A 144179-nucleotide genomic window follows, 5' to 3' on the forward strand; every position below is an offset into this window, starting at 1 on the left:
CCCAGGTCATTTGCAGTGACATTGCATGAAAGGTGACCTTGCTCAGGGATTAGGGCGGATCCGGGTTTAGGGCGATCCGGGTTTAGGGCGGTTCCAGGTTTAAGGTGGATCCTGCTGGGAATAGGGCGTATCCTACTGTCTCAGGCGCCCACTCCTTGAGTTCCCGTTGAGTTCTCGCGGGATTCAGAGAGTATTTTGGGATGCAGAGCCCGGTGGAGGTGTGGATTTTCCCCAGAACGTGCGTGTAGAGTGCCGGTGAGAGTTCGAGAATAAAGAGTTGCTGTTTGAATCTACAAGGCTTGTGTGGTGGCTCGGTTATTTTGTGCCCAGGCAGACTGCGGCATTTGGCGGCCTGTACGGGGAATGTCTGAAGCTTAGAGGTAAGTGAAATTGCTCACCCCTGAGGGAAGGCGAGAGAATGGGTGACCATTTCAAAAAACAATGTGCTCTTGTTTTGATTTATTTTGTTTTTGTTTCAAGCTGCCTATTCCTACAAATTTCTTAGGCAAACTGGGAAAAATGGTTGGCTCAAGGTTTGAAGTTTGTCGACCCTGAGGAAGAGAAAATTGATACAACGATTTTTTATTCCGTTTTTGTTTCATTCAGTTTCGGTTTTGTTTTGTGTTATCTTATTGGGTTGCGTTATCTTTATAGTAGATTAGAAATTAGTAAAAAACAAACAGAAAGAGTGTTAAGTAAATGGTTATAGGTTCAGACCATGGACAAAGACATTTTAGATCAAGCAAAAGAGAAGGTCTCTCGAGCTAGTCAGACAGAGGAAGAAAATTTAAAGGAAAGGGGGCTATTAGGAAAAAGGCTACAACAGGAGGCTGCTATTAACTCCGTTCTATCACCAGAGGGCGTAATTCAACCAACAGCTCCACCTATGGAGACAGCTGAGTGGCCCTCAACCCCCGTAGTTGATAAATGGGATCCTGAGACAGGACCTCAAAGATTAGCATGCCCTGTACTTGAGCAGACAGGAGGGCAGCGAATTCACAGTGCTTTAGATTTCAAAACAGTGAAGCAGTTAAAGGAGGCTGTAACAACCTATGGTCCCCAAGCACCCTTCACGGTAAGCATGGTTGAATCCATTACCAACTTGGACATGACGCCAGCAGATTGGGCTAGCATGTGTAAATCTGTGCTAAATGGAGGACAATATTTGTTATGGAAGGTTGCCAATGAGGAATTTTGCATGGAGACAGCTAGGCGAAATGCAGCAGCCGGTTATCCTCAAAGAAATCTAGATATGTTATTAGCAAAAGGACCTTATGAGGGTCAATGGCAACAAATTGAATATGATCCTGCTATATATGCACAAATTGCTGCAGATGCAGGTAGGGCATGGAAGACTTTACAAGGACATGGAGATTTACAAGGTCAGCTATCTAAGGTAATACAGAGAGCTAATGAACCTTACGCTGAATTTGTAGATAGGCTTATTCAAACAGCTGCCAGAATTTTGGGGGATACAGAACAAGCAATGCCATTAATAAAACAACTGGCTTATGACCAAGCAAATCGTTGCTGCAGAGAGGTTATTAGACCATGGAGACATGAAGATTTAAACACATATGTTAAATTACATAGAGACATTAATGAACAAGGGCAAGTCTTGGCAGCTGCAGTACAACAGGCTTTAGATGCCAGGCCAAAAACATGCTACAATTGTGAACAAACAGGACATTTTAAAAGAAATTGCCCCATAGGAAAAGGGTTTAACAAAACTAGGTATCAAAGGAATAGAATACCAGGTATTTGCCCACGATGCCATAGAGGGAGACATTGGGCTAATGAATGCCGTTCTAAAACAACCATAGAGGGTACTCCCTTATCAAAAAACGGACAAGGACCAGGTATTTACCCACAGTATCATGGGAAAGGCATCAAGCTCCATTGCCAAAAAATGGGCTGGGGGGCCCAATGCTCCAGGGCCCACAACCACAAATATACGGGGCAATGGAGGAACCCAGCAACACCATCAGGGTAGTGCCCAGGACACATTGTCCATTAAATCCCTCATCAGACAAACCAGAGGGAGCGCAGGGTTGGAAATCTGCGCCTCTGCCAGAGCAGTACTAACTCCAGAAATGGGAGTTCAAATCATTCCCACAGGGGTAAAAGGATCTTCCCCAAGGAACAGTAGGCTTATTATTGGGACGCAGTTCTTCTACACTAAAAGGACTTATGATAAGTCCTGCCTGGGGTAATTGATCCCTGTTAGAGTTTGTAAACAAGTCAGGATGGCACCTGGCATTTTGCCAGAGAAATGTTAGAGTCTGTAAACAAGTCTGGATGGCGCCTGGCATTTTGCCAGAGAAATGTTAGAGTCTGTAAACAAGTCTGGATGGCACCTGGCAAAATGCCAGAGGGAGTGGTTTGTGAAGTAAGGCCAGCGAGCCATTAAGTGTGGAGATTTCTTATTGGTTGACTGATGTATCTAGTTTATGCTAATTAAGATAAGCTGTGTGAAATGTATAAATACCGCTCCTGTCCTACAATAAACAGCTGCCACTCCTGCTGTATCAATGTACACAAGTTGTTCGTCATCCCCCAGCTATTTTGCTGCAGCCGGACTGCAGCAGATCCCAATTATGTAGGTGAAATAAAAATTATAGCTAGTTTTCCAAGAGGTATATCAGTAATTTCACCAGGAGATAGAATAGCACAGTTGTTAATAATACCCAGCCTACATGATAAATTTTCTAGTTGTAGTGTAGAAAGAGGTTCCAGGGGGTTAGGCTCCACAGGTGTGGATTGGGCTAAGCTCTCTTTAAATTTAGATTCTTTCCCAATGATAAAACTAAATATTCAAGGACATGAATTTAATGGGCTACTGGACACAGGTGCTGACCTTAGCATCATATCTCGTCAAGAATGGCCAAAACACTGGCCATTACAACAAGCCACTCAAACGCTTCGAGGCCTAGGAGTGGCGACTAATCCCCGTAGAAGTGCAATGGTATTAGATTGGAAGGATGCTGAAGGATGTGAAGGAACTATACAGCCATATGTATTGGCTCATCTTCCTATAAATTTATGGGGACAAGATGTCCTAGATCAATTAGGTTTGACGTTAACAAATAACATCAATCCTAATGCGCCCACTACTAGGGCTAGAAAAGGTTTTAGGAAAGAAAAAAGATTAGGAGAACAAGAACAAGGTATAGCAACACCAATTCAAATAGATCAAGGAATAAATAGACATGGATTGGGTTTTCAGAAGGGGCCATGGAGACAATCAAAATTACTTGGAAATCAGAAAGACCAGTATGGGTTCCTCAGTGGCCCCTGACTAAAGAAAAGATACAAGTAGCCATGATCTGGTCAAACAACAATTAGTGGAAGGACATATACAACCTTCCATATCTCCCCATAATACTTCCATTTTTGTCATCAAAAAGAAATCTGGTAAATGGAGATTATTGCAAGATTTAAGAGCCATTAATAATGAGATGGTTATTATGGGACCTGCTCAATCAGGGATTCCTCAATTGTCTGCTTTGCCAAAAACCTGGCATGTTTTAGCTATAGATATTAAAGATTGTTTTTTTTTTCAATTTCAATTCATCCCGAGGATAGTCCAGGTTTTGCATTTACTATCCCTGCACTAAATCATGAAGCTCCTGATCAGAGATATGAATGGAAAGTACTCCCTCAAGGGATGGCTAACAGTCCAACTATGTGTCAAATCTATGTTAACAAATCAATCCATCCACTTAGAAATCAAAATCCTGAACTACAAATATTTCACTATATGGATGATGTATTATTAGCACATAAAGATAAAAACACATTGCTGGACTGTTATGCCACACTTAGAAACTTATTAAAAAATTACAATCTAGAGATAGCAATAGATAAAGTACAATTAAAATTTCCAATTAATTATCTAGGAGTTCTATTATCCTCAACCATGGTCTGTCCACCAAAAATTCAAATAAGAGTAGATCAACTCAAATCACTTAACGACTTTCAAAAGTTATTGGGAGACATAAATTGGATAAGGCCTTATCTAGGCATACCAACAGGAGAGTTGGGACCTTTATTTGATATCCTAAAAGGTCCATCAGATCCAAATTCACCCCGCATGTTAACTCCTAAAGCAAGAAAGGCATTAAAAATTATTGAAACATATATGGAAAATATGCATTTGGATAGAATTGATATAAATTTGCCTTTATTATTTATTGTACTACCAACAAAAAATATTCCTACAGAAGTATTTTGGCAAGAAGGTCAATTATTGTGGATATATTTATCTTATTCTCCTAACACTATTCTTACTAGGTATCCTGAGGCTGTAGGACAATTAATACTCAAAGGAATAAAAGCAGCGAAGGGAGTGTTTGGAATTTCTCCCAATAAAATTATTACTCCATATACTATGGATCAAATTGATGAGTTAGCTAATGAGTTAAATACTTGGGCAATAATCATGTGTAAATCTAATGTTTCATTTGATAATCACTTACCATCTAATCCTTTGTTGTCTTTTTGGTCTAAGCATCCTGTAGTTTTTCCAAAAATGACAAGAAAAACCCCTATCATAAATGCTCCAAATATATTCACTGATGGGTCAAATAATGGTACAGCAGCAGTAGTTACCCCTGATCAAACTTTTACATTTTTAGTACCCAAACAATCAGCTCAAAAGGTAGAGCTTAATGCAGTATTACAAGCTTTTGTGATGTTTAAAGATTCTGTATTTAATTTATTTTCTGATAGTCAGTATATAGTTAATGCTATAGTATCCCTTGAAGATGCTGGTAGGATTTCCCCTTCCTCCACTGTTTTCTCTTTGTTTTCCACTATACAAAGTCTAATCTGGGACAGAAAAGATCCATTCTTTATAGGACATATCAGGGCACATACAGGATTGCCTGGAGCCCTTAGTTTGGGCAATGATTTAGCAGATAAAACTACACATGTCATACATATTTTCTCTACACTAGAAGAAGCTACAAATTTTCATAAAAGGTTCCATATTAATGCTAATACTTTACAAAAGCATTTTAAAATAACTAAGGAACAAGCCAGACATATAATAAAACAATGTCAAAATTGTGTGATGTTTTTACCACAAGTCAATCTTGGAGTCAATCCTAGAGGACTGATACCTAACCATATTTGGCAGATGGACGTCACACACTTGCCAGAATTTGGAAAATTAAAATATTTGCATGTTACAGTTGATACTTCTTCCGGATTTTTGATGGGCTCCCTTCATGCGGGAGAAAAAACTAAAGATATTATAGCTCATTGTGTACAAAATTTTGCCACTGTAGGCGTTCCAAAACAGTTAAAAACAGATAATGGTCCTGGCTATACCTCTACCTCTTTTAAACAATTTTGCTCATCATTTGGTATTACTCATATAACAGGAATCCCATACAATCCACAGGGACAAAGCATAGTTGAAAGAGCTCATCAAACTATTAAAACATACTTATTAAAGGGGTATATATCCCCCAAAGATAAACTTAAAATAACCCTTTTTACTCTAAACTTTTTAAATTTGGATTCATCAGGACTTAGTGCTGCGGAAAGACATATATATCCAAAAAATGTACATAAGCCTAAGGTACTTTGGAAAGATATTCTTTTTTTTTTTTAAAGAGAGAGAGAGAGAGAGAGAGGGAGAGAGAGAATTTTTAATATTTATTTTTTAGTTCTTGGTGGACACAACATCTTTGTTGGCATGTGGTGCTGAGGATCGAACCCGGGCCGCACGCATGCCAGGCGAGCACGCTACTGCTTGAGCTACATCCCCAGCCCTGGAAAGATATTCTAACAGGACAATGGAAAGGTCCTGACCCAGTGATTGTCTGGAGTCGGGGTTCTGTTTGTGTGGTTCCACAGGAAGAACAGCAGCCGATTTGGATTCCAGAGAGACTAACCAAAGCAATTTCTACAGACCAAAAAGAAGATTATTTGACTCAAATCCATAACAGCTGATATCCAGAGCCCCAGCTTGGCTATTCTTACATCTGCAACAGTGATTAACCAGGGTGCTTTTTTCAATATCTATTTTATTATTGCCTTTTCCCACATCATAAAGTTCTATTTTATTTTTGAGCTCATACAGACCTAAGTTAATGTTTTTCTGATCAGTTTTATTTTTTGACTGTGGAGTTTTTAAACATTGCAATGGATATTTTACCTGTGTAAAGCTACAAGGCCTTTACTATTGTCTTATGTGTTGTACATTTGTGTGCACTCTTTATTTTGTGTTGTATGTCTGTATGTGTGTATGTCCATATTTCATATATGAGGAGCACTCATGAAAAAATGAATCCGAATTTTTTTTATTCACGTGATTTAAATGGTTTAATTTAAATTAGGTAAACAGCTGTTAAGGATTGTTTTTAAAGGAGGTTAACAGATCTGTTTGTTTACTTTCACCTTTCCTTTTCATTATATTTAATAATTCTGTTCAGGATAATGTAAATTGTTCAGAAAATTGTTTTCTTAGTACCTGTTGGAATGTTACATAATTTCTTTTTAGCATCATTGCCAAAATTCCTATCTTCATCCCAGTGCCGGTGAAGACAAAGATAAAACCAAACTACAGCTTCTATGATAGCTATCACAGTAAACTGTATAAACTGATGCATCAATGAATAATAACTCAACAAGTAATGCTCAATCAAGGAGTTGATTTACTTTGGGAGGAAATGGACATATTGATAGACTCCTCCGCTTTGAACTGCTTGCAGAACTTGCCTGGACTATGTATCACTTGTATGCATTGTGAACTATCGTTTGGTGCAGCGAATTGTGGTAGTGCTGGCATATCTTTGCTGATGGTGTCACCAGTGATGCAATTTTTCCAAAGGAGCCGTCAATTGGCTTGGTGTCGTGGCATTTCTGTATCCTCCTCCCTTCTACTAGTGATGGTCTAAATTTGGGGGCCAACAGAGGTGAGGCAAAGAACCTCACCCCCCCACTGCTGCATAGGCCTATCCACAAGTATGGCTATATGCTGGACCGGTAGTCAGTGACGGGTATGATCCAATTGCAGTGGTATCAACCTAAGACAGGAGGCTGACGCCTAGAGGTCAGTTCATCCAATGACGAATAAGAACCATATGTTGAATTGGACGACCTAACAGGCATGGTCCCTAAGCCACATTGCTTATTGTTTAATTAATCAGAAGGGGGGAGATGCTGAGAGCCATAGCCAAGTAGGAATGACGCATGGCAATTTCCTTGTCAGCCTACCCAATGTTGCTTAGAGGGAGGACTCTCCATTGTGGAAATGGGCTTGCCTTGGACCCAGGTCATTTGCAGTGACATTGCATGAAAGGTGACCTTGCCCAGGGTTTAGGGCGGATCCGGGTTTAAGGTGGATCCTGCTGGGAATAGGGCATATCCTGCTGCCTCAGGCGCCCGCTCCTTGAGTTCCCGTTGAGTTCTCCCGGGATTCAGAGAGTATTTTGGGATGCAGAGCCCGGTGGAGGTGTGGATTTTCCCCAGAACGTGCGTGTAGAGTGCCGGTGAGAGTTCGAGAATAAAGAGTTGCTGTTTGAATCTACAAGGCTTGTGTGGTGGCTCGGTTATTTTGTGCCCAGGCAGACTGCGGCAGATCTCAAATTTTACTACAGGGCTTTAGTAACAACAACAGCAAGGTATTACTGCCAAAACAGACATGAAGACCAATGGAATGGTCAAGACAAATCCACATAGATACAATCATCTGATATTTGACAAAGTTTTCAAATACATATTCTGGAGAAAAGGAGCCTTTTTAAACAAATAGTGCTGGGAAAACTGGAAATTCATATATGGAAGAATAATACTAGATCCCTAACTTTGATCCTGCACAAATTTCAACTCATAGTGGATCAATGATCTAGAAATTAGACCAGAAGCTTCGCAACTACTAGAAGAAAACAGATTTAGCATGCCAACATTTTGGTTCTGGCACGTGACTTCCTGTATAAACTTCCTAAAGTGCAAGACATAAAACTAAGAATAAGTGGGATGGCATCAAATGATGAGAGAAACCTCAAACAGGATGGGAGAAGATCTTTGCCAGCTGCTCCTCCAACAGGTAATTAATATTAGAATATATAAACAACTCAAAAATCTTATTCCAGAAAAGCTCCAGATAACCCAATTATGGGTAAAAGAACTAAACGGACACTTCTAAAAATAAAAATACAAATGGCCAAGAAATATGGGAAAAAGTGTTTAACATCCTCAGAAATTATGAAAATACAAATCAAACTACATTGAAATTCCATTTCATTCCAGTCAAAATGGCAATTGTCAAGAACACAAATAAATGAATTCTGGTCAGGATATTGGAGAAACAGTACACTCATGCATTATTGGTGGGACTGCAAATTAATATAAGCACTCTGGAAAGCAGAATAGAGATTCCTCCAAAAACCAGGAATGGAACCACCATATTACACAGTTATCCCACTCCTTGGTAATTATCTAAGGAGCTAAAATTACCTTATCATATAGATACAGCCACGTTAATGTTTATAGCAGTGTGACTCACAATAGACAAGTTATGGAATCAGCCATGTGCCTATCAACTGATGAATGGATAAAGAAATGTAGTATATATACACAATGGAGTTTTATTCAGACAAAAGGAGAATGAAATTATGGCATTTACTAATAAATGGATGGAACTGGAGAACATCATGCTTAATGAAATTAGCCAGACTTAAAAAGTCAAATGTCAAATATTTTCTCTCACATGCAGAAGCTAGATCAAAATAAGGAGGAAAAAGGCAGGGAGCATGTCTCATGATAAGAGAAGGGAAATCAGTGGAAGAGGAGAAGATGATTAAGTGGGGGAGAGGAGGCATGGGAAGAGGAACCATGAAATGAAATTGACCAAACTGTGCTATGTACACATATGAATATACCACAGGGAATGTCAACTTTATGTATATCTATAAAGCACTAATTTAAAAAATAATTATAGTTAAATAGAAGGAAAGCCAAAAGATTAGAGGAAGGAAAACAAAGGGAGAGAGAAGGGAAAAGAAAGGGGAAATGCTGGGGCCTGAAGTGGAGTCAACTATATTTCCTGCTTTTATGATTATGTCAAATTGAACACCAGCATTATGCATAACTATCATACACGAATAAAAATGGTAAAAAAATTTTAAATTAAAAAAGTTGCTGCATGTGGTGGCACACACCTATAATTCCAGCATCTCAGGAAGCAGACACAAGAGGATTGGAAGTTCAAAATCAGTCTTAGCAACTTAGCAAGATCTTGTCTCAAAAATAAAAAAAGAACTGGGGATGTAGCTTGATGGTTAGTGCACCTAGGTTCAATCCCAGTACCAAAAATAAAAAATCAAGTTGGTGTGTGTGTGTGTGTGTGTGTGTGTGTGTGTGTGTGTGTGTCTCGGGAGGCTGGGAAACAGGCAGAGTAGGGACAGGACTTGAATTTCACAATTATGTTTGAGAAGAGATAATGTTTAGAGATGGTGGACATTCTGCAGGCTATTTGAATAGCTGTGTATTGTCTAATAGGGTTGACATAACTGGCAAAAAATTATTCACTGACAACTGTGTGCCTACATGTGGCTTCAAAATATTATAGTTTAAATGGGAAAACATACTTTAGAAAAATTAAATATCAATTATCAATATTTTTAGTGTGAATGGAGTTAGAGAATGTTTCAATGAGAAATAAGTAGAAGAGAAGTGGAATGGAAGGAATAAGCAGTAGCCAGTAGTTCTCAGAATGTGGCCTGAGGGACACTAGAGGTCCCTAGGATCTTTTCTGGAGTCTACAAGGTCAAAATTACTTTTATAATAATACCAAGAAATTGTTTCTTTTTCCTCTTATTCTTTCACAAAGGTAAAATATGATTTTTCAGAGGTTGCATGATAACACAAAAGCAGATATGAGAATCCAACTGTCTTAATATTAACACAGAAATTAAGCAGATTTGAAAATATAAGAAAATATCACTATTTTGGTGGGATGAATGTAGCTGTTTTCATAAAGATATGTTATCCATTTTAATATGTAATACATTTTTTGTATTATTTATAATTAATAAGTAAATATTTTTTAAATCTATCTTTTTTTATGCTAACAGTGAATATCAATAGATAAGAGCCGTATAAACAAAAATTCTCTAGGGACCCTTGATAATTTCTAGAAAGATTTCTTTTTTTGGTGTTGAAGACTGAAATACAGGGTCTTATACATGCTACACATGTGCTGTACCATTGAGTTACACCCCTAGACCAATAATTTTTACAAGTGTAATGTGATCTGCAGATAAAAAAAGAAAATTTGTTCTAGAACAACACAGTGCAATTCAAAATTTCGAGAAGGAAAGTAGGTGAAAAGGCATTTTATCTGATGTTGAAGTTAATGACAGTTCTGCAAATTATAATTGTAAATTTTAGTCAAATTAGACCAAAGTATTTTTAAGTTACTTTGTGCTGCAAATGACCTAAGATTGCATCAAAAGTGGGTGGGGGGAGTTTTCTGCTAGCTCTTGTGTGAATTAGCAAAAGCCCCTCTTCCTCTGCCACTCTACTGCCATCTACTGGAACACAGTTATAATAAGTACACAGATCTAGTAGGACTGTAGTGTGCATTATAGAGTTGTATAGTACATGGCCGCAGCCTAGGGTGCCAACAATATATAGCACTAAAATAAATAGTTCCTACTATGACATCAACACTAATTACCACAAAAACAGAAGTGGTGGGGTCAGCAATTGCCAACAGCAAAAACAAACAAATGTGATAGGAAGGTAAAAGAAAGTTTAGAATGTTCAATGTATGAGCAGTGACAAGGCAGAAGAAATGTAGGAGGTGATGGCCATAAAGAAAGTAGAGAAAAGTAGAAAAAACAAAGTAAAGAGAGAGAAAGAGAAATTGACTGTTAGCCAAGAAGAAAAGAGAAACAAACAGAAACAAAATAATACCAACATAAACAAAAAACCCTAACTCTGAAAAGTCAGGGAAAATTATTATTTAAAAAATGCTAAACATGAAAAAAGAAATATGTATATGTGTGTCATATATATACACAAACAATCAGCAGAGCAAGACACTAAAAATAAAAATTAAAGAAAAAAATATTCTTAAATAAAAATGAAAGCATCATCTCCAGCGAAGTGGTCAAAACTGTCAAGGAGGAGAATGTTCACTGTCTATGCCTAATTATCTTTTCCATTTTTGGCGGGGAGGAGCTTGTCTTGGGTGGAGAGAGAGAGAGAGCAGCTCACATGTGTGCACAAGGGTTGGGGTGGTTAATTCCTTCATCTCTTTGTGTTTGCTCACCAAGCTGCTAACTGGAGTGATCTGAAACTGTAACTGGTTGAAATATCTCTCAACTTCTCACCAGTATATGGTAGAACAGAATGGGTGTTGTTGATTGGAGATTTTGTTTGGACAGACCAGATGGATGCATTCCCAGGGTGGGGCTGCTGCTGATTTTTAAGAATGGAGTTCCAGCAGCTGAGGTCTAATCAGGCCTTAGGGGCTCTGTTGGGTGGTATTTGTTCTAAAAAAATTGGAGCAATACAACCTTAGGTCAGGCAGAAGTTGATCTCTACTGGGAATATGGATTTTAGTAATCTCTCAGGAATTCTGCTTGCAGAGCAGGAAAGCCAACCCTCCATACACTGTGCTGCCTACAAATATGGCCCTCTCAGGTTTAGTCCCCGAGTGTATTCACACTTGCCTGTTCAGATTTCTGACCTTCATATGTGAACTGCTAGACTCAAAGGGAAAGTGAATTATACTTTCCTCTGTATTTCTAACTTGGATTCTTCTCAAGAATAATCTTCTCTAGGCCTGTTTCACTCACATTCTTCTAGGTACACTGTAGGCCAGATGGTAGTTGATTGCCAGGACAGTATGATAGTCACTTGCCAAGACAGTTAGCTATGATCTCCCGGGCTCCTGCAGCAGAAAGCTGCTGCATGGCCTCCTCAAGATGGTCCCCACTTCAGCTCTCCATTCACCAGTTGAGAAACACAGAGCACTGAAAGACACCAGGTGGCCAAGTAGCATCTGGATCAGCTAAGTTCAGGCTGCTTTTTTGATCCATAGAATTTTCCATGCCCAATTTGTCCATTGTGTTTCTCTGTTTGGATTATCCCACCCCTTTGCAGCGAACCAGTGTCGCTGTAACAATCTGCTTGGCTCCAAAGTATTGTTTCTTGTTCTTTGTTCAGTGCACCCAAATATCTGAATCTCTTATGAGATTCTGATTATCTGATCTTGGATTTCAGTGAATTCCCTTTTTCACCCATATTTTTGAGAAGTGTACTCCTGCTGCTTGAATCCTGAGACATGGAGTAACTGGAAGTGCAGCCTTCCTCTAATCCACCATCTTGAATCTCTGTCACATGGGTCTTTTTTAGTCAGCATGTTAGCATTATTCTACTTGAGAATCAAATTGCGCCAAATTGTTGTGTACAAGTCTTATCAAGCTGTGTTCTTTTGACATATTCCCATTAATTTTTGAGTACCTTGTGTTTTTAGAACAACAAAATATACCAGGCTTACTTCATATTTTACTGCTTCAGACCTGGAACAGTTATTTAGATAAGGAGCCCTATTTCTTATTACTTAGAAGCCAGTTTCTAAGAAATAGGTGTGCTCATTGTTACCAGGAACTATATTTTGAAATTCATCAGTCCATCTTCATTTGAAAATTAAAATACCATATGATTCTTCTTTACCTTCTCACATTCATATTTGTATTTCCTATTCTTCCACAGAGAAAACCTGTATCCTAAAAACATCTGTATATTTACTTATTCACTCTATTTTACTATACACAAAATGCCAAAATAATTACTTATTCACTCTATTCTACTACACACAAAATGCTTTCAAAATTATACCATCACCAAAGCCAAATTCGTCTTTTCAATTTTTATACTTTGACTATGTCCCACTAAAAGTATACAGTTAGAAATATTTTCAGTTATTTAAGCTAGAGATATTTTATTGGTATTAGAAATCAACTACTATTTTTAGTGGATGGTTTCTTCTTACCATGTAGTTCAACTAACCTTAATATGTTTCAGTCTCTGTATTAGTCACAGAGGGTGCAGAAATAAATAAGATACTGTTTCTATAGCTGCAAAACTCACAGCTTCATGAGTAAGAAACAAGTAGCCCCAACATTATGGTGCAGTGGAGAAAGGACCAAATCAGTTGACCCATGGATGCAAAGGCATTACAGGAGATCAACTCACATTGAGTAGGGTTGAGTTAGTTCCTAGAGGAATTAAGAGTGAATCTTGAAGAACAAGTAGGAAGGAGTCAGGTGATAAGAGAGACAGGAGTCCTGGTATAGGCATGTGACGGCAAGAGAGACCATGCTCGTTATCACAAAAGGACCAGGCTGGATGAAACTTCACATATCAGCTCAGCACAGCTTTTGTTCAGGAATGGAGTAATGCCTCCAAAGGACCCATTTTCCTGGTGGAAAATTAGCCACTAGCCAAAGGTGGGTAGTTAGACTTATAGGTTAAACTGAGAAGTGACTCAGTGAGCATGTCAGTTTGGTCTGTCTTTACTGGGTCAGATGGAGGGTGTGGTGTCAGTATCTGGGAAAGAATTTGCTTAGGGTGGGATCAATGCTTTGGCCTCTTCCCAGAAACTGTCATTGCAAACTTGATGGATATCTCCTCCCCTGGGCCTGTCTTGTCATTGGGAAAGACAGTGGCTTCCTCATTCCTTCTCTCTTGGTCACATTCTTTGGGGGTTTGTCTTTTTCCATATTGATGCCTATACTAAGAAATAGCATGGCTGTTAGGTATTCTAGTCAGGAGAGGGTGACAGGTCAGGAGGCCAGAGTTGTGTAGATGCCAGACCATGAGAAGAACCTTTTAAGCCATGCTAAATATGTGAGTGTTTTTTCTGGGTCCATGCACCCTTTAGTTGCTTCTCTTCATGTTCACTCATAGACAAGCTTTTCAGTTAAGTAAGTCATGCACATCAATCTCCACATCCACATTTTCTTTTTACACTAACCATATACAATGTTGGTTCTTCTATTCTACTCCCCTGGAATCATTCTTTTTTTTTTCTTTTTTTTATTGGTTGTTCAAAACATTACAAAGCTCTTGACATATCATATTTCATACATAAGCTTCGAGTGAGTTATGAACTCCCATTTTTACCCCAAACACAGATTGCAAAATCATATCAGTTACACATCCACATTTTTACATAATGCCATACTAGTAACTATTGTATTCTGCTACCTTTCCTATCCTATACTATCCCCCCTCCCCTCCCCTCCCATCTTCTCTATCTACCCCATCTACTGTAATTTATTTCTCTCCTTGTTTATTTTCCCATTCCCCTCACAGCCTCTTATATGTAGTTTTGTGTAACAATGAGGATCTCCCTCCATTTCCATGCAATTCCCCTTTTCTCTCCCTTTCTCTCCCCCTTCATGTCTCTGTTTAATATTAATCTTTTCTTCCTGCTCTTCCTCCCTGCTCTATTCTTAGTTACTCTCATTATATCAAAGAAGACATTTGGTATTTGTTTTTTAGGGATTGGCTAGCTTCACTAAGCATAATCTGCTCTAGTGCCATCCATTTCCCTGCAAATTCCATGATTTTGTCATTTTTTAGTGCTGTGTAATACTCCATGGTGTATAGATGCCACATTTTTTAATCCATTCATCCATTGAAGGGCATCTGGGTTGTTTCTACAGTCTAGCTATTATGAATTGTGCTGCTATGAACATTGATGTGGCAGTATCCCTGTAGTATACTCTTTTAAGGTCTTCAGGGAATAGTCCGAGAAGGGCAATAGCTGGGTCAAATGGTGGTTCCATTCCCAGCTTTCCCAGGAATCTCCATACTGCTTTCCAAAGTGGCCGAACCAATTTGCAGTCCCACCAGCAATGTACAAGAGTACCCTTTTCCCCACATCCTCTCCAGCATTTGTTGTTGTTTGACTTCATAATGGCTGCCAATCTTACTGGAGTGAGATGGTATCTTAGGGTGGTTTTGATTTGCATTTCTCTGACTGTTAGAGATGGTGAGCATTTTTTCATGTACTTGTTGATTGATTGTATGTCCTCCTCTGAGAAGTGTCTGTTCAGGTCCTTGGCCCATTTGTTGATTGGGTTATTTGTTATCTTGTTGTCTAATTTTTTGAGTTCTTTGTATACTCTGGATATTAGGGCTCTATCTGAAGTGTGAGGAGTAAAAATTTGTTCCCATGATGTAGGCTCCCTATTTACCTCTCTTATTGTTTCTCTTACTGTGAAAAAACTTTTTAGTTTAAGTAAGTCCCAATTGTTGATTCTTGTTATTAACTCTTGTGCTATGGGTGTCCTATTAAGGAATATGGAGCCCCACCCTACAATATGTAGATCGGGGCCAACTTTTTCTTCTATCAGACGCAGAGTCTCTGATTTGATATCAAGGTCTTTGATCCATTTTGAGTTAACTTTTGTGCATGGTGAGAGGAGAGGATTTAGTTTCATTTTGTTGCATATGGATTTCCAGTTTTCCCAACACCATTTGTTGAAGATGCTATCCTTCCTCCATTGCATGTTTTTAGCCCCTTTATCAAATATAAGATAGTTGTAACTTTGTGGATTAGTCTCTGTGTCCTCTATTCTGTACCATTGGTCCACCCGCCGGTTTTGGTACCAGTACCATGCTGTTTTTGTTACTATTGCTCTGTAATATAGTTTGAAGTCTGGTATCGCAATACCGCCTGATTCACTCTTCCTGCTTAGTATTGCTTTTGCTATTCTGGGTCTTTTATTTTTCCATATGAATTTCATGATTGCTTTATCTATTTCTACAAGAAGTGCCATTGGGATTTTGATTGGCATTGCATTAAACCTATAGAGAACTTTTGGTAATATCACCATTTTGATGATGTTAGTTCTGCCTATCCATGAACAGGGTATATTTTTCCATCTTCTAAGATCTTCTTCTACTTCTCTCTTTAGGGTTCTGTAGTTTTCATTGTATAAATCTTTCACCTCTTTTGTTAGGTTGATTCCCAAGTATTTTATTTTTTTTGAGGATATTGTGAATGGAGTGTTTTTCCTCATTTCCATTTCAGAAGTTTTGTCGCTGATATACAGGAATGCCTTTGATTTATGTGTGTTGATTTTATATCCTGCCACTTTGCTGAATTCATTTATTAGTTCTAGTAGTTTTTTTTGTACACCCTTTTGGGTCTTCTAGGTATAGAATCATGTCATCTGCAAATAGTGATAATTTAAGTTCTTCTTTTCCTATTTTTATGCCTTTAATTTCTTTCATCTGTCTAATTGCTCTGGCCAGTGTTTCGAGAACTATATTGAATAGAAGTGGTGATAGAGGGCATCCCTGTCTTGTTCCAGATTTTAGAGGGAATGCCTTCAATTTTTCTCCATTCAGAATGATGCTAGCCTGAGGCTTAGCATAGATAGCTTTTACAATGTTGAGGTAAGTTCCTGTTATCTCTAGTTTTTCTAATGTTTTGAACATAAAGGGATGCTGTACTTTGTCGAATGCTTTCTCTGCGTCTATTGAGATGATCATATGGTTTGGAATCATTCTTGACATTCATCATCTGAGACTTGAATCCTATCTTACCTAATGTTTGTGGCTTTTGAAATTACTGATCTTTGATCTGACTAAACCAGGGGAATAGACTAAAATTAGATGTCTTCATTCTTTTCTATTAAAAAATCATGTTGATTTGTAAGTTGGGATTTTAATAGGGATTGCATTAAATCTGTACAACACTTTTGGTACTATGGCCATTTTGACAATGTAATTCTGCCTATCCAAGAGCATGGAAGATCTTTTCATCTTCTAAGGTCTTCTCCTATTTCTTTCTTTAATGTTCTGTAGCTTTCATTGTAGAGGTCTTTCACCTCTTGTTAGATTGATTCCCAAATATTTTATTTTTAAGACTATTATGAATAGTCTTTTTCTAATTTATAATTAGAAATTTTTCTAATTTCTCTTGCAATGGATTCATCACTGATGTATAGGAACACATTTGATTTATGGTTGTTAATTTTATATCCTGTTATTTGGCTGAATTTGTTTCTTAGTTCTAGAAGTTTTCTGGTGGAATTTTTGGAATCTTCTAGATATGGAATCATGTAGTCAGCAAATAATGATCGTTTTAGTTCTTCTTTTTCTATTCGTATCCTTTTAATTTCTTTCTTCTAATTGCTCTCACTAGAGTTTCAAGGACAATGTTCAATAAAAGAGGTGAAAGAAGGCATCCTTGTCTTGTTTCAGGTTTTAGAAGGAATGCTTTGTTTTCCCTCATTTAGAACGATGTTGGTTTGGGTTTAGCATGTATAGTTTTTAAAAAATATTTTTTAGTTGTCAATGGACCTTTATTTTATTTATATATGTGGTGCTGAGAATTGAACCCAGTGCCTCACACATGCCAGGCAAGTGCTCTACCATTTAGTCACAACCCCCAGCCCTAGCATATATAGCTTTAATTTTTTTTTTACTTGCAGATGGACACAATATCTTTATTTTGTTTATTTATTTTTATGTGGTGCTGAAGATCAAACCCAGTGCCTCAAATGTGCAAAGCAAGGACTGTACTGCTGAACCAGAACCCCAGCCCCCAAGCATATATAGCTTTTATAACATTGAGTTTGCTCCTAGTAACCCTAGTTTTTCTATCTCTAGTTTTTCTAGTGTTTTGAGCATGAAGGGGTGCTGTATCTTGTCAAATGCTTTTTCTGCATCAATTGAGATGATCATATGATTCTTGTCTTTAAGTCTATTGATGGGACAAATTACATTTATTGATTTCCTTATGTTAAACCAACCTTGCATCCCTGAGATGAACTCCACTTGATTGTGGTGCACTATCTTTTTAATGTATTTTTGTATGCAATTTGCCAGAATTTTATTGAGAAATTTTGCATCTATGTTCATCAGGGATATTGGTCTGAAGATTTCTTTCCTTGATGTGTCTTTATCTGATTTTGGTATCAGGGTGATACTAGCTTTGTTTTAGTCAGCTTTTTCACTGCTGTGACTGAAGGACCCAACCAGAACAATTGTCACTTGTTACTTGGCTGAATTTTTTTTTTTTTTTTTTTGTAAAGGAAGAAAAGTTTATTTAAGGGCTCATGGTTTCAGAGGTTTTAGTCCATAGAAACTGGCTCTGTTCCTCGAGGGCTCAATATGAGGCTGAACATCATGGCAGAGTTTGGCAGAGAAAAGCAACTCATATGATGATCAGAGCAAAGAGAGAGACTCCACTCTCCAGATACAAAATGTACACCACATAGCCACACCCCCAATGAACCATTTCCTCTCGATACACCCCACCCACCTCAATTTACTACTGAGTTAATCCCATCAGGGATTAATTCACTGATTAGGTCAAGGCTATGATCCAATCATTTATCCTCCAAACCTTCTTGCATTGTTTCAGTTGTGAGCTTTTGGAAGACACATCACATCCAAACCACAACAAGCTTCATAGAATGAGTTTGGAAGGATTCCCTCTTTTTCTATTTCATGAAATAATTTGAGGAGTATTATGCTAATTCTTCTTTGAAGGTCTTGTAGAACTTGGCTGAGAATCCATCTGGTTCTGAGCTTTTCTTAATTGGTAGGCTTTTGATGGCATCTTCTATTTAATTGTTTGAAATTGATCTATTTAAATCATGTATATTCTCCTGATTCAGTTTGGGTAGGTCATATGTCTCTAGAAATTTGCTAATGTCTTCAAGATTTTCTATTTTATTAGAGTATAAATTTTATTTTACTCTTTTTTATTGATTATTTAAAACATTACAGAGCTCATGATATATCATCTTTCATACATTTGACTCAAATTGGGTTTTGAACTCCCATTTTCACCCCAAATACAGATTGCAGAATCACATCTGTTACATATTCACATTTTTTACATACTGCCATATTAGTGACTGTTGTATTCTGCTACCTTTCCTATCCCCTACTATCCCCCCTCCCCTCCCATCCCCTCCCATCTTCCCTCTCTACCTCCCCTGCTGTTGTTCAATTCTCTCCCTTTTTCCCCCCCACTTGCCCCTCATAACCTCTTATAATTTTATGTATCATTGAAAGTCTCCTACTATTTCCATGTGCTTTCCCTTCTCTCTCCGTTTCTTTCCCCCCATTCGTCTTTGTTTACTGTAGTCTTTTCCTCATGCTCGTCCTTCCTGTTCTGATCTTAGTTGTTCTCTTTATATCAAAGCAGACATTTGGCATTTGTTTTTTAGGGCTTGGCTAGCTTCGCTTAGCATAATCTGTTCTAATGCCATCCATTTCCCTGCAAATTCTATGATTTTGTCATTTCTTAGTGCTGCATAATACTCCATTGTGTATAGATACCACATTTTTTTTTATCCATTCATCTATTGAGGGGCATCTAGATTGGTTCCACAGTTTAGCTATTGTGAATTGTGCCGCTATAATCATTGATGCAGCTGTATCCCTATAGAGCGCTTTTTTAAGGTCCTCAGGGAATAGTCCGAGAAGTGCGATAGCTGGGTCAAATGGTGGATCCATTCCCAGCTTTCCCAGGAATCTCCATACTGCTTTCCAAATTGGCCTCACCATTTTGCAGCCCCACCAGCAGTGTACAAGTGTACCCTTTTCCCCACACCCCCGCCAACACTTATTGTTGTTTGACTTCATAATAGCTGCCAATCTTACTGGAGTGAAATGGTATCTTAGGGTGGTTTTGATTTGCATTTCTCTGATTGCTAGAGATGGTGAGCATTTTTTCATGTACTTGTTGATTGGTATGTCCTCCTCTGAGAAGTGTCTGTTCAGGTCCTTGGCCCATTTGTTAAATGGGTTATTTGTTATCTTATTGTTTAATTTTTTGTGTTCTTTGTACATTCTGGATATTAGGGCTCTATCGGAGGTGTGGGGGGTAAAAATTTGTTCCCAGGATGTAGGCTCTCTATTTACCTCTTTTATTGTTTCTCTTGCTGAGAAAAAACTTTTTAGTTTGAGTAAGTCCCATTTGTTTATTCTTGTTGTTAACTCTTGTGCTATGGGTGTCCTATTAAGGAATTTGGAGCCCGACCCCACAATATGTAGATCATAGCCAACTTTTTCTTTTGTCAGACGCAGTGTCTCTGATTTGATATCTAGCTCCCTGATCCATTTGGAGTTAATTTTTATGGATGGCGAGAGAAAGGGATTCAATTTCATTTTGTTGCATATGGATTTCCAATTTTCCCAGCACCATTTGTTGAAGATGCTATCCTTCCTCCACTGCATGCTTTTAGCCCCTTATCAAATATAAGATAGTTGTAACTATGTGGATTAGTCTCTGTGTCTTCTATTCTGTACCATTGGTCCACCTGCCTGTTTTGGTACCAGTACCATGCTGTTTTTGTTACTATTGCTTTGTAGTACAGTTTGACCTCTGGTATCGCTATACCTCCAGATTCACACTTCCTGCTTAGAATTGCTTTTGCTATTCTGGGTCTTTTGTTTTTCCATATGAATTTCATGATTGCTTTGTCTATTTCTACAAGAAATGCCGTTGGGATTTTGATTGGAATCGCATTAAACCTGTAGAGAACTTTGGGTAATATCGCCATTTTGATGATGTTAGTTCTGCCTATCCATGAACAGGGTACATTTTTCCATCTTCTGAGATCTTCTTCTATCTCTCTCTTTAGGGTTCTGTAGTTTTCATTGTATAAATCTTTCACCTCTTTTGTTAGGTTGATTCCCAAGTATCTTATTTTCTTTGAGGATATTGTGAATGGAGTGGTTTTCCTTATTTCCATTTCAGAGGTTTTGTTGCTGATATACAGGAATGCCTTTGATTTATGCATGTTGATTTTATATCCTGCCACTTTGCTGAATTCATTTATTAACTCTAGCAGCTTCTTTGTAGACTCTTTTGGGTCTATTAAGTATATTATCATGTCATCCGCAAATAGCGATAGTTTAATTTCTTCTTTTCCTATTTTTATGCCTTTAATTTCTTTAATTTCTTTAATTCTTCTTTTCCTATTTTTATGCCTTTAATTTCTTTAATTTCTTTTGTCTGTCTAATTGCTCTGGCTAGTACTTCGAGAACTAAATTGAATAGAAGTGGTGATAGAGGGCATCCCTGTGTTGTTCCAGATTTTAGAGGAAATGCCTTCAGTTTTTCTCCATTTAGGATGATGCTAGCCTGAGGTTTAGCATATATAGCTTTTACAATGTTGAGGTAGGTTCCTGTTATCCCTAGTTTTTCTAGTGTTTTGAACATAAAGGGATGCTGTACTTTGTCAAATGCTTTTTCTGCATCCATCGAGATGATCATGTGGTTCTTGTCTTTAAGTCTATTGATGTGGTGAATAGCATTTATTGATTTCCGTATATTGAACCATCCTTGCATCCCAGGAATGAATCCTACTTGATCATGGTGCACAAGTTTTCTGATATGTTTTTGTATTTGATTCGCCAGAATTTTATTGAGAATTTTTGCATCCAAGTTCATTAGAGATATTGGTCTGTAGTTTTCTTTCTTTGAAGTATCTTTGTCTGGTTTTGGGATCAAAGTGATGTTGGCCTCATAGAATGAATTTGGAAGAGCTCCTTCTTTTTCTATTTCTTGAAATAGCTTGAAAAGTATTGGTATTAATTCTTCTTTGAAGGTTTTGTAGAACTCCGCTGTATACCCATCCAGTCCAGGGCTTTTCTTGGTTGGTAGTCTTTTGATGGCTTCTTCTATTTCTTCTTTTGTTATTGGTCTGTTTAAATTGTGTGTGTCTTCCTGTCTCAATCTGGGCAAATCATATGCCTTAAGAAATTTATCAATATCTTCATTATCTTCTATTTTATTGGAATATAGGGTTTCAAAATACTTTCTAATTATCTTCTGTATTTCTGTAGTGTCTGTTGTGATATTGCCTTTTTCATCCCGTATGTTAGTAATTTGAGTTCTCTCTCTTCTTCTTTTCGTTAGCATGGCTAAGGGCTTGTCTATCTTATTTATTTTTTCAAAGAACCAACTTTTAGTTTTATCAATTTTTTCAGTGGTTTCTTTTGTTTCAATTTCGTTGATTTCTGCTCTAATTTTAATTATTTCTTGTCTTCTACTACATTTGCTGTTGTTTTGTTCTTCCTTTTCTAGGTTTTTGAGGTGTTGCGTGAGTTCATTTATTTGTTGGTTTTTTCTTTTTTTGAGGTAAGAACTCCAAGAAATGAATTTCCCTCTTAAAACTGCTTTCATTGTGTCCCATAGATTCCGGTATGTTGTGTCTGTGTTATCATTTGATTCTAAGAATTTTTTCATCTCCTCCTTTATGTCTTCTATAACCCATTGATCATTCAATAACATATTGCTCATTTTCCATGTGATGTAGGATTTTTCCTTCCTTCTTTTATCATTGATTTCCAATTTCATTCCATTATGATCAGATATGGTGCATGGTATTATCTCCACGCCTTTATATTTACTAAGAGTTGCCTTATGGCATAATATATGGTCTATCTTTGAGTAGGATCCATGTGCTGCTGAGAAGAACGTGTATCCACTTGATGATGGTTGATATATTCTATATATGTCGGTTAAGTCTAGGTTATTGATTGTGCTGTTGAGTTCTATAGTTTCTTTATTCAGCTTTTGTCTAGAGGATCTGTCTAATGGCGAGAGCGGTGTGTTGAAGTCACCCATAATTATTGTGTTGTGGTCTATTTGACTCTTGAACTTGAGGAGAGTTTGTTTTATGAACGTTGCAGCTCCATTTTTTGGTGCATACAAATTGATGATTGTTATGTCTTGTTGGTGGATGGTTCCTTTTAACAGTATATAGTGACCTTCTTTATCCTTCTTGATTAACTTAGGTTTGAAGTTGATTTTATTTGATATGAGTATGGCCACTCCTGCTTGCTTCCGAGGGCCATGTGAGTGGTATGATTTTTCCCAACCTTTTACCTTCAGCCTGTGTATGTCTTTTCCTATCATATGAGTCTCCTGAAGGCAGCATATTGTTGGATTTGTTTTTTTGATCCAGGTTACTAGCCTATGTCTCTTGATTGATGAGTTTAGGCCATTAACATTTAAGGTTACAATTGAGATATGATTTGTACTTCCAGTCATGCTTCTTTATTTATTTATTTTAGTTTGGCTAGTTTTGCTTTTTGGTTATTTTCCTCCCCCTTTACTGAGATACCTCCTGCTGTTAGTTTTGGGCACTATTTTTCAATTCCTCTTCTTGTAGTGTTTTGTTCAAAATGCTTTGCAGAACTGGTTTTCTTGCTGCAAATTCTTTTAGCTTTTGTTTATCGTGAAAGATTTTAATTTCATTGTCAAATTTGAAGCTCAATTTTTCTGGATATAGTATTCTTGGTTGGAATCCATTATTTTTCAGCATTTGAAATACATTATTCCAGGATCTTCTCGCTTTCAAAGTTTGTGATGAGAAATCGGTCGTTAACCTAATTGGTTTACCCCTGAATGTAATCTGCCTCTTTTCTCTCGTAGCTTTTAATATTCTCTCCTTGTTCTGTACGTTGGCTATCTTCATAATTATATGTCTTGGAGTTGGTCTATTATGGTTTTGAATGTTTGGGGTCCTGTAGGCTTCCAGGATTTGGCAATCCATTCCATCTTTCATCTCTGGGAAGTTTTCTAGAATTATTTCATTTAATATGCTGTCCATTCCTTTGGTTTGAATCTCTGTGCCTTCTTCTATCCCTATGACTCTCAGATTTGGTTTTTTTATGACATCCCATATCTCTTGAATAGATTGCTCGTGGGATTTAAGCATCTTTTCTGTGTTGACTATATTCTTTTCAAGTTGATAAACCTTGTCTTCATTATCTGATGTTCTGACTTCTACTTGATCAAGTCTATTTGTAATATTCTCGTTTGAGTTTTTAATTTGGTTTATAGTTTCCTGCAATTCTAGGATTATTGTTTGATTTTTTTTTTTAAGATCTCTATCTCCTGGTAGAGCTCATTCTTTGCCATTTGAATTTGTTTGTTTAATTCATTTTCAAAATATACTTTTATTGCTTGGACTTGCTGTCTCATGTCTTCTCTAATATTCCTTTCCATTCGAGTTAGGTATGCCTTGAGTTCTTTCCCTATCCCTGTTTCTGATGTTTCTATGTCCTCCTGTAGAATTGAGTTGTCTTGCATTGTTTGTAATCCTTTTTTCCCTTGTTTTCTCATGTTGTCCACGTTACTTTCCAGCTCTATTTGATTGTCGTGTTTCTGCTCTCTTCTATAGATTTGTTTTGTTTCTGTATTACTCTGATGTCTCTCCTTTGTGTTGTTAAACTATGCCTGCTAACGTGGATTCCGCTGGGAAGGAATTCCGACGTCCGAGCTCCAGTGACGACACTACTCTGCTATGACGGGCCCCAGTCTCCTTGCCGGGGTGCCCTAATGGGGGGGTGTGACTGGACTGTCTCTGTTTGGTTTCAGCTCCCGGTCGCGGCAGGCGGGCAGTCTCCAGCCGCCCAGTATCTCAGGCCGCGGGCAGGTGATCAGTCGCCAGCGGGTGGGCGTTCTCCTACCGCCCAGTTACGCGGGCAGTGGGTGAACTGTCGCCGGCGGGCCTGCAGTTTACAGCTTACCAGTCGCGAGGGCCTTGCCTCTAGTCTCCTGGTTTCTCCTGCTAGTCTTGGTTTCTCCTGTTTTGTTGTTGCACTCTGTCGGAGAGTGGCGGTGGATACTTCAGCTCTCCAAGATGGTGGCCGCTGGTTGCCTTAGTGGAGTGTCCCTTGTGGGGGATGGGACTGTACCATTTCCTTCCCCGTCTGCAATCCCGAACTCAGCCCGGGGGGTCAGTACGGGCTTGGCTCTAGAGTATAAATTTTTAAAATAGTTTCTGGTAATCTTTGGTATTTCAGTAGTGCTTATCATATTTCCTTTTTCATAAAAATTTTAGTAATTTGAAAATTTTTCTCTCTTGCTCTTCATTAGTGTGGCTAAGAGTTTATCAATTTTATTTATTTTTTCTAAGAAACAACTTTTTGTTTTGCCAGTTTTTTGCATTGCTTCTTTTCTTTCAATTTCATTGATTTCAGCTCTGATTTTAATTATTTCCTGTTTTCTATTGCTTTTGATGTTGATTTGATCTGCTTTTTCTAGGGCTTTGAGATGTAATGTTAGGTTGTTTATTTGTGGACTTTCTGTTCTTTTAATGAAAGAGCTCAATGCAATGAACTTTCCTCTTAGCACTGCTTTCATTGTGTCCCAGAGATTTTGATATGTTGTATTGCTATTCTCTTTTACCTTTAAATATTTCTTTTATTTCACCCCTGATTTCTTCTACTATCCATTTGTCATTCAATAACATATTATTTAGTCTCCAGGTATTAAAGTAGCTTCTATTTTTTATTTTATTATTGATTTCTAATTTCATTTAATTATGATCTGATAAAATGCAGGGCAGTATCCCTATTTTTTTTTTTGTATTTGCTAAGAGTTGCTTTGTGGTATAAGATATGGTCTATTTTAGAGAAGTGTACTTGCTTGTTGATGGATAAAATATTCTATATAGGTCTGTTAAGTCTAAATTATTGATTCTATTTTTTAGTTCTACAGTTTCTTTGTTTTTGTTTGGAGGGTCTATCCACTAGTGAGAGAGATGTATTGAAGTCCCCCAGTATTATTGTGTTGTGATCTTTTTGGTTCTTGAAATTAAGAAGGGAATGTTTGATTTACATAAATGCCCCATTGTTTGGGGCATAAATGTTTATGATTGTTAGGTTTTCTTGATGTATAATTTCCTTAAGCAGCATGAAATGTCCTTATTTATCTCTTCGGATCAACTTTGGCTTGAAATCCACTTTATCTGATATAAGGATAGAAACCCCTGCTTGTTTATGTGATCCATGTGAGTGATCCTTTTACCTTCCAGTTTGTTAATATCTTTGCCTTATGAGGTGAGTCTTTTGGAGACAGCTTTTGTTGGGTCTTGTTTTTTAATCCAATCTGCCAGTCTATGTTTTTTGGTTTATGAGTTTAGGCCATTAACATTCAAGTTTATTATTGAGATATGATTTGTATTCCTGATTATTTTGGTTTATTTCTGTTTTTTAATTGAATTACTTTCTCCTTTGATTGATTATTCCTTTAGTGAAGTGTTTTACCTTTACTGGTTTTCACTTTTATTTTCCTTTCATCTTCATGAAATATTTTGTGGAGAATGTTCTATAGTGCAGGCTTTCTAGTTGTGAATTATCTTAATTTTTGTTTGTTATGGAAAGTTTTTATTTCATCTTCAAATGTTTAGCTTAATTTTGCTGGGTATATTATTCTTGGCTGGCATCCATTTTCTTTAACATCTTGGTATATATTATTCCAAGACCACCTATCTTTGATGGTCTGTCTGGGTTGAGAGATCAGCTGAAATCTGGATTGGTTTCCCTCTAAATGTTACCTGTTATTTTTCTCTGGCAGCCTTTAAAATTCTATCCTTATTCTGTATGTTAGGCATTTTCATTGTAATGTGACTTGGTGTGGGCTTGTTGTAATTTTGTATATTTGGGGTCCTGTAAGCCTCTTGTATTTGATTTTCTATTTTGTTCTTTAGGATTGGGAAAATTTTTGATATTATTTCTTTGAAAAGATTGTGTATTCCTTTGGTTTATATCTCTATGCCTTCAACTATCTTGATAAATCTTAAATTTGGTCTTTTTATGTTGTGCCATATTTCTTGGAAGTTCTGTTATAGTTTCTTACCATCTTTTCTGTGTGGTCAACTTTATTTGCAAGATAATATATTTTGTCTTCATTGCCTGACTTCTGTCTTCCAAGTGGTCTAGTCTTTTGGTGATGCTTTCTATTTAATTTTTAGTTTGGTTTTTATATTTGATTCCTTCATTTTCAGGATTTCTCCTTGGTTTCTTTTCAGAATCTCTATCTCTTTATTGAAGTCATCTTTTACCTCCTGAATTTTATCTCTGATTTAACTCCTTACATTTTCCTTTACCTCATGGATCAGTTTAACTATGTACATTCTAAACTCCTTCTCTGACATTTCTTCCACTGTGGTATCATTGGATTCTATTGTTGGTGGATCTTGGTTTGTTTGGAGCAATTTTTTCCCTTTTTTTTTTCTTCACACTGTTTTTGTGTATACCAATCTAGTAATGTGGATCTCAGGCAATACACTTTCTATTCTGTAGTCTACATTATAGACTTATAGTGTCCCTGAGGTTTCCAGTACCTTGCCTTTAAAGCAACCAATGTAAACAATATATAACATTAAACCAAATAGTCCCTACTACGACATCTACAGTTTTGTTGCAATAAACAGAAATGATGTATTCAGTTGTTATCTATAATAAAAACAGTAAGTTTGCAAAAAGGTTTATAATGCTGGTGGTGGACAAAGAGAATAGGTGTGGTGTAAAATGTAATGTTTATGAGGAAGGAGGAGAGAAGATAGAAGTAAAAATTATAGGAAGAGTGAAAAAGGGAATAATCAAGGTTGATTGTTAGCAAGAGAAAAGACAGAGAACCAAGGGACACAGATATAAGACAGACAAAATAGATATATAAAGTAAAAATTTTAAAAAATTATAATTAGAAGTAAATGTATAAAAGAGTGAAAAATATGAAATATGCTATTCATGTCCCAGTCCTCAATAAACAGATGCATGAAAAATAATTGCTTTAAAAAATGGTAGAGATGTGAGAAAAAAAACAACAAAAGAGGAAAAAAAAAGGATCTTAATGAAAAGTTAAACAATTGTTTCCACTAGTGTTCAATAGTTTCTCAGCTTCCCTTCTCAGCAGTTAGGTGGGGTTATCAGCTTTTCTGACAATAAATCAATGTACCTGTGAGGGGGGCCACAAGCTGTGTGCTGGACCGGGCAAGTTAGTCTGCTAAGCAGGTGTGGTGCAAGTTGGGCCCCTGGCCATGTGGGGTGTTCAGCTGCTCTGTGAAGGGCAGATCAAGGCCTAGTGACAGAACTTGTGGTTGGATGCCAGGACCTGCAGAAGGTCCTGGGACCTACGATCACTGACAAAGCTGTGCACTCCACTTGGTGGTCCTGCAGCTAAGCAGCCATGGGGCAATTTGGGGTCCAGCCACCCCCAGAACCCATCTGTTTTGCATGACAGATCAAGGCCAGGCCCTGTAACCTGTGGACTAGCCCAGAAGCTGTGAGCCATGGGCCAGGTCAGGGGCCAGGAAGGAATTGTGAGACTGAGGACTGGGGAGCCAGAGGGCCATATTGGATGCCAGACTGATACTGGACCTGGTGGGACTTACGGACCAGTAAAAGCCCGACTTGGGCTCAGGGAGGAAGTCAGGGCCAGGCTGGTGCAGGGACCCAGTGAGTGCTGCCTGGATGCCCCGGGAAGGGGGACAGTGGACCCACTGGCTGGGCAAGGACAAAATTCCTTCATACCCTCTTCTAAACTTCTGCCCACTGTAACCAGTCCTGTCAGTCCCTACAGAGCCTCTGGGCTTACTGAGCTAGGGAGAACTTGGCTCTCTCCTACCCCTCTAACCTGTGTTTTCCTTGCAAAATTCGATCTCAGGAATCTGGATTTCAAGTTTCTGTAGGCTCCATCATGCTGCAGTCCAAAGATGGCTCTTCTCCTGTGATATTTTTTTTTTTGAAATAATAAATACAATAAAAGCTTTTATTTATCAAAAAATCACAAGCTGTCTTTAAAGATTTATTTCCAGTCATGTTTACTTAATTTTCTTTAACTTTTGAGGAAATTTAGACTCCTATGACAAGTTTGTTTAGCTTATGTTACCAAAAGTTCATTTTTTTTTTTACAAGACAGTCTGTTTTTTATTGGTTGTTCACAACATTACAAAGTGATATTTTAATAAATGTATGCATTATGTAATGCTCTAATCAAGTTAAACATACTTATTTCCTCAAATATTTATCATTTCTTTATGAGGAAACGTTCAGAATCCTTTGTTCTGGTTTTTTAAATATCCAGTATATAATTGTTTCTGTAATCCTGTATTGTACAATAACACTCCTGAACTTCTTATTACTAATTGTAACTTAGTACCCATTGATGTTTTTAGTACTGAGAATTGAACCTAAGTGTGCTTGACCACTAAGTACATCCCCAGGACTTTTCATATTTTTATTTTGAGACAGTGTCTCCCTAAGTTGCTTGGGGTGGTCTCTAATTTGTGATCCTCTTGCCTAGCCTCCTGAGTGATAATAGCCACTTTTAATGAGGTGACATTTAATTGTTTTGCATTTCCCTGAGTATTAGTGCTGCTGAGTGTTTTTTCATATACATGTTGGCCATTTGTATATCTTTTGAAAAGTGTATATTTAGGTTCATTGCCCATTTTTTAAAACAATTTTTAAAGTTGTAGGTAGACACAATACCTTTGTTTATTTTTATGTGCTGCTGGGATCAAACCCGGTGTCTCATGCATGCTTGGCAAGTGCTCTACCTCTGAGCCACAACTCCAGCCCTCATTGCCCATTTTTAAATTAAATTAAATTAAATTAAATTAATTTTTTTGCTATGGAGTTTTTGATCTTTCTAATACATTCTGTATATTAACCCCTTGTCAGATGTGTAGTTTGAAAATATATCTCATTCTGCAGGCTGTCTTCACTCTAATCATTATTTTCTTTGCTGTGCAGAACTTTTTAGTTTGATGTACTTCCATTTGTTTATTTTTGCTCTTGTTGTCTGCTTTTGGGGTCTTCCCAAAATTCTTGCCCAAGTTTAATGTCCTCAAATCTTTCCCCTGTGTTTTGTTTTCTCTCTCCTTCTTTCTTTTCTTTCTTTCTTTCTTTTTTTTTTGTGGTACTCGGGATTGAACCCAGGGCTTTGTGCACGTGAGGCAAGCACTCTACCAACTGAGCTATATCCCCAGCCCTCTCCTTATTTCTTTTAAAACAACTTTATTTGTTTTTTTACTAGAATTTTTATTTATTTATTTTTGGTACTGGGGATTGAACCCAGGGACACTTTATCACTGAACAACATCTTCAGTCCATTTTAGAGTTGCTGTTTCTGGCCTTCAGCTCGTGATCCTCCTGCCTCAGTCTCCCAAGTTGCTGGGATTATAGATGTGTGTAATTGGGCCTGGCTCCCCTGTTTTTCTCTAATAGTTTTATATATTCATGTCTTACATTTAAACCTTCATTCATTTTGAATTGATTTTTGTAACTGTTGAGAGACATTTAGTTTTATTCCTCTGCATGTGGATACCCAATTTTTCCAGCACTATTTATTGAAATGACTAATCTTTCTCTAATGTGTTCTTAGCATGTTAGTTGAAAATCAGTTGACTATAAGGTGTGTGATTTATTTCTTTGCTTTTTATTCTGTTCCACTGGTCTCTGTGTATTTTTTTTTAATTACTTCTCTTTTCCTTCCTTATTCTTTTTTTTTAATTGGTTGTTCAAAACATTACAAAGCTCTTGACATATCATATTTCATACATTTGATTCAAGTGGGTTATGAACTCCCATTTTTACCCCATATACAGATTGCAGAATCACATCGGTTCCACATCCCTCTGTGTATTTTTTTAAAATTTTTTTTTAGTTGTAGGTGAACCTAATATTATTTTTGTTTATTTATTTATTTTTATGTGGTGCTTAGGATCGAATCCATGGCCTCACATGTGTGAGGCAAGCACTCTACAACCCCAGCCCTCTGTGTATCTTTTAATGCCAATACCATGCTGTTTTGATTACTATAGTTTTGTAATATATTTGAAGTCAGGTAGTGTAATGCCACTGACTTTATTTTTTGTTGTTGTTGTTCAAGATTGGCTTTGACCAAACAGAGTGTTTTGTGATCCCATAAAAATTTAAGGATTGTTTTTTCTAGTTCTTTGAAGAATGTCATTGGTATTATAACAGGGATTGCATTGGATCTGTAGATTGCTTTGGATAGTATGGACATTTTAACAAATTGAGACTTTCAGTCCATGAGTATGGGATGTATTACCCCTGTGTGTATATGTGTGTCCTCTTCAGTTTCTTTCATTAAGGTTTTATAGTTTTCATTGTAGAAATCTTTCACCTCTTTAGTTAAACAGTCCTAGATTTTTTTTGGTAACTATTATAAATGGGACTGTTTTCTTGATTTCTATTTCAGTTAATTCATACTAGCAACCCTACTGATTTTTGTATGTTGATTTTGTATCCTGCAATTTTATGAAGTTCTAACATGTTGTAAATTCTAAGATGTATATTTTAGCTGGGCATTGTGGCACATACCTCTAATCTCAGTGACTCAGGAGGCTGAGGCAGGAGGATTGCAGGTTTGAGACCAGCTTCAGCAACTAAAAAGACCCTAAGCAACTAAGACCCTGTTTCAAAATAAAAACATAAAAAGGGCTGGGGATGTAGCTCAGTGTAAAGCACCCCTAGGCTCAATCCCTAGAGCCAAAATAAAGAAAGAAAGAGAGAAATAATAAACAAACAAGATATATGTTTTAAATTGAATTTTACAGAAACTGAAAAACAAATATAGGGACACAAATGGCTTCTGAACTCAGTGATATCTTGCAAGGTGGATCATCTAGTTTGATTATGTGAGAAATGACTACAGAGCAGAAATAAAAATAATAAAAAGTGGAAAACAGCAACACTCAAATAGAAGACCACCATCTGAGGCTAAAACCATGGGGTTGACCAAAGTGAGTTCCTTGGTATACCCTGAATTATAGAATGATTGATATTCTCTTTTCCTCATTTGTAAAATAGAGTATAATCTTTGTGCTTCAAATTATGCCTGACAGATAGTAGCTGGTGAAGAAATTTATATTCCTCTTCTCCATAGTTTAACACTTTTTATGCTTTCTTATACACGATTTAAAAGTAGCTATAGAGCACAATCGGTTAAGTTTATGACATCTAGAAGTAGTTGAGCATTTATGTGAATGTATATAACATCACATCATATAGATGTTAAAAAGAGGTATTATTTTCACTGAAGTTTTTTTTAAAAAATGCTTTCCTTATTTTGTCAAAAAGCACTTTGTTGAGAGTGGGGGAAGCTGTGTGTGAACACAGGTGTTATATATAAGGTTATCTGGAAAGGTTATAAAGGTTTTCTGTACCTTTTACCCAATTTTGCTTTGAACCTGTTTTAAAAAAATAAAGTCTATTCAACTAGGATCTAGCAATCCTACTCCTAGGTAACTATGTAAAGGAAATGAAATCAAAGACACATCTGCACATTCATGTTTATTGCAGCACTATTCCCAACAGCTAAAAAACGGAAACAACCTCAGTGTCCATCAACTAAAATGGATAAACGAGGTACACATACACAATTAAATAGTATTCTGACATGAAAAATTAAATCCTGTTATTTGGGACAACGTGGATAGACATGGAGATCATTACAGGAATAAGTCAGACACAGAAGACAAGTACTACCTGATTTCTCTCACATCTGGAACCTAAAAAGCTCATCCCTTAGAAACTGAGAGTAGAAAGATGGTTACCAAAGGCTGAGGAGAATACAGACAGAAGGTTAGAAAAGAGCTAATCATCAGTACTAAGTTATAGATAAGAGTAAGAAGTCCTAGTGTGCTATAGATAACTGCGTGTGTGTGTGCATGTGTGTATGTAGCTCAATAAGATTTTGAATGACTTAACCATAAAGAAATGTCTGAAGAGATATTTTATTGATTTGAACATCACACAATGTAAACAAGTATCAAAACATCATATGGTGGATAAAGAAAATGTGGTACATATACACAACAGAATATTATTCATCCCTAAAGAAAAGTGAAATTATGGCATTTGGCAGTAAATGGATGGAACTGGAGACTGTCATGCTAAGTGAAATAAGTCAGTGTCCCCAAATCAAAGACTGAATGTCTTCTCTGATATGCTGATGCTAACACATAATGGCAGGGGGAGACTAGAAGTTCATTGGATCAGACACAGAGGAATAAAGGGAAGGGAGGAGGGATGGGAATAGTAAAGACAGTAGAATGAGTCAGACATGATTTTCCTATGTTCATATATGAATATACAACCAGTGTAACTCCATATCACGTTCAACTACAAGAATGGGAATTTTTACTCCATGTATGTATGCCAAAATTCTTTCTAAGGTCATGTATATTTAAAAAGAATAAATAAAAAACATTTTATAGTATCCCATAAGTGTATACAATTTACCTTTATCAGTTAAAATAGAGATACACATGTACAGATAATTTAAGAACAATAAAAAATAAAGTCTATTAGAAAAAAAGCCCTAGTCAGGTTGAAGTGAGGACAATCCACACAGAAAGACAAGTAGGGTGGATAATAGAGATTAATTACATGGGAGAGAAAGACAAGGAATAACTGAGTGAATAGCCAAGTATATTAAGAATAAATGGAAGCTGGGCATGGTGGTACATGCTTGTAATCCCAGTGGCTCAGGAGGCTGAGGCAGGTTGATTATAAATTTGAGGCCAGCCTCAGCAACTTTGTGAGGCCCTAAGCAACTCAGTGAGACCCTGTCTCAAAATAAAAAATAAGAAGAGCTGGGGATGTGGCTCAATGGTTAACAACCCCTGGTTCAATTCCCAGTTATCAAAACAAAAAACAAAATAAAAATGAAAACACACACACCCAAAACAAACAAAAACAAAACAAGAAAAAGAATTGGTGCCAGGTTTCTCTGAGAGTTGTAAATTTGGAAAGAGAGACTGCTTGAATAAACCCTTTTAGTGTTTGATCAAATCCTAAGATTGGTGTGAACTCATGGTTTGCATGTGGCTGTGTGCATGTAGGTTTATATATACTATTTTGCATTTGTGTGTATAAAACTGTGTATATTCATGTATATATTATAGTTCTATGAAGAGGGCCCATGAGTACTGATACCCAGTAGCAATGAGCTAGCACTCAGATCTTGGTTTTTATTTTTTGCTTTTTACATGAATATTTAATTTATTCACATTTAGTGTAACTGACAGTTGGATTTAGGTCTGACATTTTCCAATTTTTTTCTATTCCATTTGTCCTTTACTCTGATTCCCTTTACTCTCTTCTGTGACCACTGAGTCATATCCCTAGCCCTTTTTATTTTTTGAGACAGGGCTTTGCTAAGTTGCTGAGGCTGGCTTTGAACTTGTGATCGATCCTCCTGTCTCAGCCTCACAAGCCACTGGGATTACAGGTGTGTGCCACACACTGAGGCTCCTTCCTTCTTTTAACTGTTTTAAAACTAATACATAAAAAGATAAAATTGTACATATTATTGGAGTGCCATGTAATGTTCTATATATGTATACATTATGTAGATTTGGGTTTTCAGGTATCATTTTCCATCAAAGGAATCGAGTTTTTTGGACAAAATGGCTGATCCAAGAACCAAAGCAGATGACACATAAGATGGCACTGGAAGTAATGGAGGTGTCCAAAGAATAATGGTGACTTGCCAAGGACAAAGCAGTAGCTCTCAGAAGCTCCTTCTAGTCAAATCTGTTACAAATTGAGTAAATTCATGACATACAATGAATAAATAGAAGAGAAAGTTCTTCTTAATGGCAAAATGGCAACTAATACCATATAAGGAACAAAGAAAATAATGCCATTTGGCAATCATCTGAGTAATAAGAGCCAGGAGCTAGCAATGGACCAGAAATAGGCTATTTATGTAATACTTAAGATTCAGGTGAGCATTAATTATAAAGAGAAACAGTAACTCCACAGTGGCAGTATCTATCACTGGTGAACCGTGAACCTTGTATGCGTCCTGCTGTGGTGAGCTGAGAAGAGCACAGCGTCTCCTCTGATGGTAGAGCCAAGCCTGCACGCTCTGAGTCTCATTATGAGGTAGCACCAAAGTCAAATTGAGGGGCTTCTAAAACCAATAACCTATAATTATTAAAAATACTAGGTCCATGAAGGTCAAAGAAGAACAAATGACCAGTTCTATGTTTCTAAAACCGAAGAAATATGACAGTAAGAGCAACAGGTAATCCTGGTTTGGATCCTCTGGCTATAAAGGACATAATTGGGCAGCTAGAGAAATCTGACTAGGGTCTTTGGGTGAAGGGTATATAGCAACTGTTTGTGTTGTTCTTGCAACGTTTTTATGAGTATGAAATTATTTTTAAAAAACCTCAAAAGTAACAAATTAACTTTTGTTCAAAAAATTTTATTTACTATAAAGACAAAACACCAAAATAGGTACAAATACTATAAAATTGGTTCAATGGGGTAAAAATTTTAATTAAAATATCTTGATATATTTAAAATAACAAAGGATACATTTAAGCCAAATTTTCTTAACCCAGATATTTTTTTTTTTTTTTTGTAACATTTGCTTACATAGTAAGGTGCTAATAGAAGTTAGCCCTTAAGCCCTGGAAGTCTTAGGAATCATAGTCACACAGCAAATATAATTTCGTTGTGAAAGTGAACTTTGGTAGAAGAAAAATCTATAGGACACCTGAGGTAGTAGAAACTGGAATAAACAGCAGTAGACGTTATTTACAATTTGTGTACCAAATAACATTAAGAACACAAAAATAATTACACAATACAATTTTCAGTCCAGCTTTGATCCAAAGAAAATAGAATATTACATCACATTTGCATTGAAAACAAAACAAAAAACAAAACACCACAATTACCAGCAAGCTGAGGGAACTGCAAACAAACTCAAACACAGTGGATTGACATCTAGAAACAGTTTGAGTTTGAAATGTGGTGGGCATGGTGATCTACAAAGTAATACTGATTAGCTGAGCTTCCTCAGTTTATACAGTTTACATTTCTGTCAGACACAGTATTAATATGACCGATGATCTTCCAGTACATAAAATGGCAAGAGTGCGTCCTTTAAAGCTTGCACATGAGAGACTTGGAAACAATCTTATTAGAATTGTGAAAATTCTAAGTAGTCAAAAAAACCAAAAACAAAAACAAATAAAAAAGCAAAGTACAACACATTTAGAGCTACCAAACTTCACATTTCTGTACTATTTTTTAACTCTTCAAATATTGCCAATCTTCCAAAACAAAGGAATGTAAAATTTCACTAAGAAACACAATCACATTAAAAAAAATTGCCTTTTAAAAATTATAGCAATATATCCCTGTAAACTTATCTTGTAACTTCTTTTACTTCCAATTTGTGTTGTACATTCTAAATGTACTCTATATAGCTTATTTAGTTTATCCTGAGTCTTTGAGATTAACCAATTCTATTTCACACTGGCTTCTGAAGAGTTAAAACTTAACATCTCAAAGTTGTGTTTAATAGTTAATCAGTACATGATTTAAAAGACTCACATACATGAAAGGATAAGAGAGCTACCATTTTCCTTCAGAATTCCATGCATCTGAATTCAACTCCAGATTAAAACCATTAAATAACTGCACAAAATTCAAGGAATTATTATGTAAATGAAATTCAATTTCACTTTTTTTTCTGAACACTTTTTCTAAGTTCAAAGCAAATTTATTTTTTAAAAAATTACTGATTAATAGTTGAGTAATTAGGTTAATTTTTCTTTATCAGCTATGCCTAGTTTAAAGAGACAATGCATGGTGGAAGGAATATAGCAGTTACATTTTATAATCAATGGTAATGATGAATGATGGATTGTTATATAAAGAGTAAGTCTTAAATGGTGTGAAGTTTCCTACCATTTAGCAAAAGAAACCGAAACACTAAAAAAATTCAAATAAATTTGAAGGTAATCCTGTTCTTGATTGTAAGCTGAACAGTTGATTTTGTTAATTTATATTTAACCTGCACAGTAAAAGTAGTGACTGACTCAATATAGGCAGTACTTTATTATATTCCAATTAAAAATTTTTCAATCTGTAGTTAAAAACTCTTGCAATAGCAAGATATTTAATAAATTCTAATTCACACCTAGTTCTATTTTTTTTCCTGTTTTTTTTTTTTCTGGTTTGAAAAGATCACCTTTCCCTGAATATTAAAGAAAAATGAAGGTGAAATGAAAATACAGAACCATAATTTCCAAAAACGAAATGAATGGGCCAACAGTAAAATGCACATGAACCACAATTGCCCAGGCATTTAAAAAAAAAAAATGTCAATTGTGGGTCAAGAAGATATCAACTTTAAAAAATTATGTATTTACTGCTACTCATACCATACTCTGACCTAGAAGAGGCAGATACTGATTTTTTATAGCCAGTGACCAAAAAAAAGAAAAAAAAGGAACGGAATTGTAGAACCCCCTGCTTGTGATCACTATATGAAATGGAAGAATAACTGAAACATTAAAATAGATCCTGAGCCCCTCAGCTGCTAATATTGCTGAAAAAGTGCTCCAAAAAAATAAAATTATGCTTCTGTTTAGTCATGCAAACGTCATTGCTTTCCTGTTCACCTAGGGCCAGTTCGTTGAAAGGCACGGTTTACAGTTTCTGCACAATTTGTGGACTTTTGCATATTGAGCTTAGGTACAGATCATGATTTGTCAATCACATACTTAGGTAAGGGTTCCCCACTGGCCTCATTCATAGCTGTACAGTGGCATGAAGGCCAGTAGAATATCGACGTGGTTTCCCACGAAAGTTTTTTTTCTTGTTGAGCATCCTGTCTCTATTACAGTTTTTATTTGTATAAACTGGCTACCATGTTGTACGGAAGACTGGATGCTTCAGTAGCTCTCTTGATGGAGGTCTGTCCTGAGGTTGAAGTTCTAAACAACGAAGAGCCACATCACGTAAGCCAGGAGACAGATGTGAAGGGATTGATGGGGCAGTAGTTGCACTAGCAATCTGTAAGAAAAAAAGCAATAGTGTTGAAATTTTCCACAAGTGCACTTTGGATATAGAAAACATGTGCATGAATTTCAAAACCTCTATCTATACATGATTGTCCACTGCATTAATTTTTATCTTCGATTTGGACACACCTTAATTCTTAGTATCGAACACCATGAAGAACTAACTTTTTGATAAATAAGTTAAGAATGAATCTAAATAATTTAAACCTACCTACTTCTAATCATAAGAAAACTTTCCCTTTTCCCACCCTAGTAAGTGAATGCTTTGGATTAAAAAATACAGATATAAAAAAAAATTCTAAAAAGTCTATGATCTTATACCAAGATATACTTGACTGATATGTATACACCTTAAACACCAGAAAACAAAAAATACAAAACAAAAAATGACATCCATTCTCCCTATTTCCAAATGTAATCATTCACCTATTTCTCGTATTTCCTTCATGAAGTAAAAAAGTCAATATTTTCATACCTTAGATTTTCTTTATAAAATTCCTACAAAAGGGAACACTTTATACATTCTGCTCTTTTCACTTATTACTATATCTCATAGCACTTTGTAAATCAACACCACCAACTTGACCTTACTCTCAAAATTTGTACAGTTTTACATTGTGTGTATAATTTCTTAGTGTCGGGCACTTCCATTAGTTCAGGTTTTAGATTCTACAATTAAGTGTGCAATGGATAATCCTGAACTTGGCAATTTCCTATGGATAAATTTAAGAATGGGTTCCTAACAATGGGCAGAGCTGAATCAAAGAATAAGGGCATTTAAAATTTGGGCAGCTATTGCCAAATCACTCTCTAAAAAAAAAAAAAAAAAGGTGCTATAGCAACTTAAACTAGCACAAAGAGGTATAAAAATATTTGAAAAAAGCTGTTTTTCTACCTATTTGTGGCTTTCATAGATCTCAAAGTATTTACTGGGAGTTATGGAAACTGAAAATGTCACAGTATAATTCTCTTTAAACTCTACCTGTGAGGAAGAATGCAATGAAATCTGTTATAATATTGAACTGTGCCAATCTGAAACTCATTTCCATTTGTTTCTGGGATTTTAACAAAGCTCTAAAAATAACAGCAAACTTCACACTGATCCTAACCATGAGTATTGAGTAACTTCTGTATAAGACTCTGGAAGGGAAAAAATTAATCAGACATGAACAGACTCAAGGAGCGTCAGTTTGAAAAAGATAAGATGGGAACATAAATAACCACAATATCAACAAAGGAAGGATCAGAAACAGACATATACAAAAATGCTCTGGGAGTCTGGAGAAGGAGCAGATGTGGGCAGAGGTGTAAAGAAACACCCAGGCAGGGGGTGCAGCACTGGGTGTGGGCCTTAATGAGATTCAGCATCTGAACCACAACAGAGAGGGGACAAAGGAAGCATAAAAGAACAGAGGGAAAGTGAGAGAGAACTCCAGAAAAAGACTGTTAGAGAGCTGACTAGGGGTGAGGAGAACTGAAGGAAATTATGGCAGGTGAGGGGGTGACTGTGGGCCAAGTGGTTGACTAAGTCCCAGAGGTACTTCTGTTTATCTTCATACTAGTCCCATGAAATAAGTCCTATTATTGTATCCATTTGACAAAGAAGAAAACAAATGGTAGACACAAAAAGTTATTTTCCTATGGTCACGTTGGCATTGAAAGTCAGAGTTTGAAACCAGGTCTGTATGATTTCAAGGCCTATCAATTGTCTACTCAAAAGGTAAAAATCTCAACCAGTATACTAGTCTACATTGGGAATTTGGGAATTGAAAAAAAGGTAAATAGGATTTGATAATTGATGTAAAGTTTTTAAATAAAGAAAACAGTAAATTAGATTTAAAAAAAATTCTAATTGTGCAAAATACATGAAGAGCTTCAAGTTTTTAAAATGACAGGTATATGTGCATATTTTGCCTGGGGACAGTGATTCAGTGTTTGTAAGAGACTTTACTGACCATAACAACCTGGAACACTGGAAATGGCTGTAAATGCCACATAAAAGTAGTTTAAAGTGACAACACTATCTAAATTTCTGGATATATATACATATACATTTATTTCAAGGAAGGTATGTCTTTATGTTAGGTTGACAGGGAGAACCCATGAGAATTTAAGTCACAAAGAAGTAATTTTTATCTCACAATTACCTTGAATATCAAAGCAAGGTGATTGGAGTGTTTTTCCGCATTCCAAGGTGGTTTTGCACAAGCCATTTCTATAATAGCACAGCCAACACTCCATACATCACAGCTCCTACCATACTGCTGACCTCTCAGGACCTAAAATAAAGCAGAGTTAATTTGGTAACATGATTCATTTAAAAAAGAGAAAACAATTTTGTAGTTCTGGATTCTAAATTCTAAGTTTACTTCAGAGCAAAAAATAAATAAATAACAATTTCCTGGCCTGCCTGATATGTCATTAATAAGCTTAATATCCTATGTAGCACAAAAATAAACATCACAGAATTCCAAAGCAGCCCCCCATGATCTTAGTAAATGATGGGGCAAGTAGGCAACAAATAATCACTGCCTATGAACATGAAGAACTGTGCACACAGTGGCCGAGTTCAGTGGAGCAATGCTCTAATAGTAAACGTCTACTACTGACAAGGCCTGCCTCTGGGCTCATGTCCCCTGGGAATAGATAATTTTAAAATATTTCTATTATGGATACTTTGGGTTTACTACAAAACAACTACTATAAACTAACCCACAGTACTTTGCCTTTAAGAAAATCTATTAAAAATGTTTTGTCATTTTTTCAAGACGTAGAAGGAAAGGATTGAAATAAGGGTCTGAAATGTAGATATTGTTAAAATCTTTTTTTAAGGGCCCTAGAGTTCTAAGCATATACTGGATACCACTGTGAAGTAATGTGGTATAATGCTGTCACATAGACCTCCAAAATATTTTCTTTCATCACAAAGCTACTTCTCACCTCCGGTGCCATAAATGCAATTGTCCCCAATAACTGTCCCTGAAACTCTCCTGCACCAGTTCCTTTTGAAGCCAACCTGGCTGCAGCTCCAAAATCTGCAATTCTGAGCCTCTGACCTGTGCTGTCGATTAGCAAATTGGCACCTGTCAAGAGAAACAGGAAATGATCCTTGTATGTTAAAAACAAAAAGTAAGAACTGATTTTAAAAACCCAGTACTAAGAAAAAAGAAAGGAATGGACTACATGTCAGAGGTTAAGAGAAAGATCCTCTCTTCTTCCTTCACTTTATTTACACACAGATCTCTCCAGTGTAAATAAAATCTAAAACCTCAGAAAGAAAATCTGGAAAAAAAAGAATTAAGGCATACAAAGATAAAGGGCAGAGACTTGGTGAACCTTTCAAAAACCTTTAGTATAATGATTTCCAACAAAATCTTTCTCCAAAATTCAAATTTTAGTATAATTTACATTGTAAGACAAAGTTTTGTGGAAACATACTGGTCTAGACCAATTTAAATTTATGCTCATTTCATAATTCTAGCTTAATAAAAAATTAATCTTTTTTTTTTTTAACTTTTTTTCCTTTAGTTTCAGCATATGAGAGAAAACACATGACACTTGTATTTCCACATTTGGTTTATTTCGCTTAACGTAATGCTCCCCAGTTCCACCCATTTTCTTGCAAATGACCTAATTTCATTCTTCTTTCTGGCTGAGCAAAACTTCCTAGTGTACATATACGCACACCACATTTTCTTTATCCATTCATCTGTTGATGACATGTAGGTTGATTCCATAACTTGGTTATTGTGAACTGTGTTGACATAAACATGGGTATGCATATATCTCTGTACACTTTAATTCTTTTGGATAAATACTGATGAGTGGAATACCTGGGTCATATGGTGGTTCCACTCGTACTCTCTTGAGGAATCTCCATACTGATTTCCATAGTGGCTATATATTCCCACCAAGGTGTATGAATTCCTTTTTCATTATATCCTCACCAGCATTTGTTATCTGTATTTTAATGGCTACCATTCTAACTGGAGTGAGATGAAATCTCAGTGTAGTTTTGATTTATATTTCCCTGATGGCTAAAAATGTCAAAATTTTTTTTTCAGATAACTGTAAGCCATTTGTATTTCTTCTTTTGAGGAGTTTTTTTTTTGTTGTTGTTGTTTTTTGTTTTTTAATTCACTTTCCCATTTAGTGAATGAGTTATTTGGAGGTTTTGGTGTTTTTTGAGGTCTTACTAGATATTAATCTATTGGAAGAGTAGCTGACAAGGACTTTTTCCCATGCTGTAGGTTCTCTCTTCAGAGTGTTGTTTCCTTTGCTGTGCAAAAAGCTTTTAAATCTGATGCTATCCCACGTACTAAGTCTTGTTATTATTTCCTGAGCTACATGAGTCTTACTGAGGAAGTGCTATCTATGCCTACACATTAGAGTATTTCCCCTAGGTATCTTTTTAATCAGTTGCAAAGTTTCTGATCTTATTCCTAAAAATTAACCTTATAACACTCCTTCAGTAGATAGACTATGTGAAGTACTAAAGAGCCTCATTATGAAATACCAAAGTTGTCCTTTATAAAAATGAACTAAACCACAAAAGATCTGAGTTTTTCTTAACAGAAGTTTATGATATACCAATTACTTTAAATAAAACAAATAAAACCAAGAAAAGAAACTTCCTGGGAGGCAGCACAATATGAAGCCAACAAGCCAAGTGATCAGGAGACAGCCTTTCTAGTACTGACATTTCTATAAAATGAGTGCTGCAGATTAAATGACCTTAAAGCTCCTTTAAGTTCTAGTATTCTAGAAATTTGAGTTATTCAGAGAAACAATCCCATAGTTAGAAACTTAGGTCAGAAACTATCAACAAATGTCCAAATTTTAAAATGACATTTATTTTCTTAGTGGAAAATAAAAGAATTCTTACCTTTGACATCTCTGTGAATGATCTGGTTTTCATGGAGGTAAGAAAGGCCACGAAGTAACTGTTCAGTGTAGTTAATGACTACTGATTCCTTGAAGGCTCCATATTTACTCAGCAGATGAGCCACAGATCCTCCTGTAACACAAACACAAAACAGTAATGATTATCAAAAACTTAGGCCAGAATTAAAATTGTCTATTACACTTTGGTTTCTTAAGCTTGCAAGGCAAGAACTGATATTCTCAACTGAAATGTTCAATTCATATCTTACTATCAGAAATGAAACTGACAAAACAAAAACAAACAACAAACCAAACCAAAACAAAAAACCAAGGTGAAACTGACTTCCTAGATCATCTTAAAAATCTCTTAGTTCAATTTTTATAGAATCCTCATGAAGCTAGTTTATTGGAAGCCCAAGATTTCAGAAAGCTTTAGAAGTTAATTTTGAATGGTACCACTTCTGAAACATACAGTTCACTCCTCTATCTTCTCAATCAAAATATACAAATGCCTTTATTACCAACTTAAGTAAGCAATGCTTACATGTTATTTAGCAGAAGGTAAAGAGACCAGAAGGAGAAGCCAAAGGCCCAGTCATATCCTACCATTTACTAACTCTGACCTGGGGCAAGTCACAAACTCAAAGACTTCATTTGGAAGTTTTTACAATATTATTGTTCTTCAAAATTAAAAAAAAATTCTAAGAATTCTTGTTTAAAATATTATAAATCTATCAAATATTATGTATTTCAACATGTTCAAAAATATTTATGCTGCCATAAACACTGTGGACATATAAGTAGCCATGTAAGTACATAACCTGCAATGTAGAAACATTAGAATAAGTTAAAATACATAACATAAAAATAATTAATTAAAATGAAAATGTAATGTCTTTATTCTGAGATAATAGTCTAAAATATCTACATATTATTTTTAATTCTGTTTATAGATTAAGACGACTCCAAAATTTATATAAAGAAAGCATATAAGACAGTGAAATAATTATATGTTTAACCTAAAAAGTAGATCAGAGATAAGCAAATCTAAAAAATCAACACAATCTATTCACCACATCTTTAATCACTTATTTTACTGTATACTCTGTATAAGAGAAAATAAAATTCAGTCTTTGTTCAAGATGACAAGGTTGAATGAGTTTACCTGTACTAATTTTTAAAAAATATAACTTTACTTCTATATTATGTGAAAATACTTCTTAAATCTGTTTAATTAATGATGGCCACCCAGAAAAATATGGATCACAAACCAAATTTAAAAAAAAAGACGATTCTTATAAACCAATACTATATAATCACTTAAAAACACTGGTAAAAACTTAAAGGTAGAGGTAGTATTTTATTATATTTTAAAAAAAAGATAAAACAAAGTAGTTATAATTTATGTTAGTATGTTAGAATTGGTTTGCTTTTAGAAACTTAATCTATTTAAAAAAAAAAAATGTTCATTACACTGTTTTCCCTAAAGAGCAGAAATGTAAGTCTATGCATTATTACTCATAATTTAATACATGAACATACCTGCCATCCATTCGATAAAGAGATTGTAATTGCTCTTCTCACATGTGGCTCCTAACATCCTAATGATGTTCGGATGATTCAGATGGCTCATCATTCTTATCTCTTCTCTTAATGCTTCAACAACTTCTTCTTGCTCAGAAGATGTGTTTCTGACATATGTCACCTGTTTCAAACATGTTCACAAAGATATGAATTCTGGTGTTTCTCTTTAGTTCCAACAACCTGATCTAAAATGAACAAATCCAAATTAGCTTTTACATTAATAGCAGATGGCATTTGTACTCACGAGTGCAGTGTACTTTATTTAAAAAAAAAAAAAACTAGCCAAGTCAAACTGTTTTAGAAAATAAGAATGTAGCATAAGCAGCAATGAAATATCAGAAAAATGAAACCAAAACCAAAACCAAAAACAACAAAAAAAATACTCTTAAAACCAAATCAAAACCAAAAACCAAACTAGGATACAGTCAAGATACTGATTGTTTGAAGACAACGTTAAGATGAGAAAAGCTTGATCAGGGAGAACAATCGATATGATTTAAAAATGAAAGCTTTATTATTTTCACATCTTGATAAGTATGCTCATTTGAAAAGCAACCCACAGAAAGCAAGGCAGTATTACATTAGTATACTGCTGAAGAGTATTGAAACCATACTTCTAATAATCATAACAGGCAAAAACAAATTAAAAACCAAAACAAAACATCCATAAGGCCCATCTTGCTATTATATCTTACAATAACCAGGCTTCAACTTCTAATAAAGAATTCATGAGTCTGTAGTGCTTTGGTAACATCTATTTTAAAACTTAAGATTTCTCAAAGCTTAAATTGCTAAAGTATATAAATGCATGATTACATATGTCCTTTATTCTATTCACTTGTCCATGGTTCATTTTATAATTTGAATAATTTCACTTATGTGCTCACTAGATATTTACCTGTTTAACAGCCATTAAAGTTCCAGTACCCACATCTTGTGCCTGATAACAAGAAGAAAATGCTCCAAGGCCTATCTGCTGACCTTTCAGCCATTCAGTGTCTTCTCTGTAAGGTTGTTTTGCTTTGGTATGTCCTGGTAGAGTCTCTGGTGTCTACATATTAAATGAAAGTAATCTTTTTACTGTTAAGTTAAAAGAGCAAGATTGTATAAAATTAACCTGGCAAAATATCATTCTTGTTTAGTCTGGTTTCCCAAATCACCTATAAAATTCATTTCTGAACAGACAATGCTAGCAACCAATGTTTATTGCAGAAGTGATTACCATTACAGAATCAACCAGAAATGTCTCTGAAATAGGCCAGAACTATTGCTCTTTAAATGATATGGACATTATTAATGTATACTTAATAACTGTATGTGAACAACCTGTTTGCAATGATAAAAACAGCATTTCTGAATTATATTTTAGCATGCCCCAAGGAAACTCTAACCTCTTAAAGATGATACTTACATCCTGTTGAATAATGATAATATCTTCTCCATTTTCAACCTGTAGTTGAGGAACCATGGGGAGGGCATCCTGAGACGCTGACATTGCCATGGCAATTGCTAAAGCTTCTTCTTCTTCAGCTTCCATTTTTTCTTTGCACTTTTGATTATGATTCACATCATCTTTGTAGGTATCATCACTTTCAGACTTTTCAGGAGAGAGGACAGCCACTTCTGACTTAAAAGTGACTGTTGTGTCACTTGAAGGCATAGATGCCTCAAGAAGGTCTTCAATACTGGAATTGAGTTCTGTGCTGACATCTAATCTGCATTTCTCCTCTACTGGTGTGAACACTGTCTCGTCACTGGGTATAACAGCATTACTACTATTGCTGCTACTGCCAAAGCTGTCATCACATTTGGAAGTACTGTTTAGATCAAGTGTCATGCTATTTTTTGAAACATCTCCCTGTTTACTTGTATTACCAGGGGTGGGTCGAGATGGCTTTGGCCTGTGTATGTTACTGGAGGGTAAGGGTCTTGACTGAGTAAAGACTGGAGAAAGTTTATCTGAGTCTTTGTTTTCAGAACAGTTTCTCTGGAATTGTAGAGAAAACTTGCGTTGTGTTTGAGGAGATGCAGAAGGTATTTTGCAGGGAATAAAACCCTGAGGTCTATGCTTGGAGGCATCTGTTACAGAGCCAGCTGGTACAGATGGGGCAGATGAAGAAGGGGTCGATGAGCCTGGGAACATTAATTGGGAATGATGAGACAAAGGAGAAGAGTTCAAACATTGACTGTGGGGTCTGCCTTTTGTTTGAACCATTGGCTTTGGTTGCTCCATTGTTGTAGTGGAACTGTGAAGTCCTACTGAAATGCTGGCCAGTCTATCAGAAATGTCCTCTGAACTGGCACTCAATTTTGTAGCACATAATCCTTTTCCAGTTTTCTCTAAATGTACTGTGCGCTCAAGGGAACTGTTCTCTGTGGTTTCCGGATAGCTATTAGAGGCAGATGCTTGCAAAAAGCTGTCCTGTCGACCATCCAAGGTGTCTTCTATGCCCAGCTGGATGGCCTCAGCAATTTCCACCTCATCAGCAATAGCCATCAAACGACGACGCATCCTGGTGAAGTGAGTGGAACTGGAAACATTCAGCATTTCTAACAGTTTTGAAAACACATGGGGTACTGCAGTAACCATTCTTGCAGAACTCAAATATATCCTTCGAGAGAGTTTACCAACCATTGAGTGGGAATTATCAATGGACTGCAAGGCAAAGGTTAAGAGGGACAGCAGCTTCTTATACCTGAAAGGAAACAAAACAAAACACATTCAATTACTAGACAAGTTCAACGACTATAAAGGTATGGAACGTTAAAAAAGGTAATTTATAGATTGTAAACTTCAAAAATAATTTTGTATGAGAAATCTTTAACTTTTTAATTAAACAGCTTAGACTTTAGGATTCTATGCCAGGCAAATATTAGGGTACAAGTAACTTATCTATGCTTTTAAATTTCTGAGCTTTTCATAAATCTAAACTATACCATTCTTGGAGAGAATGTGGGGTAAGTATGAAGAGGAAAGTCATATATTTGCAGAGGAAAAAAAATCACCTGATTTCAACAGGCTCAACTTGTGAAACATCAGTACTGACAATATGAGGATAAAATTCAGCAGGAAATTCCAATAACAGTCTATCAATAAGACAAAGACGGCCCAGGAGTTCCTGCCAGTTGTTCGATTCAGTTTGGTTTCCAAGAATACAATTTAAGACATAATCAACACCACCAATACCAATGGATCCTAAAAAGGAAAGTAAAAATAAAATGACTTACAAAGAGTGATATGAAAGTCTAAAACAAAATATGATTGAATGGTGTAAGGCCAATGAGAATACCCTGGATTATATTAGTTTTAAGAATTTCTCCTTGATAGACTCATATTTCTAACCTTAGCTGGGTGAATCAATTTACATAATTACTTCAAAATCCTGTAATGGACCCAGCAGAGACTAACTAGGTTAAGGAAAATGATAAAACATGCTGCATGAATTTTAAGTAATAAAATTAAGTAATAAAGTTATTACCCGCTTTAAGTATTTCTCTACCAACTGCCAGCTCTCCTGCTTGGCCTTTACACAATTCCATCAGTGTTGATATGGACAGCTGACTTGTACGGCTAAAAATGAAAGGAAAGCAATATAAATTCAAAATATATATCAATATCAGAGTAGAAATATAAAGCCTTGTGATAAAGCAGAAAAACAATGTTTTCTGGAGTGTTTACTTTTCCACCACTAAAATCACATTAACAATACTACTCCAAGTAATAATAATTATTAGTAGGTCTAATTCATAAATTTATCACATACATTAAGCATAGAATCTTCAGTACTGGCTCTTAGAAAGCAAGTACTTATTTAAAAATCAGATAAAAGGTTTACTTTCATATACTATCTTTTTAAAATAAAAATGAATGCAAATTATGACTTTTTTAATCTTTGAACTTTCATTAAGAATTTTTAAAATTAAAAACAAAACCTTGCTATCCAAAACCCTTATGTTCTCCAGATTGAGAATATCATAAAACCCAAATATCATAAGATCCCTTTATAGTATTTCTTATGTTTTCAATTATTTCAATCCACCAAGTGAACAACCTGACTTTAGAATTTCAGAAAGTGAACAACAAATGCCACAAAACACCCACATTCTCAGAAAATTACCTATTCTAATATTGAAGACTCACATGATTTTTCCTATGCATTTTCAAGTTATTTGTTAATTTGCCAATGTTTTCCAGGTATTTCCCCAAGCAAGTAGAAAACCTCTCATACTTTCAATCTGGAGGCTTATGTGAGAAAACAATGGAGACAAAACACAGACTTCGTGGGATAAGAATCTAGGCACAGCTAGGTACTTCTTTTGTGTGTGTGTGTGTGTGTGTGTGTGTGTGTGTGTGTGTGTGTGTAATGCTGGGGATTGAACCCAGGGCCTTGTGTATGATAGACAAACACTCTACCACTGAATTACATCCCTAGCCCTAGGTACCTAGATTTTGAGACCCTCTGTAAACTAACTCAGATAATTGGGCAGGAAGACAAATATTGAATTGACAAGAGATCTGGGTGCAACAAGAAAAGCAAAATAAGGGAGACTGAACACTTCTTGCAATTCAAGATCTGCTGGGATGTAAAGATGAGCAGTTTCAAACAGTCATGTACTATAGCTATATTTATTAAATGAAAGTGTTTTTTCCTACCATTTTATAAAAGGGGAAAACAAAGAGAACCATTGGTCTGAAAAAAGCATGGCTTATACCCATTTTTACTGTACCAAACTTCACAATTTTCAACTTCATATTTTTCTCTCCACTTAGTATTATTCTCATTTCCTGTCAATTTTTAAAGATATTGCAGGAGAACATAAAATCACAAAAACTACACCATCACAAATAAAGTAAAATTCCATTACAATGAAAATAATGGAAGAGGTTCTTTTTTGATTATGAAAAGAGGGCATTAGTAGGTATAATGATGTCACTGGTGCCTATCCTGTGTAACTCTTTCTTTAAAATGAGATTACACTTATATATATGTGTCTGCTCTTGTTCTTATCACTGGACTTCAGATTATGAAGTTCTTTAAGAGAAGCAATCACAATACAATTTGTGCAGGTCATGCAGTTTTTTATGCTAGCTTTTACTTGTTATTAGATCCTTTTCCTAGACCTTAAAAGTCTTCTAAATTTCTAAATTTTAATTTCAAATCTTACATTAGAAAACAATATTCAAAGACTCACTTAACAAATATGCACCAAATATTCTATGAGGTGTGAGGCTTGTGCTAAAAACTTTTTTTTGGTTTGCTTTTTGGTACCAGGGATTGAACCCAGGGGCGCTTGATCTCTGAGCCACATCCCCGACCCTTTTTATTTTAGTTTCTTATTTCAGGTTCTAAGTTGCTTAGGGCCTTTCTAAGTTGCTGAGGTTAATCTTGAATTTGCTATCCTCCTGTCTTGGCTCCTAAGCCACTGGGATTACAGGCATGTGCCACCCCGCCCAGTTTGAAGCTTTTAATACACAATGGTTTGAAGTGGTGTGAGAAACTTTTCATACAGTGGTTTGAAGTGGTTCATCAATAAGGTCTTACCTATTGGCATCTGCACACTTGACTAGGATGGTGTCTACAACTGGCCGGAGAAGTCTCTGAAGTTTGATTCTCTCTGCCAAACTGTGGCAAGGAGTATATACCAGCATGGCTCTCAAAGTTTTCTAGGGAAAAAAACCTGAAGGTCAGTTTAACTACATTTAAAAAGCATCAGAGACAATGGCCTAATCTGAGACAATGGGAACTACCAAATAAATCATGATAGAAATGAATCATAACTCAAAGTGGTGTTAATTAAAAGGGTGTTTAAGAAACAATGATAGGTATCTTATATTCAACATTCTCACAATGTGCTAGGCAATATGGTTAGGTTTCTTCTATATAACATCACTCCAAATCTAACAGTTAAGATTTTTTCATTATTTTATAGGTGAGCAAACTAAAGTTTAAGAGAGGTTAAGTTTAAAAGAAGTTAAATAATTTTACTAAAGTCATACTGCTAGCAAATGGGAAAATAGATTGTGAATCAGGTCTCTATATCTTACACTAGACCCAATTTAATCAATACATTAGTATTCCAGTTAGTATGATAAATGATGAAGTCACTCAATTCTGACCCCAAACATCATACTGTATTATTTCTCAAGAAGATTTATTAGGCACAAGTGGTAATGCAAGGAAGAAAAAAGACTATGAGAGGTAACTTAGAGGCTGAGTTTTAAAAACATACTAGTTAAGAACTATTCTACAACAATGATTCTGAACTGGAGGCAATTTTGAGTCCCACTGCACATTTGCCAATGCCCAGAGACAGTCTTGCTTGTCATCACTAAGGGGTCTGAGGGGGTAGAGGGGTGAGGTGGGTTTGCTACTGTATCTAGTGGGAACAGGCTATGGATGCTGCTGGACATCCTAATAGTGCCCAGGAAAGCACCCCTGGTGCTCTCCCATTCCTCACAAACAATTATGTGGCCAATGGCAATAGTGCTGAGGTTGAGAAACAATGGTCTAAGAAATATACACTTAAAGTTTTTGTCTGTAAAATTACCTCTTTATTGCTCTCATGAAAGACAACTGTTTAACAGGTTAAACCAGAAAAACAGCTTGGTGTCTAAGTCATGAAACCCTCTTCTGTGAAAAGCTTCCTGAATCTCCATATAATATTTATAAAAAGTCAAGCAAAATGTTTATCATAAATAAATTCTCCTTGAAGAATTAATCTCCAAAAGATCAATTATAAAAATATATAATTTTTCTATAATGTTTTTTCTTTATTGATAGCTATAAGTTTGATAACTTAAACCTTAACCATTCAAATATTATTTATTTGTGTTGAAAATATAAAACAATTATAACAACATAAGATTAAAAAAAATGAATGAATTTGCTCATTATATTTTATTTATTTATTTTGCAGTGTTGTGGCTCAAATCCAAGGGCTCGCTCATTAAACACATTTGCAAAATACTTGAAATATATTATTGTACAATAACATAAATAGAATTTTCAGTGCCTTAATGGAAGGAATGCCACTTGACAAACATATTACTTGATAAAGATTAATACGCAAAATTAAGTAAAACATGAAGAATCCCTAGTAAATGCAAAGGAAAGATATTTTTCTTAATGTGTATTGACAACATAAAAAAAATCAAAGTAACTTTGATCACTTTTAAATCCCACAAAACATTTTTAATTGGTCATGGGTGAGGCAACCACTGAGGAAAACACAAGCAGCAAGACATTGTTATTTGGGGGGAATAAGCAGCATATAAAGGAAACTTTAACAGATTAAAACCAATAAAATTCAAATGATAAATGAAAAATTATAAATTCCTGGGATTATGAAGTAAGAGTAGAATTTGGATTTTCCAAAATTAAATCAGGTAAAATACTTTTACTGTACCTGCCTCCCAATCCCCCTGTCTTTTCCTTCCAGAGACACAGACAGATTGACTTAGGAAAGCAGATACACATTCAAAAATGAGGACCAGCTATAGACAAAAAGACAGTCATTTTATTATATCTTTAAAAGAGTATCTATGAAAGGAAGAAAAACCATAATGATATGTTGTGGAATAAAACTACTTACTAAAGCAGCAACGTACACTTTGTAGACAGGGTCAGCACAGACCATTGATAAGACGCTGCAGCAGGCCTCCACCACATCTCCTGAGATGCTGGCCTGGGAAGACCCGCTAGTGGCTCCAGCATTTGGGCTGCTTCCACCACTGCCCCCAGAATTTCCAGTGCTCTCCCCATTGGCCAACAGCAGGGCCCCACTAACATCATGGGAAAGACGCCTGAGGGCCATCTCTCTTACATTCCAGTTTCTAGAAAATAAGCAGCCAACGAGTTCCATTCCAAACACCTATATCAAACAAACACAATGTGAAGAAAAACTAATAAATCCAATGTGTTGAGTTAAAAATAATTCTTTGATTATTAAAGAAAAAAATATTCATTTTTTTTATTCTTCATTATACTACTCAATTTCAATATGCCTAGTTACTTAGAAATCCTAAGGAGGAATTTTACACTTGAGTCAAGGTAATTATTAAGTCATTAACACCTATTAGTTCAAGGAAAATGATGAGTAAACTCCATGAATTAGATGGATATACTTGTATTTTTAGGCCTGTACCCTTCATGTTTAACAAAAACAAAAAGCCAACAATAAAAAAATTCTGAAGAATTCCAACTTTATATTCATATTAAGGTAGTTTACAAGGAAACAACTGGAGCAAGATTTTTAAAAAAGCCAAGTCAAGAAAGGCACTAGAGTGGAGGTTTTAAAACAGAGTACTTCTCTTATAGATGACTGTAGTAAGTCAAAATAATTTATTTGAATTTGTCTTATACAAAATGGTTGAAAAAAATATGTGGGTCTAGGCAAAACAGGAACTATGATGAATGGAGAGGAAAAACCAAACAACTATAGAAAGAATGCTTGTGTTTAAATCAGTAATGATGCACTCAGAATTATGAATGTTGCTACAGTCCTCACTACCATGCCTCCAAAGCTGCAGAATAAAGAATCCCTAAAAAAGGAAAAAGGTAAATGGCATTGACATTATTAACCAATTGGCTAAAAATAAGCTTAACAACTAAGATAATTTATTGTGTGAAAAATTTCTATATATTAGAGAGGAAAACACAATTTTGGGAAAAGCAGACCATGACATACTTATTTGTATGTGTCCTTTAAAAGGGACCTAAATGAGAATAAACCAAAAAGAATATAAACTTCTGGCACTCTTAAGTAGAATACCACTGTGTTAAGTTTTAACTCAGCCTATAACATTCTTAAAACAAAACAAAACAACCAGAATATACAACCTAGACCAAACCAAATCTTAAGCAAAATAAACTAGACTATGGCCTTGAAAGAACAGCATCTAATAGCTTAGAATCAACATGAGATTTCTTTATGGGATCCTGAAGGAGCAGGTCAAGATCTGTATTAAATATCATTAGTGAACTAGATAAAAGAATTGAGATGTCTTATTAATTTTGTGGATTTTATTTTATTATAATAGGTTTATTTTATTATAATAGGTTGCTAACATGCTTAGAAAAGAGAATTGCAAAGCTGAAGAACTATAATGGTCATAAAAAGAAAAGGGAAACAAGTCCTAATGATGTAAAAGCTTAATGAGTTAATACATCTGTTCACAAACTTAACAGTATTCAACAGAATTTAACAAATTATAAAAATTATATATTTACTTCATTATTGTTTACTGAAGACACTGGTTTTGGGCCCCACATTTTTTTCTAAAATAGCAGACTAAGCACTCAACAATCAAGAAAATCATGAAAAACCAAGCAACCAAAAACCTTATTTACTGAGGATGAAGAAGCAATCATAAGAGAAGGTAAAAGAATGAAAACTGTCCTTATAAATAAAATGCTTATTACAAAGTAATTACCACAATTTTTTCTTATTCATCCACTAAGCAAGCACCCATTTTTATATGCTGGTAGGATCTAAGGAGAAATTGAGTTTCAATGGTAGCAAATAAGAAAACTTTGGCAGGAATGAGGATTAAACACTGAAAAAAGCTAGCACTGAAGAGTTTCAGTTTCTACTCTTGGGAAGACTTTTTATCTGTTAGTTCAGGATGAGATGTTTCCAGATACAAAATTTGAACCTAGAAAGAAATTTTTAAGTGTAACTGTATTAATACCAAAGTAAAAGTAAAATTCTCAATGGACTGAGTCATAATGAAGGCAAGCAAAATATTTGATAAGTTATAAAAGGGTAAAGAAAGCGGACAAATACATTAATTGATCTGCAAATCTTCTTTGAGAAATGAAGAATGAAGAACTATTTACCTGAATCCATGGCTCAGCTAAATCCTTATAAGCAGGAGGGATCTGCTGAGTTCCATAATGAGTAAGGTTAAAATTGCTCTCTTGATTCCTTCTTTGTGATCCAGCCAAAGGCTGCTGCTGTGTGGTTTGCTGTTGTGCAGCACGCAGGGAAGAAGGGGAATCCACGGGACTTGACAACTCATGGCTAAAATGAAAAATACAAAGTTTGCTAAAAAATATTTACAGATTAACAGATCACTTTGATAATATTTTTACTTTTATTTATCATATGCAAATCATTAATTCAAAATTACTACCTGTAGAAATCGTGGGATCTCCACTTAGACCTACAAAGGGGACATATTAAAGGTTCTCTATTTCTTCTACATTCTTCTGCCCCTAAAAAAATAAATAAATACAGAATACTTACAAAAATGTAAATGTATTAAGTATTTATATGTCATAACTGTTCGTAACAGTACAGGATTTCTATAGAAGGAACCAACAATAATTATTGGAGTACCTGAAAGCAGGCAAGCATAGCAGTTTAATTATTCTGATGCCTTTGCAAATGCTATTTTATTAGTCAAGACAACATGTACTTTCCTCACTATTGTTCAAAATGTTCTGCCCCACTTGATTACAAGGTTGGGTAATTCCGGGCCTTGCTTTGATGTTCCCCCTTTCTGTAAAGCTTCCCCAGACCTTCTTTCATGTACACCTTCCAGGTGGGAACTCTGCACTCCTTCTACTTCCACGTGTATCACACGATATTGGATGTCATTGCTCAGACAGATCAATTCTAACAGATCCTAAACTCTAATTTGTTGAAAACTTTACATATGGCCTAGGAACACTTTTCCACCCAATTCTCACTAATTTCCCCACAACTCATCATACAATTCCAAATAAAATGGTTAGCTGGAGAGCAACTGTGTTGAGTAAGCACAGGGATAAAGGAGTCACCTACAGATGGACATGCAGTGGTGGTGCAGCTTGTTCCGGCAGCCATCTTCACACACTGTAAGACTTTCTTCGTCAAGCATGCCCAACAAGCAAATAGGACACATTTGCTCTTCTTCATCCTTTATGCTATAAGGAAGGAGGAGCAAAAGTACTAAGTACAAAAGAATATAAGACAGAATTAATGCAATATGCTAATTAGAATTATGCTTCTTTAAAATACAAACACATTATTAGAAATAATTAAGAGCATCTTCTATTAACTATTTCAGGGATAATTATTTCTCCTATTAGCTTAGACAAATTTCAAATCAGATTCCATATATGTGTATTTACAGATTGTAAGTGTGAGTTAATTTGTCCTTGCCACAAATACAATTCAACACATGAGCTGCGATCTGAAAAACAGCACTTGTGGGCTGGGGTTGTGGTTCAGCAGTAGAGTGCTTGCCTAGCAGGTGTGAGGCCCTGGGTTTGATCCTCAGCACCACAAAAATAAATAAATAAAATAAACTACAACTAAAAAATAAATATTAAAAAATAGCAATGTATCCCTAAAATGTGGCTACTGTGCCTTTTGAATAAACAAACTGCTATAAGGTTTGACAAAATGATATTTAAAATAAAATAAAATAAAAGTGAAAGCAAGATGCAGATCAAAATATATGCATGACTTTGTATTTGTTTAAAAAAAAGAGAGGGAAATAGTGTGTGTGCACACATGCACCTGTTTCTCTCACACTGAATAAAAGGAAGAATTTATTTCCTTGTGTTATATAATTTAAAAAAGTTGTACAAAGCTTAACAATAGTTACATTGTGTGCAGTTGGTCTCTAGAGAAAGATTTTGTTTTATTTTACAAATAAAACTATATGGTATCAGCTTCCTTAGAACTAGATCTAGACACATGTTGCATTTTAAATGTACATAACCTTTCATCTAGACTTCTAAGAAACGATGAAACAAAAATAGAGATATGTGTGAGAATATTCACTGCAATATTATTTAACATAATGAAAAAATGAAAACAATCAAATGGACATCAAAAAGAAGTTAAAAAAATTATGTTCAACCAGACACTACAAATCTTTCAAAAGGAACAAAGAGATCCATTAAAAAAAAAAAATGCTTGGACGGAGGGGAAGGGAGGGGCTTGGGGATAGGAAAGATGTGGAATGAGATGGACATCATTACCCTAAGTACACATATGAAGACACGAATGATGTGAATCTATGAACCAGAGACAGGAAAAACTGTGCTCTACATGTGTACTATGAATTGAAATGCATTCTGCTGTCATGTATACAAATTATAATAAATAACTTTTTAAAAATAATGCACAATATATTATAGGGTGAAGAAAAAGGTAACATGACAAAATTCTAGCATGTACAGAATGTTTATGGCCAAATATGTGAAAATCGCAACATAAAATGGGCAATTATGTTGTATTTATTTGAATATTCCTAATATATGAAGTGCTTTTAGGAAATCAGTAAGAAAAATACTAATAACTCAATAGTAAAATGAACAGAGATAAAAGGCAATTAAATAAAAAATACCAATAGCCAATATAAGCATGAAAAGAGAAGTACAAAATGCATGTTAACAAAACCATATATTATTTTATTATTATTTTTTGGATTGGTAAAAATTAAATAGATTGGTAACATTTGGCCCCTGACAATGGCATAGGTAAACAGGTTGTCATATACACTGGTGGTAGGAATAAAAAATAAAATTTCTGAGAGGTAATTTTGTTATTAATCTTTAATATATTCAAATGTATATATTCATGATCTAAAAGTTCTATTTTCTAGGATGCTGTCTTACAGAAATATTTTAAGCATGTGAGCAGGAAAATAGAAAAATTTGTTGCACTTAGTAGACAAATAATTACTGGTATACTTAATATCAATCAATTAACGTAATGATAAATTAAACTATGGTGTATCAACAACATAAAAAAAGGAGTGTGTACTATTTTTTTTTTTTTTTTTTTTTTGTGGTGGGGCTAGGAAAAACCTGGGACCTTATACATGCTAGACAAGTGCTCTGCTACTGAAGAACATCCCAGGAGTTACTTGGGAAAATGATATTTAAAATAAAATGAAAATAAAAGCAAGATGCAGACCAAAATATATGGCATGACTTTGTATTTGTTAAAAAAAAAAAAGAGAGGGAAATAGTGTGTGTGCACATGCACCTGTTTCTCTCACACCTAATAAAAGGAAGAATTTATTTCCTTGTGTTATATAATTTAAAAAAGTTGTACAAAGCTTAACAATAGTTACGTTGTGTGCAGTTGTTCTGGAGAGAAAGATTTTGTTTTCTTATTTTTCACTGCCGCAGTGTGGCTGGGCACAAAATAACGGAGCAGCCACGAGGCACTTGTAGGTTCAAAACAGGAACTCCTATTATCCGCACTCCCGCCAATGCCACCCACGCGGGCCTTCCAGGAATACCACCCACTGGAAATCCCTCCTCCAGCACTTCCCCAACCAACACGAACTTTCCAGGAATTCCCAAGAGAACTCCAAAGTAGCAGCTCCAAAGCAGCATCACAGCAGTTATATATAGCTTAACTCAAATCATCATCTCAATGGTTCGCTGGCGTCACCTTTCAAACATTCCCTCTGGCAAATGCCAGGCTCATTCTGACTGGGCCTTGGCTCTCAACATTTCACTATGAACCTTTGTGAAGTGATAAACAGCTTTTAAAATCAACAATACTTCATTATTACATAAATATAAGAATCTGGGATGTTAAATTAGTTATAAAACCAATCTGTGGCAGACCTATCATTAAACTTTTACTTTAGAAGAATGTTTCATAATCTACCTACCTCTAAAAACTAGGTTCTGTGCTAAGCTCAGGTTTTCATTTTCCCCTGGGCCCAATAGTGTACTTCTAATGTCTAAGGCTAAAAAGTAGGTCTTAGTGACCAACAGCAAAATAATCATTTACAAAAAATTTCCCAATAAGCTGAACAAACAGGCCAGAAAAGTCACAATGTGTAATTCCTGAGGTGAAGTCACAATGACTAGACCTTTCTCCCTCCTGATTTATCTGAAGGTGGAAAAGCTATCAAAATATGCAATGTATTAAAGATAAACAATAAGTAGCATTGTTTTAAGAATAATTTATGTAACAATACATATACTATTTCATATTTACAAAAATTTTATTATAACATTTTACTTGTTATTAAACATTAAGTTCTTTATAATATTCTTCTTTGCTTTTTTGTTGTGGTAAAAAGTATATATTATCTAAAATTTGCCATATTAAACATTTTATTTTCATCTAAACAATTTTTTTTGAGAGAGAGAGAGAGAGAGAGAGAGAGAGAATTTTTTTTTAAATATTTATTTTTAGTTCTCGGCGGACACAACATCTTTGTTGGTATGTGGTGCTGAGGATGGAACCCGGGCAGCACGCATGCCAGGCGAGCGCGCTACCGCTTGAGCCACATCCCCAGCCCCCATAAACCATTTTTAAGAGTACAATTCAGGGGGCTGGGGATGTGGCTCAAGCGGTAGTACGCTCGCCAACCATGTGTGGGGGACTGGGTTCAATCCTCAGCACCAGGTAAAAATAAAATAAAAGATGTTGTGTCCACCGAAAACTAAAAAAAAATAAATATTAAAAAGAATTCTCTCTCTTAAAAAAAAAAAAAGAGTACAATTCAGGCCAGGGATTGTAGCTCAGTGGAAAAGTGCTTGCCTTAGCGTCACATTAAAATAAATAAATAAAATACGACTATTGTGTCCATCTACAACTAAAAATATTTTTAAAAAGTACAATTCAGTGTACATTCATGCTGGGCATCCATCACCACTATCCAGGATTCTTTTCATCTTGTAAAACTGAAACTACATCCCATTAAACAAGTCCCATCTCTGCCCAGCCTCTAGCAACCCCTATTCTACTTTTTATTTTTATTATTTTGACTAAGCACCTCATATAACTGGAATAATATGGTATTTGTTTTTTGTGTGTCTGGCTTATGTCACTTAGCATAATGTCCTCAAGGTTCATTCATATCGTAGCATATATCAGAATTTACTCCCTTTTTAAGGCTGGATAATATTTCATTGTATAAATGTTTTGAATTTCATTTTTCATCCATCACTTAATGAATATTTGGGTTGCTTCCACTGTATGTGTGTGCATAATTTTTAAGGTGTTATAATTTTCCACTGACTAGATAACTGTTTATCCATTTGTTGTTGACACCTGGGTTGTTATAAGAAATCACTAGGAACATCTTTGTGCCCACTGTTTTGACATTTCGGATTATTTTCATTTTGGTAGTTTTTTTCAGAAGATCACATGAATATAGAGCAGTGAGCAGCCAACTGCAAGACAACAAATCAGGTGGTGGTCTGCTCTGGTAAATGAAGTTTACTTGAATGCATCACACTCATTCATTTACAGATTATCTATGGCTATTTCCAGGCTACAAGGGCAGAGCTGAGTAGCTAGGACAAGAAACCCAATGGCCCACAAAGTAAACATTTAAAGTAAAAAAAAAAAGTTAACACCTCCTGTAATAACCATTACAATTTTTATGTACTTGTAATACTTTTCATATATTAGAAACTGGGTTTGTGCTTAATATAGTGTTATAACCTGAATGTGCTTTCAGTTATAAACATGTTTCCATGCCATTCAATATTCTTTAAAAGTACAATTTTAATGGTTGCATGACATATTCATTTTTTTAAAAAAATATTTTTTAGTTATCAATGGGCCTTTATTTATTTATATGTGGTGCTGAGAATAGAACCCAGTGCCTCACAGATGCTAGGCACATACTCTACTACTAAGCCACAACCCCACCCCCTTAACATATTCATAATGTGGACATACTTTAATTTAACCATTAAACCATTTAACTGAATTAATGAATCAAAACATTTTAAAAAGACACATTACCTTTTCCCAGAAAGGGAACAAAACCATTTTACATACATGAAGCACATCCTTCTAAGAACAGACTTGTTTCATTATAAAAGTCTTCACTAATTTTGTAAATAAAAACTATTACCTTTTTTTAAAATGATGTTTTGTTTGTTTAATTATTAGGTTGACCAAATATGTTTGTTATCCCCTTCAAATTATTTTGTGAACATCCTTTTCATTCCCTTTGTCCATTTATGTATGCACTGAGATTCTAGATTCCTCTTTGCAGATTTATTTATGGATAAGATTTTGTTGGATTTTGCAAATATTTTCAATTTGTACTAATTCTGATTTTTATTATTTCTGAAATATAATTTAAATTTTTAATGTAATTAGATCTGCAGATAAATTCCCTTTTATTTGTTTAATTTTTATATATAAAAACATGATTGTGTGGGGGAAAAAACTAAGTATATTATGACTATATTTTTGTAGTTTCTCCTCACAAATAAACAAATTTAAAATAAATCAACAGAATCCCCAAATTATGGTCAATCCATATTTTCAAGGCATCTTTTTTTCCATGTTACAGAGAAACTTTCTCTTTTAATTTTGGCTTGCTTGTTTTAAGTATTTGTTACTTTTCTTCAAAGTTAAAAGTTATGGAAATGCCGATTCAAAGGAGAAAGGAAAAATTAGAATAAGTTTGGGTCAGAAAGCTACAGAAATAAAGCGCTCTCTCTCTCTCTCTCTCTCTCTCTCTATTCTATTTAGAAGAGATAAGATGTGAGAGAAAGAGCTCTGAACTAAGAGCCAAGATACCCTGGTTATGCTCTTAATCAAGTGAGCTTCATGACCTCTTCAGGATTTAGTCATTATTAGGCCTAGAAAATTTTAATGCCCTAAACAACTTGGAAAAATCTAGGATTCTACAATCAATTCATTTAAAATTAAGCAAATTCAAATATTTATATTTTCCACAGATAAAAAATATTTCTCTCGTCTTCACTGAACCCTTGTCATGTTGTCATCACTTTCCCCTTCTTCACAAATTCTGAGATAGTTACAATACTTAAAAGGATGATGGGATGAATATGGGACTTAATCACTTAGACCAGTGCCTTGGGAACAAAGAGGAGGTTTCTGCAATAATTTAAATATCTCATTTTCCCCATTAACACCGGTAAAGAAATATCATAGAATAGAAAAAAATTCACTTGAATTATGATGATACTAGAGACTTAAAAAAGAATTTTACATTTGTCATTTTGGGCTACCTCTCTGATCCTTTAAGGCTTATAAATTCATCTTATCAGCAACTAGGTCATGGAAAGTTGGAAAAGCACTGTAGATGTCAAGTAAAAACTCTGATTAACAGCTGAACTTCTTTATTACAACTGATAAGTCTATTTAACTGGAATATGTTTATATTCTCAAAGGTAAAAGAGTTTGAGAGAATTATCTGGAAATAGCTATGAATTAATTAAATAGCTATTAATTAAATAACAATGTTATATAATTTAAAATCCTAAAGCTGGGTGCAGTGGCACCTTCCTGTAATCTCAGCAACCTGGGGCACTGAGGCAGGAGAATCTCAAGTTTGAGATCAGCCTCACCAACAACTGAGTTCCTGTCTCAAACAATAACAAGGATAGTAGGTGTATCTCAGTGTTAAAGCACCCCTGGATTCAATACCTAGTACCATACCAAAAAAAGTAAAATAAATAAATAAATTTTAAAAAACACTAAAAAATCCTCTAGTTGAAAGTGATTTTGGAAATGTAAATAAACTATCAAAAAACTACAGACATTTCCTTCTAATTACACAGTACTCAGCTTCATTATCTATAAAACAGTGGTAACACGTGGCTACCTAATGACATGGTTGTTAGAATGAGACAATATATCAGATGCTCTGGCACAGAGTATGATTGACAGACAGTAGCCACTTAGTATTTTACATCTGCCACATAATTTTTCTCATGAAATGGACATTTCTTATATGAATGTACCATTTCCAGCACTCTAGATTTTAGAATAAAATATCCTCAAATGACTTAATATTTATTTACCCTTGATTTTAACATGAAAACCAAGATTTAAAAATTAAATCATTTTTGAGCAATTTAACAAATAGATATAAAAAATCACCTCTAATTAAAAAATTAAATTAATGCTTAATTCCTTAAAATGTACTAACCTGTTTTCTGAACTAGATGTAGAAGTACTAGATGATGACAATGTATGAGAATTTGACATGCGTGAAACAAACTTCTGGATGGTGTTACGAGATGGAGCTTTGATTCTTGAGCTACGCCTACTGTGATATTTCTGGAACAAACTCTCAACCTAACATTGGAAAAAGACAGTAATAAAGATATTTGTGCCATAATTATACATATGAAGAGTTCTAGTGGTTGAAATATTATTCATATTTTATTTACATATGTTTTTCATAAAGCCGGTTTAAGAGCTTCAAAATTAAGAACACAGTTTACTTAGAAAAATATTCAGTGTTCACTGTTTTATTCATTTTAGAAGAAAAAATTTATCACTCAAGAGATCTCAAGAAAACTATCAGTACCAAATACTTCTTACATACCTTTGCACCTTCAAAATGATCACTGTTTATTTAAATTTGGAGCTCATAGAAAACTTTCAGAAATATATAAATTTGTTCACAATTTTAAAAATTCCAAAGCATTTATAAAAAAATTACCTCAAAATTTTTTAAAGTTTTTCTCCATAACATTGGATCTGAGGGTTCTAGTTGAAACACCCGGAGCATAACAAATAATAGATGAATACAAAATGTTCCACGCCCACAGCTGCAGTTCTGAAGAATTAAAAGAATTAAAACTGATGGGTTAATAAATCTGTGGTTTATCACTTTCTTAATATTTTTTAAATGTTTATACAAAATATATATTAATGTTTTTCATTATCTTTACATGTAAGACAAGTCTACAAATATTTCTACAAATTAATCTCTTATTTCAGTGAACTTATTAAAAAGATCAAATTTATTTAAGGTATTGACTCATAGTAAAAATCTCATAAATACATTTAAGAAAAACATTATTAGCTCCCAAATACATTTTAAACTGACTTTACTCAAGGGGATTAACTGATCTCAATTTAAGATAGTTGTAAATGTGAATTAGTACCAGATGCTAATACAATATAAGATGGTGACAAATACTACCTGTGGCCCAATAAACACTCGGTACTTGTTGTCGGGGCTGTCTCCTCCGATCAGGAAAGAGTTGGGTCCTATTTGCTGCAGTAAGTACAGTCTGGCCCGCATCACTTTGTTCACACGGCGGTTTGTTTCCTCAGGGCTGTACGGTGAGAAGCCATCCGGGGAAGGGGCTCTTCGAGGTGGTGTGATTCTGCCGCTCTGAAACTTTATGACAGTGTTTTTGTTTTCTAGATTTCTTACTTCTCAACAAGAAGTTAATAGTAAAAAAAAAAAAAAAAAGTCTACTAGACACCCATATGGTAGATTATATTCTAAAAAAAAAAAAAAAAAAAAAAATGCTTCAATGTGTCATGAAGCAAAGTCAGGCAAAATGCTGTCCTGACATACTCATCTCAGGTGAAATTTGGTAATCTCAGTCATCTTTACAACTGGTGATAACTCTGGCTGAGTGAGAACCACAGGTCAACTTCACAAATTACTCTGTAAACATTTGAAAAGTATGCTTGAAAGTATTATATAAACCAAAATAAAAGCATAAAAAGTAAACTCCAGAAGCAGGCAAAATGACTATGTCTAGGGGTAAAAATTAAACATCCAACTTCCTGCCTTCTATTTAAGGCTTTATTAAATGCTCTTCGGTGATTTGGAACTTACAAACACTGTCCTGGGACTCCTCCTACTATACATTCTATAGATACTTTTCCTTGATTAAAACATCTCACTGAAATCCCAGCGACTGGAGAGGCTGAGGCAGGGGGATCACAAGTTTGAGGCTAGTCACAGCAACTTGGCAAGACTTTGTCTCAGTGCTTCTAGGTTCAATTCCCAGTACCAAGGAAAATTAAAATAAGTAAATAAGTAAGTAAATAAACCTCGGTGGAGGCTGACAAAAACTTTCCTGTGGAGTAACATACTGCTCTTACTATACTTCACTGATTTTCCTACAACTTATTCTTTCCATCACTACCCAGTAAAAATACTGGTTGTTTTGGATGCACAGCTGAATAGTTAAAAATAATAAATGTTGGCAAGAGCACAAAGCAACCAGAATACTGTGTGTAGTTGCTTTGGGAAACTATAAGCAGTTCCTCAAAATGTTAAACATGTTACTCAGCAATTTCACTTCTAGGAATAACCCAAGAGAAATGAAAACATATGCCCCCACAAAAACTTGTTAATGAATGAATGTTCACAGCAGCATTTTTCATAATAGCCAAAAGGTGAAAATAGCTCAATTGATGAATGGGTCAACAAAACATATTATATATGCATAAAAAAGAATATTATTCTGCAATTGAAAATTAATGTAATATTGATGCATGTAATAGAACATGGATAAAACTTGACTGTGACTAACTTCTTTCACAGAAGACCACATATTGTATGGTTCCATTATATGAAGTGTTCAGAAGAGGGAAATATATAGACAGAAAACAGATTAGCAATTGCCTAAGGCTGGGCAGAGTCTGCTGTTCAAAGGAAAACTTTAGACTAAATAAATCTAACAGATTATTTGGGCAAAGAATGATTCATGAATCAGGCAGTACTCAAAACTAGAAGAGAGTCAGAGAGCTTTACCTTAGCAGCATGAAGTAAAAAATCAGCTTCTATAGGCTGAACACAAAGTAATTGCTGGATGGCCACAGGGAGGCTTTTGCCTTATCTGGTGGTCCCTAGTTATATAACCAGTTGGCTGGCTGGCTGTTTGTGATTGGCCAATAGTCAGTCTGATTTCCAGGTACAAAAACAGCTCTAGACCAACAGCTTCCTGTTTTAAGAGTGGGACTGTTTTGGGGGTTGGAGGAGATGTGGGATGCAATTCTGTTTATATTTCTATATAGTTTTACCACCATGACCCCCACGAACCACACCTCCCACTATTTACAGCCTGTGTAAACCCTAACACATGGATACTGGGTTTGGGCAGGTAGCTAGCTTTGGGCAATCAGGCAGTCCAACATGATAGAGTGGAGGCTAAGAAGAGCTTGCACGTTGCAGTTTTCCCTCCTGAAACACTGTTGCAATCCAGCCACCCTGCTATGACAAAGGGATGCCAATAGTCCCCAACTACTCTAGTCTTCCAGAAGAAGCCATGCATGTGAATGGAGAAGCACCCTTAGCTAGTCCAGCTTCAGCATATGCCATGGGGAGCAGAAAGCCACCTCTGCTGAGCTGTGCCCAATATGCAAAATTTGGGAATTACTAAAAGATAGTTATTGTGTTAATAATGAAAATGTACTTTTTTTTTTGAGATCTGAGGAAAACCAAAGCTCCTCCTTTTGGTCACTCTCTAACCATTTTTCCATTCACTCATTGGCTTCAAAGTTTTAGAAAGTTTAACATACATACATCCCATCACTGGAAGTCTCTGTCATGAAGGGCCCACCTGCTTTTTTTTTTTTTTTTGCAAATCTCTTTGATGACTGGCTTAACATAAAAAACAGTTGGATTCTCAGTTACTTCTGCATTCAATCTGCTGACATATAACGTGTTGGCCAGGGTAAGTGTAGGAAAGAAAACCGACCTCACACAGTTATGTAGACATAAAAGAAAGGAATATTCTGATAGACTTTTCAAATAATTATGCATAGTACACCAAGGCTCAAAAGTGGTTTCTTAAAAGTAGCTGTAATGTGACATTTGAAACCACACCAACAATGTTTCCCTACTGGTTAAAATCCAGATGACCTATTTTATACTTTATATGGATCCTATGAAATCACTGTTTTATACCATATAATACTCATCTGGAGTTCACTGAGTCATGCAGATCTTCCAAACACTCACATTTCATTATAATATTTTTTTTTAAAAAAATCACATCTGGTGTCATCTATCTCATTAGAGAAATCTTAAGTTCTGGGAAACTGTTAAGTTCACAGTGGTGAATATGACTTTTCTAAAATTCTAATTTTTGCTTTAAAATCTTAAATTTTGTCACTGGTGAAGAGTTTGTCTCAATTTGTTTGGCAGAAAAATATCTTCCAAATACCCAAGTCTGAATAATCATAGTTTGTTGGCCAGTCATTTTTTTCAAATAATAATATTTCATAAAAATACAACTTCTAGTTCACTTTGTGACTCTAACAATCACATGAATGTTTTTCCTTGAGACAACTACTATATTTTGGCATGGAGGAGAAGTGCTTTATGAAAGCTTCTCATTTCATCACAGAATATTTAAAAGGCGTGTATTTAATAAGAGTTGGGACTTAATAAAATTAATTTCTATTTCTCTGTCAAAGGCATTCCTAAGTAAAAGTGGCTATTTGTTTCTTTTAATGGCCAACATATAGCAATAAAGAAGAAAAATTCTGTTGTCATAGCCTTAATTCAGGTGAAGTCACCAGAAGTTTTACCCACCACAATTACCAGTGCAGTGAAAGATGCAAAAAACATATTTTATTAAAAAATTAGTTTGACCTAATGGATCTTCAGAAGAGGTCTCAGGACACCACCCCCACTCCCAACATGAGTATCTAGATCATACTTTGAAATTCTAACAGAATGCTCGGCAATATTTTCTGTATTATAAATGAGTCTAGAAATGATAGAAACTAATATATTTGTCAAAACGTTAACTTACAGGCACTGGGGAAACTCTTTTTCTCCTTACTCCTGGAGACTCTGATTTCACTGTGCGACCAGATGGGGAGCTACCGGGAGATGGGCTCCGACGGCCTTTGGGAGCTGGTGAAGCAGCACTTGCCAGGACCTCTCCTTGAGATTCAGCTGCCACGTTATTTATTTCAGATCCATCTCCTTTAACAGGGATTGGTTTTACCACCTAAATAAAAAGTATTCAATATTTTGGTTACTCAAAAACATAAATGATAAATGAACTTGAATATCACAGACTAGGAAGTTAATCAGATTATATAAATATACCATAAAGTACACCAAATTTTATTTGGTATTACTTTTTTTTTTAAAAAAAAATTAAACCATAAATGTTAAAGACATTTTTACTTATATAAAAGTCAGTCATTTATGGTTTCTTATTAGTTAAAATGTTTTTGTACAACATTTTAGAAATGGTACTGTTATTATATGCCCAAACTCATTTAATATTTGAAATCAATAATCAAAAGTTAGCCAACAAATGTGAAAAATAAACACTTATAACTTCTATAGTTAATTTACTAAATAAATGAAGATCTTTTCATTTATTTTGAAAAAATGTAGGGTCTGAAAAACTCAGCATGATTTTAAGTAATCAAATAATCTGACTGATGAATATAAACCACCTTGACCTTTATTTTTTTTAAACAATTACATTTCATAATAGTTTAGACACATATCTCAGAAAACCAAAAGAAGCCAGAAGCTTAAAGAATCTCTCAAGTAGAAATTAAGTTTAAAATACTTTTTTTTTTTTTTTTAATTTTAAAGCTCTCAGATTGAATCTAGCCATAAACTAAAGGCCAAACTTTCTGGTCTTCCTACTACTTCTATTACACAGTCAGTCATTATTCTATTAACCTTGCCTAACCTTCCCTCACTCTGTGCTCCACTCACTCTCCAAATCCTCATCTCCAGCATGCAGTGTCCCAGGAAGCATACCATCATGTGAAGAAAACTCATCCATTTAAAAAAAAAAATTTTTATTTGTTTTACTTAGCCATACATGACAGTAGAATGCATTTATGCACTTTGATATACCATATATAGATGGAGTATAATTTCTCATTTTTCTGATTGCACATGTTATAGAATCACACTGGTCATGCAGTCATATAGATATACATAAAGTAATAACGTCTGTTTCATTCTACTATCCCCATATCTCCCCCCACTCCCACCTTCACTCTCCTCTACCTAATCTAACTGTTTTTCTTTAGTGCCTTCCAACCCTGCCACCCTTATTGTGAATTAGCATCTGCATATTAGAGAAAACATTAGGCCTTTGGTTTTTTGGGATTGCCTTATTTTGCTTAGCATGATATTCTCCAACTCCATCCATTCACTGGCAAATGCCATAATTTCATTCTTCTTTAAAGCTGAAACTCATCCATTTTAAAGGCATGGTTAAAATCCTACCTTTTGTGGAATGTCCTTTAACTTTACAGCTTGACATTCTCTTTCCTAAGTCCTTACTGCTCTTTTCACACCCCACTCATTAGCACCTAGTCACAAAGTACTTTGTGGTATTTCATGCATGTGATATTTTAGTTATTGTGTATAAGCCTTGGTTTCCCATTTGGAAATATTTATGCTTTACTTAGGTTTCAAGAAGAATATAAAGTAACTTACATAAAACAATAAAAATAAACAAAACCAAGTAGACAGTTAACTTTTTAAGGATAATTTGAAATCTATAAACCATAAAATGCAGGATGGGGTAATTAAGCTTAGGGACAATATGTTAGGTGTCTTATTCTACACACCTCTGCCCTCTTCACTCCTATTCTACATACATAGACAAGGTATTTAAGTATTTGCTGGAAAGTGGACAGTGAGAAAAAAATTTTTCATTTTGGAAAACTAGAAAATGTTAATTCATCCATAACAAAAGATAGATGGTTGGCTCCTCTTTAAAAAGTTGTAATTTCTGCTCTGCGGTTTTCTCAGAAGCGTTAGACTCCGAATACCTCTAGCTCGAAGAGCTCAGAAAACAGCACATTCTAACTTCACAGGGCTTTAATTATTCAAAAGTTCTTTATACTGAGTAGAAATCTCCCTCTCTAACTGCCACTTTCTGTAAGATGTTTCAATAGAACATTCTACTAAGACAAGGCCTTGATTTTTTTATCCTCTGACAAGAATAATAAAATGGTGAGGGGTTTCCATCCATATCTCGAGTGAGGAAGAAATGCAAGAAATGTACTAGGTTTAGCTGGAAAGGAAAGAACTCGTGAATACCAAGGTAGCCAAAAGAGTTTGCAGGTAAAGGACAAACAGATTTATTCTGTATAAGTCCATGAGACAGAATTAGAAGCAGTGGGTAGAATACAAGTAACAGCTGACACTCCGTGATAAGGGGTGTCCAAAGCCTTCGGGGCTACTGAGATATCTAACTCTGATTAGCGCTAGAACTCCAGCAGCATTGAGATGATAGAAATGCTCTGTAACTACACTGCCCCAATGGCAGCTGCCAGGCACATGTGGTTACTGAGCATTTGAAATGTGGCTAGTGAGACTGAAGGACTACATTTTTACTTTTATGTTTAATTTAAACAGGTATGTGGAATGAAAGTAAGGCTAGATATTTCATAGGGGTGTAGTTTAGATGAATCTTATGCTGCAGTCTTTGTTTATAAAGAAAAAACACAAAAACCTGGTGTATAGATTGGTGCTAGGACACTGTAACAATTAGAATCTATTTCTTCCTTTATAAGAATAAAGAACTGTATTTCATAATGCTGTCTTCATACTTTGAATAGAGTTTCTCTAACTTTTCCAATCTATGAATCTAGGTTATCTTTTATCAAACCCCATAAAGTTTTCATTTATCTTTAATCTTAAACTCCTTGTATCTATTTAGTTTTTCTGCTTTCTTAGAAGACTTCTGGAATTAAGATCCTTGCATCCTATTTTAGAGATAAAGCATCCAAAATATATTGGAAAAACTGCTCCAATAAAAGAATTTTAGATACTGACATTAGAGGGCAGTGTTGCTTTAATCATTTAGCCCTCCACCAAACAGTTAAGTTCCTACAACAGTTTCTCAATTAGCATAGCTTTAATTATGGTTTGTTTCAAGTGGCCAGAGTAGCAAGCAAACAAAATTACTGCATTTAAAAATAAAGAAGATGAAAATTTACAAGGGGATCTATTTATGCTTAATTTTCCATTTCCTCCTATGCTTTAGAGCAGGTAATCCCCAGTCACTCACCACAGGACCTCTCCTATTTCTCCTTTCCAACCATTCGTGTTTCCAGGCTGGCATACAGGTGGCCTTCAGTTTCTCCCTGATCATTCGTTCCTCTGGGCGATCGTCCATCTTGTGCAAGCCTTTGAGAGTTTCCTTACTCTCCATCTCACGACTAAAATGGAGGGAGAAATGAAAAGGAGACTCTTTATACTGGAAAAATAATTTCTAAGATGGTACAGTTCTGTTTCAATGTTCCAATGAACATGTAACCAAAAGACAACTACTACAAGCTCCAAATGATTTAAGCAAGGAATGAAAATATTACAAATTATATTACAAATACTACTGTGTGGAGAGTGTTGAATGTTGTCTGATAACATGAATTTAATGATGCTCCAGGTAGTTACCCAAATGGATCCTAAGCATTAAACATTAACAAACACATTCATGAAGACTGCACTGCTTCTAATTCTACCACCCTAACACAGTCATGTATAAGGCAGAAAAGTATTTAGAAGGGTATATTTTTTATTTTCTATTTTTGTTATTTATTTATTGTTTCTTTTTAAGGAAGGGTATCTTAACTACCATTTTCTCATGGATTTAGTTCTGAAATGAACTAAATAAATATTTAACAAGGAACTTAACTAGATCTTCTATGATCCTAATATAATGTTTCAAAGGCTATATTATTAAATTTGTATTTTCCTAACCCCCCTCCCCCCCCAAAAAAAAACACTTGGGTACTCCATATCTAAAGAGTAAACATTACCTAGTACAAATATTTTGATCTTTACTTCATAAAATAATATGGAGGTACCAGAATAACTTCTATGCTAGGAACTTTTGAGAACTGATTCCACAAAACATCAGAGATAAAGTGTCATTCTCAGCAAAAAAAAGATATTCATATCTACATGTGCATGCATATTCATACACACACAAACACAACATGCAAAGATTTAACAACCTGGTTCATAAGGAAACAGTTAAAGTAACTGTATTCTGGGAGAAGTAACAATTTTTCAAATATGATGCTACCTTCAATAACTTTTGTAAAGTCTATAAAGCTAGAAAATACTGATTTTTTTTTGCTACCAACAGGAAAAGGAAAATATGGAAATACCAAAGATGATAACCTTAAGCTTACTAAAATGTCAAATTCAAACTCCTTTAGGAATTTTTCAGTTAATCACAACTTTGAAGTAATATCTTCAAAGAACCAGCAAAAACATAGAATTAAAACAAAATAAATAGGCACTAAAAAGGAAATGCTTAACTGGTTTTAATGAAGGAAGCATTGACATTGTGGGGGAGTGGGAACCAACATGTTTTTAACTGTCAAGAGACTGGTCTAGATATTTTTAGGAAAACAAAGAAGACATAACATTTGAGTTGAATCTTGCAAACAGACATTAAGACCATATAGTAAAATATTTCTGTCACACAGAAAAGCTGTCATATAGCATAAATGAACATGAGATAGGGAAAAAGGTCATTTTTGTCTTTTGTAAAGAAAGATTATCTCATTTACTTAGAATTATCTGGTTCTTTTTATGTTCTGGTTATGTCATATTAATGTTACAGGTATATGTAGGAGAGAGCTAAGAGGAAGGGATAAGGAAAGAGAGAAACGAGAGGGAAGGGAAGAAGATGGGAGAGGAAAGAGGGAGAATGAGGAAGGAGAGACAGGAGAAAGAACACAGGGGATACATGGGGAGATGGGGTAGAAACATTTTGCCCAAAATTCATCCCAATCAACTTGCATTGAAGGAAGCTCAGGTTTTGTAATCTGACTGCCTACCCAAATTTACTTGCAAGTCCCCAGTATAAAAAACAAAAATGTTCCCTTTTCAGTAACAATGTGTTGAGGTACCCTTAGGTTCCCAGCCTAGTTCTCAAAAAAAACCCAAACAAACAAACAAACAAACAAAAAACAAACTCAGTCCCAGGGTATAACTGCTGTGCATTTTTATGCCAGAAACTCTTATGCTTCCAGACAAAGGTGCTTATCTTCTTCCCTCTAAGACTACATGTTTCCCCTCTTCCAAATTTGTTTCAAGAGGGTCTCTTCTCATTAATTCTATTTTTCCCCCCAGCTGGGGAGAGGAAGGTTCTGCATTTTTAGCGCCTCTCTTCCTGGCACCCATCCAGATGCACAGAGGACTGGACAGTATGGTCTCCTTAAGAGTCTGCAATGATTTATTTTTTTCTCCCCACTTGTTTAAAAATACTAAACAATAGGGATTGCATTCTAGCAGCTAATTTTTTGCACAAGAGATTTTTTTCTTTACAATAAATGCCTAGAAATGGAATTGCTGGGTCAAAATGTGTACAAATGAAAACTTTTGATAATACTGGCAAATTATTTTCAAGAATATGTATCTTCCACTTTTACTCCCCCAGGTGGAGCTGCTATATCTGGTCTGAACTAGCAACCCATTTCTAAGGGGACTTCTCCTGAATTCTTACTCCTATTCAATCCACAGAGACTCTAAGCTCACTTACCCATTAAAATCCTCTGGCAGATTTCCTCTGCGGTTAGACTAAAATCCAAAAGGTATGGAATGCCCTCTGAGGCTCAGCACCATGGCCTCACCTCAACTCCTGTGTCCCCGGCATATACCCCACTCTCCTGCTTCTTTCACTGTCTCAAGAACCCTAGGATCCTTCCTGTTCAGGGCTTCTGCAGAGCTTTTTCTCACTCTGCCTACTTCTCACCTAGTTAATTTTTACCCATTCCATTTAGATTTTTTTTCCTCAACGTCTTCAGAGACCTTCCTAGTCTCAATTAGGAATTCCCAGTTCTATTCATTCACAGCCCATGTACTTTTTCTTTAAAGTGCTCAGTGCAATTTGCAAAGCATCCCCCGACCCCTCACCAAGTATAAGCTCCATGAGGGCAGGGTCCAGATGTTTTATTCATTTATATAGCCAATATCTAAGCGTGTTGGCATTAACATATAGGCACTACCATAAACATTGATTATTTATTAATATCTTTAGCAGTCCTAAGGAAACCTTTAAAAACCTAATGACTATTCATGTTACTTCATCTTTTTATGGTTCTTTATTTAATTATGACTAAATTTGCAAATTAGATTTTATTCAGATGAGGATTTTTTGTTGTTTATAAGTTACTCTGCAAATATACACCAAAGTGTTCTTTCTAGTCTTTTCATGATGATTATATAGCATTGATTCTAAAATATGTATCTTTTCATATTTTAACATCTAAATTCTGAATGTCTCTTAACATTCAGAGCAAATGTTGCAATTAACAGATATTTTTTTCCCCTTATAATTTACAACCATTGTGATTCTCAGAATCAAACATGCCAGAAAGGAATCATTCCTACTCAGTTTGTCTCTGAAAAAAATGAAAATCAAAATGTGGAAAGAAAAATCAAGTTTTTCTACATGCTTGTATTGTTTTCTCATAATCCTAACATAACCTTCACAGATCACACAGACGTGGTTTTTATTTTTATCAGGTGTCAGTGTGTTTGTATGTATGTACATGGCAATGAATTGCCATTCAATTATTATCACAACTACAGCAGAAAATAAACACGTTTTTAAACCAAACTAATAGATAACTGCAAAGTCACTAAGAGATGAGAGCCACCTCTAACTTGTGGGAGGGAAACATATGTTTTAGGGAGTTGTTTCTGCCACAGTTATTATCTAGAAACACATCTGTTATTTCAACTAAAACAGCTTATATATTTCTTACTTTTAAATAATAGATAGTATTTGCAAAGCAAAAATGTGTTTTGAGAAACTGCCTTTTAAGATTTAAAAGTATAGAAACAAAGTTTTAGCCAGATAAATATGAGAAACTTTCAAGATCAGGCTTGATCTTCAGAATTCTTGTTCACTTAGGAAACATGATGTTTCTTGCTTTTTGTTTGTTTCTGAACATTCCTCAGAATGAATTTATGACTGACCTAGATTTTCGAGGACCTTTCCATCTTGAGGTTGGGTGTGTAATCAATCCTAGACCCTTTCCAGACCTACAGACTTAACCTGCTAAAAATGGGGTGCTTCAATTGCCCCTTCTCAGGAGAGCCAGTTGGTCCTCCTTTTATCTGACCAGTGTGGTACCACCATTGTTGACTGTATTGTTTCACCTGTAGGTCTCCCCTCTCTCCTATAAGATCGTTTTCTTCTAGGTCTGAGTCTAATCATCTTACTAATCTCACAGTACCATCAACGAGACCCTTTTCCTGGAGTGCCTTAAATACCAACCACTGCCCTGTTCTTGTAGCACTACAATTCTTCTTAAGTTCACCAAGGCATTTCATACCTGTCTTCGCAGGTAAAAATTTCCCCCCTTGTCAGGAATACCCTTTGCCGCCTCATATGCCTTCAGTAAAGAACTTCCTGTCACTGTTCTATGGTGACTAGCTACTCCTTCCCAGCATGTTAAAGATTAACTGTAATAGAGTATTAAAATAAAGTATATGTTTTAAGTATCTGTCTCCCTCATCACATTGGGAGATCTTACAAGACAGGCTGTATCTTTTTCTTTTTTTTGTATCAGTGCCAAATGTTCCTGTACAGACCAAAAAAAGGTATTCAATACACTGCCCCTTTCTGGGAAGCCAGAGGTCCTACCCAGAACAGCCACCTCCCTTCTAATACTGAGGGCATCTTGCTTTGTACATATGAACCCTTCCCACAGTCTGCAGTTGGCTGGTCCAAAAATGTGCGTCAGTGGAAAGACCCTCTATACTAAATCGTATTGTATATTTTATTTTATTTTATTTTTTTTAAGAGAGAGAGGGAATTTTAATATTTATTTTTTAGTTTTTGACAGACACAACATCTTTGTTTGTATGTGGTGCTGAGGATTGAACCCAGGCCACACGCATGCCAGGCGAGCGCGCTACCGCTTGAGCCACATCCCCAGCCCCGTATTGTATATTTCAGATCTTCTCTCTTTGGGAATTTAAAAGTAAGATACATTGTAAGAGTTACTGCAGGAAGAATGACATTAAAGAGAAAAAGAGCCAGATAGTAAGTAAAAGAATGTGACAGAAATAGGGTGAAGAGAAATCTTTGTCAGAAGATGTAGTTAGCAATGGAAAGGCAATAAAAGTAAACCTAAGAGTTGTTCCTGGGTACCTTCCCATGCAAATAGACAACTAGTGCTACATGTAACCACCCTGGGCAATGAATGCCTACGTTCCAGGGGCCATTCGCACATGCTGCAAGGAGGAAATGCTCTGTGGATTCTTTACTTTGGAAAGAAATACACCCTAACATATGTCTGTTCTGTGCTACCCCAAAGAGCCTAAAATACTAGTTCTATACAATGCCTGGCACAAAGAAGACACTAACCCTTGAAAATGGAATCCTACCAAGTGCCCTGTAATTTTTTTTAAGAAAGTTATTTCTTAAATGGTTCACCTTTAGCAAGGAAACATCTAGTGAAACGGAGAAATAACTGCCAGATTGTATCATAGCAGAAAGGGTTAAAAGTTACATGCTAGACAAGGTACTAGGTACTTTACATGTATGAACTTTCTTCATCTTCTCAACAGTCCTATGAGGTCATTACCATCTGTGGCTTGGAAAAGCTAGGTCAGACAGCTGGTAAGTGGGTAGCAGGACCAGGATTCAAATCCCTATAGGTATGACCCGAAAGCATGTGCTCATCATTGCTACGACTGGTCACTGTCAAGTCTGATTTGTTATTAAAACATTAGCAGAAAATTAAGCCCCTATATCTCACCATGCACAAAACTCAATTCAAAGTGGATTAAGGACCTAGGAATTAAATCAGAGATACTTGCATCTAATAGAAGAAAAAGTCAGCCCAAATCTCCATTATATCAGATTAGGTCCAACTTAATAAGACTCCTATAGCACAAGAATAAAGATCAAGAATCAATAAATGGGATGGATCCAAACTAAAAAGCTTCTTCTCAGCAAAAGAAACAATCAGCAAGGTGAACAGACAGTCTACTAATTGGGAACAGATTCTTACCACACGCACATCAGATACAGCACTAAGCTCCAGAATACAGAATATATAAAGAACTCAAAAATCCTAACACCAAACAAACAAACAAACAAACAAACAACCCCATCAATAAATGGGCCAAGGAATTGAACAGACATTTCTCAGATGATGATATACAATCAATCAACAAATATATGAAAAAATGTTCAACATCTCTAGCAATACAAATCAAAACTACTCTAAGATTTCATCTCATTCCAGTCAGAATGGCAGCTATTAAGAATACAAACAAGGGCTGGGGATGTGGCTCAAGCGGTAGCGCGCTCGCCTGGCATGCGTGCGGCCCGGGTTCGATCCTCAGCACCACATACAAACAAAGATGTTGTGTCCGCCGAGAACTAAAAAATAAATATTAAAAACTCTCTCTCTCTCTCTCTCTCTCTCTCTCTCTCTCTCTCTCTCTCTCTCCTCTCTCACTCTCTCTTTAAAAAAAAAAAAAAGAATACAAACAACAATATGTGTTGGTGAGGATGTGGGGGAAAAGGCACACTCATACATTGCTGGTGGGACTGCCATCTCCCTTCTAATACTGAGGGCATCTTGCTTTGTACATGTGAACCCATCCCACAGTCTGCAGTTGGCTGGTCCAAGAATGTGCATCAGTGGAAAATCCTTGGAAAACAGGGAATGGAACCACCTTTTGACCCAGCTATCCCACTCCTTGGTCTGTCTGTACCCAAAGGACTTAAAAACAGCATACTATAGGGACATAGCCACATCAATGTTTATTACAGCACAATTCACAATAGCTGAACTGTGGAACCAACCTAGATGTCCTTCAGTAGATGAATGGATAAAGAAAATGTGGTGTATATATATACACACAATGGAATATTATTCAGCATTAAAAGAGAATAAAATCATGGGATTTGCAGGTAAATGGATGGAGTTGGAGAATATAATGCTAAATGAAATTAGCCAATCTCAAAAAACCAAATGCTGAAATATTTCTCTGATTTAAGGATGCTGATTCATAATGCTGTGGTGGGGGGTGGGGGAAAGGGGAAGGAGAAGATTAGATGAACTCTAGATAGGGCAAAGGGAAAGGAGGGGAAAGGAAGGGGCATAGGGGTAGGAAAGACGGTGGAATTTGATGGTTATCATTATTCTAAGTACATGTATGAAGACACAAAGGATGTGAGACTCTACTTTGTGTACAACCAGAGATATGAAAAATTGTGCTCTATATTTGTAATATGAATTGTAATGTATTCTGTTGTTATATATAACAAATTTAAAAAAATTTAAAGGTTTTTAAAAATGGGAAAAAATTAGACATCTATGCTGATCTCTATTGATAATCACACAAACAAGCTTTAAAAGGTTTTACAATGTGACAATTTTACTACCCAAATTAAAGAAGCACATTAATTATGTTCATTATTAGAAAAATTCTGTTATAATAGGAGCAACTAAGACTATAGTGATCAAATAAAACCATTCTGGACATTAATAGAATTTAACCTCAGCATAAATAAAGATTTCCCTTACAGTCTTGAATCTGGGTAACTCTACACAGAGAAAATTTTTGATTCTTGGGATTGCCAAAGAATCTCAAGGATTTACTGGATTACTTGGGGCAGGCACAACTGAGAGCCACCTGAGAAGTCCTCCTACCAGCAGGAACTCATATACTACCAAACTTCCAAGCTTTGTTACCCAGGAGAGAGGACAGCAAGGGAGGAACTAAGTTCCAGTTACCAGCCCACCATGACACCCTTCATATAAGTTTCCAGGTAAAAAGTAAAAAAGGTAAAAAAGGAGGACGACTCAGGTAACGATGGGAACAGCATGACAAGCCAAAAGGGCCGGGAACCAACTACCACACACAGGGTTAGCTCAGTCAATTCTCACTAGACAAGACTCTTACTATCCCATCGCACAGATGAGAAAAGACAAGGGAAATTAAGTTACATGCTCCAGGTGATAAAGCGTTTATGTAAAAAATACAGAATTTAAACTCAGATCTGAGTGCCTCTGCAGTCTCTTTCACCTACAGGACAAAAAATGAGTATTTACAAGTGTTTGAAATCTGTTGACCTAGGCAAACAGGAAAACAAAAGTAAAACTCTGTATCTCAATACACTGAGACAATTCTGTTTTCCAGTAAGACAGTTTCTGCAGAGATGTGCTATCATTGGTTGTTGGCTTTTTCCTCCTTCTGAGCAAGAAGGATAAAACCACTGCCACCTTTAAAATATGCAACACTTACAACACTGATAAGTTTGCATAATAAATAACAGTATATAAAAACTGGCTCATTAGTTCCCAAAATATTTTATTCTAGGTTACTCAGTGATGCTTGACCTTGAGAGCTAAAGATGGCACAACTCCTATTTATTTATGAGAAACAGACCTACTTTCCCCTGTATAGAATAAACGTCCTCTCAGCACAACAAAGAACTATTAATTTCTTAATGTGGATATAGCACAATATAATCAGTTTTATAACGTCTTTACACCAGAAATCTTTATGAGGGACACCATTTCTTAGCATTGCTTACAAACCTCTCTGTTTAGTCCTTTGAGGGGTACAAAGTACTCTCTCAAAATTCTCCTGTTCTAATTAACGATAAAATGTCAAAAATATGGAAGAGAAATAACAAAGAACATAATTATAAACAACAAACATAATCAGTTTCATATCACCTCAATGATATATATATATATATATATATATATATATATGTATGTATGTATTTTTTTCCTTTTCTTTTTTCTTTTTTTTTGATGGTGATGGGGATTGAATCAAGGACCTTGTGTATGCAAGGCAAGCACTCTATCAACTGAGCTATATCCCCAGCCCCACATCTCAATGATTTTGATTGATTTACATTTATAAAACATTCTAAATTGCCATACATGTACTACAAATTCATTTATCTGAAGTCATAGATTAGTTTCTATTAAAATATCACCCCATTTTGAGTTTTAAAGTAATCCACACTAAGAATTACAGGATTTCTGGAAAGTAAAGCATGGTATAGGAATGTAAAGACTATGTATGAAATTAACTAAAACCAAAATAATGGACAATCACACTGCAAAAACCCATTCACTAGGCAACCTAGATGAGGAAAGGATAGTGCTTTGAGAGCATGGCCTTTTCCTGTCCTGTCCTGCAGCTATCAACCTAGCACTCAGAGCAACAGGTGCCAGTAGCTGCTATCACTCCTAATCAACAAAGATCAAGGCACTAACATACATAATGGACACACATAGCCCTTAACAACCTGTAACTTCTACCACCAATAGTGCCTTTGGGATCATGTAAACAAATTCAAAGAGAATGAGGAGGATATTCAAAAGGTTTTCCAACTTCTAAATTAGTAAGTAATGCGTGTAAGTCTGCCCAAGTCTCCCTTTAGAAGCAAGTAAATCTGTATTTTAACTGTATAGTTCTTCTATACCATGTGTTCTTGAATTAGAAATGTATGAATATATTTAAAGCAAAGGACATTCTACAGAGTACTGAATAAACTCCAAGGGATTGCTAAGTACATTATTACTGGTAAAATTCAAACTCTGATACAAACTTCACACACTATTAAAACTATAAAATAATATGCACATAAAATATTGCCAACTACAGACCAGGGAACTATTATGATGAGTAGAGGGCATGTTATTTAGAAAAAGACTTTAGTTTGTCTAAGGGATTGCATTTTGAAAGCTACTCAAGAATATTTTATGATCTTTCTTAGAGGTGAGGTTGTGGCTCAGTGATAGAGCAGTTGCTTAGCACACGTGAGGCACTGGGTTTGATCCTCAGCACTACATAAAAATAAATAAATAAATAAAGGTATGTATCTATACCTTTTAAATATTAAAAAAGTATCTTTCTTGATCACAAATATTCATAGGAATATTTAAAAAGGATTTTGAAAATTCCCTTGCAGCAAAAGTAAATCTGTAAAATTAGCAGACAAACATTTTGGAGATTCCTGGGAAAGCTGGGAATGGAACCACCATTTGACCCAGCTATTGCCCTTCTCGGACTATTCCCTGAAGACCTTAAAAGAGCATACTACAGGGATACTGCCACATCGATGTTCATAGCAGCACAATTCACAATAGCTAGACTGTGGAACCAACCCAGATGCCCTTCAATAGATGAATGGGTAAAAAAAAATGTGGCATTTATACACCATGGAGTATTACGCAGCATTAAAAAATGACAAAATCATGGAATTTGCAGGGAAATGGATGGCACTAGAGCAGATTATGCTTAGTGAAGCTAGCCAATCCCTAAAAAACAAATGCCAAATGTCTTCTTTGATATAATGAGAGCAACTATGAACAGAGCAGGGAGGAAGAGTAGGAAGAAAAGATTAACATTAAACAGAGTCATGAGATGGGAGGGAAAGGGAGAGAAATGGGAAATTGCATGGAAATGAAGGGAGACCCTCATTGCTATACAAAATTACATATAAGAGGTTGTGAGGGGAATGGGAAAATAAACAAGGAGAGAAATGAATTACAGTAGATGGGGTAGAGAGAGAAGATGTGAGGGAAGGGGAGGGGGGATAGTAGGGGATAGGAAAGGTAGCAGAATACAACAGTTACTAATAGGGCATTATGTAAAATTGTGGATGTGTAACCGACGTGATTCTGCAATCTGCATTTGGGGTAAAAATTGGGAGTTCATAACCCACTTCAATCTAATGTATGAAATATGATATGTCAAGAGCTTTGTAATGTTGTGAACAACCAATAAAAAACAGACTGTCTTGTATAAAAAAAAATAAATAAAAAGGAAATGATTCTAAACAACAACAACAACAAAAACATTTTGGTCTATTTCAATACCCTCCAATGTTACAGATATATTTATTACAACACCAAGGCTAGACTTCAGTGTGGACATAGTTATACACAAGTAAATGTTATCACACTAAAAGGGCTGTACTCACTGAGCTCAAAACCAGATGAATAAAAAATGATACAATTCAAAAATATTTTCTAAATCATCTCTTTACAGAAAGAAAATAAGCAGGAATGCAAAAGTTTGGCTAAAGTGTTTCCTTGGTATACCCATGTCCCTCAGAAATGTAACTGAAGGTTCTATTAAAAACTATCATTCAAGTTATTACTGTGTCACAACAAATCTAATGTGTACAACTGATGACATCACTGAACAATGGAACTGGAATGTTCTATCCAAAACTAGAAAAAAGAATAATTCTTCCTTCTAAATGTATTAATAGATGAATATAAAAAGCAACAAATTCAGACAACTATGTATACTGTCAAGTCTTGAGAACAATCATATGTACTCACAGGTTGAACAAATGTCAAAATGAAACAGAAAAAGTTAAGACTTGCCAGGAGGAGAAGATAACAGTGAAAAGCCAAATATACATCTGAAATTAGGGTGGGGTGTGTGTGATATAGCTACCCAGACAGTTAAGAATAGAAGATGACTGGTAAAATTAGTAAGAATTTCAAGGAAAATTAAGAAAGAATAATCAAGTTTACTAACTTGAATAATTAAGTTAGTTTGGTAATGAAATGAAGATCCTGGAAGACTAGAAATTTGAGATCAGTTAAGATTATTATTATTTTTTTTAAATCAGCTGAGCAGAAAAAGCAAGAGGTGAGGGCAGATATCTTTTCAGGTTAACACCTCTTCTGTATGGGGATAAAAGAAAAAAAAACAGTTAAAGTGGAATTTTCTCAATTCTATCAAATCAAAATTGATGACTTGTCAGAAACTGTGAACTAATAAAATATCTGTTTGTAATATTATATAGACAAGTAGGAACTATAAAAATGGTCAGAATTGTATAGAAATGAGTGGCAATTTTTTAAGTTTTGTCATCTCATGAAATATATGAAAATCTTAGAGACAGAAAAACATGTTCTTCCACTATCTGTGATAGACAAAAGAAATGAACTGTAAAGTTACTGTCTCTGGAATATTTACTTCTTAAATAAATATTTTTTCAAAAATATTTTTCTCACTCATCAAAGTAATCACTTCTACACTACATCTTCTATTCACATCTTCTCATCCAGGAACTCAGAAAATCTGTTGGTTTTAATACAATCAATTGTCTGAGAGCCAATGTCTTTTGAGAGCATTTGAGATCAATATGGTCTAATTTCCCATTTGTTCTTTTTCAACAAAAGCCCATAGAAGCCTGTACTTTTTTGATACTCATTGCTAAAAATTTCACTGTTTATTTCTTCCTTTGCTGTGTACTTGATAGCTGACAAAGAATCTTTAGAAATCTTTGGGAGAAAAAAAATGGATGTTGTGGGCATCCTCTTCCTTAATTGTTGAACAAACATCAGTAAGTAAGGAAAAGGATGCTTAGTTTTTTTTCCACAGTATTTGGCTAAATGTGTACTTCCTTTCAAGAATTCCCCTTTTGTGCTACTTGACAAATAGAGGGCTGGGAATGTCTACATGACAAGGATGAACACACCTAATGAGAGCTCACACTCCACTAGAGAAGTAGACTGGAACTCCCAATACTGCTACTACTACTGCAGGGCAGTTCTTAGCCAGGCGACCTGTCACGTTCCACGTTCTGCTCTTTATCCTGGAACCCTGGCACAGTGCACGTGGCACAGTGTAGGCAGCTGACAGAAAAGATGGCTGGCTCTTTTAACATTTTGGTTTGCATCAAAAAGATACCAAGTCAATGCTGTGGTGTATGTTTTTTTCTTGGAATTTTCTCCAAATGTGTGTGAAAACCTTTTTACCATATCAATTTTCTTTGAAGAAATGTGAAGTCTAGATTGAGCATTCTTCTAAGAGGTCAAATAAAAAGGCTACTAACAGGGGAAAGCTGTCTATTACACACTTTTCTCCCAGCTATTAAGCAAAGTGGTTTAAATATGTAACAGTTGAGGGAGTATTTTCTGTTAATAAAACCCTTTACTTGGTTTAACTGGCCTCCAAATAACAATTAATGAGAAAGAGGGGATATCACTGAATTAGAAATCAAGTTCTCTTAACAGCTTTTGCTAGCAGAATGACTTCTTTCAAAACTCTGTGGAACAGTTAGTACTATACTACTTCCTTCTGGCTGGTGGAAAGGTATGTTAGCTGGGCTGCTAAGAATGAGAAAAAATAACTTCCTGACAAATGCAGTTTTTCTTCTTTATGTTTTTAATGCTAGTAAACTACTCCATCCAATGAATGCTGGCACACCAAGCATGTATAAGCCTTGCACTGGGCAAGAAAATAAACAAAAAGATAAATAAGACAGGGCTCCTAACCCTCCAGACGGCTTATTCTAACAGAAGTAAGAAAAGATAAGCCATGGTTTCTATGACAGTATTTAAAATACCACAGATAACCACAATAGGAACACACCATTGCTAACTTTCTCTAGGGGAGGTATGGAAAGATCCACAAGGGAGGTAAGTCCTGAATATGTGTAAAAAACAGGGCTGGCAGGCATGGTACTGGTGATGGCTAAAAGAAGATATTCTAGGTGGAAAATAAGTTTGGCAAATATAATATTCTATAGTATGAAATCTCTTAAGAATCTGCATATTAAAAAACACTAGCTAAAATGCAGCTGGGTTTATTTATTGTGGGACACCTCAGAGTCTCTAATAAAGATCTATGTGCATCATGAGTCACACTTGTGTGGTATGGAAGTCCTTTTTCAGCAGGATACCTTTGCAAGAGAACACACTGCAAACAAATCTGTAGTGGATCTTCTCTGCAGACTCTCTGACTCCAATAAGTTAATATTTCTAAGAAGAAAAATCCAAAGAAATAACACCAGCAGTCTTAATTTAAGACTTCTTAAGTATCACAAAATTCAGTATGCCATCATTGCAATTAAGACTCAAAATGCAAAATATTGGGAGAAAAGATTATTTGAGAGTAAGTCAGCAAGACAGGTAGTCTTCTGGTATGAATCTACCTAAATGAAGTAGGTGCCAGACACTGGAATTTGACTGAGGCCAGAATTTGTCACAAAGATTTACCCCTGGCCCAGTCTACTTCCTCTCTGCCAAGACTCAGGTCTTGCACAAAGACAAAGAAGCCGTGAGCAAGAAAACTTGATGAGGGCTGGGGTTGTGGCTCAGTGGTCAGTGTTTGCCTAGCATGTGTGAGGCACTGGGTTCAATTCTAAACACTGCATATAAATAGATAAATAAATAAATGGTCTATAGACAAATAAAAACAAAAACCAAGAAAACCCCAAACCTTGATGAATGATTTTCTGCAAAAATCTCTAGATGGCTACAAGAAAACCCCAGACCATAAAATTTTAAAAGGGAGTGGAGAATGACTCTCATTTCATTGCAAATGACCCTAAGACCCTAGGTCTCTGGTACAGCAGGACATTCACACATCTTCAGCACTGATAGCAGAGTCACGGGCAGTGACTGATCTGACAAAATCAGCATCAACACCTGGCAGAGGCAGCAAGACCAGTGCAATCAGAAGGAGCGGTGGCTATGGCTGAGGACGCAGTGCTGCTCAAGAGAAGGCAACAGGCAACTGAACACAGCTATTCACCAGCAGAGTAAGACCCGACACTGGGGACTTGAGGAAGCAGTTTGTGTGTGGGCAGGGGTGGGGGGACTGCTGGGGGAATGGGGAGACTGCTTGCAACAGGTGCTGATGGGGCACAACCACCCAGACCAGGAAAATCTGGGTAGCTTCCATCAAAATGACCTCATTTTAAGGCTAATGAGGAAATTTAGGTTGTACACACAACAAAACCAAAAGAGCTTCTTACTCAACAGAGATCGTATACCTTTTGAAAGACACGTTCCTAGGATGGGGCAGCAAAGGTAATAAGTCATACCACATATATAACCAAAAAATGTGGCCTAGTGATCAGGGACATGAGCTCTGGAGCTAGACTGCCTGAATTTAAATTCAAGGTCTGATATTACTAGCTGTGTTGACTTAGGATAAGTTATTTAACTTCTCTGTGCCTCAACTTCCTGACTGTTAAATGGGGATAACAGTACCTATCATATAAAGTGGCTATTACACGTAAATGAGTTTATGTGCAAAGTACTTAGAAGAAAGTTAACTTTGATATTTGCTCCCATTAACTTATTCTGTAAAATGGGCTAATAATAGTTAATACCTTGTGACTCACTCACAAGGGTCTATGACCTGTTATAAGCCCTTTGGATGTAGTTCTCACCCAAGTTTTAAAATGAATGAACTTTGATGAACGTTACAGCAGTGTCAAGTAAATGGAAAGGACACTACAAATGTAATGACAACTCTTATTATGGTTAAAGATGCCCTTTGTGGAGTACCTCCTATGCTAGGTGCTGTCCTACAGTGGCTCTAGGTCTCACCAAGGACACAAAGCGACACTCTTCATCTTCACTGCAAGGATAAACTCTTACAGAAAGATTAAGCAGCTTAATTAAATAGCCACACTAAGTCCTGGGTTTCAAAACCAGGTGTCTCCAGCTTCAAGGTCCTGTCCTTGTACCCTATACTGTGCTGTTTCATTTCTTCTAATGCTATTTGTTATTTGAAAAACAGATGAAAGCAATAAAACATAACTATTTTTTTCTAGTTTTGGAAAGTAACTATCAACTAGAGATATATGGAATGTGAAGATTGTTGTATAGACTGTCTCTTGGCCACCAAGGGAGGAAACAGGTTGGTCAGTCTGAACATTATGATTCATACATTACCACCAATATACAGATGCTGTATCCTTGCTCTAAAGATAGAGTATAAAAAATATAAAGCTTAATGGGAACCACAAACTCCCTTCAACTGTTAAATCTGGAGAGTACTTCACTTTTTTATTTTTATATTTTTGTATAAAACATTCTTTGCCACTCCTCTATTCCAGTGGCTCCCAACATTTTCAAATGTGAAAATGCTTTATTCACATTATTGCTACCATCTACACGATAGCTATGTAATCTACAGACCCTTTGTGATAACTCAGGCTAAGAAATACTGCTATATAAACTTTTAGATTTAGTACTAATATTCACTATTATGAAATCAATCCAAACTTAATTACTATATGGGATGAGAAATATTTATATAAAAGACTATCAAAGCTCTCTCAGAAAGACCAAATAACTAAGAGAACATTTAAGAAAGTAGGACTTAAAGGTTGTCTTACACTGAAAACATTAACTCTTTTAGTCTGTCTGTCTCTCTCTCTTTTAATAAATGTGCTACAGCTGGGCTCGGTGGTGCATCCCTGAAATCCCAGGTTCTCGGGAGGCTGCAGTGGGAGGATGGCAAGTTTGAGACCAGCCTCAGTAACTTAGTCATACCCTGTCTGAAGATAAAAATAAAAAGGGTTGGAGATATAGCTCAGTGGTAGAACCCCCCTGGGTTCAATCCCCAGTACTACAAAACAACAACATGCCACAAATTTATTTTCCTTAAGATACATAACCGTTTTCCATATTGAAGTGACGAGTCAGAAGAAATAAAGTAGTGGCCTGAAATGAGAAAGGAAGCATGTCCACCCTCTGACAGATTCTTGGTTCAGTTGTGCTGATGTCTGAAAATAACTCCTGGGGCCAGGGCTTACTATAGCCACACAGCCCACTTTGCTTATGATCTGGAATAACAATAAGAAATGCTTAATCTGTGTCAAGTCACAGAAATTATGGTTTGCATTTTTTTTTTTAAAGGAAAAAAGCTGGGATACAATGTTAGTAAGAGTAATAGTAGCCTTCTGAGTGCTAATCCAAAAACACAATTATTGCAAAATATTTTTGCTTCTGTATTATTAAAACCTATAAAAGCTTACAGAAAACATTTTCTATTTAGTCACTTAACATTCATTACTTAATTAACATGAGTAGATGTCACTGCAAGTTGTCTTTTAAACTGAGGGGAAAAAGGTGACTAACCTTTTGTTAATAAGATCTAGTGTTCAGGACATAAGCTTGTCATATTTGTTTTAAAAACATAAACATCTTATGTGGAATGAATTCTAATACATTATACTTTGTTTTTAAAAATCAGGTTATAGAATATAGCCCATGAATAATAATCTGAATATATCAGCAAGTATAAATCAATTTAGCGTACAGGATATCTTCCTTAAAAAATCATTTTATACTTGCATAGTTCAAAAAACAAGTAAACAAGCAGGAGATGACTGATAAGTTAATAAACTGCAATAAATTAAGCCACATCACCAAAAATGTGCCAATATACTGCAAACAATGGCAATGTAAAATTTTAAAATAACATACTTTAATCCTGATACTGATGTGTTTGCTAGTGTTTATGTTCTCAACTTTTCACTCATGAGATAATATATTATTGCTAAGAACTTCCTAAAAAGCATCATATAGTAAGAGTGCCACCTACTGAATATTTTTTTCTTCCCTCATTTTTGATTCCTAGAATTTTCTGTTTCACTTTGAATTCTTAGTTTCTCTAACTGGGTACTAAAATTAACTCCAGTAGGTTGCTTGTGCCAACAGTGAGACCATCTTCCAGTGAATTACATAGGGTGGGTAGGACCCTATTTAAGTAAGTATTTGGATTTGCAATTGGATCAAACAATATCTGAACTAATATTATCCCCCAGGAAACTGAAGTCTCTCCAGTAGATCCTGGCCAATGTCATATGTTCCTCAATCCTCTTCAAGTACTCCTTGGACTAGTTCATTTCCTCCTGGCCATTTGCTAACCTACTCCCACTTACTGTGTTCATATGGCCAGCTTAAGATACAACAAACAAAAAAATGTTTGAGCCAGGGAGTACATTAAAATGATAGGAAGGTTTTGAAACTTGCCAAGTACTAAATCAGGCTAACATTTAGGTTTTGTTTCTACACCTGTTTTTGGAAGCATAAACTCCCTCAAGAGTCCTACCCACCCTATTTAATTCACTGGAAGATGGTCTAACTGTTGGCACAAGCAACCTACTGGAGTTAATTTTAGTACCCACTTAGAGAAACTAAGAATTCAAAGTGAAACAGAAGATTCTAGGAATCAAAAATGAGGGAAGAAAAAAATATTCAGTAGGTGGCACTCTTACTTTAGAAATGTCCCTTAGGCAATTACTAATAGCAGAGATATCTGCCCACTATTCACTTGAAAGAGAAGGCACATTAACCCCTACCTCCTGTCCTAAATAAAGTATGAATCAGTCTTCTCAAATAATGTCTTCCTCTTTGTAGTGGGCCCCTGGAGTTGCTCATAAATATGCCAATTTCTTTTCATTATAGTAAAAACAACAATTTAGTAGAACCAAATTGCATCTACTTTACAATGGCAGGTTTTGACTTATAACATCTGGTATATGCTTCAAAAGCCTGTCATCATAACCATTTTGTACTTTTAATGATTTCAGATACAAAAGAACAATCTGAATGGACATGGGACAAAGAACTACATTTGTAATATAGAACTTGTATTACTCCTGTATAAAACATGAGAACAACTTGTTTTCGTAAGATGTACATGAATATTCCTTTTACTGAGAAAAACGGATTCATTCACTACCATTCTGGCTGACAGTGAATCAAAGTTACAAACCTTAAAACATTAAAAATGAAACATGGGCGGGAAGATGGCGGCGAAGGGAGTGCATCACCCCAGTGCGCCGCGTCACGGTGCGGGAGAAAGACGAGGTGAAACAGCTGAAGGCTATCTTGTTGGGAATTTCCAGTGAAATTGAGGTGCTCCAGAACCTAGTGGACGGATTTCCATCGCGCGAGGTTCGGCTGCGGGGGCTCGGTCGCGGGCGATTTCTCCGCACGGAGGGTCGCATTGCCTGATCTGCAGACCGCCCCGCAGCTGGAGTCTGCGGCGCGCGCTGGGAAGCGGCGAGGTGCCAGAGCGGGAGTGCAGCGATGCGGATTCTGGGGGCTCCTGCCAGTGGTGCAATGGCCGTGCTTAGTGCTGAGTTCCGGCTTTGAAACGGAGGAGAGAAGCGGTCCAGTTCGATTCTCGACACCGGTCGGACCACGGAGGAGGACAGCAGCCGCCATCTTGGAGAGCTGATGTAATCATCCCTGTTTTCTACTGATCTCAGCTCATTCAGCTACGGAACAGGTGATTTCAGGCTGGTATTTGCCTGCGTCTCGGAGACAGATCGCTCAGGCTCGGGGCTGGAGAACCTGTGGAGAATACTCCTTGGGGCTTGCTCCTGGCAAGGCGTGCGCCGGGCTCTGAGCGGCCCAGGGCTGGGGAACCTGCGGAGACTGGTGTTGAGGCCAGCTCCAAGTGGAGCGTGCGCTGAGCTCGGGGCGGCTGGGCCCTGACTCCCAGAACAGTTTTGGCCCGGGGCTGGGGAACCCGCGGGGGTCACTCCTTGGAGCCTGCTCCTAGCGGAGCGTGGCTGGGATCGGAGAGGCCGGGTTCTGGCTCCCGAAGCTGCTTTGGCCCAGGGCTTGGGAACCTGCGGTGACTGCTTCTTGGTTTGGGTCCTGCTGGGTGCTGTGGGGGCCAGGGGGGCAGAGTGGAGCTGCCGCCTGCGCCCAGAGCAGGCCAAGTGACCCGCCGGCGTGGTATCACATCACCCCAACTGCAGCTGGGGCCGAAGAGAGTAGCCGCCCACGCCTAGAACAGGACCAGCGACCCGACGGCGCGGTACCCAAGTCACCCCATTTGGAGTAGGGGCTGTGCAGAGCCGCCGTCTGAGCCTGCAAGGTAGGCAGACCTGCGTCCCACTGGCAGGACAGGCCCGGAAGCCTGCCAGCGTGGTGGACAAGTAGCACCTAGGCAGTCACGTCACACTGGTTGGAGTGGGGGTGGAGCAGAGCCGACGCCCGTGTCCGGAAAAGGCCCAGCGACCCGTTGGAGAGGCAGCCAGGTACCCCCACTGGGAGTGGGGGCTGAGCAGAACTGCCGGCCGAGCCCACAAGGTAGGCAGACCAGCGACCCACCGGCGGAACAGGCCTAAAGGCCTGCCAGCGTGGTAGACACGTCACACCAATTGGAGTAGGGGCCGAGCAGAGCCTCCGCCCACATCCGGATCAGGACCAACGACCCGAGGGCGTGGTAGTTACATCACCATAATTGGAGTGGGGGCAGAGCAGAGCTGCCACCCGCGCCCGCAGGGTGGGCAGACCTGCGACTGACCTGCAACTGACCATCGTGGTAGACAGATCACCCTAATTAGAGGAGGAGCACAGCCACTACCCGCCCTGCAAGGGAGATTTCCCAACTATACAAGAATAATATAAATAAATAGGGGGAAAATTTCAAAAACACAACAGTTTCACCAAGCAGAAAGAAACGCGAGCAGTATGAAAAGACAAGGAAAGAAAGGACCACAAGCAATGCAGGTCAACTCAACTTTAGAAGAGGTAATAGCTGCAACAGATGGAATGTCAGAAAAAGAGTTCAGGATATACATGCTTCAGATGATCTGGAGTCTCAAGGAAGACATGAGACAGCAAAATCAGACAATGAAAGATCACTTTGACAAGGAGCTACATAAACAAATCCAGGAAGTAAAAGATCAATTTCACAGGGAGATAGAGGTAATAAAAAACAAACAAATAGAAATCCTAGAAATGCAGGAAGCAATAAACCAACTTAAAAACTCAGTTGAGAATACTACAAGCAGAGTAGATCACTTAGAAGATAGAACATCAGACAATGAAGACAAAGTATTTCAACTCGAAAAGAACATAGACAGCTCAGCAAGTCTGCTAAGAAACCATGAGCAGAACATCCAAGAAATAGGGGATAACATTAAAAGACCAAACTTAAAGAGTCACTGGGATACAGGAAGGCACAGAGCTCCAAACCAAAGGAATAAACAATCTATTCAATGAAATAATACGAGAAACTTCCCAGACTTGAAGAATGAAACAGAATCCCAAATCCTAAAAGCCTACAGGACACCGAATGTGCAAAATCATAAGAGATCCACACCTAGACACATTATAATGAAGATGTCCAACATACAGAACAAGGAGAGAATTTTAAAAGCTACAAGAGAAAGGAAGCAGATTACATTTAGGGGTAAACCAATCAGGATAACAGCTGATCTCTCAACACAGGCTCTGAAAGCTAGAAGATCCTGGAATAACATATTTCAAACACTGAAAGAAAATGGGTTCCAACCAAGAATCGTGTATCCGGCAAAATTAAGCTTCAGGATGGAAGATGAAATTAAAACCTTCCACAATAAACAAAAGTTAAAAGAATTCACAGCTAGAAAACCATCTCTTCAAAAAATCCTTGGCAAAACATTACAGGAAGAGGAAATGGAAAATAACATTGAAAACCAACAGTGGGAGGTAGGACAGGAAAGGGGGGAAAGTAATCAAAGAGGAAAACAAATCAGGTTTAGTAACATTAATAAACAAATATGGCTGGAAGAACAAACCATATCTCAATAATAACCTTAAATGTTAATGGCTTAAACTCACCAATTAAGAGACACAGGCTAGTTGAATGGATCATAAAACAAGACCCAACAATATGCTGCCTACAGGAGACGCATTTGATAGGAAAAGATATACATAGACTGAAGGTGAAAGGTTGGGAAAAATCATACCACTCATATGGACTGCGGAAACAAGCAGGAGTGTCCATACTCATATCAAATAAAATAGATTTCAAGCCAAAGTTAATCAAAAGGGATAAAGAGGGACACTACATACTGCTCAAGGGAACCATACACCAACAAGACATAACAATCATAAATATATATGCCCCAAACAATGGTGCAGCTATGTTCATCAAGCAAACTCTTCTCAAGTACAAGAGTCTAATAGACCACCATACAATAATCATGGGAGACTTCAACACACCTCTCTCACCACTGGACAGATCTTCCAAACAAAAGTTAAATAAGGAAACTATAGAACTCAATAACACAATTAACAACCTAGACTTAATTGACATATATAGAATATACCACCCAACATCAAGTAGTTACACTTTTTTCTCAGCAGCACATGGATCCTTCTCAAAAACAGATCATATATTATGTCACAGGGCAACTCTTAGACAATATAAAGGAGTAGAGATAATACCATGCATCTTATCTGATCATAATGGAATGAAACTGAAAATCAACGATAAAAGAAGGAAGGAAAAATCATGCATCACTTGGAGAATGAACAATAGGTTACTGAATGATCAATGGGTTTTAGAAGACATCAAGGAGGAAATTAAAAACTTCTTAGAGTTAAATGAAAACTCAGACACAACATATCGGAATCTATGGGACACATTGAAAGCAGTTCTAAGAGGAAAATTCATTGCTTGGAGTTCATTCCTTAAAAAAAGAAAAAACCAACAAATAAATGATCTCATACTTCCATCTCAAAATCCTAGAAAAAGAGGAGCAAAACAACAGCAAAAGAAGTAGAAGGCAAGAAATAATTAAAATCAGAGCTGAAATTAATGAAATTGAAACAAAAGAAACAATTGAAAAAATTGACAAAACTAAAAGTTGGTTCTTTGAAAAAATAAATAAAATCGAGAGACCCTTAGCCATGCTAACGAAGAGGAGAGAGAACCCAAATTACTAGCATACGGGATGAAAAAGGCAATATCACAACAGACACTTCAGAAATACAGAAGATAATCAGAAATTATTTTAAATCCTTATACTCCAATAAAATAGAAGATAGTGAAAGCATAGATAAATTTCTTAAGTCATATGATCTGCCCAGATTGAGTCAGGAGGATATACACAACCTAAACAGACCAATAACAATAGAGGAAATAGAAGAAACCATCAAAAGATTACCAACTAAGAAAAGCCCAGGACCGGATGGGTATACAGCAGAGTTTTACAAAACCTTTAAAGAGGAACTAACACCAATACTTTTCAAGCTATTTCAGGAAATAGAAAAAGAGGGAGAACTTTCAAATACATTCTACGAGGCCAACATCACCCTGATTCCTAAACCAGACAGAGACACTTCAAAGAAAGAAAACTACAGACCAATATCTCTAATGAACCTAGATGCAAAAATCCTCAATAAAATTCTGGCGAATCGGATTCAAAAACATATCAAAAAAATTATACACCACGATCAAGTAGGATTCATCCCTGGGATGCAAGGCTGGTTCAATATACGGAAATCAATAAATGTTATTCACCACATCAATAGACTTAAAAATGAGAACCATATGATCATCTCGATAGATGCAGAAAAAGCATTCGACAAAGTACAGCATCCCTTTATGTTCAAAACTCTAGAAAAATTAGGGATAACAGGATCATACCTCAACATTGTAAAAGCAATCTATGATAAGCCACAGGCCAGCATCATTCTGAATGGAGAAAAATTGAAGGCATTCCCTCTGAGATCTGGTACAAGACAGGGATGCCCTCTCTCACCACTTCTGTTCAACATAGTCCTCGAAACACTGGCCAGAGCAATTAGACAGACGAAAGAAATTACAGGCATAAAAATAGGAAAAGAAGAACTTAAATTATCACTATTTGCAGATGACATGATTCTATACCTAGCAGACCCAAAAGGGTCTACAAAGAAACTATTAGAGCTAATAAATGAATTCAGCAAAGTGGAAGGATATAAAATCAACACGCATAAATCAAATGCATTCCTGTATATCAGCGACAAATCCTCTGAAACGGAAATGAGGACAACTACTCCATTCATAATATCCCCCCCAAAAATAAAATACTTGGGAATCAACCTAACAAAAGAGGTGAAAGACTTATACAATGAAAACTACAGAACCCTAAAGAGAGATATAGAAGACGACCTCAGAAGATGGAAAAATATATCCTGTTCATGGATAGGCAGAACTAACATCATCAAAATGGCGATATTACCAAAAGTTCTCTATAAGTTCAATGCAATGCCAATCAAAATCCCAACAGCATTTCTTGTAGAAATAGATAAAACAATCATGAAATTCATATGGAATAATAAAAGACCCAGAATAGCAAAAACAATGCTAAGCAGGAAGTGTGAATCAGGCGGTATAGCGATACCAGACTTCAAACTATACTACAGAGCAATAGTAACAAAAACAGCATGGTACTGGTACCAAAACAGGCAGGTGGACCAATGGTACAGAACAGAGGACAAAGTAACCAATCCACAAAACTACAACTATCTTATATTTGATAAAGGGGCTAAAAGCATGAAATGGAGGAAGGATAGCATCTTCAACAAATGGTGCTGGGAAAACTGGAAATCCATTTGCATCAAAATGAAACTGAATCCCTTTCTCTCGCCATGCACAAAAGTTAACTCAAAATGGATCAAGGAGCTTGATATTAAATCAGAGACACGGCGTCTGATAGAAGAAAAAGTTGGCTATGATCTACATACTGTGGGGTCGGGCTCCAAATTCCTCAATAGGACACCCATAGTGCAAGAGTTAATAACTAGAATCAACAAATGGGACTTACTCAAACTAAAAAGATTCTTCTCAGCAAAAGAAACAATAAGAGAGATAAACAGGGAGCCTACATCCTGGGAACAAATCTTTACTCCACACACTTCAGATAGAGCCCTAATATCCAGAGTATACAAGGAACTCAAAAAATTAGACAATAAGATAACAAATAACCCAATCAACAAATGGGTCAAGGACCTGAACAGACACTTCTCAGAGGAGGACATACAATCAATCAATAAGTACATGAAAAAATGCTCTCCATCGCTAGCAGTCGGAGAAATGCAAATCAAAACCACCCTAAGATACCATCTCACTCCAGTAAGAATGGCAGCCATTATGAAGTCAAACAACAACAAGTGCTGGCGAAGATGTGGGGAAAAGGGTACATTTGCACATTGCTGGTGGGACTGCAAATTGGTGCAGCCAATTTGGAAAGCAGTATGGAGATTTCTTGTAAAGCTGGGAATGGAACCACCATTTGACCCAGCTATTCCCCTTCTTGGTCTATTCCCTAAAGACCTAATAAGAGCATGCTACAGGGACACTGCTACATCGATGTTCATAGCAGCACAATTCACGATAGCAAGATTGTGGAACCAACCTAGATGCCCTTCAATAGATGAATGGATAAAAAAAATGTGGCATTTATACACAATGGAGTATTACTCTGCATTAAAAAATGACAAAATCATAGAATTTGGAGGGAAATGGATGGCATTAGAGCAGATTATGCTAAGTGAAGCTAGCCAATCCTTAAAAAACAAATGCCAAATGACTTCTTTGATATAAGGGGAGTAACCAAGGACAGGGTAGGGACGAAGAGCTTGAGAAGAAGATTAACATTAAACAGGGATGAGAGGTGGGAGGGAAAGGGAGTGAGAAGGGAAATCGCATGGAAATGGAAGGTGTTCCTCAGGGTTATACAAAATTACATATAAGAGGAAAGGAGGGGTAAGAGAAGAATAATACAAGTGGAAGAAATGATTTACAGTAGAGGGGGTAGAGAGAGAAAAGGGGAGGGGAGGGGAGGGGAGGGGAAGGGGGATAGTAGAGAATAGGATAGACAGCAGAATACATCAGACACTAGAATGGCAATATGTAAATCAATGGAAGTGTAACTGATGTGATACAGCAATCTGTATACGGGGTAAAAATGGGAGTTCATAACCCACTTGAATCAAACTGTGAAATATGATATATTAAGAACTATGTAATGTTTTGAACGACCAACAATAAAAAAAAATGAAACATGAAAACAAACTGACAGCTAATAAAATGTGAGTTTACCTAGCACACACAAGAAGCGAAAAATACAACTCCACAATTTGCTTGATTTTCTTTGGGCACTACCCTTGGTCTTAATAGCCCATAGGTCCCACCTTATTACACAAGCTGAAGGGTCAGTGCTAATTGGGAGAACCTGTCCCTGGGTGCCTCCTCCACAGGCCTCCCCCACAACCCTCTAACATAGTGAAGGGAATTTTCCTCAGTTCTCATTCAGCAAACAGCAGCCAGCACCCTCTTGACTGTGAGATCTTGAGGATGTAAAGAGGTCTCAACCTTATGTCTCTTGCCCTAGCAGAAAGCTTGGCATAAGGGAGGTATCAATAAAGAGATGCTGAATAAATGAGTGAAATGAGCTTTCCCTTTGGGCTATGTTTTTACTTGAAGGCAAGGTTTGTCTTACTCATCTTTCACTCCAGCAGAACTCTCAGATGCTCGGTATTTGTTCATGGAAGGCTGTAAGGAAGTCATGCATTTCCAACAGAAGCCTCCAAAAACCAGAAAGGTCTCCAAGTCATAAACAAGTTTCACTGAGGCCTCTGTATAAACCAAGCATGTGCCATTAATCCTGCGGGTACCGAAAGAAGAGAGAAAAGCTTTGACACCAGTCTTAGGGAAAATGAGATTCCTTTCCCAGGAAAACACTAAGACATGGTTAGTAAAAGAAGCTAAGCACCATGAGTCTAGATCATTTATATTTCAGTGAAAAACTTTCCCATAGCTTTGGAACGTACCCATGTCTGTAATTTTGTTAATGACTGTTGATTTTCTTGTGGTTAAGTGGGAATACAAAGCCTTGAAGAAAACCCCCAAAGACTTTGCCTGGAAAGGGAGAGGCAGAAGCCATGAGATTACATCCAACTAGGGAAGTAACCTGGGAGAAAGAAAGGGAACTAACTCGGAGGGCCAGTGCTTCATGTGTCGGGGAAAGGGGGACTGTCAGAATCCAGAATTCAGATTCCTCATACCTGGATTCTCCTATTTTGGAGGACACAGCTGGCAGGATGCATTTGAAACCACAGTGTAAGCATGAAAGATAGAGAGCTTCTATCTCTAGAGTGTTGATTTTTCACTCCAAGATTTGCAAAGGGGTACACAGGGAAGGTTTTATGTTAAAAATACAAATAAATTAAGATAAACCATGAGACCTGAATCAATTTTGTTCACTATTCCAAGTAAGCATTATAAGATAAACTGCACACATGCACATTAGCCATGCCTCTATGGCTATCCTTCCAAGGAAGCCTATCAGTATGCAAGAGAATAATAGTTATCTACAGGGTTATTTCTAAATAGATCCTAAATTATTTTTCTAAAAGGCAATTATTTTAAAACTTTGATATTATTATTGCTAAGGAAGTACTCTTGGATCAACCCCATCCCCAGGTATGTTGCCACACCCATGTTTCAACACCAAAATCTAAGCTGACTAAGGTAAAATGTGGAGAGCGGCAGTATCTCTATGAGGTAACTGAAAGGGACAATTAAATGACTAAACAAACTGGGTTAGAGATGGTCACTTTAAGGGAAGTATTCACTTCAAATACCCAAGCCAAGTTCACAGAACGGGGGGAAAAAATATGCAAACAGAAACTATGCAATACTTACAATCATTTTTTGTTAGAACACAATCTCTAGTAAAGATTTTTGCATTTCATCACTGCTATATTCCTAGAGCCCGGCGCATAGCCAATTCTTAATAAATTTGTTGAGTTAGACCATAAACTATAACAGTTAATTTAAACAATGAGAAAACTTCTCTGTACATACTTCAGGTCTCAGAATCATGGCAATCTTTTCATCAGACTGGCTTCCTACTAACCATCTATCAACCCCCCTCTGATCCTCCCTCTTGAGAAATGTGTTTCAGAAAAGAATGCTGACTACTTTAACACATAAAACTTCCTGTTCTCTTTGCTCCATCTCTTTAGCTCTTCCTATTTTAAGAATAAACAACCAAACAACCCCCTAAATACTTTGTCTTTGCGAACTATTGGGCTTCCAATTCTTTCTCCCTCTTCTTCCAGGCTTCTCCGGAGGACCCTGTGCTTCTGCCCCTACCTTTCATCCCACCCACTCTGGTTACTCCACTCAACTACTCTGTCTTGAGACAGTCACCACACCCTTTGTACCCCTCATCCAGTGGCACTGCTACTGCTGACAGCTGGCTCCTTGGGAAAAAACTGTTGGCCCACCTTGTCTATGTCTCCTGCTTGGCAATTGTCTCAGGCCTCTCTGTGGGATCCTCTCCCCTATCTTCCAGGAAATACAGGCTCTTTCGGAGGAACCTGAGCTAACATTTCCCTGCTGCCCTTTCAACGGTATGGAACAAGTCTGGGCCAACCTATCAAGGAATTATGACTGCCAACAGGAACCATCCATGTGCTTCTCGACCCTCGGCACTTGTGCCAGATTCTGAGCAATCCATAGTTCAACTAAGCAAAGGTTCATTAGAGATAAATACATTAGAAGCCATGAAACAATCCTGAAGGTGAAATTACTATTGATGTAAAATTAAGCATATTCTACTTTAAACTAATTATTTTCATTCATCAAGATATCTTCATATGCAGCACCCACAAGAATACTATCCAATCCAGGTAGAGCCTACACTATACCTGAGTTCTCCCCAAGGGTTTCTCATTGAACTAGCTGTAAGTAATCAATAACTAGGTAGAGATCACAAGAACTAAACTCTCGTGTGACCTCCCCAACTCCAGCTTTTACTTGGGACCAACTCAGTTCCCAGCACAGTACAAACATATAATAAAAGTATGTCAATTAACACACATTGAATTGAAGTGATAGTGTTTCTCCCCCCCCCTCTCTCTCTCTCTCTATATATATATATATACATATATATGTATATATATATATATATATATATGTAGTTGGACACAATGCCTTTATTTTATTTATTTATTTTTATGTGGTGCTGAGGATCAAATCCAGAGCCTCGCACATGCTAGGTGAGTACTCGACCACCGAGCTACAACCCCAGCCCCATAGTGTGAGTTTCTATAAGCAGTTCATTTATAAGATTTATGGGATGGCGAACACATTACTATTATCATTGAAGAAAACAATATGATGCAATGTCAGAGACACAGTTCGGGGCAAAGATATTTATCTTGCCTTGAAGGACACTTCAGTTTTACCTGAGTGCCCTTTTTATACTTAAACTCAAAGGTAATCTCCTTTGTGTGTTGGGAAGGCAGATTACTGAATTCTCCCAGAGCCACTAAGCTCTTTTAATTATCAAAGAAGATGCCTGATGAACATAAAATAAAGGTCTCATGCTTGATAAGCAGGCAGTCCTAGTAGAGAACAAACCTCAATACAAGAATAAATGAATTTAAGCCCATTTAGGCATAACATTATATAGTAGATACTGGTGTTAGATACCACTGTCTCTACTACTCAAATTAGTAAACAGTTTTTACCAATTATTAAAATACTACTTCAGTGCTGCTTAAGTCAGAAATGAACTTAAATTTAAAATCACTGGAAATGAAAATCAGCTAGTCTCCCTGGCCTCCATGACACTTTAATAAAGAGCTCTACTAGCTACAGCTAAATGGAAAGAAAGAAATTTCAAAATGCCCAAGGAAGCAAAGGAAGCTTCCAGAGAATATGTCCAGGACACTCAGGTGGGAGCTGAGAGATGGCAGGAGAGGAACTATATATGGCATACAGTAGCAGGTCAGCAGTTGTCACACTCTCCCGTACCACCTAACCTTCTGAACTATTCCCAATAACCATGAAACAGGAAGGATGCTAGGTGAGTCAAAGTCTGGACAAGCATTTGGTAAAGGGTAAAGTGTTCCATAAGTGTTAGCAGTTACTTTTTTAATGCATGTATACACCCTTCTCCCATTCAGCTGGCAAAAATATGTGGTTAATGAAATTTAACCATATTTGTAGTCTGGATCCTGGTCTTCAGCTTGGCACAGTAAACATGCTGAAATCTAAATTTATTTGTGTTTACAACTTGCCTTATTTTTAAAAAATTTTACATAACAACAAAAAATGTTAAAATGTTTTGCTGATGCTTCCTATGTTTTTGGAAGATATAAACAGGTACCTTAAAAAGTCATCACTAGATATGTTTTTGATTTCATCATATACTGTATGAGGAAGAATGGATAAAAGTTAAGGAAATTAATAATTTTCAAGACAAGATCATGAATCTTGTGTTCTAATGTAACTCAAACTTATTTCATTATTAAAAAAAAAGGGCTGGGCTTGTGGCTCAGAGGTAGAGTGCTGGCCTACCATCTGTGAGGCACTGGGTTCGATCCTCAGCACCAAATAAAAATAAAATAAAGATATTGTGTCCACCTAGAACTAAAAAATAAATATTAAAAAAAGTAGCTGAGTCTGGTGACATTGCCTATAATTCCAGCTACTCAGGAGTCTGAGGCAGGAAGATCACAAGTTCAAGGCCAGCCGGGGCATCTTAGTGAGACTCTGTCTCAAAAATAAAAAAGGGTGGAGATATAGGTCAGTGATAGAGCACTTTGGGGTTCAATCCCCAGAATCAAGGGGAAAAAAAAGTAAAAGTAAAATAATGCATTAAAAATGTTTCTAAAGGTTTAGAGTGCAGAGTGGGAGACTAACTGCAGGAGTTAACACACAGGCTTCACTGACCACCAGTTGCTTTGATGTCTTGCCAAGTTATCTCACCTCTCAGATTCTCTGCTTTCTGACCTGTAAATTGGGAACACATATCACATTTACTTCACAAAGATGATGTAAAGCTTAAATGAGATAATCCGTAAAATGCAATCAGTGTACCAAGCACAGAGAAAGTCAACTTCACTGTTATTTCACATAAGACAAGTACAGCAGGAGGAGAAGGAAGAAGTAGGATGTACTAGGCATGGTTAGTCTCTGACTCACCTCTGCACTGAAGTAGGAATCCCCCTGAAGATAGCTGCCACTCTTTAATGACACCTGCATTACATAGTCAGGAGGCTGTCCTTTTTGATTTTAAAATGCTCATCCATCATCTCATTTCACATACCAAAGTTCTGAATTACAAAAGGTGTAATTATTTCCCGTTTACAGAGGAGACTAGTCAAATTCAAAATAGATTTGGGTAACTTCACTCAATATTCTGCAAAGGTGGTAAAACAGTAATGGAGTCAGGCCTCATGAGCCTGAGCCAATGCTAATGCTTAAGCAACAAGAGAGCAGGTTAAGTATCTTTCAACTAAAGATACCTGACCATTCCTTCTCCAACAGGTAAAAGGGGTAACAGAAAATCAAATACATCCAAAAGGAATGTCTAGTCTCTTGAATTTGAATTGCAATTTGATTAGGCTTTTTAAAAAACAAAAGCAGTAAAAGCAATTGGGATTTATTATCAGAATAATTTTGGTTTTCAAAATACCATTTACATCATCTTACCTTCATATAAAGTAAAGCTTCTTTGAGCTCCACAGGAGGTCAAAGAATTCTCACAGAATTCATGTTTTTGGTTTCTGCATTAGTATTACACAAGAAATAGAAGATACTGTGAAATAAGCCAGAATGTTCAAACGGGGTTTTTTTTTTTTTAAACATTTAAAGTTCTAAAAGAAACAGTGTTTCTGAGTGTCATTTATTAAATGCAGATGTTAACATGCTACCAATCTTTGAAACGGTAAACTAAATGCCCACCTGGTAGCTGGTGTGACTAAACCTGAATTACAAAATGAACCAACAGGAAGATATTGTTAAAGTCAAGGGGTAAAAAAATTTAGAGCTAGATCTTTTATGGTCCTTCATGTTCTCTCAGAGTCTACCCTCCCAGGAAGAGGCCTGACTAGATTTTGTAGTTTACTGGCTCCAGAGTGAGTCAACTACAAAACCTTCCCTACTTGCCTGCCCTTCCCTACTTTCTGTTCTCTGTCTTGTTCCTGCTCAGGTCTCCTAAAAAAGTTGGCTGCTTCTCTGCTCCTGTGAGGAGAATAGCTCGATATCTTTTTAAGCAAGTCTTATTCAGGAAGAACAATCATTGGAGGCATCTCAACTATCCAGGCCTGGGAGTCCACCTGGCCTTGGCTCTAATACAGTAAGTAGCACTTCCCTCTGTTGCTGAGGACCCCAGTGTGAAAACTAGTGAGGCTTTCAATTCCCAGAGTTAAAAGACTCCAAAATGTTACTGGGCTGTGGGAGAGAACATGAAAACCACAGTAGCTAAGAGCACAGACAGTACTGTCACCCTTACTGACCCAGATGGGAATCATGTGACAGTGCAGGAACCAATGATACCTGTCAGACCTCTGCAGTGACTATAATCAAATGTACACACCTGATCCTTAAAAAATACGTAATTTTCATAGGAACAAACCTGGAAGACAGAGCTGCAATGCCAAAATAACTAAATTTTCAACACATTATAATATTTTAAAGAAAAAATAACATTACTTTAAAAGATTTGACACATGTGACTGCCTAAGCCTAGAGGAAAGAATGAATCAACATTTTAAGTATACTACATTCATTAATCAGAAACTTTTCACAAAGCATATAAGTGCTGTTATCAATGCTTTTTATCAATGCCTTTTTAATGTACTCTCCCCTAGAACATTAAAAAAATCAATTCCAGATTAGACATTAAAATATCAAAAAATGACAGCTTCAAATTACCTACCTTTTATGGCTATTTTTTATTTTTTTTGTATGACTGGTTTCAAAACTCTCTGGCTAATAAAAAATGTAGCTCATGTGCTCTAAATATACACAAAATGAAATAGTTGGGGTAAAAATGACCCAACAGCATAAGAACTGCTTAGGAGTAAAAGTATAGTATAGGTAATTCCAAACAGATAGGTAACATTTGATTACAAATGCAGACCCTATCAATGCTCCATAAGTGACTTATAAAACAAGGTTTATTTTTAACAATGCACTGAGGAAACACAGGCAGACTGGGTGCACTGGCACTCCAAAACCCTATTGTAGGAAAGAATTCAGCGAGAACAGCTCACAGATCCTGCAATAACATCACTCAGAACAGCATGGCAGGAAGGAGTGAAAAGGAAATTCTTTAGCAAAACTTGTGCATGTATAGTGTGTGTGTGTGGGGGGGCAAATGTGATATGTGTATGTGCTGAAAGAAGGAGAAACAGGAAACAGAAAATCTGCCAAAATAAACAACAATAACAAAAAATCACAAAACTTCATTTTGGGTCAAGTGTGGACAAACATAATCTCTACTTAGATAAGAATTTTCTATTAACTTGTTTTTAGAAATTAAAATCTCTGACATTCTTTATTCTGGAGACCCTTGAACAAGAATACAGATTATATTGCACAAAGAAATTCTGAACATACTTCTTAGCAAGTGGCTGGATTCAGAGATAAGCTGACTTCAGACACTAATGGTTTTATATCTTATCAAAAAAAAAAAACTTGGCCCAGGAAGTAAGAAGGAGAAGAGAAAGCAAGTTCTTAAGCATAACCTTTTCTCTTTGATGCCCAAACTGCCTTTCTGGACCTGAGCCCAAAAAGGGAAGGCTTTGTTCTCATGTGTCTTGGGCACTATTTAAAACTCTCCTAGCAAATCCTCTTGCAGTGGAGGGAATGTTCTACTATCCACTTAAAAACTGCAGAATAATTTCAGTTTGCACTGTGCAGATGACAGTCTTTAACTATTGGTGACAACACCTATAGCCAATTAACAGGACCAGTAACAGCAGAATTGAGAATGTTGCTAAAGCAACTGACATCAAAGACTGCTCTATTCCTTATCCCAGCCTTATCTGGAATCCATGAGCTGGTATAGTACGTGGTAAGTGCCCCAAATAAATATCTGAATAACAGTTTCAAACACTAAAAACTAGGGAACTGCTGCCATGGGTTGTGACAGAAGCAGGAAGGGTTAAGTATTCTTCTCTACCAGGAATCTAAGACAAAAAGTAATTACTGCTGATGTCCCTGCGTTTAGCAATGAATTATGAGCAGCTTCAGTTCTGTGTGTGAAGAAGAGCACTGGGCAAGACGATGTGTGAGGAAATGTTTCAAGCTGGTACAATCACAATGATTAAACCAGTCAAAGGGTCTTATTCTACTCAATCTACTTGAAAGTAATAATTTTCTAGAACTCGAAACTAAAGTTATTAGATTAAAAAGAAAATTAAAGTAGGGTTTGGTGGTGCATGCCTATAATCTCAGCTACTCAGTAGCCTCAGGCAGGAGGATCATAAGTTCGAGGCCAGTTTGGGTAATTTAGTGAGACTCTGTCTCAAAATTTTTAAAAAAGGGCGGGCAGTATAGCTCAGTAAGAGAGTGCCCCTGGATTCAATCCTCAGTACCACAAAAAATAAAATGATCCATAGTGAAATTTGTAATTTCCAGTAACTGCCAACTCTGTCCAAATTTGTGAAAAGGGCCCCCCAAATATAATTAAATCTAAAATAATATTCTTCCAGCATATTTTTTAACTTAATGTCATTTAAAATATATATTTTCTATTTTTCTGAGACTTCATAATGAGGAAACAATGAAACAAAGTATCATTGAATAATACATTTTAAAGGTTTAAAAAATGTGTGTGTGTGTGTGTGTGTGTGTGTATAGAGAGAGAAAGAGAGAGAGAGACACACACACACACACATTTATGAAGAGACCTTTATAAACATAGGAAACAAAGGACTGTTTTGTTTGTTAGAGAGTATACCTGATGAATATCCTTTCTTTCTGTAATTAAAACTGAGATAAAAAAATAGCTTGTAACAGTAAATTTACCAAAAAGTAGATTTTCAAAACTGCCCCCCCAACTTGGAAATTAATATCTTCTAAACACAAACATGCTACTGCTTTGCCCTAATTTATTTTCTCACTTTGCAAAATAATATTCTTCCAGCAGAGTTATTTTTTTTGTTTTATTTAATGTCATTTAATATATATGTTTTCTATTTTTCTGAGCCTTCAATGCTTTTCATTTGTATTTCTTTTCATGGTTGCTGGTACCCAGGTTTAAAATCCCCAGAGTTGATAAGCTCAAAGAACTATCTGTTGTTTCAATAATTACAGATAAATTTAGTCATAAGAAATAATTTTAAATTAAATTTTTGGAAAGTTACAAGAACTTGAAGGGAACTAAGATTATGTAAGCCAATCTATTTATTTTCAGAGATAAGAAAACAAAACCCAAGAGACCTGCCTTAGGTCACAAAGTGATGAGAACCCTGATCTATCCACTACTGGTGAGATGCTTTACCCCTATCACAGAATTTTAAATGTTTCAGTTTTCCATTTTTTTTCTTAGTAAATTCTTTCAAAATGATAGGGAAAAAATAATTGCTTTAAAGAAGATGCACAACCTATACAACCTGCCTTTGCTACACTAATAGTGACTAGCAAGGTAACCTTGAGCACCCTCATCCTCTCTGGTATAGTCAAAGTACTGTAGAGTGTCTTCACAGTCACTACGTATATATATGAAAAGAAATACTGAATCCCATTAACATGTACAATGAATACACATTAATAAAACACTTAGAAAAAGAACCATGTTTCGTTATATCATCTAATTACCACCACTAACCCCATTTTAGAGATGAGAAATTTCAGATTCAAAGAAATGAAGTGACTTTCCCAGAATCCAGTGTCAGTAAGTACCTAGTAAGACTCCTCAGGCTGACCTTCTGAATCTCTACATAGTACTATATGAAATGAAAATGCACAGTTCTAAAACCACATTCAGAAGAGTAGATGAAATTAATTGTGCACGAGAATATTTCCTAATCTGCAAATCTTGGAAATCATGGGGAACAGCTTGGAGTAGAAGAGCCACAGCTCCCAGAAGTATGACTTCAAACTGTTCTTGTCTATGTCTGGTGCAACTCCTCTTTTGGGCCTCCTGACCCACTTCCTAGTGCACTGTGGTTACCTGTCCAGCTACAAAGGCTTTTTATTTTGTCCTAAGCATTGAGATCTAACGATTGGAAAACAGAACAATAATGAGGCAGAGAGCTCTGCCTGGTTCTATTTGGCTAAAGCCCTGACTCTTGTCCCCATCTTGGTCTTTGGGCCCTGTCTGCACCCTGTCTCCACCCAGATGGGGTTACCTGAACTATACTTGCCACCCTGAATATGGTCCTACAACTAATTTCTGGGCCTATGGAGTTTCCACCTATCCCCAAGCCAGGAAACCCCCTGTAAGCTCCTTTTGCCTATTTCACTCCTCTGCATTCTTTAGCTCTAGGCATTCCACCTCAAATACCCCAGCATCTCCCCCATGCTCAGCTGACTAAGGCCAGAACCACCCTTGTCATCAGGTAAACTCCCCTGGTAGGCCAAGCGACAGCAGGTGGAGACTTCCTCCCCACTGGGTCCCAGCATTCACTAAGTTTCCTTGGCATATGTGCCTCCTCATCAGGATTGGTGGCAGCATTGATGATGGGCACTCACACTGGCATGCTTACTACTTTGCCCTTTTATTTTTCTAGAAACACCCAAAGACTAGACCAAAGGGGATTCTACGGGCCTCACATGACATGCTTGCTTACCTATAATCCATCAGCTTGCTGGGACCTTTGCCTACAGAGGTCCAGCAGCTGATATAAATCTTGTGATGGACATGCCCATGCCCTAGTAAAGCTCTCTGCTTCAAGCATTTGAGTTTATCTGTTGTTTGACCTGTGAAGGCCTTGGATTATTCTAGAGGACAACCTTTGCTAAGCATCAACATTTTTTTCCTTGAGACTTCTCCTTTGAAATTTTAATACAAATTAATCGGAAATTTTGATTCATTTTACAATACTATGTGTTTATATACACCTCTTTGAAAATACTATTGCTCAGAAAGTCATGACTACATCTATGATGATAAAGGAAAAAGTAAATGTTTAACAGGTGCCAAATCTAACTCAAATATTGAGAAATGGTAGAGTTCGGCAGTATAGTGCTGATTTCTACCAACAGCCACCTTTGCTTTTAGTAAGATGCCAATAATTTATTGCAAACAGGAAAAAAACAAATAAACAAAAACCAATATCTCACAGAGGAGGCAGAATGAGTACACTGGATAAGGGAAGGAGCATTCGGCACCCTGTGAGGGAAGCAAGGCCAGCCGGGGGACACAAACACGAGCAGTATGGAATGAAGGAGGTGCCGAGGAGTGGGAAAGGCCTACCCCCAGGGACTTCTAAGTGACATAATTAAGTCTCAAATTCATCCTGAGGATGAAGAAAAGGCTGACTGTCCAGACCCTGGGTGAGCAGCCCTGGATGTAGAGAAAAGTGGGTCGACATAGGGGTAGATAGAAGTGAGACAGAATGGATGACTGAGTGCAGGGTGAGAGGAAGGACTAACAGCAGACCAACCAGGGAGATGGCGGCAGTGTCACCCACCAAAAGGACAAGAAGCTCTGACTACAAGGATGGAGAGGCTGGGAGGACTGGGGTTCAGTATGCATACACGATAGCCAAAGTGCCTGGCAGAGCTGTCCCTCCTGGGAGGAACTATGCAGGTGACAGTTGGTCATACAGTTCTATCACTGAAGGCAAAGATATTTTAGGGACCAAAATATTAATAAGGATGAGTCAGCAAAGATATAATTGATAATCTTCTGATAGACCCTTTCCTTTCTGGTAAATGACTGGGTTTCTTTTACTCTTTCTATAAAACTTGAAATTTTGTTATTTCAGAATATAGACTTTTAGAGCAAAAAAAGGTCTGAAATACATGTGTTTGAGAATTTCCAAGTATGCAAAAATTTTACTACATGATAAAGGGAATTTTTTTTTAACTCAATAAACAGTGTTGGGACACCTGGCCAATCATTTGAAGAAAATAAAGTTAGATCCCTAAAATCAACCCTTAAGCTTCAGATGGATATGAGATTAAAGTATTTTAACTCATAAAAATACTATTAGAAATTTTACAATAGGGAATAATAATAGCTAATAATTATATAGCTAATAGTCACAAGTTAATACTTGTATAAGAAACTGGTCAGTTACAATGCTTGATAGGAGTGAAACTCTGACTAGCATTCAGGTGCTTATACTCTTACTACACAGCACTGCCTCTCTGAAAGGCATTTGTATGTGCTCTAAACACAGAAGTTATCAAAGAAAAACAACTGGAATTTGAAAAAAAAATCAAGGTTTCTTAATGGCAAATAATAATAATCAAAGTCATAACTTAAAAATAGAGGAAAACAGCTGCAACAAATGTCAGGGCTAATATTACAATACACAAAGAATGCTTACAAATCAATAAGAAAAATATCAATTCTCTTCCATGTTTGAAAGAAAATAAATGCCAGGCGCAGTGGTGCATACTTGCAATCCCAGTGACTTGGGAGGCTGAGGCAGGAGAACCACAAGTTTGAGGCCTTCCTCAGAAAGTAAGTGAGGTCCAGTCTCAAATAAATAAATAAATAAATGGCTATAGATGAGGCTCGTTAGTAAAGAACCTCTGAGTTCAATCCTTAGTACCAACAACAATAAAAAAAAAAAGAAGAAAAGAAAAGAAAGAAAGAAAGAAAGAAAAAGAGAGAGAGAGAGAGAGAGAAAGAAAGAAAGAAAGAAAGAAAGAGAGAGAGAGAGAGAGAGGCTGAGGTTGTAACTCAGTGGCAGAGTGCTTGCCTAGTATGTGTGAGGCACTGGGTTCAATCCTCAGTACCACATAAAAATAAGTAAATGAAATAAAGGTATTGTGTCCATCTACATCAACAAAAAGTATATATAAAAAAGAAAGAAAGAAGTACACAAAAGAAGCACGAAATTGTAAATAAGTACAAAATATACAGTGACACGAAAAGCTAAGAAATGTGAGAAGCCATCTTTCATTCACCAGATTGGCAAAAATAGAAGACCAATAATACACAATATTGGCAAGAATGTTGGGCGATGGGCATTCTCATGTACTATGAGGTAAATGTAAACTAGCACAATGTTTTACAAGGCAAACTGGTTATAGTATCAAAATTTTAAATATGCACACCCCTGTTTCAGAATTCCATTTCTGAATATTTATTGTCCAGAACAAAAGGCCCAACTATATAAATATTGCATATAAAAGAAGTCACTAAAGTTTAACATTAGAACCTAAAAGCAAATAATATAAATGGTCTAAAAACAGGAAACTGGCTAATTGAGATATTGTTGATGAAATACTACACAGTCCTTAAATTGACAGCTCTCTGTTCAGAAAGATAACTTACAACATACTGTTAAGAAAAAAAGCACACTGTACAGTAATACACATAGTATGCTTCTATTTATTAAATAATGAAGACATCATTTTTTAAAAAAATTGTTCCATTGCTTTCAAAAGAACTGTTCAATGATGTTATTGAAATTAAATTCTATAAAGTTTAAATACCATCAAGGCCTTGAGATGCCAGATATAACATCATAATCTTGTTATAATACAGTATAATGGTATGAAGATGCTTTGTACCAGAATGTATAAAATATACTTACAAAATTAAAAATAAATTTAGATTAAAATTGTAAAAATGTTTTCAGGGGTATTGATATTTACATCAATCTGTTGCACCTTTTTCAAATCTAAGGTTCAATAAAAATAAATTAAGAGCACTAATGGAAGTTCAGGAAATTGATAATAGCTATAGCCAATTAAGATATTTTAGGGGGGAAAAAGCAAGAAACTATGAAGTGCTGTTTGATGACACAAATATCATTTTAGAACATGCAGACATTAAGAATGTTTGTGAAACCATCTCATTTCAATGAAAAAGCTTCCAGTAATTATATAATTTGGTCAATGCTACAGAGTTGGAACCTTACTCCTCGAAATCTAACTAGGAAAAAGGTCAGAATACATTGGTGTGTCTTAATACTTATTAATTTCAAATAACTTGTAGGGTATAAAATGACATAGGCCAACAAATAAAGCAAAGAAGTTTTCCATACAGATAATCCACAAGACATTTCTAATAAGCAGCGCCTAATTTTATGTAATTTTAAAGTATGCCTCTTAATTTAGTATATCAGGGCCGCAGAACTATAACTCAGATAATTTAGAGGTTTACCACTTCAAGGATCATTTTTCTTAATAGAAATTATAACTTTTCGACTTTAATTCACTGAAACTATAGAAACAAGATAACTTTTTAATAATGAGCTACAGTAGCTCTGACAAATGAAAATAATCATGTAGTCTTGATCACACTTATTTTACAAGTTAGGAAAGTTATGTTCAAAAAGTAATGTTGAATAGTGAGTGCTATGATTTAATAATATATAATTTTAGAGGCTATCCAGGTGGACCTAGCTGTCCCAACACCAGGTGGCCCCCGAATGCACTGTTTTAAAATCCTCTTCTGCCTTCCTCCCCTGTGTCTGTGAGGTCAGTTAACCCTGCTGCCATAAGGGAACCTGCCTGCCTCTGGCTGAGCTCACACTGCCATCCCTCCTGCTGTTAAAAGTTGTGTGTTAGGAACACCAAATGAACAAAACTGCAAGGACAACATCTTAGATAAGTGTCAACAGCCAGCAAATGTCCTGGACACTCTTCTGAGTGTAAAATCAAAGGACTTCAAAGCACAGATTTTGTTTCAGAACCTTTGGCTGCTCAGAGACATTTTTTTTTCCCCTTAGTGCTAACCTGTGTTCTAGATAAGGGAGGCTGCTGGGTTTAGTTACCACTACTAAGTTTTCTGTTACATGGGTTCTTAGCTCCTGAAACACTGTATAGTAGTTGTCTAACAAATCTTTTCTTTAACGCAAATGTGAACTTCTATTATCTGAGGCTGACTTATCAAATTAGTCAATTCTGGATGAGATTAGAGTTTTCAAGACAAGAATCCTAAAAGTGGTATTTAACTTTAGGTTACTTTCTGAGAACCTGGAAAAACAAACAGTTATGTCAATGCATAACATTTTTATGCACAATGTTATTCCTGGAAAAACATTCTTGAATCCCTAGAAAGTATAGGAGAATCACATATGCATAGCACATGCTTCTAACTTATAAAATTATCATACATATAGCTATTTGCTGTAAACCTTATTTAGCCGTCCTTGAGGCTTGAGGTACCAGGCATATCTACAAGTCGGAGTATCTCCCAATGAGTCTATCACAAACCAATAATTTGGAAACACCAATAGTCTAAGATTTTGCTGTTTTAACCTCTTCTTACCTAGGTCCTAAACTATGTCTGACCAAAAGGAAAAACAGATGACCCCACTAGTTTGGGCATGCTATGGCATTATCTTTCTCCTTTTATTCAATAAATATTTACCAAATATTCATTTTGTGGCAGGCATTTTGCTAGGTGTTGAGTCCCTAACCAGTCAAAGGCCCTGTACACCCAGGTCTTGCCATCTTCTGGGGAAGAAGGTTGTTCAGCCTGTTGAGAAAATAAAGTATAAATCTCAATATTGACAGTAGGGATGCTGTACCATAAAGCCAGACTAGGTAATCTGTGAATGGGCTAATGCTTAACAAAGAAGAGCTGACATGAGGAATGGGAAGAGAGTTCCTGGCAGAGGGGGCATGCAAAGGACCTGTAGCAGGAGGCAGTATGCTAAACTTGAGGAAATGAAAGAAGTCAGGTCTGGGGAGAACAAGGGCATGTGTGAGATGGATCCAGACCTGGAAAGGCAGATAAGAGTCCTGGTAAGGTGAGTTAAGGATTCATTTTGTCTTTATCAAAATGGAAAGCATTTGAAAAGTTTTAAAATTTAATTGAATTCATTTCACTTTTCTGGAGGGAGTAAGTGAAGATCTGATTACATCTCTAGCCACATAATCCAGAGAGCAGACTGGGAGGGAAAAGGGCTATAATGTAGCAGTGTGTGAGGGGGGTTGTGACATCAGTCCAAACTAGATAATGGATGCTGAGACTGGGATGTGATGGCAGCTCAAATCACCAGCACCTAAGAAGGGGAGCATGAGGGTCAAGGATGACTCCTAGATTCTGATTCTGCCATTTAATGAACAGAGAGCATGTTAGCAGAAGGTTTAGTGAAGACTGTGAATCTGGACTTGGACATAGGAGTGTAGAGTATCATGCAGATAGTTAGGTGTAGATCTTAAGTTTCAGAGAGATCGTAACTGGGAAAATAACCTCTGAAATCACTTGTGAATGGCCAATAACCAATCAAAGGGCATTAATGAATCTCAGTTGGTATGGAAGACACAGAATGATAGAAGGCCTAGGAACACCCTAAGGGTCTTTTAACATTAATGTTCCAGGGGATGAAGATGGGCCACCAAGGAAGAACTGCCAAGGTTAAGAAGAAAATCAGGAAGGCTTACTCATTAACATAAGTAACACTGTTTCAAACAGAGGAACTCAATTTTATCAATTACTTGACAGCTTGAATGTGGCTCCAATTTTTTATAACTATACTTAAGTCATTGAAGCACACTAATTATTTAAATTTTATATTATATTGAATTGGTCATAATGATCGATGACTGCTTGTTAAATATCAATTACTGCAACTAAATACTAAGCAATGTATAAACCATAAAAACTCATGCTGGGACATGATACAAAAAGGAAGATAGAATTCCTAGTCTGTTAACAACTGATATTTGGTATTCAGAATGCTGTAAGACCAGTTTGAAGATTATTTGATAACATATCAGTTAAATGATTATTTAGGCAACACAGAAAAGTAATGATAACATCTACTTGTCAAGAACAGCGCATCCACACAAAGCCCAGTATCCACACTCTCCTCACTCCATATATACCCATCATCATCCTGCTTGCATGTGATAAACTTAGTTAATACACTAATGATAGAAATGTGTGTGTTGTACCATATAACTCCAAGAACTTCCTCCAGTCTTTAAGAGGTTTAATGGCCACATTAATAAATCCCAGGTGACAGAAGTGTACTTTCAGAAATATATACTTAGTGGGTCTTAATGATTCTCCTTAGCATTCTACATCTCAATCTATTACATCAAACTAACCAGCCTGGCATTGCAAAGGAGTCAGTCACTAATAATATAGAACTCCCTTCCATACCAAACATACCTAAATCAACAGTGACATGCCATAGGCAGATGAAAACAAGGATATCTTCTTGATCATCTTATGCCCTAGAGCATATTTTACATTTCCCTACGTAGTTTTCTTAACGAGCAGAGTTGCTGTTATTAATGATAAAGACTGAATTTTAAAACCAGTGTTGGCAGATACTGAATTTCTTGCTCCTCATGCCCTCATTTTGATTTTCTCTTGCAAAAGAAAAAAATATCATGTCTGGACTTGCAGCTCCATCTATATTACTCTTAAGAGGAGGTAGAAAAATAGTTTTAAACTAATCTGTATCTAGATTTGCTTTTCCATTTCTGTGATCCTAAACTAAAGCATGTCTGTCCTAAGAAGGGGGGGGGGAGAAGACACCAAAAGAAAACAGGCAAAAACTAGCAGGCTGAATGTATAAGCAAAAGATAAGACAAACCTACCCCTCACAACTACTAAGGCCAATTCATTCCTCAGAAAATTAAGAAGGTAACACTGTTTGGCCACAGGAATATGGTATGGAATGTTGTAGATGAGACTCAGAGCACAAATATGGGTGCCCCTCCATATCCTCATCTACTAAACAAAACAGAGGCTATGTACTGCTGACCCTCTCCTCTACTACCAATTATCTGCAAAGGTTCATAAAGGTTGAATGAATGAAATCTCATACAGTAACAAAGAGGCAGGATCCAGCAATACTGGAAGTTTCTCACCCTGTGCAGTTATCAAGATGAATGAATGACAGTCCATATTCTTTATTTCCTTTCACATATAATTTAATATAGCAAAAATCAATAAATCTAAGAAATATTGAACACTAATCATTTATCCTCTTTTCCTAGCATGTTGGGGGATCCTGAATATTACTTACTTGTATTAGGTGCACAAGGCAGGTTTAAGAAAGATATTCATCGTGTAAGTATTAGCAGATGAATGCAGCACTGAGTAGAGACCAAGCTAGTGGTCTATCAGAACTCCTGCAAAACAACTGTCTTCTTAAAACCTTCAGTTAATTTGAAAAAGAAGACGGAAGAAGCACATAGTAATGAAAAGCAATGGACTACAGAGTCAGACTGACTTGGGGTTGCATCCTAGCTCTGACTTCTAGTTGTATGATCATGGAGCTTTACCATCCCTAATGAGTTTCAACCTCCTGAAAAGAGAAATCACAATGCCTTAGAGGGCTGTAGTGATGATTATATAAGATTAAATAAGATGATTAAATAAGAAAAAAAAAAGTGTGTGTGTGTATCTTACCCAAGATAAAAGGCAAGGAAAGTGATATATAAAAGCTATCTACACCTATCTATATGCTCAATTAACATGTTATAAGCCACAAGTACAATCCTGATATTTTTGTAATTTTAAGAGTACCTGACTAATCTCACTGCATTGCAATAAACCTTTTAATTCTGGTTCTGATTTCTTTCATGATTAAAATGTTCTTGTGCTTCAATTTAAAGAAATAAAAATGTTTTAAAATTATTTCTTAAAGACAACTATGGCTTATTCCTAATACTGCACATTTCATCATATTAATATTCTGTGCAATTACTTAACTTTTGGGAAGGATGCTGGAGATCCAACCCAGGGCCTTGCTGATGATAGGCAAACACTATAACTGAGCCTCATTTCCAGCTCCCATTTATTTTTTAAAGTAGCTCTCACTTTAGACTTAAAATTAAAAGAGGAGGCCAGAACTAAGGAAATAACTAAGTCTAAGGAATATACATGGTATATCTTATACAAGCAAAGCATTCCATGGCTAGAGGTATAATTCACATGATGGAGTTCTTAAGCAGACTCTGGAGACTACTGCTTTTCCATGCCATATTTTCCACTGCGTTCCATAGCAAGAGATATCCCTCAACCCAAGAAAATGAGTGGGATACAGAATGCAAAAGTAGTGCTTTCTAACTCAGAGCACTTCTGACTGCCCCATATTATAACTAGGGGAAATCCATTCCCCACTGCTTGCCACCCTATCACTTCTTCCTTTGGAATGCACATAGCCAGTGTCAAGGACTGATTAGCAGACTCAGCCTAGGCAAGCTGTAGCTAGTTTTTTTTTTTTTTTTTTTTTTTGCTCTTGGTGAAACTAAAAGAACACTCCTTTCTTCCCACATTTTGAAATCTTCAAGTTGACAAGTCAGTGACCATTTCTAAAACATGCAACATATTTTGCTTGAGGTGCTACAGAAGACTTGAAAGAATATCAATGAACAGGGTTACTTCCTGTTTTTCCTATCTAACAAAATGGAGTTATTATAGTGTATTGGAAATCATATATTAAGGAATGTTGGTTAACCAGTCACTCTTGCCAAGATCAGATATGAAAAGAAAACAAAAGTTGGCAACAATTCTAGCTCTGATATTTCTCTTCCAGCATTATATTTAATAAGGTTAATCTTTGAAGAATCCATTTTTTACCTGATTTTAAATGGAATTTGGAGACAATTTATAACTACAACACAAAATCATATAAGATTATCTTATGTGACTACTTCTATTATTTTATTAAAAAAATCACCAACTTAATTTTTAAAAAGACTTATTTTTAGCTAACTCTTACATGTCCTCTCTAGTAACAGGTCACTAAATTGTATTTTCATTTCAACAACTTCTAAAAGGAAGTGAAACTGAGGGCTATATGAGGATATAACAGCAGCCTATGAAATATTCTTAATTTTAAGCAAAAACTAACACAAGTACAGCATATCTTGTTCTTTCATGGGCCAGCAAATTGATAGTTTGGTTTTTTAAGTTACAAAAATAGGATGGAGTAATTATATCTACCAAACTCACAATAGCCTGTTCAATGGAGAGTAACACTGTAATTTTTCTTCAAAGACAGTAAATAGGAAGAAAAAGCCCCTAATTCTGTAATATAAGGAAAAATCCCAAACCCTTGGGCGCCACTTACAGGCACTAAACTTTCACTGATTTCAGTTACCCTAAAGAGGGATAGACATAAAATCTTTGATTTTAATGGGTATTTCTTATATAATTTATCATTTGTAAATGTATTTCCTATACTTCCAATTTCTACATCCAAAATTATAAACTGAAGGAAATTCTTAAGTAAAAATCACAAAGCTCTCTTTTTAAAAAACTCAGTAGTTCCGTACAAGTCTTCAGACCTCTACTACTGTTGAAACAAAAATATTTAAAAATTTCAGTTTTAGATTTTCCTCTTGAAAGTATGAATGTAACTACTGTCAAAAAGAGGAAAATGCACAATTCAACTGAGATCTTATAGTACTGCTTACAATCAGCTTTTTCTAAGACTTTAAGTGGTAAATAATCTGACAATATAAATAAAACACATGGAAATATTATAGTACAAGTATTTTTCTCCATAATGTAAGTTTTTACACCAATAGATTCAAATGAATTTCAACCCCACTGTCAAGAAAACTGAAAAAAATAATCACTACATTTCAAAAGATAGGGATCAAAATTTTGTTACAAATGAAATCTTTGCATATGACATTTGGGATGAACCAAGAGCATTCTGGTTAATAAAATTACTTGTTTGAAAAAATATTATGCTTACTAATCCATTATTTAATATACTGTGCAATTAAAATCCCCCCTTAAAGAAAGGAAAAAAAATTAAGCATGGATTACTTAGTCTTTGAATCTTAAAAATTATTTATTATATCCAAAAAATAAATAAAATTAATTTCTCAAATTTGGGGTCAATTTTTTAAAAAATCCGAAATGTAGTAACAATTGCCTTCTAAGAATTATTCTGATTGAGTTTTAATCTGATCTGCACAGAAATAAGACACCGTGGAGCAACATTTCTTCTTGTAAGACTAAGTTATGTGTACCACTGCATACAGAAAACTGTACCAGTCACAAATCTCCTTTCATTGTAATATTGCCATGGTACAGTGCTAAGCATATTTTTTAGATTTTATTTATTTTTTGGTAGGGGAAGACTTCCAAGTAATAAACGGACCATGTTTTTAAACCAACAAACAAGTGCACAAAAAAGAATCAAAGCATTTAAAATAATTAACCAAAACTTACTGTCTGACGCATCTCACAGTAGACACACTTTACTCCCTTAATAAATGTCAGGGAATTCTATACAGCAGCTAGTGACTATTACGAAAATATTTCCAGCAACTCTAAACGCCCATCAACACTTTGTGCTTTTGCAATTACTATCAGTTGTTAAAAAAAAAAAAAAAAGATTATAGCTGTCACACTTAAAAGAACTTCTTTTAACAGAAAAATTTCCAATAGCCAAAACAGTGTGAGGCCGAGGAGCCAAATTACCTTACACATTTCCTAATTCACGTGCACCACAAGACCCATCTGAGCCGAAGCCCACAGCACCGTGACCCCTGGAATTCAGCGGCGGCCGGTGCAGCTGCACCAAGCAGGCAGCACCGCACCCGCGCTGCGGTTCCCAGCCACGCCGCAGGGGCTGCGGGGAGCAGTCACCACCGCTTTGAAACTGAATGGCTGACACATCCGGTCCTGGCTCCTACACCACTTCGCCAAATGCAAACTTCAAAGGCCAAATTCAAACTCCAAACAGAAGTCACTGGAGTCTTAGTGATGCAGCATGAATTCCCAAGAACACAAGGAGCTGTTGGGGGTCGCAGTTCGAAAATCCACACGTCCTAGAAGACCACAAGCCCCGCCGAGTCTGCAGCGGTCAGCCGGTGCCGCTTTGACAGGCGTTACCCCGCGATACACCCGGAGCCCCCGCGGCCGGCACTCGAGGCGCGCCGCTTGCGCCCGGGTCCGGTCCCGGTTCCTGCCCGGGCACTCAGGCTCCTACGGGCCCAAGGGCTCTGCCTGTCACAGCCGGGGACCTGCCGCCTTCTTGGCCCTCCGTGCCCCCCACCCGACCTTGGGCTTCCCAGTCCACCCCGCCCCTTTCCGACCTCCGCCCGCGCAGCTCGGGCCTCGCTCCCCAGTCCCTCGGGGACACCCGCCCGGGGCGCCGCCGCTGGGCTGGTACCCACCCTTGGTTCAGCCCCGGGACGCCCGTGCTCCTCGGGGAGCCCCGATCCCCGGAAACCCACGAAGCCAGCTGGGGCCCCACACCTTTCCCCAACGGGTCCCCGCAGCGCGGCTCGCACGCCTGTCACATGTCTGCAAACAATAACAAACTCTCCGGCACGTCCTCGTCCAGTCCCCCGGCTGGGACCCGGACGCCGGCCGACCCTGGAGGGCTCCGAGGTGCCAGTGGGCGCAGGTCCCGGCGAGTGGTGCCGAGCCCCTCAACGCCGAGCCCCGGGACTCCGTGCGCGGTGCCCGGGATTCATTCATTGCCCTCCGCCCGCCCAGGACCCGACGCACCCCGGCCGCGCTTGCTTACCCGGCGGGGGCCGCTGCAGGAGGCGGCTCGGCGGCAGGCGCCGGTTTCTCCCCGGGCTCGGCCCCCACGGGGTTCGGGGCGCCGCTGTCCGGCGCGGCCGCTAGTTCCAGAGGGTGGGCACCGCCGCCGCGGCTCGTGGGTCCGTGGGGCTGCGGCACCGCCACAGGCTGGAAACTGCTTCCACCCGCAGCCGCGTCCGCGGGCTCCGGCGACGGGGAAGTGGAGGAGGACGGCGGAGAGGCGGTGAGGAAGAGTGGTGACTCGGGCAGCTGGTCCAGCTCCACACTCCGCACTTTGCGCAGCTGCCGCCGCCGCCAGTCAGCCCGCTCGCGGCCCCCGCTGCCGGTCTCCCGCAGCAGCCCTGCGGCTGCCACGGGAGCGCTGCTCGCCTTGAGAGCCCCTCCGCCGCCGCCTGAATCTGGGCTCGTCGCCCCGGCGCCCGGGAATCCAGACGACGAGGCGCGATTCCCCGCCGCCGCCGCCATTTTCTCTCGCGGGCTACATTCGCTCGGCCCCTGCGAGGGAGGGAGGGGGCGGGGAGAGCGCAGGGGGCGGGCGGACGGGCGGGCGCTGCGCCGCCGGCGTAGGATCGCCTGCGCTATCTGCGTGAGCGCGGCCCGCCAGCGCCGGCCTGGAGGACCCGCGGGCGGGCGCGCGGTTGCCGGCCAGCGACTAGGCGGAGACGGAGGGTGCGCCCGGGGAGGCGGTGGCCGCAGGTGGAAGGGAGGGAGTGGTCAGTGCGCCCGATTCCACAAGGGCGAGCACGGTGGGCTCCGAGAGCACGGTGGGCTCCGAGAGCCCGCGCTCGGCGCTCTGGGATGGGATGGGCGCACTGCAACCGCTGCGCGGCCAGGTAGTCCCGGCCACACGGGCGAGAGGCTGGGGCTTGGTGGTAGCTTTTCGCCTCTTTCCCTTTGCTGCAATCTCGGCCCAGCTTGGGGGCGTGAGGGCGGGGGGGTCGATGAAGCGCGCCCAACGGGAGTTGCAGGTTCTGAACGAAATAATTAGTTCGAACTTGGATTTATGGTGCTTGAAGGGGACGCAGGCCGGAGGGTTTGCAGTCTGTCATTCGCACTGCTCTTTGCAGTGGATGTCTGGGGTCCCGGCGCCGACCAGCCTTCCACCCCTAGCCCGCCCGCGCCCGACGCGCAGGTGGCGCCCAGGATTGTAGCTTGCTGCAAAGCAAAAGCCAGCGTTTACCAGACGTGCTGTTGCGGACCAAAAGTAAATAAAAAGTTGTGTTGTTTTGAAGAAAGCATTCCAGCTCTTTTGTCCCATCCCCACCCCCTCGTGCTACAAATCGCAAAACTTTAAGGTTTCTCATCCTTACTTCACATCTTGAAACTGTGATTTGGGACAGCACCCCCACCCCCACCCCCGCGCGCACCACCACCACCGCCACCGCACAAACACCCACCGGCTAGAGAGACAGGGAGGAGCGGGGGTCCCTGCAGATCTTTATTTTTTTCTTCGGCAGACATATACAGAACCACAGAGCGCACGTTTGGGGTAAGAACCAGCGCTGTGCCAGGAAGAGCTTTCATGTCATCTTCGGTCAGGTCTTGGCCCTCCCCAAATCCGATGCTTCTGGCTGCACGTCCTTCTTTCCGGCAGTCAGGTGACGGGCTGGGTTCCCCAGTCCCCACCCCTGCAATGCCCGGGTTGTCGAACGTGGCGTTGGAAACCCTTGCAGACCAGGAGAGACTGCGAGAAGGTGCTTTGGGAAGTGAAAGCAACATTTACATGTTCATGATTTTTTACTTTTTCAACCGAGTAGACCTTCTGTATCGCGTTTATTTTCCCCGTCTCTTCTTTTCCTCTACACGTTTGGTCTAAGTTGGGAAATCTCCCAGAACCTGGGAGCAATGTCTCTAGATTTATTTTATGAAACATCAATTAAGACAGGGGGCAGGAGGGGTTTCTCACGTAGAGAAAGGGGAGAGCTATCTTTGTCAATCATAATGTATCTAGACAAAAGCTTGAGCAATCTACAAAATAATTATTTTGACTTCTCGAAAATAGATTAAATGAAAGCCCCCTTCTCAGACATAACGTTAACTGAAAAGGAAGGTGACATAGAGGGATTCTTAAAAGGGTCCTGATTTCATATTAGTTAAATGTTTTGAATATTGCTCTGACATCTGCCATAAGATAGTTTTAGATCATTACATCCAAGGATACAAATTTTGAAAGTTTAGATAAATCTGTTAATTTTTTAGCTCTACGTTTAAATTATAATTATATGCTTTTTAAAGGTAGTCAAGCATATCATCCATACCAAACAGAAGCTATTTCCCAGGTCTTCCCTGATTGCCCCACCCACCAAGTCCTGAACTGAAATGGATAAGCTTTCCTCATTTTTTATTTAGATACAAAAATTATTTACATTTTTTCTCACTTAGATAATTGAGAAAAGTAAGATTTAACTTTTGAAAATGGTTCCAACTTCTGACCAATTTTGTTTAAGCAAAGGAGCAGAGTAAAAATGGGATTCCAGCAAGAGGTTACCTCTATCTGTAGGATGATTGAAACTGGGGACCAAAGGCAACATTTTCAACTAGCAATGATAGTTTCCATCCACTACACAGCATCACTGAGAAACCTAAATGTTGGTCATTCGAATAGATTCTGTTGCTGTGATTGATTTTTCCTGTAATGTTTTATGGAAACATTCTGGGTGTTGATATGTATCTGCACATGGACACACTGAATTCTTTAGAGAGACAATTCACTTAAGGATCAACTTGACTAAAAAGGGTGGCCTTCCTTTGCATGTTTATAGAAAGTCTTCTTAATTTTTTTTATTTGTTCTAATTAGTTATACATGACAGCAGAATACATTTCAACTCATTGTACACAAATGGAGCACAACTTTCCATTTCTCTGGCTGTACACAATGCAGAGTCACATTGTTCATGTAATCATACATGTACATAGGGTAATGAAGTCCGTCTCCTTCCACCATTCTTAGAAAGTCTTTTTTTTTTGAAGAGTATTTGCATGGATTCCTGCCCAACTTTCTGAGTCTTAAGCATGATTAAACCTCTTGCTATGATTTTGGTGCTGCTTGAATCCTGCTTTATATCACTGCACAGACGCATGTCAAATACCAAGCTACTGTTGACTCTTAATTGCCTTAATTTGATTTTTTTAATGACATAAAGGACACATCTTTCTTACAAGGTTCCCATAGACCAAAAACTCCAATTACCATTTCCAAGCTCTTTATTCTCACGCAGATATAAACTTTGCAGTGATTTCCCATACACCATGACATTTCAGTAAATTTACACCCGTGCTTTACAGATGACTGCTCTGTCACAGTGCTTCTGGGAATCACCTAAGTCACACTTCAGTTCCTAAGTCAAGTTCATTTGGAGTATCCAGTTAAACATTTGACATTTTTTTTTGGCTGTACATAAATATCACAGGCATTAAAATGAAAAAAAAATGTATGCACTGGCAGAATTACTTCAGCTTGTACCTCATTCATTATATATTTATCAAGCACCTACTATGTATGTGCAAGAAATTTTTTCCTTCCTGGGAGATATGTTTTTGTTTTTCTTCATTTATTCAAAACATTCTCATCTACAATTTTATTAGTGGTTATTTATTGGGCTGACTCACAGAATTTCAGATCCATCAGTATGTGAATATATTCATATCATAGCTATGTTTGTGAGATCTGCCTTAGGTGGACATAGAAACTTAAGAGTATAATCTTGAGGGCTGGGGATGTGGCTCAAGCGGTAGTGCGCTCGCCTGGTATGTGTGCGGCCCAGATGTTTGTCCGCCAAAAACTAAAAAATAAATATTAAAATTCTCTCTCTCTCAAAAAGAGTATAACCTTGAGAATAGGCCAAAAGCTGTCCTCTTGGACTTGTAGATATTTATTGTGTAACACATGCAGGAGAGGTGGGGACGAGAACTTGGTTTCTCTATCCTTTTCCTAGACACCACACTTCCCAGTGTTCCCAGATGTTTTAAATCAGGAAATCTTGTTATCTGTGTGGTAATTGGCCTCCTATAAGGGCACTGTAAGTGATATTATAGTAGCGAGTCTCTCAACTAGCCTCCACTTCACCATGCTTCAAAGGCCTCTGTGAAGATTATTGTTGGAGGAAGGCAGGAGGTGGAAACTTGAGAAGTAGATTCGGGTCAAGGTGGTGTTAAGGTTTATAAAACCAAATGGCATTGAACATTTGGAATGGAAGCCCATAGAAAAAAAGAAAAAAAATGTCTCTAGATGTATACCACATGAAGCATATAAAACAAATCTGAAAGTTTATAAGAAGAGAATCTTTGAAGTCTCTAGACTGAATAGGCTACTAAATATTACTATTAAAATAATTATAAAACTGTATTGAATCTTGATTATGTGCCAGGACAGTGATAACCACTTCATGAATATTGAATTATTTGATCTACATAATAACCCTATGCAGTAGACACTATCATCATCTCCATTTTACAAAGAAACTGAAGCCCAGGGAGGTTAAATAACTGAACCAAGAGTATGCAGCTGGGAAGCAGCAGAGACAAGATTTCAACTTAGAATGGGCTCTATATTCTGTTCTTATAACTTCAAAGCTGCAATATATGTTTATTATTACTAACAAATTTAGAATATCTTTGTTGTTTTTCTATAGTTAGTTCTTACTTTCTTAGTAAACATAAAAAATATTCACCAAATCTTTCAGAGTTCTTGTCTCAATGCAGCTTTTATTCCCTAATGCCTTAAACATCTGAAGTGAAAATTATACCATGAGGGTCTTCACCAATATACCCCCTTGAATGGAGAAAGAGAGAGGAATACTACACTTTGCTTTTTTTTTTGAAATAAAAGTTCTAAGTTGCACCAACTTTTCTATTTGAAAAAAAAAAATTTTTTTGTAGACCAGGCAGAAAAATTTACCTTTGAATTACTATAGGTTTTAAGATTAATTATACAAAAAATAGTAGAAAAATGTAGAGACGGCTGCCCATAAAATTCCCTCCTCTCTCCATCCATCACCATGCAAGTGTACTGGGGAGTCTCTGCCTAGCTAGGAACTATGTGTTCCAGCATGCCTTGCAGCTAGGTATGAGAGCTGCCAATTTAAAAGAAATGGCACAGCTGGATACAAGTGAGTACAATGGCCCAGGGGATTGCAGAGCAAGGGAATAAAAGGGTCCCTGGAAGGTCTGGATGGAGGACAGCCCCCCACCCCAACCCCCAGCCCCCCAGACAACATCAGTTTCTTCCCAGTAGTAAAATTCTATTGTCTTGAGCCATTACATGTTTAGATCTATTTGGTATAGCAGTTTAATCTACTTTAAATAATACAATATAATTTTCTTTGTTCTCTAATGCATTGTGAAACTTAAAGCTTTCTATAGGAAAAGCAGTATGACATAAAGACAGGAGGGTTTTGGTATCAGCCTAGCCTAGTGTTTGAATCTCAGCTCTTCCGTGATTAGTGATGTGACCTTTGGCTGTATATACTTTAGTTGTCATTAACATATGGATGTGGTAGTCACCTTTGAAGCCTTATCCTTTCCCTTGTCCTCACCACTAGTTTGGTATACACATACCAGATATGGAAGCACCCATATCTTTCTAGCTATTGATGCTTACTTTGTTTACTAAATGACAGGGTGAAACTGGGTGCCCGCACCATCAGATCCTGTGCAGCCTGAGGCCAGTGATGGAGTGACTTGACAGGAACAGCAACTAGACATGATTTGCATGGAAGTATGGGAACCCAGAGTTCATGCTTCTTCCTAACTCCAATTTCAGCGATGTGACACTAGTAGCTTGAAATTGACAACCCGGGATACACTTATATACTTCGATGCATCATACATACATAGGATAAAATTTCTCATTTTTCTGAGTATACATATTGTAGAATCACATTGGTCATACAGTCACATACACATATATAGTAATAATGTCTGTTTCATTCTACTATTTTTCTTATCCCCATCTCCTGCCTTCCTCTCTTTTCACTTCCCTCTACTTAATCAAAGGTAACATTATTATTATTATTATTGTTATCATCATTATTATTATTATTTGCATTACAATTCTTAATACACATCCATAATGGGGATGGGGTGGGGAGCATGGGAGGATTGGAGAAATTTTAGATAGGACAGAGGGGAGGGAGGAAAATGGAGAGGGCTTGGGGATAGGAAAGATGGTGGAATGAGATGGACATCATTACCCTAAGTACATGTATGAAGACATGAATGGTGTGACTCTACTTTGTAAATAACCAAACATGAAAAATTGTGCTCTATATGTGTACTATGAATTGAAATGCATTCTTCTGTTATGTATAACAAATTAGAGTAAATAAATAAATTCAAAAAAATAAATTAAAAAAGAAGAAATTGGCAACAAGGAGAGTTTTTACACCATAGAAACCAACAAATGCTACAAATCAGAGTTATACCCTCTACCAGAGCTGGTTGTTAAACATTGATGAACATACCAGCTCTTTTGCCCTTTGGGTGAGATAATTCAGGGGTGTGTTCTACAGTGGTTTCTAGATTTTTTTTTCCAACAGGATTAAACTTTTTCTCATAGTGAAAGCCAGTTTGAAAACACAACTTTATTGGCTGGTTTCTCTGTCTTACTTCCTTATTCCCTTGTCAGTATTTCTATCACCTCCCAAATCAACTAGAATCCTGTTCCAAGCTCTACATTTGGGGGAACTGAAAGAAAGACAGGGGATGACAATAAAGAAAGTTGAAATTATTGAAGGTACAGAACAGTTAGTAGGCACTTTAAAATACTATCTCCTCCCTATGCTTAAGGAATACTTACAGGTTAATTAACTGTAGTAGGAGTTAAAATTATGCATTTAAAACTCACTTGCTTCAAATACATGAATCATCTCCAATGACATTTAATTTTCACTAGGTAGAATTTTGTCATCAATAAAAAGTATACATGTGAAAATGTAAGGCACTCCCTAATATTTCCAAACAGACACATTTAATCCTGGGATGTAGTCTTGTAAGCTACAGATTTTCAGGCCCCCCTTTCCTTGTAAATATAGGCTTCTCAAAATCTTAAGATATCTGACACTCTTTGTTTATTGGTTTTGATTTTGCATTAGCAACCGTTCATTCTGTTTTGTTAAATATTTAGACACTTGTGTTGATCTCATGTTTTATGTCCCCATGGAAGAGCCATATATGCTAGGATCCCAGTCTACTAGTAACAAACTGCACAAAACTCTCAGGAGCTCACCATTACAAAGTCGCTTAAAAAGATGTAACTTCTCTGTTTATTTTTTCTTTAAAAGTAGTCTTTTGTGGTGATTTTGTGGTGAAATTAAAACACTTATTTATTTAGATAATGTTCTTGTTGTGTTTCTCACGTTGGCCTAAAACTCACGATCCTCTTGCCTCAGCCTCCCAACTAGCTAGATTTCAGATGTTTGCCATCATGCCCAGCTAAATTATAACTTTTTTAAAAACCTTATTTCAATGGTAAATGGAGTTTGCAATTATTTAGATCTTGAATGTCTCCTAAAGTCTTATGTGTTGAGGCTTTGTCACTAGTCTGTGGCACTATTGGGAGGTGATGGAAGCTTTAGGAAATGTGGCATTCTGGAAGGAAGTTAGATCATTGGGAGGGTGCCTGTGAAAGGAATATTGGGTCCCTGGACCTTTCCTCTTCCTGTCTCTTTGCATCCTTGCCACCATGAGGTAAACTGGCCTTCTTTCCACATGCTCCTGCCATGATGTACTGGGTCTCCACAGGCCCAAACTAACGGGGCCAAGTGACCAAGGACTAAAATCTCTGAAGCTGTGAGCCAACAAAAGTTTTCTTTATTAAACTTATTATCTCAGTTTTTTTGTCACAGCAACAGAAAGGTGACTGATACTGGGTTTTCACCAGGCACTATGAATGAGGATGCTTTAGAAAACCAAATGATCATTTATAAAGAAAGGGCAAAAGTATTTCGTAGGAAAAGCACCAAAAAGTTGAGAGTCCCCCTTTGGGGCCACCACTGTTGGAGTCATGTCGAGTGAATCATCAGTTACTTCCCTTTACTGGCCCCCATGTTTCATTTTCAAAGTGAGGAAAGTGAACTAGATGGCATTTAACACTCGTTCCAGCTCTCTAGTTTTATGAAAGCCTATAACATACAGACAAAAGCAAAAATTCACATGATATAGCCATTATTTGTTTATCTTGCTTTAACATTTTGAGGACTATCAGACAGTAGAAAAGACTTCTGGTCAGGCTATATCCTTGCCTTCATCCTTGCTAGATAACAATAAAAAAATAATGCTTTATTTGGGGAGGCAAAAGAAGCAACAAAGTGTTTTTCTATGATTTTGATTTTAGGAGAAATTACTGATGCTTGATTGTGTTTTTTAAAGGTGGATTGAATGTTTTACTTACTCATACGCATGTACCTTAAAACAGTGAGATTTATTTATTTATTATCAGATTGACAACAGTTAAAAAGGCAGAGAATGTTGGAGGTTGCTGAGGTCAAGAAGAAACAGCCACCATTGGTAGGAGTTTACTATATTCCTGTAAAAAGCAGAGCCTGAGACAGAAGAATAGGACTAAGGAGGGGGAAGCCAGTCCAGGGGAGTCCTCGCTCACTGGTTTCTTCTGTTCAGGATGAACGGGGCTTGATCCCTTAGGAACCTTCTGAAGGGCTGTGTTGATTGTGCCTGGGCAAGGTAGAATAACACTCCCACCAGCAACAACCCTCATTGGACAAACACTGTGCCAGGAGATGTTAATCTTCCACATTTCGAGGTTTGCACCTGTGCAAAAGCTGATCAGGTGACCACAGGCATCCTTTTCCTGGGGCAGAAGTGAGAGATAAAGATACAGGACTGGACTGAAGCACTCTCAGGCCACAGATAGCATGAGGCCATAGCCAGAGGGGAAGTACAGATAGGTTAAGAAGATGGGAGGTGCTAAGTCCAAAAACCATACTGGGGGGAAAAAAAATCCAACTTATGAGATGAGAAAATGATCTTGATTTTTAGACTGAGTTTTTAGTACCAGTCTGCATTTCCTGAGGAGATGCCTATCATTGACTTTCATCCCTAATTAAATTACAAATAAAAGATGCAAAACTAAATACAACATCGCTTCAATGACTAACACATAGGTGCACTTGGCAGAGAGCCCACCCTCTCGCATAGAGTTCAATTGTGGGATGCACTTGTGGCTTCAGGTGATTTAGTGGACAGAATCTGCTGGGTCACACTGCAGCACCACATGGCAATGTGTGGAAGTGTACACGGAAGTATTTGTTTTTCTCAATTTTGTGAACTATAATTCAAGTCCTAACCTATCTCAGTCTGAGAGGGGGGAAAAGTAAATTAAGGATAACTTTTCTCTGAGAAGGACTCAAAATCCTTGGAAAATTACCACTATCTTCTTTATTACCAAATACAGTGACATAAAATCCTCAAGTGATGTCATTCTTCATTAACATGTGAAAACATTGCAATGCCAACTCACCTCAAGGTAAAATGGACATTGGTTGGTACAGAGTAAGATCATGGAAATTATTGTTTCGTATTGTTTTAAATCACTTTTGGTATCTCAGAGCTTCTGAAAATTTTGTTTTAAAGATTCACTTCCTTCTTTAGAAATAGGGTATTGCCAAAAATAAGCTGAAACTAATTTGAGGAAGTTTAAAAATTTTATTTTCAAATATTAAAATGTTCAGGGGCAAAAGATTTCATTTGAATACCTTTAGAAATCTAAACCTCCTGAAATAATTTTTACATTGCCATCTTTTCCTAAGGGTAATTCCTGATCTTCCTGAAACAGTCAATTAGCTCCTGGTTCTTAGGTCCCAAATGGACAGCTGAGAAGTTCCAGGACATTTGCATTTTTCTATTCTTCAACTGCTCTGCAGGCTTTTTGGCTGGAACAAGAGCTCATCGCTGCAGTACCAGGTACAGGCCCAACTCTTCTATTCATGTGTCAGTTGCTGATCATCATCTGCTCTGGCAGAAGGGAAGAGGCAGCTCCCAGATTGTCTGGCCTGTCACATTCTGGAGCTGTCAGTCTCTTGAGTGGCTGAGCATCTGTTTAGAGTGGCCCCTTTAATTCAGCAGATTCCTGGCCCCTTCCCTAGTATCTCTTCCTTTTTCCTTGGATGCTATTTTCATTTTATTTGAAAGGAAGTAACTCAGCATCTGTCATAACTTTTCATATTAATGTAATCAACAATGATAATATTGTTAGGATAGGTGATTCAATGCCTCCCTGACAGAGCTTGGATTGCTCTGTGAGTGTATTAACTTTTCCAAGAAGATTTTAATCATTTTTGTTGTCATTGAAATATTTAATGTTCCTTTTATTTTTGTTTGCTTTTGTATTTTGCCAAACAAGTTGATTGTTTTTAAGGAAGAAGGACAACTAGATAATCCAGAGAACAAAAATAAATGTATATCACAATTATTGGTGGAAAGATGAGAATTAGGGACAAACTCTTTCCTGAAAATGAATAATTAAGGATTTTGGAGGGGAGGGTACTAGGGATTGAACTCAGGGGCACTCAACCACTGAGCCACATCCCAGCCCTATTTTGTTATTTTATTTAGAGACAGGGTCTCAGTGAATTTCTTAGTGCCTCACTTTTGCTGAGGCTGGCTTTGAATTTGGGATCCTCCTGCATCAGCCTCCCAAGCCACTGAGATTACAGAAGTGCCTCACCCCGCCGGGTTAATTAAGCATTTGATTCAACTAACATTTGCTAAAGGTCTTCCATGTGTTGGGCCTTTCACAGATCGCCAGTCCATTGAATTCCCCTACAGCTCCTCTTTGGGGTAGACAAAGTTTTTTCCATTTTACAAACTTGGAAATGGAGTCATAAAGAGTATTGTATTATATCTTGTCTCAAAATACTTAGGGGGCCAGGAGCAGTGGCTCACACCTGTAATCCCAGAGGCTTGGGAAGCTGAGACAGGAGGATCGTGATTTCAAAGCCAGCCTCAGCAAAAGCAAGGCACTAAGGTATTCAGTGAGACCCTGTCTATAAATAAAATACAAAATAGGGCTGGGGATGTGGCTCAGTGGCCAAATGCCCCTGAGTCAAAAAAAAAAAAAAAAAAAAAAGCTTCTAACTCAAATTCTTGCCACTGTACATTGCTGCTTTCAGGAAAAAATAAATGTATCCTTTGCATAATAATCAGGATAATCAGGCACATCTTAATCAGTCAGCAAATATTTATCAAATGTTTATTGGGTACCATGCAGTTAAAGTTCTTTTTTTTTTTTTTTGAGTAGTGATAGTGTAGTAATCATTCATATTTCCTCAGTCGGACTTCTGGTGAGCAGCAGCACACAATTTCCCAGCATTTTACTGGGGCTAGAAGTTTAATAGGTGCCAAAAGTTACAAGATTTCTTTGAATGATGCTGAGTTACTCAAATGGGGACCTTGCCTGCCATCTCCTCATTAGCATCATGCCTAATGTGGGGCTGGACTTTCGATATAGGTTTGTACCCATTTCACCAGGATTAACGAATATGTGTGGTAAGTATTCAGGACACACAAACACTGATGTAATATTTTCACTTTTACATTTTCCCAGCTTTGCAAGTGGAGTACTTCACATTCACTTTTTTATTTAGTCAGTTCCAAAGTTCTGCCCTTTTTCCTTCTTTAAAGACACTTGTATGCCTTCAGAAGGAAAAAAAAAATACTAACAAAGATGCCAAGAAAGCACTTTGCTTTATAAAGTCCTTGTAACCTAAGGAATGTTAATCAAACTTTCTTTTTAAATTACGTGTTGGGCTGACTCCAATGTGGAAATCTCTGGCTGCAAAGGATGGAATGTCAGAAGAATACCTGAAAACAGGTGGGGCTTTACTAAGTCTTCATCTTTGATGCTAATTTTTGCTACTTGCATCCAGTGGGGCCAGTACAATTGGAAAGGGACACATGAAGAGGATCAAAACTGACAAATAAGGGGGGAAAAGATCATAAAATAATCAGTGTCTTAGCGGGGCATAGTATCGCACACCCATAATACCAGTGGCTCTGGATGCTGAAGCTGGAGGATAGTGAGTTCAAAAACTAGCCTCAGCAACTTAGTGAGAACCTGTCTCTAAATAAAATACCAAAAAGGGCTGGGGATGTGGCTCAATAGTTGAGTGCCCTTGGGTTCAATCCCTGGTATCAAGGGGGGAAGAAAAAACAGCGTCTTGTCATTGGAGAACAAGTGCAGACTAAAATCTCTTTGTTTCTCAGCTCTTAACTTTAAAGAAGTCCGTGGTGAAAGTCATTGCTCCTCCTGGTGTGCTTCCTTTTACCAGGTAATTATAAATTTAACTGAACTCAAAAGGGCAGAATAGGCCTGCAATGTTTTGTACTTGAAGTATCATCTGTATCCAATTTGTTTAAATGCATGGTAAAATGGGGAGACTTTCTACAGTAGCACTTGGCATGGATTTTTATCATTTCTCCTTTGATACTTCCATGTCACTAAATTAGAAATAACATAAAATAATGTCTTTAGCCAGATGATCTGAAAGTCCTGTCAGTATACCCCAAGTCTGTTTTTTCTTGAAACAGTGATGAATCAACTTTACTGCATTTGAAACACTACCACAGAATCTGAGCGCAATTCTGTCTTTCCCTCCAGCCTCAAGGGGAAAGAAGGAATCAGGCAAATACAGCAGTAAGTTTTTACCCTGTTTTACCACCTTCCCGTCAGTATGACATCCCCTTGAGGGGCCTTGAAGGATTGGTGACTCAATTCTAGAACAGCATAGGCAATGGAAAGCTTAAGATGGCATTAGGCGGGCTGGAGTTATGGCTCAGTGGTAGAGAGCTTTCCTGGCAGGTGTAAAGTACTGGGTTTGATTCTTAGCACCACATATAAATAAATAAACAAAATAAAGGTCCATCAACATAAATATATATATATATATGTATATATATATATATATATATATATATATACATATATATACATACATATATAAAAGATGGCCTCAGGTTTATTAGTGGAACAGGAAAAGAGCAATTCCTAGGAGCAGATAGCAAGGCCTACCATGGAAAGTGAGACAGGCAGGTTCAGCAGAAGAAAGGGAAGGGGGCAGTTATGGGGCTGTCTTGTGATGAAGGCACATTCCTCCAGCTCCTTAGCTGCATCCTCAGCACCTCACCAGGCCACAGTGGTTGCCCCAGATTTGGAGCTGGACAATTTCCCCATGGCTGGATCTGGGACAGCACTGGTTCACTGCAGTGGAGAACTGCATCCCTGAACGTCATGGTAGAATTGCAACCAGTATTTTCATCCAAATGGCATTTACTGTATTTGTTCAGTTCAGTTCAGAAATGTTAACCTTCTACTATATAATCAAGCTTGAACATGTTTTGTTATAAGGTTTCGTTTTTTAAAATATATTTTTATAATTTTTAATTGGTACATAATTGTACTTATCTATGGGGGTACAGTGTGATATTTTAGTACATGTATATAATATGTAATGATCAGATCAGGGGAATTGGCATATTCATTTGTTACAAGGTTTTCCAAATTGCAGGTCAGAACCAATGAATGATTAGGAAATGGTGTTGTATTGGGGATGTGGCTTAGTGGCAGAGCACTTGCCTGACATTTATAAGGCCCTGGATTCAATATTCAGTGCTGAGGAAAAAAAAAAAGAAAGAAAACAAAAAAAAAAGAAATGGTGTTAGTGGGTTGTAACCATTATTTAAAAATAAGGGGAAAAGAAATAAAGTAGGAAATATCAGAATGAAATGCCTGAAGTAGGGACAATGTGAATTGTGTGTGTGTGTGTGTGTGTGTGTGTGTGTGTGTATTATGTGATAAAGTATATTCCTTACTGCATATTATGGTGAAAAAAGACTCAAGATCTATGGGTTGAGGACTGTATGACTAAACCAAATGTTTGTATGTTCCAGTTCTAGATATTGAAGCAGGGCCACACAACAAGTGTCAAATCATTGATGGTGAATTTGCCACAAACCATTTTACCAAAAATCAATCTCATAAATAATCCACTTGCAGAATCATTTATGGATACTTTCCCCACATTTAAGCTTTGCTGTATAGTCCTACAGCTAGAGATGTGTTAGGCTTGTCAAGTGTCAATAAATTTTGGCTACCAATCTCACAGTTTAGATAGCTCTGCTCCTTTCTGCTCCTACCCATGTGAATATCTCTTACAGTGACAGGACTGCAGATAAATTTTCTAGCAAATTTCAGTAAATATTTCATTTGGTAAATTGACCATTTGATAAATTGAGTCACAACAAACTGATCTCTTGGATACTCCTATCCCCTCTCCTTAAGAAATTCTTTCCCAGCCATTTCATTCATAATCACCTCTCTCTTCTCTAATCCTTTCATATTGTCTCTGTGAATCACACTGTACTTTATGACATGCTCTGCTATTCTTTAATTCCCAATCTACATAATGGTATCAACCCATGTTTGTATGAGCATACAATGTATATGTGAGCACAAACTTTGGAGTCAAACTGCCGGATTTGAATCATGACTCTGCAACTTACTGGCTGTGCAACCTTGAAAACCTCACTTATCCTCTCTGTGCACTGGTTTCCTCAGTATCTACTTTGTGGATTCAGTGTGAAGAATGAATGACTTAAAATATGTAAAACAAATCTGGAATACAGAAAGTATTACAAAAGCGTTAGTTATAATACTTCTCTATAAAATGTCATGGTTTGGATGTGAGGTGTCCCTTGAAAGCTCACATGAGACAATGCAAGAAAGTTTGGAGGAGAAATGATTGGGTTATATGGCCTTAGCCTAATCGGTGAGTTAATCTCTGATGGGATTAATTGAAGTCACAGGGTGTGGCTGGAGGAGGTAGGAATTAGGGCATGGCTTTGGGTATATATTTGTATCAGAGAGTGGAGCTTCTCTCTCTGCTTTCTGATCATTGTGATGTGAGTTGCTTCCTTCTGCCACCCTCTCCCACCATGATGTTCAGCCTCACCTGGGGCCCTGAGGAATGGAGCCAGCCTTCTGTGGAACAAGACCTCCAAAACCATGAGCCCTCAAGTAAACTTTTCCTCCTCTACAGTTGTTCTGTTCAGATCCTTTAGTCACAGCAGCAAGAAAGCTGACTAAAACATAAAGTAACACACGTAAAGTACTTATAAGGTAACTTTAGAAATTATAGGTTTGAATTTATTTATTTTTTTATTTTACTTACTATTTATTTTTGATTCAATGTTAGAAAGTTTATTAATGTAATTTAGAATATCAAAACTCTGAATAATAACATATCATGATAATGTCAATAGATGCAAAAAGCAGAATTCCATGAAACCCAACACATATTGATACAGATGATAAAAGCTCTCAGAAATTAAGCTCTCTAGGAATTAAGGGGAATTGCCTCAACATGATAAACAACATCTACAGAAAAACTAAAGCCAACTATAAACTTAATGGTGAAAAACTGGATATTTTACCCCTAAGATTGGGAGAAAAAAGGATGTGCCCTCTCCTCACTGTTACTTACAATTCTATTTTCTAATTTCCCACCCAGTGCAATAAGAAAAGAAGATGAAATAAAACATATATGGAAAAGAAAGGAAGAAATAAATTTATCTTGGTTAAGAAGTGAATCAAATTCCTCTTTACTTTCTAGCTATCAACATTCACACCTGTCTTTTCTACGAAGTTATCGATTAAGCATGGACTGTCTATAGAGAATCTACTGTATCCCTCGCTGCATAAAACCAAGAGGACGGTCAAAAGTGGCCTCAAACAAAGGCATCTATGGTATAGGTAAATGAGTAAGGTAGGCATGAAGCATTTAATGAAAATGACAGTCCTGAGTTGCGCAATAGAAAAACAACATGGTATATGAAATATGCTAATTGTATGAGGTGGACAGTATGAATGACATAGTGTGAGTTTATTTTTCTCTGATGACATCTTCTTCTCCCAGGAAACTGGTTTGAATTTCAGCTCTCTGTCTTCCTCCAACTCACACACTGAGTCTTTTCCATATTTATTAAGAAATTGTTTCCTCCTATTTCTCTCCCTTCCCTTCTTTTCAGGCCCAGTCTAGTTGCTCTGGGGTTATTGTGATAGCTTACTAGTTCATGTTTCAGATCCATATTCTCCTCCTCTTCCTTTTCTTTTTTAAAAAAATTTTATCAATTAAAAATAGTTTGAGGACTGGACCTTTCATCAAGTGCTGTCATGGAAAACAGTGGTTCTCTGCTTCCCTTCTCACATTTCCAGACCTTAGAGGCAACCAGGTCACCTCTCGTATCTGCTTATTTTTATGCTTATCTGTAAGTATCTTTTAACATGCTGTGCTGTCACTTCCTGATTATGTCCCTCTAGGCATTCTCTACTGTCTTTCTAGTAGAGCAGGAGAGGATTTAGTCCCCTTTCCTCCCTCCATCCTCACCATCCCCATCCACTCCCAGAGTTAAGGGGTAGTTTGGATAATGCAAAAACATAGTGTTTCCTTGATTGTGACTGCCACTTATAGTTAATCCATGAAAATCAATCGATGTTTTCCCTGAAGTTATGGTTAGCTGTTGTTATTGTTGTTTCTGTTTTCGGTTTCTATGTCTTAAGGTAGTTGTGCTCCTTGGAATGGTGACTAAGTCACCATTTAGAAGCTCAGTGTTTATTCTAGCCCCTATATATAGCAGCATCTTTGTTCCCAGAAGTATATATTCATCAAGATTATCTTTGTATTATAACATTTCCTTTCAGATATTAATGTCTTCTTCCAAAGACTCTTCCAAAGACTCAAGCAAGGAAGCAACTTCGTCTGTGCACATGCACATTCACAATTCCCAGGTGGGCTATGTCTGTACCTGCCCTTCATTGTCCATATGTGAAGATCAGGGGGTGCTTTGTAATTCAAGTTCCACAATGAACCTGCTGTCAGAGACCACATGGAATGTACTTGTGTTAGTCTGTTCTATAAACTGCTTCTCTGCTAGTAACAACTTTGGATGGTCAGTTTCTCATCACTATAACAAAATACCTGAGGTAGTTAAATTACAAAGAGAAAAGGTTTATTTTGGCAGATTCATTGCTTTTAGACCTCTGATGGGGTTGCCAGATGGCAATGGTGGAAAGTGCATGGTGGAACAAACTGCTCACCTCATGGCCAGGAAGCAAAAGAAGAAGAGGAAAGAGTGAGGGTCCCACCATTCCCCTTGACTGAAGGACCCTTAATGACCTAAGGGCCTCTCACTAGGTTGTGCCACCTCCCAATGGCATCCACCATGGAGCCCCAAGCTTTCAACACATGGGCCTACTGGGGACATTCAACTTGCAAACTGTAGCAAATTGCTATTCCATGAAGTGCCAGTTTCTTCGGACAGTCTCTGCTCCTGTTCTCCCCAGCTCTCCATCAAACCTTTCTTTAGACTCTTTGCCAGTTTCTCTAGTTGGAAATGAAAAATTTGTTTTGCTGAATGTTGCATGGGGCTGAGATCTGGGGTTTCCCCTGGTAGGCTAGTAATGAGCACCTTTCTAATACATGGTATTTAAATATCTGGTCAGTGTTTATATTGTGTGCATGTAGAAAAAGCAATGTGGTACAAGTAAAAATGGAGTACCTTGATTTATTTTCAAAACACTAAGAGGGTATTCAAAAATGATACAAAGCAGAGTATTTATTATGTACATAAATAGCATATTATCTTATTTGGACACATCGTGATTTTTATTTTTATGACTTTTTTCAGCCTCTTGTTGGTGTTTTGGAAAGTCTTTTTCCCTCCTAATTTTTCAAAACAGTTTCTTGAGATATATATTAGACGATTTAAACATTTGGAAAATATTTCAGCCTCTCATGCCAGGGAAAATCCCTCACCATGCATGACTTGCTTTCAGAATTTTTACTGACAGTCATAGATGGTGTCAGGTGACAGCTGGCCACTAGTCTCGGGGTTGTTGGCACAGAGTGGTAGCACTGGGGAAGCTGTGTTCCTCAGAACACTAAAATAGTTGACAGAGAGAGCCTAATGACTGAGGAGGGATGTTGTTTTGTTTGTTTGAATTCAAATTTACACTCTCTGGGAGACTGAAATCAACTTTGCTTTTTGCCAGCTAGGAAAGGAGTCACGAGTGGAAATGTGGAGAAAAGTAAAAATGTGCACACACACACACGCTACATTTATATATCTCTCACAATATCATTTGCTATATACATATGTACATAGCTGCACCATTATGATTTGTGCTTCTCTCTATGTACATATTTTTATACACATAATTTAAAAATGTTTCCCAAAAATATTTTTTAAAGTCTATTATTAATCATTCACTCCATTTCAGTTTAAATAATTCAACTGGAATAATCAGAGATAGAGCAATTGTTCTAAAAGTAAAGGGCAAATGTTTTCTCTGATACATGAAAGCTAACCAAAAATGGGGGATGGGAAAGCGTTAAAAAAAATAGAAGAAAGATCAGTGGAGAAGACAAAGAGAAGGGAGAAAGGATGGGATAGGGAAAGACAGTGGAATGAGTCAGACCTAACTTTCCTATGAACATATATGAACATACCACAGTGAATCTCACCATCGTGTATATTCGTAAAAAAAAAAAAAATCCTATAACTAAAACAGAAAGATCAGTAGAGTAGAGGGAAGAGAACAGGGGGAGGGTGCAGGGGAGGGTAAGGAGAAGTATTGGGAACTGAATGAGAGCAAATTATATTCCATGCTTCTATATTCTGATGTATAACTGAAAAGAACTAATAAAAATAGTAAAACTCACAAAAAGAAAAAAAAAATAATTAAAAAAAAAAAAAAAAACAAGGCAGAGACAAGAGACCTGGTCTAAGAGTAGCCTTTGAGGAAGAAGGAAGAACCTCCCCTGTCACAGTCAGGCCTTTGTTCATGGGAGTTGCCTCAATCAGCTCCAGGAAGGAGGTCTTGGTGATGATGTCAACCAGAGAAGAAAACACTTGGGATCTGTAAAAAATGAAATATGTTACAAATAAAAAAAATAAATGCACCAAACAACCTTGAGAAAGAGCAAAGCTGAAAGCTTTGTACGTCCTCGTTTAAAATCTCACGACAAAGCAACAGTAATCAAGACAGTGTGTTGCGGCACAAGGACAGACCTATAGATCAATGGGATGAATCTAGAATCCAGAAATAAACTTTCATGTTTAGAATCAATTGACTTTTGACAGGGGTGCTAAAGTGCAATGAAGAAGGATAGCTTTTTTTTTTTTTTTCCACAAATGGTTCTAGGATGACTAGTCAGCTCCATGTAAAAGAATGAAATGGGAGCCCTCCTTCATAACACACAAAAATTAACTCCAAATGGATCAAAGACCTAAGTGTAGGAGCTAAAACTGCAAAACTTAGAAGAAAACACAGAGGAAAAATGGTATGATGCTGGATTTGGCAATGATTTCCTGGATATGACACCAGAAGAATGGGGAACAAAAGAAAAAAACGCTTAATTAGACTACATTAAAATTAAAAACTCTTGTGTTTCAAAGGTACTATTAGGGAATTGGAAACACAACCCTGAAAAAGGAAGAGTATCTAGAATATATAAAGAATTCTTATAACTCAAGAATGAAAAGACAAATACCCAATTTTAAAATGGGCAGAGTATTAAAGTAGACATTTCTCCAAAGAACATGCACAAGAAGTGGCCAGTGAGCTCATGAGAAGATGCCCAACATCATTCACCACCAAGGAAATACAGATGAAGGAACAAGGACACGGCACTGCATACCCACTGTTCTATTGACTTTTTCCCGCTCAGTGATCAAAAGACCTGACAAGAACAACTTCAGAGGAGGAAAAGTTTATTTGTGCTCACAGTTTTCAAAGGTTCATAAATGGCCGACTCCTTTACTCTGTGCCTGAGTTGAGGCAGAACATCAAGGCAAAAGGGCATGGTGCAGGAAAGCTGCTCAGGACATGGCAATGAGAGAGAGAGAGAAGAGAGAGAGAGAGAGAGAGAGAGAGAGAGAGAGAGAGAGAGAGAGAGAGAGAGAGACTGACTGACTCCAGACCAGGGGGAAAATATATACCCCAAAGGCATGCCCCCAGTGATTCACCTCCTCCAGCCACACTCTACCTGCCTAGAGTTACCACAAAGTTAATCCCTATTCATGAATTAACACTCTGATTAGGTCAAAGTTCTCATAACCCAATCAATTCACCTCTAAACTTTCTTGCATTGTGTCACCCAAGAGCTTTGGGGGGACATCTCATTTCTAAACTATAATACCCACTATGATGGTTATAATAGTTTACAAGAGATAATAATGTTAGAAATAATAATAGTGTTGGAAATATTATGGAGAATCTACTGGTGAGAAATATGAATCATGCAGTCACTTTGAAAAAATGGTTTGGTAATTCCTTAAAATGTTTAAAGACCCAGGAATTCTACTTCTAGGTATGGATCCAAAAGAACTGATAGCACATGTCTGCACAAAAACTCGTACATGAGTGCTCATAGCAGCATTGCTCATAACAGATTAAAGGCAAAATGTATACCAACTAATGAATGAATGGATAAAGCAAAATATGGCAAATCCCTACAATGAAGTATCATTTGGTCATAAAAAGGAGTGAATACTGATTGATAACATAACGTGGATGAACCTTGAGCACATTTAGCTAAGTGAAAGAAACCAGACACTAAAGACTATGTATTGTATGACTTCATTTATATGAAATGTTCAGGAAAGGCAAATCGATAGACATAGAAAGCTGTTAGTGGTTACCAGAGTTTAAAGAGAAGGAAACCAGCAGTGACTCATTAATGGGACAAGTTTCTTTTTGGCGTGACTCAAATCAAGAAGATGCAGAAAATACACTCAACCAAAGCAATGATGTGCATTTGGAAACATCACCATACACTTTGACCATGGCCTGCGTAATGGCTCTATGTGAAGGAAGGGGGCCAAATCAAAACAAGACAGGCAAGGCATGGTGTAACGATAATGTGTCCTCAAAGCTGGTTTTCTCCTTTGAAATATCTAAGTAAGTCACACAAGTCCTCTTAAAAAAGTACCAAAGCACTGAACAGGCTCATTTGTTTTTATTCAGGTGGTTTATTATACCTGAAAACAGATGGGAATTAAGGTCTTTTTGTTGTTATACTTTTTCCTTAGGGTCTTTAAGACTATTTTTTTATTCCAGAAAAAAATACACAAAATTTTTCATGTTCACCCTACTCTGTAATCAACTAAAATTCTGTTTGTACATTTTTTTGTCTGTTTAACAGCATCTTCATTATTTCATAGACATTCTGTATCATAATGAAAGTTGAGAAAGTTTTCTATTTTTATTAGTTTTTAAAGAATACTCTTCTTGTATGTATATAAGGAAACATAAATTAACTGATGATTTTACTTGGATCAAAAATTGTAGAAACACAGAAATAAATGAGACTTATTTTGCTTTTTAAATTATTAAATCATATAAAATTACAAAAAAGTGGTGGTAGTGGTAGATAGTTATATACCAACCACTTTTAATACGTGGTAATATTTTGCAATTCTTAACTTCAAATACTTTTTTGAAGAAATAAAATGTAACTGATAGAAAGACCTCTCTTTCCTGATTTCCAAAGATCATTACCATCCTGAGGCTGGTGTATATATCCTTCTTGTCCCCATTGTTTGCTCTGACTACATATATTGATATCCATAAACAAAATGTAATTTAAAAATTTTTAAAAATTCTTACTTGTTATATATGACAGCAGGATGCATTACAATTCATATTACACATATAGAGCACAATTTTTCATATCTCTGGTTGTACACAATGTAGAGTCACACCATTCGTGTTTTCATACATGTACTTAGGGTAATGATGTCTATACAATTTCACCATCTTTTCTACCCCCATGCCTCCTCCCTTCCCTCCCTTCCCTTTGCCCTATCTAGAGTTCATCTAATCCTCCCATGTTCCCCCTCCTAACCCCACTATGAATCAGTCTCCTTATGTCAGAGAAAACATTTGGCATTTGGCTTTTGGGGATTGGATAACTTCACTTTAGCATGATATTCTCCAATTCCATCCATTTATCTGCAAATGCCATGATTTTATTCTCTTTTATTACTGAGTAATATTACATTGTGTATATATATACCACATTTTTGTATCCATTCATCCACTGAAGGGCATCTAGTTTGGCTCCACAGTTTAGCTATAGTGAATTGTGCTGCTATAAACATTGATGTGACTTTGCCCCTGTATTATGCTGTTTTAAAGTCCTTTCAGTATAGACCAAGGACTGGGATAGCTGGGTCAAAAGGTGGTTCCATTCCCAGTTTTCCAAGGATTCTCCATACTGCTTTCTAGATTGGCTGCACCAATTTGCAGTCCCACCAGCAATGTATGTATGTGCCTTTCTCCTCACATCCTTGCCAACATTTATTGTTGTTTGTTTTCTTAATAGCTGCCATTCTGACTGGAGTGAGATGAAATCTTAGAGTAGTTTTGATTTGCATTTCTCTAATTGCTAATGATGATGAACATTTTTTTCATATATTTGTTGATTGATTGCATATCATCTTCTGAGAAGTGTCTGTTCAGGTCCTTGGCTCATTTGTTGATTGGGTTATTTGTTTTTTTGGTGCTTAACTTTTTGAGATCTTTATATACCCTCGAGATTAGTGTTCTATCTGATATGTGAGGGGTAAAGATTTTCTCTGAAGATGTAGGCTCTCTATTTACCTCACAGATGGTTTCTTTTGATGAGAAGAAACTTTTTAGTTTGAGTCCATCCCATTTATTGATTCTTGATTTTAATGCACCACAAGAGTCTTATTAAGGAAGTTGGGGCCTAATCCCACATGATGGAGATTAGGGCCTATTTTTTCTTCTATTAGACACAGGGTATCTGATTTTATTGTGAAGTCTTTGATCCATTTTGAGTTGAGTTTTCTGCATGGTGAGAGATAGGGGTTTAATTTCATTTTGTTGTATATGGATTTCCAGTTTTTCCAGCACCATTTGTTGAAGAGGCTATGTTTTCTCCAATGCATGTTTTTGGCACCTTTGTCTAATATAAGATAATTGTGATTTTGTATCCTCTATCCTGTACCATTGGTCCACAAGTCTGTTTTGGTGCCAATACCATTCTGTTTTTGTTACTATTGCTCCGTAGTATAGTTTAAGATCTGGTATAGCGATGCCACCTGCTTCGCTCTTTCTGATAAGGATTGCTTTAGCTATTCTGGGTCTCTTATTTTTCCAGATGAGTTTCATGACTGCTTTTTCTATTTCTATGAGGAATGCCATTGGGATTAACAAAATTAAATATTGTTTTGTGGTATGTGTAAATCTATTTTAAAACACTGATTTTGAGATGTAATCATATTGATGTAAGCAGAACTACCTCATATGCTTTAAGCTCTATAGCATTTCACTGTGTAAATATACATCAGTTTATATATTCATTGACTTATGAATAAACATTGTGATTACCTCCTGTTTTTCCCAAAGATACTTTTTCCTCTTGTTTCTCCATGTTGAAAGATTCTCTTATACCTTTCCAATGAAGTTGAGGAGGGGGCTTAGGTCATTGCCTAGAAGAGGAATGGCTGGTTTATAGGGCATTTTCAGTTTTACTGGATATTGCCAAATGTGACAATTTACACTAAGAATGCTGACTTCAGCAATACTCCTCAATTGTTTATATTCTTAGACTTTTACTTTTTGACCGTCTTGTAAATATGAAATGGTCTTTCATATTGTTTTAATTTGCAATTCCCTAATTACTGATGAGAATCTTTTCACATGTTTATTGTGTGAATTGCCTGTTCTTAGGCTTTGCCTGTCTGAAACATAATATGACTTCAAGTTGTTGAATCTAAGAAACCTACCCTAGGGATACAGATCCTAAGAACTTTCCACAGCATGCGTCTTCTCTTAGTAAGTGATTTACCTTTTAATTTTGTGTGTGCTGTCTCTCATTACCTAGACATTTCATTTTAATGCAGTCAAATTTTTAGATTTTTATTTGTTATACTTTAATATATACTCAGCATAGCTTTAAATATGTTATGTTGTGAGGTGAGGCCTAATTTATTGTTCCTAATTTAATAAGGCTTATTTACTGTTCCCTATGGATAGCTAATTAGAATAGTACACCTTTTCTTCCACTGATTTGTCTAACACACCAAGTTCATATAGATCCTGGTTCTATTTTTAGATTTGTTAATCTCTCCAGTGGGTCTATATATCTGTCACACTGATTGATCTTAATAAGTTTAATATCTAATAGGACAAGACTCTGTGTCTTCATTTTTCTATCAATAGCTTACTTTTTCCTCTTATTTTTCCATGTATCAATATGTATAATTTGGAGTTTGTGTTGAATTTATAGATTAATTTACCTCCTTATTTTATTGGGTCTTTCCATTGATGACATGGGGGACACCTTTATTTACTTAGCATGCCTCATCTTCTCATGTACAATGGAGACTAAAAATAATACTTTTTTTTTGAGGGGAAATGAAGAATGTTAACTCACAAAGTGAATTTAGAATTCTGCATAACACATAGTAATCATTCAAGATTATTTATTATGTAGTGTTGGGTCTTTAAGGGAACATAAAATAATCTCCCTTTTCCCTCCCAAATTACTATATAGGAGATGGATAAATGATGATTAAACTATCACTTTTATTATTAATAAAATTGGTTAGGGGATGTTGATTTAGCTCTACAAAACCATGATTTGCTGATTTTACTCGTTCCTATTCAGTTTGGAGGACATTGAGATTTAGAGAGAGTTTGGGCTGGCGAAACAGACATGCCATTCAGCCTTGCTACTTCATGTCAACTAGAGCAATTGGATAGGTTACTCCACCTTGCAGAGAACAGGAGACCCATGGAGTTCAGATATCTATCCTCTCTACCAAGAAACCCCACTTTTAAGGAGCAGGAAGGGAGACTTTCAGGGTTACCACAGGGAAAGTTACTAAAGGAAAATATACAGAGAGATTTTCTCCAAATATTTAAATATTAATTTTTGTCTTATATGAATATGCTTAATTTCCTCCATAAAGGAAATATTATTTCTTGTGAATTACTATGTGGTTAGGAGTTTAAATTTATTATCTTTTTAATTAACTTTTTATTTATATATGATAGCAGAATTCATTATAATTCTTATTATACATATACAGCACAATTTTTCATATCTCTGGTTGTATACAAAGTATATTTACACCAATTCATGCCTTCATACATGTACTTTGGATAATAATGTCCATCAAATTCCACCATCATTAATAATTCCCTTCCCCCTCCCTTTCTTCCCACTCCGTTTCCCTATCTAGAATTCATCTACCCCTCCCATGCTCCCCCTCCTTACCTCACTATGAATCAGACTCCTTTTATCAGAGAAAACATTTGGCACTTGGCTTTTTGGGATTGGCTAACTTCACTTAGCATGATATTCTCCAACTCTATCCATTTACCTGCAAATGCCATGATTTTATTCTCTTTTTTTGCTGAGTAATATTCCATTGTGTATATATGCCACATTTTTAAAATCCATTCATCTATTGAAGGGCATCTAGGTTGGTTCCACAGTTTATATATTGTGAATTATGCTTAAATTTATTATCTTAAAGGAAACCATACACTTCTCTTAAAATTTAAAACATCTCTATGATATTTGAGGCTAATGTTCTTTTTTTCACATTCCCATTTTTTTGATTTGGGCTTTTTTTCAGTTGATCACAACAGATTTGTCTATTTTATTAGTCTTTTCGAAGAACTTTCAAAGACCTAGAATTTGGTTTTATTGATAAGCTCTTTTTGTTTCTGTTGTTAATTTTGTTCTTCCTAAATTATTTACTTCCTTCAACTTTGAGTTTATTCTGCCACCCTTTTTCTAGTTTCTTGAGTTGAAAACAAATTCATTCATTTTCAAATATATACATTTGAATTTATGCATTTCCCTCTAAGCTCTACTTATCTGTATTCTCTATTTTTTCTTGTTTTATTTTATCACAACTTTTTAAAGATATAATTCATATATTATAAACTTCTCTCTCTCTCTCTCTCTCTCTCTCTCTCTCTCTCTCTCTCTCTCTCTTTCTCTCTGATGGTGGGAATTCAACATGGCTTCATGCATGCTAAGTATGTGCTCTATCACTGAGCTACACCACAACCCAAATTCACCATTTGAGGTTCAAATTCAATGCTTTTTAGTATGTCCACAGAGTTGTGCAGCCAATATCACTTCTGCTTTTAAGTTATTTTTATTATCCCATATAAAATCCTATACATGTTAACAGTCTTGTTTTCTACTACAAGCAGTGACTTTCTTTATCTCTGTATGGATTTATTTTTTCTGGACATTTCAAATAAGTATGACCATATAATATGTGATTCTAGTGACTTATGTCTTTCACTGAGCATGTTTTTAAGGTTCATCCATGTTATAGCATGAATCAGTA

At 36.9% G+C, this 144179-nt stretch overlaps 1 protein-coding gene across 3 annotated transcripts; it reads right to left on the reverse strand.

Moving 5' to 3' along the window:
- Nucleotides 1–36782: 36782 nt before the first annotated feature.
- On the reverse strand, nt 36783–119297 carry MAP3K1 (mitogen-activated protein kinase kinase kinase 1). Of its 3 annotated transcripts, none has more exons than XM_081282019.1 (20): nt 119161–119297; nt 69860–70010; nt 66611–66811; nt 63028–63228; nt 62542–62658; nt 62023–62171; nt 54921–55042; nt 54268–54349; nt 53972–54155; nt 51726–52004; nt 49676–49797; nt 47612–47703; nt 47139–47328; nt 45544–46828; nt 45031–45183; nt 44091–44253; nt 42550–42681; nt 40605–40747; nt 39812–39943; nt 36783–37656 (listed from the first exon to the last, which is right to left on the reverse strand). In XM_081282019.1, exons 2-20 carry the CDS (start codon nt 70001–70003, stop codon nt 37507–37509), a joined length of 4041 nt encoding a protein of 1346 aa, XP_081138145.1. In that variant the 5' UTR covers nt 70004–70010; nt 119161–119297; the 3' UTR covers nt 36783–37506. The 3 variants fall into 3 exon arrangements, 2 of the variants coding, with proteins under 2 accessions (XP_081138145.1, XP_081138144.1); XM_081282018.1 differs by lacking the exon at nt 119161–119297 and adding an exon at nt 117744–118475; XR_014020628.1 differs by lacking the exons at nt 40605–40747; nt 119161–119297 and adding an exon at nt 117744–118300 and having other exon boundaries at nt 37522–37656.
- Between the last annotated feature and the right edge of the window lie 24882 nt (nt 119298–144179).

The sequence above is a fragment of the Spermophilus citellus genome (genome assembly GCF_964194105.1).
Source record: "Spermophilus citellus genome assembly, chromosome: 1".
Taxonomy (NCBI): domain Eukaryota; kingdom Metazoa; phylum Chordata; class Mammalia; order Rodentia; family Sciuridae; genus Spermophilus; species Spermophilus citellus.

Coding starts and splice junctions, on each gene's coding strand:
- MAP3K1 (XM_081282018.1), bottom strand. CDS start 118,228: ATGGCGGCGGCGGCGGGGAATCGCGCCTCGTCGTCTGGATTCCCGGGC. Junction 40,748..42,549: donor CATTCACAGAGATGTCAAAG/GTAAGAATTCTT, acceptor TTCTCTTGACAG/GTGCCAATTTGCTAATCGAC. Junction 37,657..39,811: donor ACCTTGCTTTGATATTCAAG/GTAATTGTGAGA, acceptor TTTTTCTTACAG/ATTGCTAGTGCAACTACTGC.